At 36.0% G+C, this 144,179-nt stretch overlaps 1 long non-coding RNA gene across 2 annotated transcripts; it reads right to left on the bottom strand.

Moving 5' to 3' along the window:
• Positions 1-77,324: 77,324 nt before the first annotated feature.
• On the bottom strand, positions 77,325-127,040 carry LOC141585459 (uncharacterized). 2 transcript variants are annotated; one of them, XR_012518977.1, is made up of 4 exons: positions 126,958-127,040; positions 85,400-85,491; positions 83,606-83,711; positions 77,325-81,154 (listed from the first exon to the last, which is right to left on the bottom strand). It is a non-coding gene; the product is annotated as an uncharacterized LOC141585459 (long non-coding RNA). The 2 variants fall into 2 exon arrangements; XR_012518978.1 differs by lacking the exon at positions 126,958-127,040 and adding an exon at positions 86,552-86,593.
• Positions 127,041-144,179: the final 17,139 nt, after the last annotated feature.

Genomic DNA, 144,179 nt, shown 5'->3' with positions numbered 1-144,179 from the left:
GTGTTTACCCCACGTAAAACATTGCTTTAGAATCTATTACAAATGACCTTTGTATAAAATGAGGTGTTCCATATTATATTATGAAATTTAATGGCCCTCTGCTCTTTCACTAGATGCTATATTTGGGGGGATACCAAAAAATTTTAGTGGTTAATGTCTAATCTATTAATTCCCTCAGCATGACAGCAGAAAACAAGTTTTCAAGGGCTTCCTGAGTATAAAATCTGGACCCAAATCTCTAGGTCTATAATTTCATCAGCAGGAAGTGGCTTTTTGCAGACCTCACTGCTGCGTGATAAAGCCACTGATTCTGTGGCTGTTGATAAACTCCCTACATTAAAGTCTTCAACCTTCAACAATTTTCAATTCCAAGCAAAACCTAACAATTTTATTTTCTGTGTGCTTCTCATTTACCCAGAGTAATACGCTGTCCTTTCCCACGGCCTATCAGGTTAGCTCAGCTCACGATGGTGAGAAAACTTTCCTAGGTTCATCTTCCAGAACACTAGCTGCTTCACATTGACTGGATTGGGACTCTTCTTTCCCCAGCTAATAAAGAAGGCATCTTTACATGTCATCCATGGTGGCAAGGAAAAATTCTAATGGATGGCTAGCTTACAGTTGAATTTTCTCTCTAGTCTGTGGGTTTTCAGAAAAAGCTACCCTATAAAGCTCTTGTAGGACTTTTGAGTACAAAAGAATGAAAAACAACAGAGAGAAACACCCAACACTTTTCTTATTCAGCATTTTTGGTCAAAGTAGATGAAGAAGACAGATTGAAGGGCTGGTTAAAAATGATGGATGGTTTTCGTGTTAGCTGCTGCTGCTGCTGCTGCTGCGTGTGTATGTGTGTGTGTGCGTGTGTGTGTGTGTGTGTGTGTGCAGAAGCTGTGACCAAAATGTTTTTGCAAAGACAAGTGTTAAGTTAATCAATGGTTTTCAGTTCATTTCCGCAAACAGGCTCTGCTGGAAACCATGGTGTCTCCACAGCCAGTCCAAATGGGTTTGTTGACTATCATACGAGGGTGAGGGAAGGCAGATGCTAACATGAAGTGAGATAGGATGCAGTAAGAAGTTTTGAGATTGACCTCTGGAATCAAACTCGGCTGCCAGAAGCCCTCTAGAAAAAGCAGGCGTTAAATGCAATGATAAATTGAGGTCAGGATGCCACTTTCCGATTCACCAGAAATCCAATATAATCACAAGAGAGTAGGGGTGGGAAAGAGACTTGTGTAGATTTGTTTCTATTTACTAATAGGTATTTCTGCAGAATAAGGAACTATAATACTTGAAGACAGGTTATGCCAGCAGTTCGTCTACCCTCTTTGCTCAAGAGTATCCATTTGCCTTATTTGCTCAAGAGTGTCTTTGAATGAAAAATGTGGCACAAATGAGCATTTCTAGTGGGGAGACGGTGAGGATATGCATGGTGTTCATCTGAGTCTCAATGTCATAGGCTCATAGACAGACAGTATCACATGTAGGAAATCCTGCCTGGATTATAAAATGAGCCTGGAGTGAGTACATGTGTACATCTGACAACATAGCCGTTTGCATTTTCTTTCAAACTGCAGTCTTGTTTTGGAGTGGAGAATGTGGGAGAGGACATTTTGAGTCCAGTACTAGCATAACTTCTTAAGTTTCAAGATGCATGCTTTGAATACCAGAGATGTGTCAGGTCCCAGTGTGACTTTAGATTGGAAAGGACTGATCAGCTGAGTCACTTGCTTTGAAACCCATAAGAGAAACATATTTGACTAGACATTCTGACAGGATTTATGTCAAAAATCCCCATCAGAATTGGTTTGTTTCTTCTAGTGAAGCCTGAGGTGGGTGTAGTAAGACTAGTAGTCAGCTTGGTCAGGTCCTCAATAGTCACTGCCGTTTTTCTTCATTGTCTAGTGACTAACTCAGCACTGCCCATGGCCCTTCACACACAGAGGGCTCTTCGCTGATAGCCAAAGCGGTGAGATACCCAGGCTTTCTCACTGCTGCCAACCAAGAATTCTTTCTCTTTTTTTCTGTTCCACGATTGCTTTATACTGTTCAAATCTTGTTGAGGCTCTAAGGAGAAGGCCAGGCAAAGACAGTCATGAAAAAGATAAAGACAGCATTTTAATAAATTGCACAGTGAAAAGTGACTTTGAATGATCAATGTTGGAGAACAAGAGTGTAAAAATAAAACTGTATTTTAGTGCAGTTGGTAAAACCAAACACATCTGGATGTTTTAATTTTAGGAAGCAATGTTAGATTCCAAAAAGTGAAATTACGTGTGTGAAGCTCTAGGGAAGAAAGCAATCTGCTGTCAAATAGTGTGTGTCCAAGTGATCATGTGTATTCACTTTTACAATACTCTGAGAATTTTCTTAGATGTAATGGCTTCATTTATTAAATAGGGCTATTGATAGCTGGCCTATTCCAAATTTTTAAGACATAAAGAGAGAAAATAACCTGCATACTTACAGGTCTTCACACAAAGTCTTTAAATAAATAAACAAAAAAATCCTCTCTTACTGTTAATTTAGTGTATTGCCTATTTATTTTTCTTCTGTATTTTTCCTGAATATAATAACAAAATAATACAGAATAAATATAAATGGTTATTATTTTACCACTCCAACACATGAACTATTTTCTTGTGTTCACATTCCCTTCTAGTTCTTTTACAATAAATAAAATTCATTGCAGTGCCTCCTATAAGTAACTTTATAAATGTACCATAGGATGTTTTCCCATGATCTTCTCTACTGAAATGTATCTTTGCAGAGCCAGCAAAACCGCCATAGGTTTTTTGAACCCCTTCTCTGAAAAGGCATCTCTCTTCTACCTCAGCTCCCTCAACTCACCTGTACTTCACTGAGTGACCCTCTCTTCCACAAGTTTCAACTTAATCACTTAATTTTATTTTATTTCTTTACCCATTTTCCGTCACTATTATATAGTAAACAGAGACCAGAAACCTAGAAAATTTAGGTATGTGTGGTCTCTTAGGGGAAAGCAAGTCATGATTTTATTTTATTTTTCATAGCAGAATGGAAAAAAATCAATGTCTGGATCATAATACCATATTAAAAAAATTGCAGATGGAATATATAATAAATTTCCACTTTAGGGGTTATTCCTAAATTTCTTGAAGAATATTTTTCTTTTTGGAAAAAAAAATCTACCAATGTTGCCTAAAGACAAATTCAACTCAATGCCTCACAAAAATTTAGGTGTAATTCACGGCCAAATATGATTGATGGCAAACTTATAGTATTTGTTTGCTATATCCCAAGGAAAAATATTCATAACAAAACCCACTAGATCTCAAAAAGGTGCAGTCCTCATTAGACAACCCAGCCATGGCACTACCTGGTCCTCTGCTAGACAAGGGGATATAGGAGTGAGGGAGACTGACAATATTGGTTTTTTCTTGAGGGCAATAAACAAATAAGCAGAGAAAAAAAATTCCTAATTCTACTAAGGAAAGAAATTGAGGCCCAGAGAGACTGGGCAACTTGCTTGAAGTCACATTTCTAAGGTAGAATGGAGTTAAACGATGTCCAGTATTATGATTGCTCACTGCTGTTTGTTGCTAAATGATTTCATCTGAGATACAGGTCTATCATTTTCTGTATAATTGGGATTCTCAAAACAGAATATGCTATTCTAATACTTTTAAAAATGAGTGTTGCCATGTTTATATTTGCCCTATTCATATATCTAGATAGATAGATAGATAGATAGATAGATAGATAGATAGATAGGGCAACATTTAAAAGCAAAAAAAAATTAGAACTTGGATTTCTCTCTTATGTATCAGAAAAAATTAATAAAAGATCAGGAGGGATTCAAGTCAAACAGAAAAGAGATGACTTCCTTACTCTGCAAGTGAGGGAGAAACCAGGCTACTGCTCAGGGAAGAGGCTGAATTCTTAAGAAAATATGATTTCTAAAAAAAATCCAAATATGTTTAAATAATCATGTAGTAAAGATGATAAATGGAAAAGATGGCTATCAAGGCCATTTCTGGGCAGATAATTTTAGTAGTGAATATTCATATCAAGTCATTTCATTCAAACATGTGCAACAGCCTTCATGTCTACTCCTCCAACCAAGCTGAGTTGTGTCATTGACACAGAATAAAACAATAACTTTTCAGACACACTTACCATGAAAGGATGAATTGTAAAATTCTGTAGAGTGCAGCATGCAAATAGAAAAGATACATGTTTTTTGTTTAAAACCCGGGTAAAACAAACAACTCATAGCAATTATTTCAAAGGATAAGAAATATAAGGAGAAGCCTTACTAGCACCATCAAAGGGTTTTACAATTCATCAAATGAAAAATCATAATTTGACTTTTTGACAGTCAGTTGCCTTTGCATTTTTTTCAAGTTCGGTTATTGTTGAGCTTACTCCAGTTATCTCTGTTTGCCAAGTACAGACGGCAACATTTAAAGCCACAGCATATAGAAAAATAGATTTGAAGCTTAGCCAGGGACACTTTGGATATTTCCAGAAAAAAATAAATACAAACTTTATTTTAGTTGATGGGGCAGGGGAGGCATGCATAAAAGATAAGTAAATGCATTTTCATGACAACTCTAATAGACTGGCAAAGAAGCAGTCTGTTGGATTTCAGAAGTTAGAGATGCAACTATTTCTATTCCATTTTCCTCCCATCCTTTCTTTTAAAAAGGAAAAGAAAAATGAAGGAGCAATACATTTTCTTAGAGTTCAAAAGAATGACCATCTAGAAAAATTAATGTAACTTGAAGTTCCCCCTAGGAATCACTTTGAGGTTGGAGTGACAGTTTTGACAAAGTTGGCTGCAATTAAAATGTTCTCGGTCCAGTTAGGAGCTTTTTAAGACTGGGCATATTTGTCTACACTACCTTCATTTTCATTTAAGGATTTTGAGAAAGAACAGAAGAGCAGACAAACAAACTCAGAGCACCTTCCCAATTTTTGGATAGAATTTCACTTAATGCAACTGTGGCGCCAGTACTGTAGATAGGATGGTACAGTTCAAAATATGTTTATATAACGTGGCTGCATGCCTCTGAGATCTTTTAAATTCTTTCCTGAGAGCTTCAGTCACTCAATGTTCACTCATCCAAAACCCTTTATATTCTCAAATATCTCAGTTAGTTTCACTGTAAAAGCCAAACATTGAATAGAAAGAGAAAATGAAATAGATGCAGGTATTTCAAAGTTCTTATTTTTCTCTTGACTAAAGTGGAGAGATGTTTAACACAATAGTTGTGGCATTACAAAATATATCTATTTTGAGCTTTCTCTATTACATAAAACCATGGAGTTTGATTAGTGTTCTGGATATCACAGTTTAAAAAATATTTACCATTAGAAAGGACTTTGACCTCATCTGTATTTTGCCGTTGAAGGAATGAAGTCTCATAGCCCTCAGGTTATTTAATTTATCCATAATCAGGTAGAACAAGAATCCAGTTATTGTTATTTCAAGTTCAATGCTCTTTGCATACATAATGCTATCTCTCTGTTTAGTAGAAGTTCAAATCTGGCCCAGAGTCATAAGAATGAATATTTCTTGTCACCTAGCTGTTCAACAAGCAATGTAAATGAGTTATATTCTTCGTATGTATTGATTTCATCCTGAAAATCATTCAATTGATAACAATTAGCAGTCTTAGATGGGTGGATGAGTATCATCGAGTGAGGATTGAAGCTAATTAATGAGGAATTCTGGGAAGCCGTGTTATTCCTTTCCTGTTGGGTGGTTAGACATTAAGCCTTGGAGATGTCAAATGTGCAACACCTTTGCATCAGTATTAAATTCACACACAAAGAAAATTAATTACAGGAAAGCTGCCTCAAACCCGCTTTGTCAACTCTCTCGACAGGAAATTCTCACTTAGGCAGGAAAAGTCAAGTACCGCTACCGCTATCTTAAAATATTCTTGTTTTTATAAGACCGTTCTCATTTTTAATTTTCTTCTAGAAAAGAAATTATGGTATACAAGCTTTTTTTTGGTGGGGAGGGGTTACAAAAAGGCAAACACAACTCTCTGAAAGATTAAGGTTTAGTGAAATAACAAATCAGACTTTGAACTAATTCCTATTAGATTGTCACTACATAGTGTCCCCACTTATAATGACAAGAATTCAAATGTTCTGTTCAGCACTGAGCTCATACGTAAATGCTAGACCCTAGAAAGGGTCATGTGTTTCTTATTTTACAAATTGGCTAGAAAGGTTGCACCTATATTCCAAATGAGCATGGGAAAACAAAATAATTAGTTGAAGTCATCCTGGTTTATCTGATGTTATTTGGAAGCTCCAATTGTAACATAATTTCATTTAAATCTTCCTTTTCAGATAAATGCCTAGAATTATAACATTTTTAAACTCGAGTGATTTGAAAGAAATTCTCTGTGTTGAGTAAATATAGATTGTGAGAATTGGGCTAAAATATTTTGGATTTAGGACTGTTGATGATCTTGGACAGGGTATCTATGGTAGTAATTTCCAAGTTCCTTGCTTGGTATCCTTGCGATTTTCTGAGAATAATGTCTCCAGGAAGCCCCTCTGTGATTATTCAATAGTGTGTTCTGTGTTACACTGCTTACCCAACTTGCCAAAGTTGATAGTCTTTTGTTCCTTCCTTACTTTTGAGAATTTTAAGGCATTTATTATGGTTCCTTTAGGTTTCTGAGTGAAAAGGGATGTTATTATATATTACCCTCACAATTCAAAAACCCCCCACCACTAACCACACATAGACTTGACTGAGTATAAATTACATGTCTATTAATAGTTGAAAGCTGTTTCAGACAGCAAACTCTGTTTTTGGCCTGAGATTAATGGTGTTAAGTAGGTAAATCAGACTAAATTTTCAACTGTTCATCTCCACAAAACCCATATAGTTATTGGAAGAAGCTCTTGCATAAATCTATAATACTATCTAATAATGATGTTGATAATAGACTAGAAAGATTATAATAAATTGAGGAAGATACATATGCATTTCTAATATTTGTAGGGTAAATTCTAAGGTCACACATAACTTTGTGTTACCACACACAACATAATAGTTAAGAGATAATATAACTCATACAATAATTAGTTTAATTGTTATTTTTGCAAATTAATAAAATCTATAAAATTCATAGTTAAAAACTGGTCAAGAAAGGTATTTTTCATATACTATTTTTTTGCCAATCACATATTACTCATCTGGAAAAATAACTAACACATTTTATCTTATTTAGCAACAATTTACTTCACCAAACATTTATTGAGTTCAAAGTTTAGGTAAGTGTGATGTATAGGGGATATAATGAACATCAATGGAGGTCAGGCTGAAAGAAAGAAGACAATTAGGAAGGTTTGAAAGCATGTGATGAATTCCATTTTTCAGAATATGATTCTCTGAAAGGCAGAGAAACACCTTTCATTGTCAAACATATAAAAATGAAAGGTAAATATGTAAAATATCTTTCTTAAGACTAAGAAAAAGAAAGGAGTTTAAAAAAAAAATCAAAAGAGAAAGTACAATTCTCCAAAGGTAAGGTAGTATTGGCATTGGCTTTGACCATGAAAAGTATGCACATTTCTGGTGGGCTAAGGACTGAGTCTCAATGGGTTGTGTGTGGAGGAGGACCAGAGAGAAAGCCTATGTCCCTTTGCAGGGTGAGTTCAAATCAAAGATCCCTCTGCTAAGTAAGAATATGCAATGTGTGACCAGCTCCAAGAGTAAGCAAGAGAAGAACCACAAGTACCCACCTTTGCCTCGACAAGAGTAGAACATTCTTCTGACTATAAAACCCACCTTATAGCTGCAGATGAAATTCAGCTATTTTTATAACACACAAAATACTAAGCTGAAAATTTAATTTATAATCATGCTAGGTTGGAAGCATCTCAAAGAGCCTGGAAGAAGCAAACACAAAGAATCTCCAGTGAAATATGTCTTAAACTAGGCTTCAAATTACTTTTACTGATAAAAGTCTAAGGAAATTAGCTCCCAATTGAGAAATTAATAAGTAATGAGAAAAGATTTTATGACTGAGTGTGATAGGAATAATAATCTTAGCTATCAGATCTGTACATTATAGAATATAGAACATAAAAGAATTTGGTTTAGCTTATTAAAGAAATAAAGTCTGAAAGCATCATAAACAAAAGAAATAAACATTTAAGCAGATTTGGAAAAGTATCAAATTAAACATCTGGCTATTAAAAATATAATAAATAAAATTTTAACAATTGATGGATGGATGTTTACTTCCTAGAATATGGAAGAATAGGTTATTTGGACCTATCTGGCCACTGAAAAGAATTGAAAATGCAGATAAGAACTTTTTTAGAAACTTAAAATGCAAATACTAAGAAATTACCAGGGAAAAATCTAGGGAAATATAGAGATGTAAACTAAGCAGTTAAGCTGCCACAGCCTTCAGATCATTTGATAGTCTTAAATGGACCTTAGAGATGAAGAATGAATAATTTAAAACCCAAAACTAGTAGGGTATTCTTTTCATTTTTAGCTGGCACCCTCTGTAGCTACAAATTTAGAGAAACAATGAATCAGAAATAAACCTTTCCTGCCCCAGCCTCAAACAGTCACAAGGAAAGCTGGTTTTGCACTGAACATGAGAGAAGAAAAAGAAAAGTTTTCTAATTGCTGTGTGCATTTTTAGTTGAGATTTGCATCCCCTGAGTGGTCCAAAAATTTACTAATTTAGAATTTAGTTTAAACTAGTTCCTGACTGAAAGTCCCTAAGTGCCTAACCAAAGAAAATACAGGATTAAGAGGAAGGTATTTACTTTCTTTGAAAGAAAGCATTAATTTTCATCACAGGTCTGATAGTAACCCCACAAATAATTTTTCAAGGACAATTAGACCATATAGTTAAAAAATAATAAATATACAAGGAAATAAGGAACCATGGCAATGAACCATCAGAAGAAAAGGATAAAACAGAGACCCAAAATAAACTGGTAAATATTAGAAACATCTAATAAGAATTGTAAAGAAATTATACTTACTGTATTAGTCAGGGTTCTTTAGGGAAACAGAAACAATTGGAGAGATATATCTATAAAGAATTTTATAGGGAATTGCCTCATACAATTATGGAGGCTGAGAAGTGCCATAATCTGCCATCTGCAAGCTGGATGCTCAGACAAGCCAATGAAACTTTCAAAGGTCTGCGTGGCAAAGAGCTGAGGGTGTAGAGTCCAGTCTGAGTCTGAAGGCTTGAGAACCAGGAAAACCAAAGGCAAAAGAAGATTGTTTTTGCTCAAGTGGTCAGGTATAGTTAATTCAACCTTCCTCCACCTTTCCATTGTATTCAGGCCCTCAGTGGACTGGATGTTGCCTATGCATAGTAGAGGGATCCATTTATCCAATCCTCCAATTTCAATGCTAATCTCTTTCAGAAAAACTCTCAGAGACACAGTCAGAAATAAAGTTTAATCAGGTATCTGGGCATCTTTGGCCTAGTCAAATTGATACAAACTTAATCACCACATTATACTATGTTTAAAATACTCTAAGACAACACCAAAAATATCTGTATATAACAAGAAACTATAAAGTGACCTAGTATATTTGAAAAAAAAATAGATTTTCTAGAAGTGAAAACTTGGCAGTTGATACTACAAATTCGATGAATAGGATTACTGCCAGATTAAATATAGCCAATGATAAAATTAATAAACAATATATGTAAGCAGACATTGCTTAGATATGTCTTGTAGAAACAAAAAGATTGCAAAATCAACCATGATAAAAATTATGAGATTTAAAGAGTAAGAAAACAAGTTTTACAATATATTTAATTAAGGTCCTAGAAGGAGAGCAGAGAACGGCTAGGGAAGATAAACATTTTCACAGATAGCTGCTAAGAATTCTTTATAAATGATAAAAGAAACCATTCACATATTAAAAGAATTAAATCTCAATACATACATGCATATATACATATGTGAATAAATAGTTATATAAATTAAGGTATATATATCTGATAAACACAGAGTATTGAATGAATAAGAGATTTTTGCCTAAAGAAGTATAGAGAAACTGCATGCAGGAGTGTGGATAGGGAAGGGAATGCCTTCAAGAACCGGCCATCAGAGGAACAGCTTACTTTTTAACAGCAATATTAAAGCCAAAAGATAGTGGAAGGTATCCTCAAAGTCCTAAAAAAAAAAAAAAGTTAGCTTAGATTTCTATACTCAGCTAAAATATCTTTTAATAATAAGGGTGAAATAAAGTCAAGAGGGAAAGTGGCAGCTTCCAGGCCCCATACAATCTAGGTCTGATATTGCACAGTTTTATTTCTGCTTGATACTATTGATTAAAGCAAATCACAAGGCCAGCCCAGATTCTAGCAGATGGAGGAAAACTGACTCCATTGCTTGATGGATGTAGAAACATTTGAAAACAGGTAAGGACACAATTGATGATGGCTGTCTTCAGAGGGCATCTACCACAACATAAAGAACTTCTCTGGATTTTATGGCAAGGGCAAATAACAAGAAAACTTGAGCAAAAACATGAATATAAACACCTGAACAAAAACCAAATGTCAATTAACAGTAAGCATTGTTTGTATTCTCTTAAATACTTTATAGTTGTGAAAATAATCTAAAGCTACACTCAATAACATGGATACATTTAAAATACAATGTTGAGCAAAAGAAATCAGGTATAAAAGAATCAAATTTTTGTGTCTCACTTATATGAAGTTCAAAAACAACCTAATTAACACGCTGCTTATTTGTGTATTAATATATGGCAAAACTATTAAAAAAGCAAGAGCATGATAAACCCAAATTGCAGAAAAGTTCAGGAAAGAGAGTGAAATATGAATGTTCTCTTTCTTAATTTGTGTTGTAGGCACATAAATGTTTATTTCTTCTTTTTCTTCTTCCCTTCTCTTCCTCTTGTCTTCAAAATTGCTCTTTTTTCACCCTTTTGTATATGTTACATATTTCACAATAAAGGGAAAAAATTAAAGTATGAAACAAGTTTCAGGTGAATTTGGAGAAATAGACATTTACATGTTTCTGGTGAGAGTGGAAGGTGGTATGATCACATTTCAAAACAACTTGTCAATATTTAATATATTTGACCCTGCAAATTGTCTCTGATCCTGAAATTTAGCAGAGAATCTGTCACCCAGTTGCAAATGAAGCTATAGTCAATGGTGTTTATTGCAGCATTGTCTATAATTTAGTACTAAAATTGCAATTAATGGGAAATTGATAAAAAAAAATTGGTATATCCATGCAAATGTGCACCTAGTTAAAACTTCTAAATGTGAATTTATATATCCATATAGATAAGCCTGGGAAAATAAAATTTAAGCAAAAAGAATCAGAATGACATGGAGTATATGGTATCCTATTAAGTAATTTTAAAAACATGCAAAATATATATAATGCTTACAGATGAATATAAAATAAATATGTGAAAGAATACATTCCAACTTCAGAGTAAAGCTATTTGAAAACCTCTGTCTCAAAGAGGTCAAATTATTTTCTCAAAATTACTCAGAATTCTCAGAATTTTAATTTTAATGTCTGTTTTTTTTTTGTTTGTTTGTTTGTTTTGTTTTGTTTTGTTTTGAGACGGAGTTTCGCTCTCATTTCCCAGGCTGGAGTACAATGGCCCGATCTCGGCTCACTGCAACCTCTGCCTCCTGGGTTCAGGCAATTCTCCTGCCTCAGCCTCCTGAGTAGCTGGGATTACAGGCACTCGCCACCATGCCCAGCTAATTTTTTGTATTTTTAGTAGAGACGAGGTTTCACCATGTTGACCAGGATGGTCTCGATCTCTTGACCTTGTGATCCACCCGCCTCGGCCTCCCAAAGTGCTGGGATTACAGGCTTGAGCCACCGCGCCCAGCCATGTCTCTGGTTTTTAAAATAGATTGCTGGGAAATCAGGAGCCAAACCATCATGAGGATAGAAGGAACTAAGGAGTTGGGGAGAAGCATTGATAGAAGTGTGATGTGGAATGAGGCATTTCTTCCTTCCAGAACTGTCTTTGTCATACTTCATGCAGGAAGATGGGAAAGCAAGAGGAAACCTGTTTAATGACTCTCTCTCTAGTCTTTGACAAAGTTACTAAAAAACTGCAAAGCTACTATATTTTTGTATAATGTTTTATTCCTTCCACAGCACTTTGACATTTGAGTTGCTATGTACAAAGAAGTTAGGGCAGGAAGTATTTTTCTAGTACTACTTTTAGGAGCCTGAGGACCCCCAAAGCTAAATGTCTTACTTAAGGTGCTAGTGGTAAATATTTCAGGGTGGAATTCTTTTCACATTTAGAATTGTAGTCTTTTTCATTTTACAACCCTGTCCTTGCACTCCTATGTTGATCTGTCTTCCAATGCAAAGAAAATATCACACGTGTTTTTATCTAACACAGCTTATTTTTATGTTCAGGAAAACTTTGAATAGAAGGAAAAGAATATGGTCGTGCATTCTATTGATATCATAACTGAGCAAAGGAAGTTCATAAATCAAATTGGCAGTAAATCTTCAGTGGCACATAAACTTGGGAAAGAGTAAAAGTGCAGCTTACTCTACTGAAATGATATATCTGCAAGGCACGCTGCAGAGTGGTGTGGGCAATGTTATGGCACACTGGTAAACTGATAGATTAAAAAAAAAGTGGTCAGATCCTCATTATCCTAGGCAAAGTCCACTCTGCACAGCCTTGCTTGGATCCTGAGTGTCCTGAGAAAATAAGCTTCTCTTCCTTAAAATGTAATCCCTGTCAATCTCTCTTCCAGAGGTCAAGCATCTGGCCTCATGCAGTTGAAGTTTTATATTATAATTAATATAAATTTATATTAATTTAGTAAACAACAATAATGAAAACAGTACTGATACATAAGGTTATGGGGAAACAAAGTCTTTTGACAACTATACTGAGTTCAAGGCTAGTTTGGGAAGTGCACAGATTAAGTGGGGTATTAACTTTAGAAGATAACATGTTCCTTACTCAGTTATATGGTTGAAAACATCAAAGACACTGTTTTTATAGCAGGACTTATTGAAAAAAATTGTAGTATAATCAGAGGAGTACATGATGTTCACCCTAATTTCAGCAATCTTATAAAAATTCTAGTTGTATACATTGTTATCATATCCACCTGTTAAGGAATCTTTCAGGGATTGGGGCAGGAATAGGAAAATGGATGACCAGGGTGAGAAAATGATTCAGGGAAGTTTGGGACTTTCAATCAGTCCAAAATTAGCAACATAGCTTTCTGATTAAGAGCTAAATTCTACAATTCAATATAGAATTGGATTGAGACATCAGCTCATCTTTAGATATGTTATGTGATGTTTCACAATTTTATTTTCTTAATAATTATATCTGTACAATATAATTAACATAATGTTAATATAATTCATCTATACAAGGTAATATACATTGTAACACACATCTGTAATATAATCCATCTGTACAATGGGAAGAGTAAGAGTATTTACCTTAAAAAGCTGTTGCAAGAATGTAAAACTGTGATGCAGTTTGCCAAGAGAAAAACGCCTGCTGCATAGAAACTGTTAAATTATCATTAGCTATTCATTTCTGCGAATCGTGTTATTATAAATCTGTTTTTATCAGGGTACCCACTCAACTCATCACAAAGCGATTCCCTTCTTTTCTTCTCCATTTATGGGGTTAAGCTCTAGAGAGAGATTGCCTAGTTTTGTAAACAAACTCCATAAAGGGAGAGAAATTTCTTTTTTAAAAAATTTTTATTGTAAGTTCAGGGGTACATGTGTTTGTTATATAGGTAAACCTATGTCATGGGGGTTTGTTGTACCAATTATTTTACCAGTAGTAAGCCTAGTACTCATTATTTTTCTGATCCTCTCTCCCCTCCCACCTTCTACCTTCCAATAGGCCCCAGTGTTTGTTGTTCCCCTCTATGTACTCATGTATTTTCGTCATTTAGCTCCCACTCATAAGTGAGAACATACAGTATTTGGTTTTCTGTTCCTGTGTTAGTTTGATACTCAAAGGAATACAAATTATTCTATTATAAAGACACATGCATATGTTCACTGAAACACTTTTCACAATAGCAACGTCATGGAATCTACCTATTCCTTAATGCACGCATATGTTCACTGAAAGACTTTTCACAATAGCAAAGTCATGGAATCTACCTAAATGTCCACCAATGATAGACTGGATAAAGAAATTTTGGTACATATGCACCATGGTATCCTATGCAGAGTAATTTCAATCTTAACCAAGATTGTAAAACATTAGTGGTTGTTGAAAACAGAAATTAGGAAGCATATACTCATTGCTTTAATTCCTCTCTTCACATGAGGAAATGTTTTATGAAGAAGTGAAGAGGGGCATAGTGGTGGGTGCCTGCAATCCCAGCCACTCAGGAGGCTGAGGCAGGAGAACCGCTTGAAACCTGGAGGTGGAGATTGCAGTGAGCTGAGATCGTGCCATTGCACTCCAGTCTGGTTGACAAGAGTGAAACTCCATCTCAAAAAATAAATTAATTAATAATAGGAAATATATCCTTAATGTATGCAAGGCACTACCCTAGAAAATGTGTTCCAGTGTGTAACACATGTGCACTAGACAGGTCTGTGGCCTCCAATAGAACTCCACTCAGATTGTTCAACTATGGAGACTTTAAGGAAGGACTATTTACAAAGGTGAGCAGGTTCAAGAGAAGACTTTACAGTTCCTAGGATCAGTAACAAAGGAAAGTATTATTATTAGGCAACAGGGCTTGAAGGGGAAAGGGGAGGCAATAGCTACCAGAGCTCATTGTAAGATGGACTTGTGAAGGTCGGGCCCTTCTCGAGAGCTGTAGTTGCCAGGACCAAGGCCCAAGGAAACACTGCAAATTCCTCTCCTTACTTACTTCCTGTTTCTGCCTCCCCCTGGGCAAACCCAAGCCCCAGGACCTAGCTAATGTAGTCTGTGACAGAAGGCCTCCTGGGCACAGAGCAGGGCTGAAATCAGTGGAGAATGGTTGTGGGACATTGTTGGCCAAAATGTTGCTATGTGGCACATGACTGTATTCAAAAGTATAAGATGATTGAAAGAAATATAAAATTTCATTTTAATTATAATTTAATACCTGTTTCACTTGCCATGTTTTACTACCAACCAATAGTTCTTAAGCTATTAATGTGTTTCTCAAGAAATAGGTTTTTATGATTAGAGATAATAAGGTCAGAAATATTAGAAAGAGGCTAGGTTAAACAGGTATCTTTACAGCATGGTTTCTGAGTCTTTGTTATGTTGTTATGCTCCCTAATATCTGAATGAGCTGCTGAGAATTCAGCCTCCCAAACTCAATTGAAGACAGAAATAATTTACCAAGAATCATCTTTTGGGTCTGGCATTCTGAGGAATATGCTTATCAAGATGTGGAAAATATATTTCCTCAACTAAGACAAACATCTTTCCAATCATATATAATGTAAATGAATAAAAATTCCCTAATACATAAGTGAATATGAATCAAATGGGCTAGTTTCTCATTCCACATCTATTTATGTGACATAATGGTGGCCCATTTTTATTTCTGTGCATCTTGACATTTTTTATTTTATTTTTAAAGACCGTAGGGTCTAACCCTCTGGGACTGGAAAAAAGACCTAAAAGATGAGGTGTAATCTAACTGTAGAAATAGGAATTGGGACATGGAGATGTTTTCCTTTCTCATCATTTTCATTTGCAGTTTCCACCTAAAAAGTGATAACTAAAGTTGAAAGAGCTACTTTCCCACTCCTGTTGCTATGCATATATTTTCAAGTTTTGGATTAACGATGGGGATTTACTATTATTTCCTACGTTTCAAAGTAACACAAATTTACTGTGGGTTGAATCCAACTTGAACAGCTTGAGAAAAATCCAAGGATCTGATTGCAATGAGCAGAAATGTCAACATTAGAAGATCAAGACTGCCTGATATTTTTAATAAACTTTCAAAATATATCTTACTCTATTTGTATTGTGTAGATTTCCCACTTGATAAAGTGCAATATTTAAAGGAGACCACTTGAGCTATTTAATGTGTTTTCCTATTACATGTGGTACGCTAAGCTTTTTCCTGCCCCTGCTTTATGTGGTATTAGGCAACAACAAAGGGTTTGGAAAGGTGAGTTTATTTCTTCTGTAAGATTCAGTGCTCAGTGTCTGAGGGACCAAGATGTATTAAATTTTATACGAAGCTTTGTGTCTGCCCCACGATGAGTGAAGTGTTTTGGATTTATACGAATAGATGGATTTAGTCTTTTGACAAAATCATAAAGATAAAGGAATGCATAAAGATGCAGTCATATGTATCATCACAAAGCATTATAATATATTGTTTTTTAAGTAACTTCACAAGGCAAGAATGCCTTCAACTCAAAGAGCTGGGGAAAAGTGACTATCGGTCCCAGACTTGGCCCTATAAGCAACTTGCTTCACAAATTTTGGCTAGGCCATTTGAATTCAGTGTCTTTTATACCAAAAACCGATCAACCAATCAATACAGTAAAATGCAAAATGAATGGAGGAAGACTAATTTTCCTTATGAAATTTCAGGAGGCAAATTGCTTACCGATTGTACAATACTCTAAAAATGTCAAGTTATCCTCCAGGGATGTGCATCTTTATTCATTTTTATGTAAAATAGATCACATCAAAAGAGACAATTACTACTTGAAACTAGATGTTGCTTTCTTAATCACCCCTAAATTGAAATCCTTGTGCGAATGGATAACAGACACTGGAGGGGAGATGAAAGAATCAGACTTCTATCAGGGGTGCCAATTCAATCAGTAGGAGCATCACTGAATTTTCAGCTTCAAAACCATTCCAGAGGATCAAAAAGCCCAGCCAGCAAAGCTGAGGAAACCACGACTCTGTATTTCAGTCACCCGCATATGACACGGCTTAATTTTGTCAGCTGTGATTGGTGTGAATCGCTCTGATGAAATCCATGGTTATGACATCACAGGAAGTGAGATCTGCAAAAGATCCCCAAAATGGGAAATTCCTTGAGGGCACTGGGTCTTCATCATTGCTCTAATTTTGTCAACAAAGTAAAGTGACCTTTAATGAAGGAAGCATGGGATGGCATTCTAGTTTCTGTGATTTCTTTTTTCTTGTTTGACAGCATAACAGCTGCATATGTGAAAGTTGGGTCAGAGAATTTCCCCCCAAATGATTTTGATCCATTTCTAAGTGATGATCTGTATAATTATTCAGTGTTGAATGTCCATTCAAAAATCATGCAATGAACTGACACATCTAGATCAGAACTCTTCTTTGATCTACATGATATGTGTGGAACTCCAGATAAAATCAATCTCTTTAGGAAGTTTCAAGTTGGTAACAGAAAAGATAGACACTCTACATTTTTCTGATAATTCATTGCGTTTTAGTTCCCACATTGTATGTGAGATGATAACTTGGGAAAAATATTCATTCTTCTAGTTGATATGTTTTGATTATTTTTAGACCTATTTGATTTTTTTAATTTGTTATTGAAATATGACCTACATACAGAAATGTGGACAGATTGTAAGGGCACAGGACAATGAATTTTCATAAAATGAACATGCTCATGTGGCTGGCACCCAGATGAAGAAATAGAATGTCACAAAACTTTCAGAAGAATCCTACTGATCCTTCTCAGTTACTATTATTAACTATAAGAATAATAATCAATATTGCCCATCAAAGGATGATATTAGAAGAAATAAAATACCATAAAAATTTCAAAATAATCCTATGGATCCTTCTCAGTTATTATTAATTTATAAAATAATAATATTGCCCATCAAAGGGTGATATTATTTGACTTCTGGTATCCTATGCTAATGCTTGAACATTATGTAAATGACTTATGTGTTTTTTGTGTGTGTCTGTCTGACTTCATTTCCTTAATGTTACATGATTAATTCACATGGTTACGTTCATTCTCACTGAGCATAGTGTTTTATGGCACAGACATACCACATTTTGTTCATTCTACTGATGATGGACATTAGGTTGCTTCTAATTTTTGACGATTGCTAGTAATACCACTAAAAACGTTCTTGAATGTGTCTTTTGGTGAACATACACACATTTTATTCAAGTTCATACTTAGAATTGGTATTGCAGGCATGAAGGTTAAGAGATGCTCTACTTTAGTGGATACTGACACATGGTAAGGTGATGGTCCTAGGATTCTCGAGGGATGAAAGGTATATCTCACATTGACTCAAATGCAAGAGCTAAACACAGGTAGAAAGTGAAGATGGCATTTTACTTCATAGCAGGTTCACAGAGTTGTGCTTTTAACTCGTGTCAGAGTGAGTATAGAGTTGTCTCCGCCATCATATCCTGGAGTTTCTCACACTATTACAAAAACTGGCTACCTTTCTGAAGTCTCTAAGTGTTCAGCCATACAGTGCCTAACTTAAATCTCCACTGCTTTTATTTATTTACATGTTTTTAACAGTTAGAAGTTAACTTCGACAAATATCAAGGAGTCTAACTAGAAAAGCGTATTAGCTTTGGGGGCAGAATAGCAGGATGGGGTGGCTCTCAGAAGGTCCTGTTATGTCACATTGTTCCAAAATAATCACGTTATGGTTGTAGGCAAATCAGCTCCACAGACAACCTCTCCTTTCATGTGTGAAAATTCACTTCAGGTTGGTCTTGCAGTGAATTGATCAGAAAAAGAAAAAGGATTTCAATTTACATGAGAAAAATGAAGAGCTAAGGGTAAAATTCTGTCATCAAATGTATAAATACGTGGTGAAGTCTAGGGCTTGATCAGAAAAGGATACAAAGCAAAAGGATTTCTATATACTGGCTCCTTCTAAATGGAGATTAAATGCTGCTGGAAGTCAGTTTTTTTGATATATCTAAAATTGGTTTAATCTAAAACCTATCTATTTAGATGCAAATTAAATGGCTAGATTAGGTAAAGTTCCATAATCCCTGGAAGAACGTCAAAACGTATCAGTGAATGAAACCACATTTTCTGTATGGAAAACAGAACATATAGAGGGTTCCTTTACAAATTTTGTGTCTGTAAGGTATACCCTGCATAATTTACTATCTACTATTTATGGGCTGTAAAGCTCTGATGCACAACCTCAGGAAATGAATAATTTATCAATCTTTGAAAGATATTCTGGAGAATTTCTGAAGGCAGATGGTAGAATTTGCAGTGTACTAGGCATAATTTTTCAACAATAGTAACAAAATTAAATCATCATTCAGAAAAATACAGACATGAGATTTTAAAATTTTACATGGCGATGGAAATATTCCCTTCTTTATTTGGGAAAATAGATTTTTATTGGCTATAAATGTATCCATTGCTCTTAGAGAGATTTCTGCTAAGGAAATCTCTCTAAGAGCAATGGATACATTTATAGCATAGCAGTTATATTTCTACTTCCCTTTTAATAATATTGAATGTAATGGACTTACAATTATTTGATTTATATTCGCACCTAATTTTTCCAGGAACATATGCTGCAATTTGACTTAGGGAGGAAGGGAGGGAGGTGATCAATATGATTCTTCACTGAATAGTTGAAGGAAATAGGGATTGTTCCTGAAACCTGGCTAAAATAAAAACATTGAGCACTGACGAACATAAACGTGAGAACAGTAGACACTGTGAACTATTAGAATGTGGAGGGAAAGAGCAGGGTATAGGTAGAAAAGCTACTGGATACTGTGTTTACTAGCTGGATGCACTATAACTATGTAACAAACCTGCATATGAACACCCTGTATCTAAAATAAAAGTTGAAATATATATATATAAATTTGGGCAAGATAACTATTGAAATGGAAAGAATTGAAATTTGTATGTAATATATGCATGTATATGAGTATATATATATATATATATATATATATATATATGGGCAAGATAACTATTGCCCAAATAGTTATAAAAGATAAAATGACTCTGCCTTCAAAAAAATAATAACAATTCAATAGTTCATAGCAAGCCCTGACTGGTTTCACAGACCTTAACACTTTTAGTAAATATCTCAACTGTGAAATAGACATCACACTCGTTAGTTAACATGATTTTCAAATTGGTGGATTTTTTTTTCTTTTTTTAAAATAAGCTTATCTTTTTTAGTTTTGAGAGTTTTTTATATTAGGGCTATAAGTATGTATGTATGTATGTATGTATATTCCCAGGCTTTGGTGTCGCTTTTTCTTTTATTTTTTAATAAGCAGAGACTTTATTTGGGCCAAACTTTTTTTTTTTTTTAGAGAGAGAAAAAAAGAAAGAGAAAAAGAAAGAAAAAAAAATGAAAGAGAGAAAGAAGAATAAAAAGAGGGAGAGAGAACAGGAGTCTTGCTTTATTGCCCAGGCTAGAATGCAGTCTAAAAATGGATATTGAAAACCTCTTTTATGCCAATAATTGTGCTTAACAATGAAGACAGGAAGGAAGAAGGGAGGAGAATAACAAACAAGCAATATTTCATTTAAACCTGTGAAATGCTGTGCAATTACTGAGGAGTGATTTACTTCCAATTATGTAGTCACTTTTGGAGTAGGTGTGATGTGGTACTTAGAAGAATGTATGTTTTGTGGATTTGGGGTGGAGAGTTCTATAAATGTTTATTAAGTTTACTTGTTCCAGGTCTGAGTTCAAGTCCTGGATATCCTTGTTAATTTTCTGTCTCATTGATCTATCTAATGTTGACAATGTGATGTTAAAGTCTTCCACTATTGTTGTGTGGGAGTCTAAGTCTCTTTATATGTCATTAAGAACTTGCCTTATGTATCTGGGTGCTCCTGTATTGGGTGCGTATATATTTAGGATCGTTACTTCTTGTTGCATTGATCCTTTTACCATTATGTACTGTCCTTCTTTGCCTCTTTTGATCTTTGTTGCTTTAAAGTCTATTTTATCAGAGGCGAGAATTGCAACTCCTGCTTTTATTATTATTATTTTGCTCTCCATTTGGTTGTTAAATCTTCCTCCATCCCTTTGTTTTGAGTCTTTGTATGTCCTTGCATGTGAGATGGGTCTGGATGCAGCATTTTGATATATTTTTGGACTGGCTGATACTGGTTGTTCCTTTCTATGTGTAGTGCTTCTGAAGCAGTCCTGGTGGTGATGAAATCTCTGAGTACTTGCTTGTTCACAAAATATTTTATTTTTCCTTCACTTATGAAGCTTACTTTGGCTGGATATGAAATTCTGGTTGAAAGTTCTTTTCTTTCAGGATATTGAATATTGCCCCCACTCTCTTCTGGCTTGTAGGGTTTCTGCTGAGAGATCTGCTGTGAGTCTGATGGGCCTCCCTTTGTGGGCAACCTGACCTTTCTCTCTGGCTGCCCTTAGCACTTTCTCCTTCATTTCAACCCTGGTGAATCTGACAATTATGTGCCTTGGGGTTGCTCTTCTTAAGGAATATCTTTGTGGTGTTCTCTGCATTACCTGGAGTTGAATATTGTCCTGCCTTGTTAGGTTGGGAAAGTTTTCCTGCATAATATCCTAAAGAATATTTTCCAACTTGGATTCATTCTCTTCGTCACATTCAGGTACACGTATCAAACGTAGATTAGGTCTTTTCACATAGTCCCGTATTTCTTGGATACTTTGCTCATTCCTTTTTACCCTTTTTTCTCTAATCTTGTCTTCTCATTTTACTTCCTTGAGTTGGTCTTCAACCTCTGATAGCCTTTCTTCTGCTTGATCAATCTGACTGTTAAAACTTGTGCATACTTCACGAAGTTCTCATATTGTGTTTTTCAGCTCCATTAATACACTTATATTCCTCTCTAAGTTGTCTATTCTCGTTAGCATTTCGTCAAACCTTTTTTCAAGGTTCTGAGTTTCTTTGCATTGGAGCACGTTCTTTTAGCTCACAGAAGTTTCTTATTAGCCACCTTCTGAAGCCTGATTCTGACAATTCATCACAGTCGTTCTCCATCAGGCCTTATTCCCTTACTGATGAGGAGCTGCGATCCCCTGAAGGAGGAGAGGCATTCTGGTTTCGGATGTTTTCAGCCTTTTTGTGCTGGTTTCTTCCCATCTTTGTGGATTTATCCACCTGTCGTCTTTGTAATTGCTGACTTTCAGATTGGGTCTCTGAGTGGACCTCCGGCTTGTTGGTGGTGATGTTATTTCTGTTTCTTTGATTTCCTTCGGCGGACACCCCTCCCCCGCAGAGCTGGACCTTCCCCGGTTCAGCTGTGCTTGCTGTGAAACTCTCAACCGTCAGCGCTTCCAATTGCTGTTTTTTTATGGGGATGGGACTAGCCGAGCCCGATCACTTGGCTCTCCGTCTCGGAGCACCCTTTTTTTCTTTTCCTGATTGAACGGTTGATTCTCTCCCAGGTGCCCCAGTCGCCTGCCTAAAAGGCACCGGGATCTCTGCAATCTCCCGTGTGGCTACGGCGCCAGCTGAGATTCGTGGCGTTTTTCTGCCCGAGGATCTCCTGGTCTGGCTTCTGGCTTCAGTCCCCACTTTAATTGGCGACTCTGCCTTCCTGGAGCTCCAAACGCCAACCAAAAGGGCACCCAGTCCTGCACACTCAGCACTGAGAAACGCTGTGCTGGCCGAAAGAGTCGCACTGGCGACCCGTGGGGCTCCTCTGCTGGGAATCTCCTGGTCCGTGGGCAACAAAAATTCGTCTGGAAGTCTGGCGTCCACTCACTCCCTGCACCTTCACTGGGAGCTGCAATCCTGAGCTGCTGCTAGTTGGCCATCTTGGATCTCTCTCCCTGGTGGATTATAAGTAAGTGTAGCATGTTAAGAATTTGTCCAGAATGATTATAGGCAGATATAGCTTGCTAAGAATTTGTCAAGAATGGCTGCTGCTATCTGATTGCTCTTACATCACGCCAAGTACCTTCAACTTCTCCAAAGATTAACCCTAGGGAAGGCCTTGGTTACTTTAAAATAATGAGGGCTGGTATACAATTAAATTTATTTTATTTCTGAGAAGGCCCAGGTTTCATTTTCACTTGGTGGTTTTAAAAAATAAATTTGCTTAGAGCTAATGAAATGATTTTTTTTTTTTCCATCATCATTGAGAGGCCTTCGGGTGGATGGGATGGTATATGCAGCACACATCAGACACATAGGTTCTCACGGTGACAGCTGTGGCTACTGATGGTTCGTTTGTTGGATTATAGAGTCCCTCGGGTGTTCCTATGTGAGAGCTGTATTGCCGTATTTCTGCCATTTATTCTTAGGTTGTGAAGCAGCGTTGTTGTCTGGGGCAAATACCCAGCTATCGACATCTTGCGCCAAGCAGATTACAGACATGGACACACATGAGTAGTTTAGGAGCAGAGGTTTTTGTTTGTTTGTATCTGTTTTAACAAATCAATGCACACACGTCAGCATTATTTGTACAAGAGAAATCTAAAGTCTGGTTGCAGAGAAACCTGAAATCTGATACCCACCCCCTATCGCTGACTACTGCATCTACCCTGTTCCTAGCGATGAAGGGCTGAGCAGGTTCAGCCCCCAACACTGCAGGGCTGGAATGTGAACCTGGGCAGGGGCCTCAGAATCCACCCCTGGGCATGTAAACCCTGGACAGAGATTCGGAAGACTGAGCAAGTGGAGGTAGGGAGCAGAGGTTTAATAGTGAAAAGAAGGTGAAAGGCGAAGAGCTCTCTTCCTAGTGAGGGAGAGGGGCTTCCAAAAGGAAAACCCGGCCTGCGGTGATGGTAGCAGATTTTATAGGCAGGCTTGAGGAGGCGGTGTCTGACTTACTAGGGCCCACATATTGGTTTGACCAGGTGTGATGTTTAGGTATCACTCGGGGCAAGGCTGGTCACGTCCCCCTAGTCTTACTATGCAAATGAGCTTTCTGCTTCACCAGCACCACCTTCTCTGCTCTTTTCTACTGTACACGTGGTTTGGCAAAGAGAAGGGAAGATGGAGTTGCCATTTTGATCATGCCTACTCCCAGGTAGGCTTTTCCTGTAAACACAGCTGCCGGCATTCACCCACTCAAGCTTCCAGCTCGCTTGTCTATGTCTGCAGCTCGATTTTACAGGCTGCTCTTTGTTAGAAAAGAAAATTGTTTTGGGGCTGCTTTTCATTAAAAGGAAAACCTTACCGAGGACTTCCTTACCCTTACTATCTGCCTAAATAATTTCTTTTTAACTCCCATGTCAGTTGAATTATGCAAAACGTCAGTTTTCCATTTTCTGGGGTGCTGGTGGGAAATCTTGGCAGCATTTATAGTATTTCCTCTTAATACCTTTAAAGTTTCCAAGGCTGTAGCATACCTTTCCAATTCACAGAATTTGATCGATCAATTCTACGATTCTAGGTATGTTTCTTAAATTATTTTCCCAGGTGTCATTCTACTCCCCCAGAAGTTGAATGACTTTGTCATGACGCAGGGACACGGGGGCTTTGCTGTCGTTGGTGTTATTCTTGGGTAGAGATAGACAGCTAGATAATCCTCACCTAGATCAGCATTTTGTGCTTTGCTTACTATATGTATGTGAAGTCGAGATAACAATATGAGACTTAATTTAAGGATGTTTGTGAGTAGTAACTACGCACTTCCTTGTGGCGTCTTTAAAGAATTACTGCTTTTTCAAAATATGGGTTGTTTACACTCATTTTGAAATGTTACTTAATGTACTTTATATGTAGTCAATTGTAAACAAATTATGCATAACTATATATGTGTATTTATAACTTGTGAATGTATATTTATATTTTAATCCTTCAGAACTGATTAGATCCAGCAGTTAGCTAGAGTGTCACGGTCTTTTCTGAAGAAAAATATAAATATAACCACAATCCCTGCTTAAGTTTTAGCATTCAGCATTGAGTCATTGTACCTCTGGCTACCAGTCAGGATAAAGCAGGTGTGATTTTCAGAGTTCTTACTGTAGTTTTCCACTTTTCCACTCTGCTCTGCTACATTCTTACATACACCTCCCTCAAATTTTGGCTGAAATTCTCTAATTTTCTAAGAAGAAAGACAACATAAGTATAGTTGAGGCAGAAAATGCAAACATTCCTGAAGATTAATGTGATGGATAAATGCATACAAATTATATGCATCTATCAGAGGTTTGCAAGAGAAAACTTTCTAAATCATTTGATTAATAATCAAAAGTGGAGTGGAAGGAGAAGAGTTTAGAAATGAGTACAAGAAATGGTGGCCTGCTAGGTTGAGATAGACTTTTTTGTGCCATATTTTATTTTTAAAGTACAAATTATTTGTGGAAGCCCTGTTGTTTTCCAGTGATATTTTAATATTCATTTGCATTACTTGCCTGGCTTGTGTAGGTTTTTAGTCTATAGTTTTGGAGTTTATGAGTACTGAGTGCCTAAAACTTCTGCTTTGGGCTATGAGAAGATAAAAGAGCCTGAATTTACTCTTATACATTAAGCTACTAGAAAACCAGACAGAATATAATGAAACAGTGGGTTTTGGATATTGGGAAAACACAGAGCACACCACACCAGTACTCAGAAGAGAAATGATTAAGATGAGTCCTGCAAGTGCTTCAGCTCACAGAAGGAAAGTATTTTCTAGCATACAGATCAGGGAAGGAAAACCCAGATAATATCTGATGGTCTTGCTGAGTTGAGGAGGCAGAGTTGAGAGTTCCGAGGAGAAGTTGCAGGGCTAAGTATCAGAAAGAAGCTTGGTACACGAAGAGAGAGTGAACTTTAAAATCTTAAAGAGCTTCCTTGAGACTTTGGCAATGCACTCATCTAGGTGTGTGTGTAAGGAGACTGAGGGCAGGGAAAAAATGCTGGAAAAGTAGATGAGGTGAGACAATCACTGGAGCACACATGGGGCTGTTAATATTTTGTGCTCCTGCCAGACAGAGGGAGAAGATCTTTTAATACATGGGGGATTGTGGAGTGTCCTCAGAAGGCCTTGGTAGTGGTGCCAAATTAGCCCCAGACTATAGGATGTACTGGCCCTGTCTTAGAAAAGCTTAAAATTAATTCTGGAAAGAATCAAAATAATTCTAAGTTATGCAACTTAATCACAGCAGCAAGCCCCACAAATTTTTAAAAGATTAGCATCCAACAATGTGAAATTTATAATTTTTTTCTCCAATAAAAAATTATCAGTCATGCAAAGACGCAGGAAAATATAACCCATAACCAAGAGGCAAAAAATTAATCAGTAGAAACAGCCAAAAATAAAAGAGATGGCCATGAGTAGGCAAAGATGTTGAGGCAATTATAAACGTATGCCTATGTTCAGGATGTTTGAGGAAAGAAGGAATATAAGAAAAGGGGAAGAAATGAAAAAGCATATTTAATACCTAAAGATTAAAAATAAAATATCTGACCTAAAAATAAAACCACACTGGATTAATAGCAGCATAGAAACTGCGGAAGGAATATAATTGAGTTTCTTTTTTTCCCCTGTAGTTCGCTGTGGACAGTGAACTATAGAAAGAAAAGGAAACTAAAAAACTGAAGTGAGTGTTGGGCAGCATCAAGCAGTCCAAACACATGTATAATTGGTCTCAAACGGGTAGGAAAGAGATAAAGGAATAGAAAACCATATTTTAAAAAAGAACGAAACTTTTCCAATTTGATGAAAATTATACATCCATAGGTACAAGAAGCTCCAAGAACAACAACAACAAAATGCAGAAAACTGTTCCAGAACACATGATAATCAAATTTCTAAGAACCAGTGACAATATTTTATATTCGAAGGAAAAAGAAAACGGCTGTGTCACCATTTTATTGCTACATAACTTGTTACCATTAAGTTAATAGCTTGAAGCAATTCCCACTTATTAACTCATAGTTCTGTAAGTCAGAAGTCCCGTTGGCTCAGATAGGATCCCTGCTTATGGTCTCACAAGGATAAAAATCAAGATGTTAGCCTGGGCTCTTGCCTGGAGGCTCTAGGGAAAAGTTCCCTTGCAGGCCCTTCTGGTTGTTGGTAGGTAGGATTCAATTCCTTGTGTTTGTAGAATTAATATCCCCATTTCCTCCATCCTGCTCTCTGTCTTTTTGTGGCTATCCACATTCCCTTTCATACTTAAAATATTTCTGACTTCCTCTTTTATCATCAGGTTGAGAAAACTCAGCTTTTAAAGGGCTCCCATGATCAGACTAGAACCACCCAGATAATTTTTCTTTTGATGGACTCAGTCAACTGGTTACTAAACTTAAGTACATCTGCAAAATCCCTTTTGCCATGTAATGTAATATAGTCATGAAAGTGATGTGATATCCCATCATATTCATATGGAAGTGACATATCTCATCATATTCATGTGTACAGTCCTATAATTGAACAACATATAAGCAAGTGCTGTACATGTACTACTAGGAAACATTGCCAGAAAAAAATTAAAACTTTAAATGAATAGACAGAAATGCCATGCTCATAGATTTTAACCAGTCAAGGATTTTGATTGTTTAGATGTTAGTTCTGTTCAGATTAATCTATAGATTAAATGCTATCACAATAAATATCCCAGTAGAATTTTGCTCTAGAAAGAAAGATATATGCTGGGGCTGGAAAGCCTGAGGAACTATCTTAGAATTAAGCATATCACAACTTCTCAACACATTTTATAAAACCAGCATTACCTTGGTACTGAAACCAGACAAGTCAGTAGATCTACATCTTCATCACGTAGATAAACAAAGTAACAACATATTACTGGTCAAATATAGCAATTTATGAAAACAATAATAAATCATGGCAAAGCAAGTGTTATCTCAGAAAATTAAGGTTTGTTCAATATTTTAAAATTATATATTGTAATTTACTGGATTAAAAACAAAAAATGTAATCTCATATTCAAAAAACATTTAGCAAAATTCAACATCCATTCATCATTAATGAAACTCAAAACTGTCAATAAACTAAGAATAAAAAGAAACTCTTCTGAGATAATACTGGATTTGGGAGGAAAAACTAACAGCTAACAAAGTTATTCATAAAATATGGTATATTTTCCTCTTAAGAATGGAATAAAGCAAGGATGTCTGTGCTTATCAATTCCTTCCAATATTAGACTGAAAGTTCCAGCTTGTGTAATTAAACAAGATAAGGAAACAAGAGTCATATTCAGTAAAAAGAAAGAAGTTAAACTCTTTATTTGCAGATGGTCTGAACATCAATATAGGTAATTCTAAGGAATTTACAAAATCTGTACTGAAAATAGTGATTGAATTTAGCAAGAAAATAGGATATGAAATCAGTATTCAACAAAGCAATTGCATTTATATATATTGGCCAAAAGCAATAAGAAATTGAAATTTAAAATTCAGTATAGTAGCTGGCATAAAATTGCAGGGATAAATTGAACAAAGTATAGGCAAGCCCTGTACATGTACTAATAGAAAACATTGCCAGAAAAATTAAAACTGTAAATGAATAGAGAGAAATGCCATGCTCATGGGTTTTAACCAGTCATGGATATTGGTTGTTTAGATGTTAGTTCTGTTCAGATTAATCTATAGATTCAAATCTATCACAATCAATATCCCAGTAGAGTTTTGCTCTAGAAAGAAAGGTATAAAATAAAATTGATATAAAATTGCTTTTCTGTAGAAAAATACTTGTAGAATAACCTTTATATGGAAATGCAAAGAACCAATTATATAGTCAAAACAGCTCTGAAAAAAGCAAAGTTGAAGATTATTAACTCCCTGATAGAGACTTTTTAAAACTGAGGTAGTCAAATAGATGTAGTAATGACATCAGGATAGATAACTAGCCCAATGCAAGAGAATAAAACTCCAGAAATGGTCAATCACATATGTCTAATTAACTTTCTTTTAAGCTGGGGAAAGGATTTTTTTATTTTTTATTTTTATTTTTATTTTTTGTTAAAGGTAGGCATAGAGTCTGAGCCGTGAGGTGCTAATCCACAGATTATCTAAAGGTCAAAACATTCCTAGAATTTATGTGATTGGTCAGTGACTTTTGCATCAGTTAATGAGTGGCGTGTCCACTAACCATCTACATAATACCAGACTTTTCATTCAGTTAAAAAAATTGTATTGCACTTGTATTGCCACTATTCTGGATGCTGTTAGTTTTTTTCCCATCAAGTGCAAGTCAAATGGTCCTAAAATAACACCCCTGTTTCCCACTTACTGCATTCAGGCTGCATAATGCTATTGAGACACTTCTTTCCCCTTCATATTCACTTTAACCTGATGTCTTCAGAATCATGTGTTGTTGGGAAAACTGTAATACTACAGTTTGAAACATCCCTTTCCCTTATGGCAGGGACAGTAGCCCATTCGTCCAGTGCTGTGGCACACAGAGGCCCTCATGCTGCCTGATGAGTTCAGTGAGGGCAGGTGGGACCTCTTTCTCCCAATGGACAGAGAACCAATGTCACCACATCGAGTTGCATACTCATACTATGTTCCTTTTCTCTGAAACAATTATGTTGTGAGGAGAACAGGGATGGTTGAGGTTTTAATTGCACCAGGGAATTTGTAGGATGCAAGGGAAAAAGAGTAAGTATTAGGTGTTTGGGGTTTTATAAAAATTTATTGATATTGGTAGTTGTAGGAGTTTGAAAAATTTTGTGAAAAGGAACCTATTATGTTGAAGAGATTTGACATGGAATGGTGGTTGTGTTGGGCATTGTAGGGGGATCCCTGAAGGGAGGCAGTGGAAGAAGAGCATGGTTCTGTTGTGGCATAAAGGAAACCTTTAGTAGAACATCATACAAGTTATGAGAAACTCTTCAAAACATGGTTCTTTTGGTATTTTTACAAAATAAGTTTCTTTGTAAAAAACTTATTTATTTATTTTTTCTGAGATGGAGTTTCGCTCTTGTTACCCAGGCTGGAGTGCAATGGCGCGATCTCGGCTCACCGCAACCTCCGCCTCCTGGGTTCAGGCAATTCTCCTGCCTCAGCCTCCTGAGCTGGGATTACAGGCACGTGCCACCATGCCCAGCTAATTTTTTGTATTTTTAGTAGAGACGGGGTTTCACCGTGTTGACCAGGATGGTCTCGATCTCTTGACCTTGTGATCCACCCGCCTCGGCCTCCCAAAGTGTTGGGATTACAGGCGTGAGCCACCGTGCCCAGGTAGTAAAAAACTTATTTTTACAAAATAAATTCTTACAAAATAACTTATTTTACAAAATAAGTTTGAAGTGTTTTCTTGTGGTTAGAAACTCTTTCAACAATGAATGAGAATCCTGATAGATATTGCTACACATTGAATCATGGTTAAGTCCACCAACAATTTATGTCCCATCCATAAATGTATGTTCCACATTAATGGGAAAAAATGGAATAAACATGCAACAAATAGGAAGGGTTAGGAATAAGTCAGTTCACATACTAATTGTTTATTGAAATTAGACACTAATTTTATTCTTGGTTTTTGATCAGGCCAGGCTAAATGTTAGAGTCTGAATTTTGTGGGAATGCCGATACGTTTCTTTAAGTCAGACAATCTCTAACACAATATGGTAGCAAAAGTACATCAGTATCAGCTAATACAAAATAAATAAAACCGATGAGAGTCCATTCTGGTCAGAATTGACGTATGGTCTGTAATAGCCCTTGAGCTGTTTTTACTGCTGACTCATATGATGAATGGCAGTAGACTGATAGGGTTCTGGACCAGACAGGTAGCTGCCTGTGAACTGCAGCTTGCATCCATCATACACATATTAATTGTTTCATTAATATGAGTTACACAGTCCTCTTTTTTCTTACGTGCTGTGTTTAGACTTGTTACTAACAGAAATCAAAATACCAATGTTTTAAAAGCCAAGTCAAAATTGCCTTAAATTCAAGAATAGTCCACATTTTAAGCAAGTATTTTTCCACTTTTTAATATTTTAAATAAATAAGCTCCAATATTTCTTTCCTCTTTAAAAAAATACATAATGCAAAGCACAAGATAAAAAAATCAGATATGTTTTCATAATGGTTTTCTCCAGTACCCTTTTTAAGTGAAACAGGATATTATGCTTAATAGCCTTGAAATTAATTGTTCTTGTGTAGTCCTATTGTTATTGTTCTTGTGTAATCCTCTCCTTAGGCAGTAAATATTCTGTTTATTGGGTGTATATTATATGCTTAGCATGTGTTAGACCATCTGAGTGACACAGAAGCAGCAAAAGAATGGGTTCTTCCCTTAAATACCCATGCTGTAGGTAGAGAGACAAGGAAGGCACATGAAGCAATTTCTGACAGTAAAATAATAGAATGATAAATTATGTGGTGCGCTAAATTGTGGATTAGAGCATTTATAAACCCAGCCCTGGTGAGTAGGAGAGTGCATCTGCGTTCGGGATTCAACAGGAGCAGACACAGAAATGAGTGTCAGCCCTTTATATTGTGGGAACCCCTAATCTGAGCTAAATGTATGTGTTTCTACTGGGCTAAGTGAGCTGTGGCAAAGTGCAATACAAGGTAGAAACACCTGTCGCAATGCTCTCAATGTTGGTGTCCCCCCAAATCTTATGTTAGAACCTAATCCACCTAGATTAAGAGGTGGAGCCTTTTAGAAAATGATTAAGTCACGAAGGCTCCACGCTCATACAGGGGATTAAGGCCTTTATAAAAGAGGTTGAAGGCGTTTCTTTGCCATTCTGCCCTGAGGGGGTAGGTGTCGGGGGTCACAGCAACAAGGCATCATCTCTGAGGTAGAGCACAAGGCTCAACGGACATTGGATCTGTCATTACTTTTGATCTTGAACTTCCCTCCTCCAGAATTGTGAGAAATAGATTTCTGTTGTTTGTAAATGACACAGTCTAAGGTATTCTGTTATAGCAGCCTGGACAGACTAAGACATCTATACTTGATGCAAAAGTCATTTAGCATTTAAGGATGTGATAGATTTAAAGGGGGAAACAGTAAATAAACATTCTTTGTGAAAACTAAAATTGCTTCACATGTCAGGGAAGTGTTACCCCAACATTCCTAATCATATGACATGGAAAACTCTAGGTATTTGAAGGAAATTTTCAGTTTTATTTGAATTTTGTACATTTTCTAAATAGGTTTTAAAATTTTACTAAAGAAATATGAGGCTGCAAAATAGCATCTAGACTTTCCAGTTATCACTAAAATGTACAAACATTTTGCTGTGGTTTTTGTGTGAAACAAAGGTGAGATTTGTCTTATATGTGCACATTCATGGCTATTCCCTAATGGGCTAAAGTCTTCAACCATATAAGTAATAATTATGCAACTTTCTCTATATTTTACCCATCAGTTCTGATTTAATCTACCCATCTTCTCACTTTTTCCTTAACTACTTATTCACATGCAGTGATTGTGCTAGGTACTCAGGATACATTCAGATGAGCTGAATTCTGTTATGTTGGGTAAATACTTCAGTTTAAGTTGGAACTAGGATGGTGAAACTTCGCTGAGGTTGGGTTGCTATTTTCTACCATTTGAAAAGTTTACTATAAAGTAAAGGGGATATTAACTTCAGATACATTTATATTATGTAAAGCATATAATTATTGTATTTGAACAAAAATAGAAGTTTTTATATTTTCCATTCCATTAGAACTGGAGGAATAAATGAAACATATTTACTAACATTCATGTTAATGTAGTAACGTATGTTCTATTCATCCATAGAAAAGACACTCAGGAATGGGATGGAGGGATTATGATTATTATTATTAAATTATTTTTAAAATGAAAATTTACTGTATTAGAAAAGGAAAATTCATAGCAAAACAAAGACAAGAATCTCAATCTGATCCCTACCATCTGAAAAGCTAGCAAATAGGAAAAGCTCCCTCCCTTCTGAATTAAGTTGAATCTAGGTATATATGTTGAACCTAAGTGCAGTATAGCTTAAGACACTTATTTTAAGCTAGAAATGTTTATAGGGATATATGAACAGGAGGAGGTGGATATATTTACTGCAGTTTAATCAGGAAAAATAAATTGGGATAATTATGTTGGATGCCAAATAGTGTTTGACTTATTAAAAATACACTAGCTTAAGGTGACTTAAAATTATGTTCATAGTTTTAAAATAATATTATAAAGAGAAAACTAATTAGCTATTCTGGTTATTTAAGTGGAACTTGTACTGGGACAAACACAAAAGAAAAAGTAACCTTTTGTTAGACCCAGAGAAGTACTTCATGCCTTCTTGAAGTATGAAGTAGCAAGCGTTGAAGAGCCACTGTGAGAAGACATTGTGTAATTGTCCCTGCTTTGAATGATTTACATATAGACGAACTGCCCAGTAAACTCCTTGCAACATCTGCTTATATAATACATTTTTTTAGAGTAAAATCTAGTTTCTGAACTATGTTGGAATCATGAGCTGATACCACTGTTGTAATCAAATCTGGAATATTAGAGTTTTATAAGATGTTCAGCTTAAACATCACGCTTAGGGTTAGTAACAGTCTCTAGACTTAAAGAATTTAAGTTATTCTAAGGACATGACAGAAAAAGGTTCATCATGAATGTGTGTTTTTCTTTTCAAAAGCAATTATTCATCCTGTTTGGTGTGAATTATTATGGAAAAAGACATCACCACTGGAAAGGGGTTACCTATTGTAGAGTCAGAATCATTATAATTTATATAATATAAATCACTACAGTTTTAATTTTACTAGCAATAGAGTTGAAATGTTATTACTTGACTTCTCATAGTAAAATATAAAAGACATGTATCTTAAAAATCCAATTTTGAGTTACTCTTTATGGGTAGTAAACTTCATGTATCAAAAGAAAAGCTCAAAAATATTGAGCATCTCCATTATAAGTATTGTTCTTTGTCCTTGAGAAACTTACTGTGCAGTTAGGTAAAGAGAATCTCTTCATATGGTCTGTTTGTATATCCATTCACCTATCTATTGATTTGTCCACTTATTGACTCATCTATTATTTATCATATATGTGATAAAATGTCCCCAATAAGGTATATAGATAGTATTATGGGAGGCAAAAGAAATGAGAAATTGCTATAAACTAGGAGAGAAACTCTGTCATTCTCAAAGGTTTCAAAGCAAAGGTAATATTTAAGCTTGGGTGTAAAAGCTAGAAATTATAATTGAAATAAACACAGATGGTGAAATTCTTGGACTCAAATTATTGTCCTAGGTCTGCTAGTTAGTTGCATGATTTTATACAGGTCACTTAAATTTTCTTAATTTAACCTCCTTCATCCATAAAATGTGAACAATGACAAATTCTATTTCTTAAACATCAATAACCATAGCAACTCTCCAAGGTGCATATTATTTAGTTACAGTTTAAATATTAGGATATGAAGATTTATGAAGGTTAAGTAATTTCTCCAAACCTACAAAAAGATAACCCATGGATTCAAACTCAAGCCTTATCGATTTCACTTAGACCTGTTTGTTTTTCCTCTATGCCTTGCTTGTTTTTCTTCCAAGACTATTCTGAGGATTAAATAAAATAAACTATGAAATGCAACCGAAATGTGATGTATGTATTGCTATGGTGATGACTATGATAAGGATTATTTTGATTCAAAGCAGTGTAAATCAAATCTTGAGGGTTTAACTCCTATGTGCCTTCTAATCACTGTTCTACCAGTGAAGCAATTAAATAACAAAACTAAGTTTAATTTCTGTTTTAGTATGGATTTTATTATTAAGAAACTAGGTGATTGTCAACTTATTATAATAAGTGTCTCAAGGAATAGCTAGAAATGTTTCTCTAGTTTATCTTTCATGTTCATACATTTTGGAAGACCCTATTGCATAAACCTTAGCTCCTACCATGAAATGTTTTAGAGTTATTTTTTCTTTTACCTTTTGAGAGTGTCAGGTAACTTTTAAAGATGCCATATCCCTTGAGTTGTGTAATGGCTGGTGTCTGTCTGAATGTGGAACAGGTCTGCTAATAGCACAATGTTTACCTACTGCTCAATCTCAAATCAATCACAAGTCTGAAAAGAAGGCTAATTGTAAACATTTATAAAAGGTACTGGTTGCTATCATTTATTTTGGGTAAAGGTATTTAAAATTTTAATTTAGTTTTGCTAGAATTCAGGAAGCAAGACTGATTTATTATTCTGAGATATTGTATACATTTTTTCCTAAATATGAATGTCTTCCTGAGCTGTAAGATTCAGAAGCAGCAGAAATGTAATTCGTACTTTTCAATAACATTTCCGGGGCTTGTTTGGGTTAATTCTAAATGGCCCATTGAAAATGAGAGAAATAATTGCTAATTGTAGCCCTTTGGTCAGTGGCCTGAATATACCATGGTCTTTTGTACATGGAGGCTGCATTGCTGGGGGGAAAAAAAAAAAAAGAAACACCTTTATTTAATGATTTCTGCTTAGGGTAGAAAGGATCTTTTGTCACTTTAAGTGAACTCCATTAATGGTCTAGTCGTGGTGAATTGGTTAAAGGCAGGAATGGTGTTTATGTGTAAATACAGCCCTACTTGATCAATTGTACATGAAGAAATGATAAGGCAAACCTAGGAACCATCAAATCAGAGACCAGAGTAATAGACTATTTGTGGATGCCACACCTGGTTCATAGTTGACCTTTACTTGAATAATGACAGAGATATACCACATTCTCAAGAATAAATTTGATGGTTTAAAAACAATTACCTAAAGACAATTACAACATTCTTTAATATACTTTTGGGTTAGTTTACCTGTTACTAGAAGCACACAGACCACCTGGGAAGCTCTTTCAGGAGGACCTGATTCGTAATGCAGATTGATGGGTACCCTACACCCTCTTCAGTAGTACAAAGAGTGTGTAACATTTTTACAGCAAAAGTATATTTCTGTCATCACCCAATTCAGAAAATTTGTTGCTTTCAAAGGATGAAATATAGCTATCTTCTTAAAGCAATTTGAAAGAAAAAATTGTACTGAAGGTATTTTTGTTCTTTTTAACCCTGTGGGTTTGGGTAGCAGTTACACATGAAAATTATTCTGTTTAAGAAAGTTCATTAAGAGTGCCTTTTCTGAAGAGATGCCCAATCTTTTCACATGTTTCTTACAGTTTATGTAAGAAATCCATCTCTGAGGAGAGGTGACGTGAATATTCATAGTTAGAAAACTTACATAAATTATGATACTTAAAGAGGACCAATGTTCTGAATTATCTTCTTCCTAAAGGATCTCCCTCTGTCTCTGTTTTTCATTTATAAGACTATAGAGTATAATAAAATTAAGGCCAAGCATAAAATAAATCAGATTGTTTATTTTTTTCAATAGAAAGCATATTTGCAACTAGCTGCATTCTTTGTAAAAGGTAAGCAAAACAGTTAATGAATAACAATTTATTTCTTTTATTTTGTGAGTTTTAAAAGGTAATTTTACCATTTACCAAATTTGGTATTATTATATACACAGGTAGTTTTATTGTACTCTGGCAATATACAAACTGATAATCGTAATGATATAAAGGTGTTAGAGGGTATCTAGCCTGGTCCCTTAATTTTATAGAGACTGGAAACACATTCCATGGGGCTTGCTTCCCCAGGCTGACTTAGACACTTTATGACAGAAGAGACATGGGGGCTGATTACTCCCACATTCTATTTATAATTTCTGGGTGTGTTATTGGTCTGTCCACTTTTGTATTTAAGGAATTCTAAAAGTTTGTTATGCTATTAAAAACTAGCAGGAGTATACATCGTAAGGGTGCATTCCTTGGCTTTTACTATTCAGTTATTTTCCTAATTAAACATGCTCATCATTTAGCTACTCTGATACAACTCTTATTCATGAATGCTTGGCTCTGGCTATTTATGATGTATAATAGCTTACTTCAGAAATGGTAGGCTGACCCTGTGCCCTATTTTGGATAATCTTTTCTAGCCCTTTAATATTAAGTTTGAATTACTGAGTTTTCAGGGAGAAATATATTCAAGTAAAAATTCTGACCTTTGTGTGGATTTCATATAAATTTTCCCATTTCCAAGTGCTCTCGAAATACAAAGATATTTTGATTATTTCTTAGTTTTCAGTCAATAAATTCATCATTGGGCGATTTATAACATTATTGCTTCTTCAGGTGACTAAGCCTTAGGACACAGCTGCACCATTGTTCTGGCCAACGTCATTGTTTGTAAAGCTGGGGAAAACATTTGCAGATGAGTACATTTTGGGAAACTTTGTATAACATGCAAGTATAAATAAGCTTTCTATGCATGATTCACTGCCATATCTTTGCCGACAGACCGAAGAGAGGAAATAAAAACTCTGCATTTTGGTAATTCTTTTCTTGCGGAACAACTTGTTAATACACAGAAAGGCACTTCAAGTTTTGATTTAAATGGGAATGGGTTAAATCAAATGAGTATTGGAGTGCCATGTTCAGATATGAACATGTATAGACTGATACTTCACAAAATGCTTTCTAACATTTAAATTGGTGAAGCCAAAGCTACTCATTGGCCAGACAGTTAAGTACCATTAACTTGAATTGACTAGAGCATAAACTGAGATTCAGAAGGTTTAAGTCTTGATTGACAGACACATTGATCATGATGCTGATCAAAGATAATGAATCAATCAACTGCATTTGATGGAATCACATCAATGTCTTGGTTATTACATTGGTGAAACAGAGCTTTATTTGTAGTTATCCTTCCATTCTCACATAGGCATGTTTATTCATGTCATTCACAGACCTAGTCTGAAACTTGTAAAAAGTTTCATTTTTTCTTTCTGTATCCTCACAGCATTTTCAGTATTTTCAGAATATTGGAGGACTCCATGAAACATGGCCTATCTCAGTAATTTAATGGCTAGACAATTCTGCCAACTACAAATTGCATTTTCAGTGGTTTTAACTCTGTTTTCATTCTTCATAGGTATAAATTCATATATAGTTCAAATAAAATTACACCAAGGAATATAACAAAATTTTCAAGACTCAAGATTCACTTGTTTAAGGCAAAATGTAATTCATGCTATTTATCAAGTTGCATAACATTGGCTAGAGAATAATCTACATAATTAAATGTGGTTTAATCTAAAACAAAAAGCAAATCTAAGACAATATACATTTCCACCATTACAGCTCTTCAAATACACATTTTCTACCAGCACATCTCTTCAACAATGTGTTGAAGCTCATGCACTGAAAAAGGCGATACTTCTGTGTCTATTGTGGGAAAATGTTCTTTCCTTCCTCTTTAAACTGGAAGATACAGTTTAAAGAGATGCCAATCCAGATCACATTCCCTATTTCTTTGAGGGAAAAAAAAGTAGGTGAAGCTCTTGCTCACTTCCACAATTCAGAGAATTTAATGTGTAGAAAAAGATTGAGAAGTACGTTGCCTATCTAGGAAGACAGTAACTGCAGGTCTAAGTAAACTGATAGGCTTAAGTCGTGTAATAGCTACATAGTTTTAAAATAATTTCTTCACAGAACTCCTTCACTCAGTCATTGCAAAAGGTCTTGAAATTATTTCTATGAGATTCTGTTCCCTGACTAAGTTGAAATGTGCAGGTGTATGGCTCTGCGAAGATCATACTCACTCCCCGTTTTTCCTCTATTCTTGTTATTTGAGTCACCAATTTGAAATGCACCATTACCACCAAATAACTATTTAGCAGTACACAATCACACAATTGTGTGAAGAAACAAACATAATGAAGGACGCTGGGGAAATAGGATCCTTTATTCAGGGTACCTATCCTGCACTGAAATGATGGAGGCTTCTGTAGCTTTTGTAATAGAGTATCCTCTCAACAATTACCTTCAGCTAATGGCATGCTAAACTGGACAGGAAATCAAGTCTTGGAATGAATGGATCCATTGGTCCAGTGACAGAGAGTCTAGCGTGGTTTTTACATGGCCTCAAAGGAGCCAATGTTCTCATTACACAATTATAGCTCCACTAAATTAAAGAATATTGATATCTTTTCTGATTTTATATCATTGCTTTTTCAATTCAGTTTTAGTAAATGACATACCTTATAACTTGGGTATGTAAATATCTGTTATTTCTTTTTATCACTGTAAAACATCTTTGTTTCCTGGCTCACATGGTATTCGTGAGCTAACACAAGACTTAAGGTGATCACTCACAAAATACCATCATTGTTGTATAAAAATTATTGTAAAAATCTGAAATTATTTTCTGAACATACATCTAGAAACATTAATTTAGGTGACTCTTACAAGGGACTCAAGAAATATATTTTTATGTAATGAAGGTCAAGAGGCCAAATAATTTATATCTAAGACTTTTTATTTTTCAGTGAATCAAAGTTTAATCATATTTAGCCCTCAAAAGATACATATATGTAAAAGTTTAATCACATTTAGCCCTCAAAAAGATATATATGTATATATACATATATATATGAGATATATATATATATATTTTACAACATGCTCAAATGAGATGATTTCTACTTTGTTCTAGGTCAGTAGCTGGAATCTTCTGCCATACCTGCCTCCAGAGCATGTACTGCTGTGCTTTGTAAAATGAAATGGCAAAGTTGAAATGCATTACCTTGAGAAGCCTCATAGCATTTTACTAACACATTTGGGGTGGTCAAATATGACAGGCCAAGAAAAATCATCATTCCTGGAATACTCCCATCTAGAAACACACAATCATAGTGTGTTCAACTGAAACAAAATTCCTTCAGAAACTAGACTTCAGATAGCTTCTTCAGCTTTCGGTAGAAAAGTTTTGAGGAAAATTCATGACATGTTTTGAGGTATAGTTTTTTTATTGTTTCCCTTAGTCACTTTTCCTCTCATTTAGGAATGAGACTAACTCAAGGGCACATGTATGAGTTGCGACGTGCACCAACCACACGTGGAGAGTCCAGGTGGCATGAAGTCTGAATGAGCAAGCAGTGATCGAGGTAGTAGGCGATGCGTTGGCTGCATAGATTTTAACAGGAAGAAGAATTTAATAATACTAAACATAATTTTCCCAAACTTTACAAAATCACCCAAATCCATCAATACAACAGATGATACAATTTTATCTATTTATGGACTATCAGGCAACTGTTAAAAGGAGTGTTTTAGATCTCTGTGTGCAAAGATTACTCATAACATATTAAGAAAAAATGGTGATGCACTACAAAAATAATGATCGTTTATAAATACAAACACTAAGTGTGCATGTTTACATACGTTTACACAAACCTGAGAAAAGGTATGGGAGAAGAGCGATATATGTGTATTTTTGCTGTGCCAATTCAGAATTTTAGCATTTTAAAGGTTTTAAAAATAATTTTTTAAAACTCTCAAAATTTAAAAATTCCTTTCAAACGTGTGTGTGAAAATGTTTTCTTGAGTGACTGTGTTCCTCTCTTCAGGGGCTTCATGAAGCCCAACTAGCAGGTCTTTTAACTTCCATAGGGTTGTTTCTTTATCCCATGGAATAATAATATCTAATTCTGATGGTGGTTGATACAGCAATTATTAATATTATCTAGGGTTTCCAGCTGCCCATAGCATAGAAAATATGCTAAACTCATGATTTGATGTGCCTCCTTATACTCTAAACACCTAATAATTATGCTGAAAGTATTTTTAAAAAAGAAACAATAAATATCATACCTAGATGCCTAAAGAGGTAAATCTGCCCCTGATACACAAAACGGTGCATGTAGTGTTTACCAATGAATTTGTATTATTCTGGCTTAATGTGCTACTTCCAAGTACTGGTTCCATGGGATGAGGAGAACTAAGAGAGCCTCCATAGCAGCAAATTCACAGAAGCTAGGTTTTGGCTTATAGATAGATGGTGAGGGAAAGCTCCTTGCTTCAAGGAAGCTGAAAAACACTACTTCCAAAATAGTGACGATTATGTGGAGCTGTGGACCTAAGGAGGCAGAAGAACGTAAATATATTTCTACAACAGGAAACTGAACTTCATTACTTGATTATAATGAAAATAAATTTAAAATTAACAATTTAAAAAGAAAAATTCTTTATATGTGGGAGCTTAAAAATGCATTACTATATAAGTTATGAGTTAAAGGGAAACCTCAATGGAATTTATAAAGTATTTTTAACTAAATAAGAAAATACATAGAACAACCCTTATTGGATGAAGTGAAAGTCATGCTTAGAAATTATTAGATAGCCTTCAATAGATTAAATATATTGAAAATAAATAATATGTCCTACTAGAAAAAGTCAACAGATTAAATAGAAAGAAAGTGTATTATAGAAAATAAAAAGATAAACAGTGAATGAGGCAGAAAACAAATATTAATGAAATAAAAACCTTTTGAATTAGACAGTATATTAGAAACAAATATAAGATATAGACTGTGATCATTAATGAGAAAACTCGAAACCCTAAGCTGGACATTTCTTTTTTTTTCTTTTTTTAATTGCATTTTAGGTTTGGGGGTACATGTGAAGAACATGCAAGATTGTTGCATAGGTACACACATGGCAGTGTGGTTTGCTGCCTTCCTTCCCCTCGCCTGTATCTGTCATTTCTCCCCATGCTACCTCTTCCCACCTCCCCACCTCCCCGTCCCTCCCCCATTTCCCCCCAACGGACCCCAGCGTGTAGTGCTCCCCTCCCTGTGTCCATGTGTTCTCATTGTTCAACACCCGCCTATGAGTGAGAACATGTGGTGTTTGATTTTCTGCTCTTGTGTCAGTTTGCTGAGAATGATGGTTTCCAGGTTCATCCATGTCCCTACAAAGGACACAAACTCATCATTTTTGATGGCTGCGTAATATTCCATGGTGTATATGTACCACATTTTCCCTGTCCAGTCTGGACATCTCTGTTGAAACATCCTGCAGTTCTACTAAACATACTAACAGTGCATGTCGTGACCGTGAATTAAGTAAAATTCACATGGTAAATTTTAGGGCAATCCTAAAAGTGGAGAAGGATAATACGGATTAAGGTTAACTTATCCTCCTGAATATCAAGACTTGTTATGTTATTATAACAAATAAAGTGAGACAGTGTTGGACTAGAGGTAGGCACACAAACATAAACAGCTAGAAATAAACATATATGGGAAATAAACATAAAAATATATATATGGGAATAAACATATATATATGGCAATACATATATGTATATGTATGTATGAAAAATCCACATACAATGGAGTTGGGATTATGAGTAGGTTACTGATCTCTACTTAACACCCTTGTTTGCATCGAGGGCACCTTGACAATGTAGGAAAGCTTGTGCAACTTTCCCATACGTTGAAAAGATCCAATTACTCGAATTTCTTTGGCCAAAGAAGAACTTTTCTAGTATGTGAACTTGAGTCCTTGTCTCTGGCCAGCCTGGTTCTTTTTTGTAAACAGCACTGTGTAAAAAGTAAGACAAGACAGCCAAGCTGCATTCCCTGCCTTTCCCGTTCTCTCTTCACTGGCATGTGTGGTCCCATGCCTTTCTTGGGAAGAATCGACCGTGAAGTTAGAAAAAATAGGTAGAAAGACCAATAGTGACTTTATCCGTACAGATGTCCTTTTTCTTTAAAAAAAATTCAGAGATTCTGGGATGTATGAGAAGTGATGAGATTGAGAAAACTCACGTAACTCCTATTTCTAACCTCTTGTTGACTCTCATATACTAGCTCACATGATTGATACACCGACTGCAAGTTTAGCATTGCTAGAAATGAGTCTAGACATCAAAATATAAGAAAAATTTTGTCTGAAACTAAGTTATGTTTAATTAATGATCAGTTAAGGTATTGCTCAGTCTATGTGACTAACCTTCAGTAAATTTTATATATTCCTGCCCTGACAGGCTTCCCTTGCTTAAACTAGACTTTACATTTTCAAGGGACTTAAAAAAAAAATTAACTCCTAGTAATGCGGTTTGGTGACTAGATTGTTTCTGAGTGCTACTGTGGAAAGTGGGGACATCCTTCCATCCTAAGTGAGTCTCATAACTGTTAAGCCTAGGAACTGATGGATTAGATCATTAGGTAAAATGCCTCTCTAAGTAAGCTTTGCCAAGTTCCTAATGTTACTAATCTTTAGCATACTATAAAAATTGCTGTGGATTTACACGGGACAATTATTTTGAGTACAAGGAAGAAAATCTCATTACTCAGAGTTATTACTAATAATCACCATCATTAACATTACTGGCAAGAGGGCAGTTATATGGCAGGTTATACTAGGTTAGTACCAGAGACAGAAAACAGGAAAACCCTTCCCCGAGGGCCCCTAGTCAGTGTACAATTTGCATAGACAATCTGCAGTAATGAGCTGTCTTAAGAAGATCTGGAGCTCTGTTGCCAGTCTCTTCAAAGAGGTGAATTTCCCATGAATTTAATAGTTGTCTTGAAGTTTTAGCTAGCTGTAAATGCAATTTTGTTGTCTTTATTATTATCATTTTTTAAGTTAAGTGAAATTTCATTCTCAAATTGATAGTGGGAAAACTTTGAAGCTACTTAAGGGAAATGAACTGCGAGGAGAAAAAATACAGTACGAGTTAGCTTTGCTCACAAACCAGTGAACCAGATCGGTTTCCAGAAAACTGCATTTTAGGTAAGTTTTCTTGGTTATAGGCATGTTAGTCCGAAATCCTTGATGAGAAAGCCTGATAACCAAGAAAGGTTATATTTGAATTTGATGACAATCTACAATAAAACTTGTCTTTTCTTCTGCTGTCTCTCCATAGATGAGACATTCAACTCAAACTATAATAAAAACATGTATTTGGCTGTGCACCAACTATAAATATCATTTGTTAAGATTTGATAACACAGTTGATCACTGTGATGAATTTTCTAATCTTCTTGCCTAAACTGAATTTGAAACCTTGAAGGGTTTTCCACATTTTCTAGGACCTATGACTGATATGTCAGGAGACTTCAGTTTTGACATCTAGCACGTACATGATCAGATGAAAGAAAAGAATTGTACTAAACACAAAGATGTTAAGCTGAGATTAAAACCACCAAAGGCTAGTGTGTACTCTGTGCATGATAACCATCTTTGTAAGAATCTCAAGAAAAGAAATTCCTACGTCAGAAAGATGGGTTTGATAAAATATAAATATAAGGTAAAGTCAATTTGTGGGTTAATTTCAAAGAATTGCACTGTGAACTGAAAATTATCTAAAATCTCTTATTTGGTAATAGATTTAGAAATACTGATGGCATAGAGTTTTTAAATAAAATCATATGTAAGGAAGGCTTTTAAAAATGTGTATATAAATATATATATTTTATTTTGCTGAGGGAATGGGATGTTTATGTTCTTTTCTCTTTAAATTGACATAACTAGATATTTAGTCAGATAACTATGCCAATAAAACATGTCTGCTATATCAGAGTCCTTTTTCTAGAAAGACTTTAATGATTCTAGTATCAGAAAATTTGAAATGAGAAATATTCACTACGTTTTCTATCTCTGATAAAATATACCTAGATTTTCATTGGCTTATTTTTGTTTGTGTGTGCCTAAGATTTTCACTGGTGTAATGTATCTCCCAGCGTTTAGAATATTAGTTTTACTATCAAATTGCTTGCTGACCTTAAACTCTTTATATTATTTTGAAATACTGGCCAGGCACAGTGGCTCACACATGTAATTCTAGCACTTTGGGAGGCCAAGCCGGGGGGGGGGGGGGCAGATCACAAGGTCAGAAGTTCAAGACCACCCTGGCCAACATGGTAAAACCCCATTTCAACTAAAAATACAAAAATTAGGCAGGCATAGTGGCGTGCACCTGTCATTCTTGGGAGGCTGAGGCAGAAGAATCAGTTGAATCCAAGAGGCAGAGGTTGCAGTGAGCTGAGATCAGTCCACTGCACTCCAGCCTGGGCAACAGAGCGAGCCTCCACTTAAAGAAAAAAAAAGAAAAAAGAAAAATACTAATATAGATTTCTGACTCAAAAGAGACATGAAAGCAAATAGTACTTTGGAAACTACATTGTTAGAGACCTAATGATTGAATTCCAGATTTGATGTTTTGCCAGCCAAAAAATTGGTTTAATAATAGATCCTATCTCATAAGTTTGGTTAAAGGGTGAGTTGAGATCATGCATATAAGATACATGACAGATAAATATAATTATTTCCAGCAATCATTAGGCTCAATGAGAAAATGATTCTCTTTACTAAGATAATCTAAGAAGTGGGAGGCTTCTCAACCGAGTGTCAGGACTTACCAGGTGGTAGGTGTGCCACAGTATTAATTATTAATCTCCTTAGCTCCTCTGCACATGGACTGGATGACTCTTGCCCATGCTGCCTTGTAATATATTCCAAATATTATCATTTTAAAAACCATATTTTCCAAAGACAGGGTATCTTGATGTTGTCCAGGCCAGGCCTCGAACTCCTGGCTCAGATGATTCTTCTACCTCAGCCTCCTGAGCAGCTGAGACTGAAGATGCCCGCCACCATGCCTGGCCAAATTTGTGTCTTCACATGAAAGTTATTGGAAATTATTGACTAAGGAACCTCATATGACAAAATTCTACGTTGAAAAGTTGATGTAGAAAATGGGCAGGGAAATTTCCACTACTTGAGAATTATAAATCTATAGAGATAAAAGTTTATTATTAATGTTTAGGTGTCTGGATTTTTCTTGCATACTAGTCGTCTTCTAGTTTTCTGTCTTAATATTCACCTTTTAGTGAACCTGTTCAAATAAGGGCTTCAATGAATACCTTTATTGGGGTAAATCTCTGTTCTCTGTTTCACTTGTTTTATATTTTGTTTTGCATGATAATTCCAAAATCTTAAAAAGGAATGCCAGTCTAAGACTTTCAATGTTTGAGATTGTAAAATAAAAGCATTATTCAATCAAATGTCTGTTTAGATCTAGGTACTTTTTTCATCAGGAATCATAGAAATACTGTGAAATATTTTCCTTTTGGTATTTCAAAAATTTTACTAAAGTGTTTAGATGTGGAAGGCAAGATGCTAGGGAAAGAGCCAAATGCCTGGATTCTAAGTTGTTCTCAGCACGTTACATCACCTAGACCTGGATGTGTTGGAGAGAAGAGAATGAAATATTGACACAATTAATTTAAAATAACTAAATGTGTAACTTCTGCTAATCGTTTTTACTGGAGTCTAGGGTACATACATTATCAAAGGTTCAGGAAATTTTATGAGAAAAAAGTATGAAAATTGTATCTCTTTTTAACTACTAGTTGAGAGGTGCTGTTAATTTTTTTGGCAGATTGTTTCAGTTCAATGGGTAGAACACAGATGTTCCTTTGAGGCAGAATTAGAGAACACCTGAAATAGAAAATTTATTAGATGATATGGATCATAAAACCAATTTGCCACTATTATCATTTTTTTAATGAAAATGACAGAGAATTTGAAAAATGAATCATTTACATAATTTCTTCAATTAACATTGTTTCAGTTAGTAGGTTTCTCTGTAGTCTCAGTATAATTTCTTTCTTTAACCCCCATGTACTGTTGTGGGTTGACTTTTGAGTGTTTCTTTTTTAGTCAAAGAAATGTAAAAAAATAGATAATTGAATGTTTCTATGGGGGCGGCCTCCAGGGCACAGCTCTTTGTCCTTTGGAGGCTCTAGAACAATACATTTCTGAAGGGCAGATGAAATTCTATTTTCTTGAGGGTATTGTACTTATGTTAGGTCTCTATCAGTTATGAAATACATTGTTGCTAAAGACACAAACTACATAAAAATGTAAAATTATACTTTGTCATCACAATAGTGTGGCAAATTTCAATTAGGCAGAAAAATAATTCTACAAAGCTGAAATGCTAGAAATTAAAGAGATTTGCATGGTTTGCTTCTTGTCATGAGAATAAAACCTCATATATATACACTACAGAATAGATATCACCTGTTTCCCTCAGCTCACCCTGCTTTTATAGTTTGAGAATTTTAGGAATAGTCATTTCCCTTCCATGTGGCCTGTGCTAATACTTAAATGACTACCTCACTTTAATTTTCTTTATATACGTGTAATATAATTGATTTAACACAATTAAAGCATTTTAAAAAGTGGGAATGTATCGGTGTTGGGTGCTTTCTTACAATACACGTGAATTGAAATGAAGACTTTCTCAGTCACCATTTGCTTTCCTTTCATTTCTCAAGTGGCTGTAACTATTACCCTTTCCTCACGGTTCTTGTGTTCTAACCATTCATTTTTCACTTCAGTGATTCTTCAAATCTTCTCAGATATCCCTGCCTCTAGAAACTCCTTCCCTGTGAAAAGTGGTTTAATGCATTATCTTGAAATAACTACTCCCATAATTATTCTTTACTTTTATATGTTATTATTTGACTAAAAAATATTCTCATTTACAGACTCAAAAAACTATAGATCTCTGTCTTCTTGCCTTTGTATTTTCTTATGTCTTAATGTATCTCAAAATACCTTGGATCCATTTCTATTTCTTAATATTTCTCCTGCCCATGTTTCTAATGGTTCAAATATTTATTGGAATTTCTTAAAGCTTGCAGAAAAAAGCAAGAGACAGGAGTAAAATTCAGTATCTTTTCCTCATTGGTTCCCCTGATTAAGACTGAGTTTAAGATGATCACAGCTACACTCAGAGTAAATGGTAGTTACTCCAGATTCTTGTACTATAGTTGAAAAAGATCCATGCTTTAGTTTCTCATTAGAAGATTACTTAAGATTGTTTATCTTGTAGCCAGGGTTGTTAAAATAATGTCACTCAGTGATTAAATTGTGCAATAGCACAAGGATTAAGGGTCTAATAGCGTTTTAAAGTAATGATAGATGCTTCATTATTTTTTACTTAATACATGCTAGTTTATAATGTTGTATCTGAACTGCTCATATTATTGGACTGTGCATTATGGAATGCCTTTTCAAACAATTCTTATTTGTCCAATTAATATACTAATCTAACAATGTCTATCACATCCTATCTATTTTATCTTGGGAAAGCTATTTCACCTTCTGAAAGCTGAGTTTTCACATCTACACAAGTGGAGAGAATAATTCAGACCTTAGAGTTACTGTGTGACTTTAAAGAAAGTGTCATTTGCAAACTTTGATGTGGGTGAAATGTGGTCATGAGCAACAGAGTGGTTTACATTTGTCCTTGAGTTGATAAAAATCAAAGAAAAGCACATGGGGTGAAAAATGGAAAAACCATGTGAATGGTCACCTGTGTTTGGTGTCTTCAGTCTTTCTTCAGCAGATCATTTTTGGAAAGAACACACTCCATTTAGATTTCAACTATTTCCCCCACTCCATGATCTCTCTAGGACATGGTCTTGGGTTAGTGGAGGATGTATATTAGAGACCAAATCAAACTGACCAAAATTTTTTTAGGGATTTGCCTGATGTCATCTTGAAAATGTGGTAGAGAGAAGGACTGAGCACACATTCAAGGCAAGAGGACAAAGACAGGTGTGGTGAATGAGACATGGGACAAAGAGGCATATCCAATGAGTATGGTCATTAATAGTCCTTTTCAGGCTGAGTGTGGCAGCTCACACCTGTAATTCCAGCACTTTGGGAGGCCGAGGAGTGAGGATGGCTTGAGCCAAGGAGTTTAGGACCAGCCTGGGCAACATAGTAAGAACACATTTCTGTGGAAAAAAAAAATCAAATAAATAGCTTGGCATGGTGGCACATGCCTGTAGTCCTAGCTACTTGGGAGGCTGAGGTGAGAAGATCACTTGAGCCCAGGAGGTTGAGGCTGCAGTTAGCTGTGATCATGCCACTGTACTCCAGTCTGCGTGACAGTGGAAGACCTTGTCTTCAAAATAGATAAATAAATCATAAATACATAGTTTCAGTTTTCTTTTCTACACTGTGTAGCAAGACCCACTCGTGAGTCAGGAAACCAATTTAATGAGTTATAAACAGTCTTTTCTTTCCTTTCCAATAAAGAAAAATAGAATAGAAAAATCATGGTTTTTTTTTTTTTTTTTAAGTTATATGCATGTGTGTTACTATAGGTTGTAGTTAAATAAAAAGGAAAGCACCGTCAATTTGCCTCGATGTAACAGGTAGGACCAGGAAAGTCACTAGGTGGGTGGGCTTGATAAGCTGAAAGCTATAGTTCAAGATGAGCAGCTGGGATAGCTCCAAAATAAACAAGTAGTGGTTTTGGCCAACTGAAATTAAGGCGATTTGATATGAAGTTAGCTTATGTCTGCAGGAACAGTACACTCTCAAGTTAGACCCATGTTAACCTTAAAGTGATAGAAGTAACCTTTTTTTTAGAGCTTTGCGTTCATCTTGGAAGTCTCCTTAGATTTATTTTCTGTGGATAGTAATCCAAATATATCCAAGAAAATAGTTAGATCCCTAGTTAAATAAATAGGTATGTTGGTGTTATGCCTTGAGTTTCTTGAATATACCTTCAAATGGTATTGCTCTCCTCTGAAATACTCTCAGAAATCAAATTCTGTGCCTAGATAAGCCCCTGCCCACAGCGTAGTCCTGGTCCACTTCTAGCCATGCACATTTTAGTAAGTCAGTGAGATATTGTGTGAAAATCACTCAACTTAAAGCATATGGAAAAGATGTTCTGTCTCAGCTCTGTTATTAGTTTTGAAACCTTGGAATAACTACTTAAACTGCCTGAAATCACAACTTTTTTGTCCATGCAATGGAATATGGATTGATAAATCCATATGTATCTTTTTAAATTTGTGGATCGTTGGTGAAAGTGCGATGATGCATGTAAAAAGCAGTTAGTAAAAGCTGATGATACTCAGAAACATAAAATATTACCATCTAGTCCACGTATATCTTAAAATTTTGTATTTTCTATTTAATTATGAAATTATTTTCTACAAGATAAATTCGGTTTAGGATTATTAGGTAAGACAGGGAAATATTCTGACATGACTTTCTGGTAATCCCTTTTTATTTTCCACGTCATCCCCTTCCTAAAAATCCATTCTATTTCCCAAAAGAAAAGTGGTGAGGTGATTTCATGCTTATGTTTAGAAAATTATTTCTACAAGACTCTGGGATATATGATAAATGAAAACTGTATCTAGATACTGTTAGCTCTTTCTAGTCATATCTCCATTTCTAAAATTCTGTCTACTCTTAAGTTCATTTTTTGGAATGTTGACTTGAGTTTCTCATTCTTCTCCTCTGCTCACATGTGGCCTTAGCTCCCTCTCACACTTTCCAAAGAACATTATGCCTGGGATCCCTTTTGATACCCTTTATGCCAGCCTCATCACTCTCTACTGCCTTTGGAAAGTCTTCCAAACTACTCTACTGTTTGCCAATGGTATCCATCACCTCCCATCATGGTTTCGGTGCATATTAGTCAGGATTCTCTGGAGAAACAGAACCAATAGGAGATATCTCTGTCTTCATCTTTCTCTATCACTATTATTTCTATCTCTATCTTAAATGAGGTTTTTATGGGGAATTGGCTTATGTGATTATGAAGGCTGAGATGTACCAGGATCTTCTGTCTGCAAGACAAAGACCTAGGAAAACTAGTATAATTCCAGCCTCAGTCTAAAGGCCCAAGAACTCAGAAGCACTGATGGCATAAGTGCCAGTTCAAGTCCAAAGGCAGAAGACAGATGTTTCAGCTCAAGTAGTCAAGCAGAGTTAATTTAACCATCCTCAGCCCTTTTGTTCTGTCTGGGTCCTGAACAGGTTCAATAGCACCCACCCACATTGGTGAGGGCCATCTGCTTTATTCAGTCCACCAATTCAAATGCTAATTTCTTCCAGAAACACCCTCAGAGACATGCCCAGAAATAATGTCTAATCAGATATCTGGGCATCCTATGGCCCAGTCAAGTTGACACATAAAATTAACCAACCTACCTGTTACTCTGTTTCCCACATTCTTTCTCTTACCCGCCATAAATTAGCATTTATAATATAGAATATCCATTTGCTAATCTCTCCAGTTTACTGCTGTAGACAATTAAGCACAGATCCACACATTCCCCTTTTAAAATGAGAGACTTTTAAAGTAAAAGCATAGTTTTTAGGGAGACATAGTAGGTGTATATATTTATGGGGTACATGAGATATTTTGGTAAGTCCTATGTGACTTACAGGATAAAAACACTGGCTTACTTCCTTTAATATCCACAGTCTCTGCATTAATCACTGAAGCTGAGGCCCTGGGCCAGGCCTGATTGCCATGTTCCTTCCCATATAGTTCTTCTTTTGATTAGTAGGAAATCTTCATGACTTGTTTGTTCTTTACTATGACACACCCGATATTCTGTATAGCATCAGGTTTCTTCTTTTTCCTTTTTCAGTCTTTTTGCTTTAAGTCTTTCTTAATCAAACCAGGAAGTGTTTGTGTAATTTAATTTTGCACAAGCTCACCCCCTCCTGGAGATGAACAACTGTGGTTTGTTCTTGAACACTGAGATGCTCAGATGAGTCCTGTGTATTCCTATCTTGGCAAAGCCTCCTTTATCAAATCTGTTTAGGTCCTGGACTCTATACTCAATCTTCAGAGACAGGTTTTATAGGAATGCTTTCACACTGTTGATGGGAGCGTCAATTAGTTCAGCCACCATGGAAGAGAGTGTGGTGATCCCTCAAGGATCTAAAACCAAAAATACCGTTTGATCCAATAATTCCATTACTGAGTATATACCTAAAGGATTATAAATTATTCTACTATAAAGACAAATGCACATGTATATTTATTGCAGCACTATTTACAATAGCAAAGACTTGGAACCAATCCAAATGCCCATCAATAATAGACTGGAAAAAGAAAATGTGGCACATATGCACCATGGAATACTATGCAGCCATAAAAGAGAACAAGATGATGTCCTTCACAGAGATATGCATCAAGCTGGAAGCCATCATTCTCAGAAAATCAAACACTGCATGTTCTTACTCATAAGTGTGAGTTTAACAATGAGAACACATGGACAAAGGGAGGGAAATATCACACACCAGGGCCTGTCAGGGATGGGGGGCAAGAGCAGGGAGAATATTAGCACAAACACCTAGTGCATGCAGGGCTTGAAACCTAGATGATGGGTTGATAGGTGCAGCATACCACCATGGCACATGTATACCTATGTAACAAACCTGCATGTGCTACATATGTGTCCCAGAACTTAAAGTAAAATAAAATAAAAATAAAAAGTAAAGTAAAATAAAAATACAGATCTCAGTGCTGGGAGATTAATAAAACACATTCAGGAACAGAAGGAGGATTGAAAAAAATATATATAGGGTTTAGAGATCACTGTTTGTAGATCCATATCAATTCCATAAATAGTTTCTGATTCTCTTTTCATGGGAAACTCTTTTGGGGGGGTTATTCTTTTACAGTTTTTTTTATGTCTTTATTGCATTTTAGGTTTTGGGGTACATGTGAAGAGCATGCAAGATTGTTGCATAGGTACACACATGGCTGTGTGATTTGCTGCCTTCCTCCCCTTCACCTATATCTGGCATTTCTCCTCATGCTCTCTCTCCCCACCTCCCTACCACCCCGTCCCTCCCCCATTTCCCCCCAACAGACCCCAGTGTGTAGTGCTCCCCTCCCTGTGTCCATGTGTTCTCATTGTTCAATACCCACCTGTGAGTGAGAATATGCGGTGTTTGATTTTCTGCTCTTGTGTCAGTTTGCTGAGAACGATGGTTTCCAGGTTCATCCATGTCCCTACAAAGGACATGAACTCATCGTTTTTGATGGCTGCATAATATTCCATGGCATATCTGTGCCACATTTTCCCTATCCAGTCTATCATCGATGGGCATTTGGGTTGGTTCTGGGTCTTTGCTATTGTAAACTGTGCTGCAGTGAACATTCATGTGCATGTGTCCTTATAGTAGAATGATTTATAATCTTTTGGATATATACCCAGTAATGGGATTGCTGGGTCAAATGGAAATTCTATTTCTAGGTCCTTAAGGAATCGCCACACTGTCTTCCACAATGGTTGAACTAATTTACACTCCTACCAACAGTGTAAAAGTGTTCCTATTTCTCCACATCCTCTCCAGCATCTGTTGTCTCTAGATTTTTTAATGATCGCCATTCGAACTGGTGTGAGATGGTATCTCAATGTAGTTTTGTTTTGCATTTCTCTAATGACCAGTGATGCTGAGCATTTTTTCATATGTTTCTTGGCCTACAGTTTTTTAAAACTATAAGAAAAAAGATGCCAAACAATGTTTCAAAAATTGCAGGTCTCCCATTTTAATGGGGCAATGTGCCCAGATTGTCTACAAGAGTAACCTAAAGAGGATAGCAAATAGGTATTCTCCTATGTTTGTGAATGCTAAGCTATGGTGGGTGAGAGAGAGAATGTGAGAAACAGAGTAACAGTGGGAGTCAGGAGATCTGCTATTGCAATTATGACCATGAAATTGTGAAAATATAAGAGGAAATAGTAAGAATATTGATATGAAGGTGAGAGGCAAACCTCGAGGGGCCATTTTTTAAATGAGTAAACATTGTCTCAGGCCACAGAAGTAAGTTTCTTATTACAGAAACTCATTTCCAGTCTGAAATAGAAAAACAAACATCTTTTAAAAATTATTTATTTTAATGTTTTAATTTTTAGGGGTAGATGGTAAGTGTATATATTTACAGGGTACATGAGATATTTTGATACAGGCATACAATGTATAATAATCATATCAGGATAAATGAGGTATCCATTACTTCAAGTGTTTATCCTTTCTTGGTGTAACAAACATTCCAGTTACACCCTTTTAGTTATTTTACAGAGTATAATAAATTCTTATTGTGATATCAAATACTAGATCTTACTCATTCCATTTTCTTGTAGCAAAATATAAACTTGATGATAGTAATTCAGCCACCTCCTATTTACATATGTATCCCTATGAGTAGTTAGTGAAATGAAGATTCTTCACTATCATCCTCTCTTAATTTCTGTTTCTTCCTGGTTATCTGTGGAAGGGAAGAGAGGAGAGCATGATTCTGGGGAACAGTTCTGCTCTATGTTCAGGTCTTGGGGTTTCACTTCTGCTCTTACCACTAGTATCTGATGTCTCTAAACTGCGTGTGTCCTCCGTCTTGTATGAAGTGGGCTGGGTGTGCTGATTGGACTCTTTGGCTGTGTTCTTGTATCCTCTTTCAGTTGAATGGGGCTCTTGGTCATGTCCATGTCCTCCAGGGATATGCATCTGAAACTTGCAAGTGCTTACTCACGGGGCACATAGGGCTCTAGCCATTTGGAGCCTGCTTTTCTGACTACTCTCCTAACTCAGCCATTGCCATTTATTTTTTATTTATTTTTTTATTTATTTTTTTGAGACGGAGTTTCTCTCTTGTTACCCAGGCTGGAGTGCAATGGCGCGATCTTGGCTCACCGCAACCTCCGCCTCCTGGGTTCAGGCAATTCTCCTGCCTCAGCCTCCTGAGTAGCTTGGATTACAGGCATGTGCCACCATGCCCAGCTACTTTTTTGTATTTTTAGTAGAGACGGGGTTTCACCATGTTGACCAGGATGGTCTCGATCTCTTGACCTTATGATCCACCCGCCTCGGCCTCCCAAAGTGCTGGGATTACAGGCTTGAGCCACCGCGCCTGGCCCGCCATTGCTATTTTAATATTTGAACCAGTCTCTAAAGCCTTTTAGCCAGGGTCTACTGCCTGGAGACTAAAGTACACACACCTCCATTCTTTAATTTCCTTTAAGACTATCTTATCTTAGGTTTCTGTTAATTTAACTTTCCCTAGAACTTAGTTCAAAGTAAAGGTTGGGAAATGGGAAGAGGAAGGAGTCCTATACTAGCTTGTAACTTGGTTTTCTCCAGTCTGAGATTCCTCTATGCTCCGGCCACAGGTCAGATAATGTCATATCCTCTCCGTGGGGGAGGAAATGCTCTTATTTCTCTGCGCATCACCTCTCACGGTTTGGCTTATGGTAAAAATCTATAATCTGAATCTTCCAGTACTTAACAATTAAAATGAAAAGCAAGCTTTTGGAATGCAAAAATGTATTTTACCCCCTTCAAGCCATTGGCTGCCTAATCTTTCACTCACTCACTGTGTTAACTTGGACTAGTTTAAACTTAGAGTCACACCCTTCTAGAAACAGGGACAGCAAGAATGCTTAACCCACTGAATTATTTTGACAAACAAAGGTAACATATAAAGATCTAAGTAGAGTTCCTGACTGTAGTAGGCTTTCAAAAAAGATTAGTCATTGACTCCAATGCATTTAATATTCCGGAGGTATATCCACAGTAGGACTAGTTTGGAACTATTTTAAAATTAAAATTGCACTTGAGAAGAATGTAATAAATTTTTGGTATGTGAAAGTTATACATTTTTAATCTTTGAAAAGTGAGTGTGGCATGATATGATTTGTAATTTTGCATAGTCATGAATTGGAATGCACCAGTGATGCTGACTATGCAAGACAGAGTCACTTAGATAGTTAATTGAACCTCCCTTGAGGGATGCTCAATAGCATCCTAATATAATCTTCTGTTTTTAAATGTATAATCACATTTGTTATTTTTGGGACTCACTGGGCTCTCAGAGTATATACTTCATGCTACAGGTCTAGTGTAGTTACTGCTACTCTGAAATAGGTGACAATTTTCTCCTCTTTGACTCAGTTTAGCAAGACCATAATAGAAATGATGGGAAATATTTGCCTTATTACAGAGTTAATTGGTAATATAAAATGCATTAAGATCCTTGGATATAATGTTTAAAAATAATTAAAAAGAAATTACCATCATATTAATATATTTCTATAACAGTGTTCCTTGATTATCTTTAACTTAATTATTGCACTTGATGATGTCTTAAATATACTTTCATGATATAAGGTATGATTATATTCCCTCAAAGTTTGTTTCCATTATCTTCTTATCCACTGCATTTTTTCTAATTAAACTTTTTATTGCACTTTCATTACCCAGACATAAAAATAATTTCAGATTATTATACCAAACATTCAATTATAATATAAGAATTCTTGAATTATGATATATTTAAAACACTTTTGCAGCTGTCTTTCCAACCTATAATTACTTAATCCCATCTTTAACTACCGGGCTGATTTTAACACATAAATCATAAATGATAACTGCTTTATTCTTCCAAATTTAATTTTCCTACATATTCCACACAATTAAATCAAAATGAAGAGATGCTACTTATAATCTCAGTTTTAGTTACCAGATTGGAACTTTCCATATTACAAATCAGTGCGCCATCAATGCAGCTGGTGACTAAAAAAGAGATTGGTCAACATTTTAAAAGCACAAAGGTTGCATGATTTAATTACTATAGCAATAAAATTTGAATATGTGAAGTAACTTATTTTGTGAGAACTTCTGTTCTTTGAAACTAATTATTTGGGACTGTGGAAAATTTCCCAGCCTGCTTTGTTTAGGAGGTCTGTTCTTGCAACCATCTTACTTGAGCCACACTTTTTTTTTTTTTTAATTGAAAAATGTATTATAACACAGAAAAGCAGATCATGTATGTGTAGAACTTAAAAAAGATTGTAAAACAAACCTCCATGTGCACGTTCTACATTAAGGATTAGAATATTACCAGTACTTTAGAAATCTCTTTGCCTTTCCATAATTGTGTACTTCTTCCAATCTCAAGAAAAACATTTGCTTGCATGGTGTGCTGTCCATCTCTTCGTTTTTCTTTAAAAATGTATTATCTGGGTATATAGACCTGAATGATATGTGTTTCATTTTTAAAAAAGGAGTAGCCAGCATACCCTAGCTATATAAAAGAAAGACAATATTTACATTGTTAGATGAAGACTCCCAGAAAAAGTTTCTAGTAATTTGGTTTATTAGAATAATTTATATGTGAATCTTGCATTGAGACATGAGCAGAGTTTACCAGGCTTGTGGCTTTTAGTGGTGGACCAAGGACTAGTATTCTATTAATATATGGTATCTATGTTTGCCTTCTGAGCTTATTCTTTATAGGGATAGGTGATAGCAAAACACTTCTGGAATGGTATGATGGGAAAGGTGTGCCCTCAGCTAATCCAGGTAGGAAGGCATAGAGGCAAGAACAATACATTTATCAGTACAAGATTAAGACAGATTTAGAAGAGATAAGAACCTGGACCAGGCTCAGCTAGACATTTCACTATCAGATTCTAATGGCCATATCATAACAATGGAACTCTTAGTAATGGCAGCCCTCAATATGTCTGTTTCTTGAGTCATATTGCTGCAACCTGTCCAATTCTGGATCTTTCCTTTATCTTCCTCCAAGTCTTAACGCTTTGCCGAACTCTTGTGTTCTCTCTTATATCTGTATTTCCCATCTATTTTAAATTTAATTTTTGTTTTGAACAAGTATATTCTATTGCTAGTGGAAGGACTGTTAGAAAGGCTGTCAATATTAAGAGAATACTGTATTCTGCTCTGACACTCAAATGACAGTTTGTCTGGGAGTAAGAATCTAAATTGGAAATAGTTTTCCTTTGCAATTCTGAAGACATTGTTCCACTGATTATTGTTTCTAGTATTTATGTTAAAATGTCTGAAGTCATGTTGATGTCTGACTTTTTGAGAGCTTTCAGAATATACTCTTTGTCTACTATGTTCTGAAATTTTATTCCTTGGTGTTGGTCTAATTTCATTTATTTTCCTGAGCACTCAGCTATTTCAGTCAGTCAATTTATTTTTAGAAATTTTCTTTAATTATTTCAATGACTTTTAATTTCTCTTTATTCTCTTTATTTATGTAGGAACCTTATAATTTTGGATATTGAACTATACTACTTTTATATATATATGTAAGTTTCATTTCCCCATCTTTGTCTCGTTCTTCTGAGTCTGAAATTTTTTTTTTTTTCTTTTCAATGTTGTTGTCTGGACTTCCATGTACTTTTGAGACTCTGCTAATATGTATTTAATTTCTAGATGTTGTTTTTAGCTTTCTACTTCTTTTTGCATAACTTTTCTTTTTTTTTTTTTTCTTTTTTTTTTCATTGCATTTTAGGTTTTGGGGTACATGTGATGAACATGCAAGATTGTTGCATAGGTACACACATGGCAGTGTGCTTTGCTTCCTTCCGTCCCCTCACCTGTATCTGTCATTTCTCCCCATGCTATCTTTTCCCACCTCTCCACCCCCCCGCCCCTCCCCCATTTCCCCCCAACGGATCCCAGTGTGTAGTGCTCCCCTCCCTGTGTCCATGTGTTCTCATTGTTCAACACCCGCCTATGAGTGAGAATATACGGTGTTTGATTTTCTGCTCTTGTGTCAGTTTGCTGAGAATAATGGTTTCCAGGTTCATCCATGTCCCTACAAAGGATGTGAACTCATCGTTTTTGATGGCTGCATAATATTCCATGGTGTATATGTACCACATTTTCCCTATCCAGTCTATCATCGTTGGGCATTTGGGTTGGTTCCAGGTCTTTGCTATTGTAAACAGTGCTGCAATGAACATTCGTGTGCACGTGTCCTTGTAGTAGAATGATTTATAATCCTTTGGATATATACCCAGTAATGGGATTGCTGGGTCAAATGGGATTTCTATTTTTAGGTCCTTGAGGAATCGCCACACTGTCTTCCACAATGGTTGAATTAATTTACATTCCCACCAACAGTGTAAAAGTGTTCCTATTTCTCCACATCCTCTCCAGCATCTGTTGTTTCCAGATTTTTTAATGATCACCATTCTAACTGGTGTGAGATGGTATCTCAATGTGGTTTTGATTTGCATTTCTCTGATGACCAGTGATGATGAGCATTTTTTCATATGTTTGTTGGCCTCCTGTATGTCTTCTTTTGTAAAGTATCTGTTCATATCCTTTGCCCATTTTTGAATGGGCTTGTTTGCTTTTTTCTTTTAGATCTGCTTTAGTTCTTTGTAAATTCTGGATATCAGCCCCTTGTCAGATGGGTAGACTGCAAAAATTTTTTCCTATTCTGTTGGTTGCCGATTCACTCTACTGACTGTTTCCTTTGCCGTGCAGAAGCTGTGGAGTTTGATTAGGTCCCATTTGTCTATTTTGGCTTTTGTTGCCATTGCTTTTGGCGTTTTGGTCATGAAGTCCTTGCCTACGCCTATGTCCTGAATGGTTTTGCCTAGATTTTCTTCTAAGGTTTTTATGGTATTAGGTGTGATGTTTAAGTCTTTAATCCATCTGGAGTTAATTTTGGTGTAAGGTGTCAGGAAGGGGTCCTGTTTCTGCTTTCTGCACATGGCTAGCCAGTTTTCCCAACACCATTTATTAAACAGGGAATCCTTTCCCCATTGCTTGTTTTTGTCAGGTTTGTCGAAGATCAGATGGTTGTGGGTATGTTGTATTTCCTCTGAGGCCTCTGTTCTGTTCCATTGGTCTATATCTCTGTTTTGGTACCAGTACCATGCTGTTTTGATTACTGTAGCCTTGTAGTATAGTTTGAAGTCCGGTAGTGTGATGCCTCCTGCTTTGTTCTTTTTGCTTAGAATTGACTTGGCTATGCGGGCTCCCTTTTGGTTCCATATGAAGTTTAAGGTGTTTTTTTCCAGTTCTGTGAAGAAGGTAATTGGTAGCTTGATGGGAATAGCATTGAATCTGTAAATTACTTTGGGCAGTATGGTCATTTTCACGATGTTGATTCTTCCTAACCATGAACATGGAATGTTTCTCCATCTGTTTGTATCCTCTCTTATTTCGTTGAGCAATGGCTTGTAGTTCTCCTTGAAGAGGTCCTTTACGTTCCTTGTTAGTTCTATTCCTAGGTACTTTATTCTCTTTGTAGCAATTGTGAATGGCAGTTCATTCTTGATTTGGCTCTCTTGAAGTCTATTACTGGTGTATAGGAATGCTTGTGATTTTTGCACGTTGATTTTGTATCCTGAGACTTTGCTGAATTTGTTTATCAGTTTCAGGAGATTTTGGGCTGAGATGATGGGGTCTTCCAGATATACAATCATGTCATCTGCAAATAGAGACAATTTGATTTCCTCCTTTCCAATTTGGATACCCTTTATTTCTTTTTCTTGCCTGATTGCTCTGGCTAGAACTTCCAGTACTATATTGAATAGGAGTGGTGAGAGAGGGCATCCTTGTCTAGTGCCAGATTTCAAAGGGAATGCTTCCAGTTTTCGCCCATTCAGTATGATATTGGCTGTTGGTTTGTCGTAAATAGCTTTTATTGTTTTGAGATACGTTCTGTCAATACCTAGTTTATTGAGGGTTTTTAGCCTAAAGGGTTGTTGAATTTTGTCAAAAGCCTTCTCTGCATCAATCGAGATAATCATGTGGTTTTTGTCTTTGGTTCTGTTTATGTGGTGGATTACGTTTATGGACTTGCGTATGTTGAACCAGCCTTGCATCCCCGGGATGAATCCTACTTGATCATGGTGGATGAGCTTTTTGATATGCTGTTGCAATTGGTTTGCCGGTATTTTATTGAAGATTTTTGCATCTATGTTCATCATGGATATTGGCCTGAAATTTTCTTTTCTTGTTGAGTCTCTGCCGGGTTTTGGTATCAGTATGATGTTTGTCTCGTAAAATGATTTGGGAAGGATTCCCTCTTTTTGGATTGTCTGGAATAGTTTCAGAAGGAATGGTATCAGCTCCTCTCTGTATGTCTGGTAGAATTCAGCTGTGAACCCATCTGGACCTGGGCTTTTTTTGGGTGGTAGGCTCTTTATTGCTGCCTCGACTTCAGACCATGTTATTGGTCTATTCAGGGTTTCGGCTTCTTCCAGGTTTAGGCTTGGGAGGTTGCAGGTGTCCAGGAATTTATCCATTTCTTCCAGGTTTACTAGTTTATGTGCATAGAGTTGTTTGTAATAATCTCTGATGATGGTTTGGATTTCTGTGGAATCTGTGGTGATATCCCCTTTATCGTTTTTTATTGCATCAATTTGGTTATTCTCTCTTTTCTTTTTTATTAATCTGGCTAGTGGTCTGTCTATTTTGTTGATCTTTTCAAAGAACCAGCTCCTGGATTTATTGATTTTTTGAAGAGTTTTTTGTGTCTCTATTTCCTTCAGTTCTGATCTTAGTTATTTCCTGTCTTCTGCTAGGTTTTGAGTTTTTTTGATCTTGCTCCTCTAGCTCTTTCAATTTTGATGATAGGGTGTCAATTTTAGATCTCTCCTTTCTTCTCATGTGGGCACTCATTGCTATATATTTTCCTCTGGAGACTGCTTTAAATGTGTCCCAGAGATTCTGGTATGTTGTGTCTTCGTTCCCATTGGTTTCGAAGAACATCTTTATTTCTGCCTTCATTTCATTGTTTATCCAGTCAACATTCAAGAGCAAGTTGTTCAGTTTCCATGAAGCTGTGCGGTTCTGAGTTAGTTTTTGCATTCTGAGTTCTAACTCGATTGCACTGTGGTCTGAGAGACTGTTTGTTATGATTTCTGTTCTTTTGCATTTGCTGAGGAGTGATTTATTGCCAATTATGTGGTCAATTTTAGAGTAGGTGTGATGTGGTGCTGAGAAGAATGTATATTCTGTGGATTTGGGGTGGAGAGTTCTGTAAATGTCTATTAGGTTTGCTTGTTCCAGGTCTGTATTCAGGTCTTGGATATCCTTGTTGATTTTCTGTCTGGTTGATCTGTCTAATATTGACAATGGGGTGTTAAAGTCTCCCACTATTATTGTGTGGGAGTCTAAGTCTCTTTGTAAGTCATTAAGAACTTGCCTTATGTATCTGGGTGCTCCTGTATTGGGTGCGTATATATTTAGGATCGTTAGCTCTTCTTGTTGCAGTGATCCTTTTACCATTATGTAATGTCCTTCTTTGTCTCTTTTGATCTTTGTTGCTTTAAAGTCTATTTTATCAGAGATGAGAATTGCAACTCCTGCCTTTTTTTGCTCTCCATTTGCTTGGTAGATCTTCCTCCATCCCTTTATTTTGAGCCTTTGTGTATCCTTGCATGTAAGATGGGTTTCCTGGATACAGCACACTGATGGGTTTTGGCTTTTTATCCAATTTGCCAGTCTGTGTCTTTTGGTTGGGGCATTTAGTCCATTTACATTTAGGGATAGTATTGTTATGTGTGAATTTGATGCTGTCATTTTGATGCTGCCTGGCTGTTTTGTTGGTTAGTTGATGCAGATTCTTGATTGTGTTGATGCTTTTTTACCATTTGGTGTGTTTTTGGAGTGGCTGGTACTGGTTGTTCCTTTACATGTGTAGAGCCTCTTTCAGGAGTTCTTGTAGAGCAGGTTTGGTGGTGATGAAATCTCTGAGTGCTTGCTTGTTCACAAAGGATTTTATTTTTCCTTCACTTATGAAGCTTAGTTTGGCTGGATAGGAGATTCTGGGTTGAAAGTTCTTTTCTTTGAGGATGTTGAATATTGGCCCCCAATCTCTTCTGGCTTGTAGGGTTTCTGCTGAGAGATCTGCTGTGAGTCTAATGGGCTTCCCTTTGTGGGTAACCCGACCTTTCTCTCTGGCTGCCCTTAGCATTTTCTCTTTCATTTCAATCCTGGTGAATCTGACGATTATGTGCCTTGGGGTTGCTCTTCTTGAGGAATATCTTTGTGGTGTTCTCTGTATTTCCTGGATTTGAATATTGGTCTGCCTTGCTAGGTTAGGGAAGTTTTCCTGGATAATATCCTGAAGAGTATTTTCCAGCTTGGATTCATTCTCTTCATCACATTCAGGTACACCTATCAGACGTAGATTAGGTCTTTTCACATAGTCCCACATTTCTTGAAGATTTTGTTCATTCCTTTTTGCGCTTTTTTCTCTGTTCTTGCCTTCTCTTTTTATTTCATTGAGTTGATCTTCGACCTCTGATATCCTTTCTTCTGCTTGGTCAATTCGGCTGTTGAAGCTTGTGCATGCTTCACGAAGTTCTCGTGTTGCATTTTTCAGCTCCATCAACTCATTTATACTCCTCTCTATGTTGTCCATTCTCGTCAGCAGTTCGTCCAATCTTTTTTCAAGGTTCCTATTTTCTTTGCGATGGGTTAGAACATGTTCTTTTAGTTCATTGTAGTTTCTTACTACCCACCTTCTGAAGTCTGATTCTGTCATTTCATCACCCTCCTTCTCCATCCGGTCTGGTTCCCTTGCTGGTGAGGAGGTGTGATCCCTTTTAGGAGGAGAGGTGTTCTGGTTTCAGGAGTTTTCATCCTTTTTGCGCTGGTTTCTTCCCATTTTTGTGGGTTTATCCACCTGTTGTCTGTCTCTGTCCCAGGGAGTTGGAGCTTTATGAGTTTCCCTTGCACTACTGCCTTTTTTGATTTTTCTTTCAGGTCGGACCCGCCCAGCTAGCAGCATGCCTAGCCACTGCCTGCCCGCAGGGGCTTTGCTGAGCTGCTGTGGGCTCCGCCCAGCTGCCCTGAGCTCTTCCCTGTAGTCCTTTTTATAAGGGCGTAGTTAGAACTGTCTGGGCAATGGTGGCCCCGCCTCTGTTATGGCGGACTCTCTCTGTTGCGGCAGGTTGCCTCGGCAACGGCAGCCTGCCTCCGTAGCGGTGGAGAGTCTCAGTAATGTTGGAAGCCCCTCCCCCGCGGAGCGGGACGGTTCCGGTTCAGCTGTGCTTGGTTTGAAGGGCTCAACCCAGAGGGTTTCCAATTACTGTTTTTGTTTTCGTTGTTGTTGGGGGTGGAGGGGTGGGACCAACCGAGCCTGATCACCTGGCTCCCTGACTCAGAGTCTTTTCTTTTAAGTTGAACGACCCTGCGTTCCGGTCGCTTGTTGAAAAGGCGCTGGCATCTCCCGTGCTGCGACTCACGGAGTCGGCTCGAACTGCGGCGCCGGCTCCTGGCGGATTTTTTGCCTAGGAATCTCCTGGCCTGACTCGCTATTTCAGATGAATGGGCTATTCTGCCGTCTCAGGGCTCTGCTCGCCAGCTAAGAGGGCTCCCAGACCAGTGGCTTTTGTAGGGAGAACCGCAGCAACAGGGAGTGGTCACAGCAGCCGTGCGGGCGGAATCAGCCCCGCGGGGGCCAAAACAGCCGCACCGGCTGGGACTGCGACGCTGGCGACCCCTCTGCCTGGGTATCTCCTGGTCTATGGGCAATAAGAGTTCGTCTGGAAATGCGGCGTCCACTCACCCTCTGCACTTTCACTGGGAGCTGAAGTCCTGAGCTGTTCTTAGGCGGCCATCTTCCCAGCATCTGCATAACTTTTCTTCTTGCTTCAGTCACATAGTATCTTGTGTTTCTGACTATTCATCTTAATTTATTTTGAACTTATGTTTTTTTCTTAGCAGGTGAAGAGGCTGATTGATATGGAGTTTTCTGGGACAATTATATACATGAGTTTTTTAGAAAAGAAATGTGATGTTATTATGCTTAGCTTTTTTCTTTTGAAGTAATAAAATTCCTTAGAAATGTATCATCTGCTTTTTTTCTAGAAGGGACTAGGACTGGCTGGCACCGCTGTAGAAGTCAACTAGAGGAAGAAAAGGTTGAGAGTGTCTGCAGTCTGCATTCAGTGTGCATAAGGTCACTTAAGCCCCTGTTTTCAAAATCACATTCAAGCTCTTAACTGTGCATGATGTCATGCAATCCAGAGAGACTCCTACCTGAGTGAGAAAGAAGGGGGTATGGAGTGGCGGTAGGGAATGGAGTAGGAGTGACTTTCTAGGAATCTGTCTCTTAACCTTTAAACAGTCCCCATTTTAGTTTCTCTATTTCCAGAGGACCCTGTGGTGAAAATTAGGTTGGTTCTCAGTTTTCCCCCACTACTGGGTTAGGAATTAAAATTTTTTCTTTAGTGTTACAGAAGTCAATTTTAACTGGATCTACTTTACAGCTGCCAAGATTAAGAAGTTAATTTTTTCTTAAATTCATATTTGAAAGTAATTTTAAAAGATTAGAAAAAGTGAAGACAAATTAGATGGTTGTACCATCTACAAAGTTAATCTCTTTAAAACATTTAGCAAATTATTTTTATTTTCATGTAGTGAAATTTTCTTGAATATAAATTACAAAAAACAATCCAATTAAAAATAGGTGAAAGACATAAATAGACATTTCTCCAAAGAAGACATACAAATAACTAATAAAAACATGAAAAAATGCTCAACATCATTAGTTGCTAGGAAAGTGCCAATTAAAACCACAATGAGATCCACTTTACACTCGCTATTTTTATAATAGAATGGGTATCATGTAAAAAACAGAAAATAATAAGTGTTGGTGAGGATGTGGAGAAATTGGGACTTCAGTATATTACCAATAGGAATGTAAGATGGTTCAGCTGCTATATTAAACAGTTTGATAATTTCTCAGAAAATCAAACATAGTTATCCCAATACTCAAGAGAACTGTAAACAAATACTCAAACATGTACATGCATACACATGTGTATAGCAACACTATTGATAGTAACCAAGATATAGAAGTGGCTAAATAACCATCAATGTGTAAATGGGCAAAGATGTGATATGTATGTGTGTGTGTGTAATATTATTCAGTCATAAAAAGGAGTGAAGAAATACGGATATATGCTGCAATGTGGTGTTAGGTTAAATGAGAGAAGACATATGCAAAAGGTCATATGTTCCATAATTCCATTTATATGAAGCATCTCAAATAGATTAATCTACAGGGAAAGGACCGAGATTAGTGGTTTCCAGGGGCTAGAGGGAATAGGGACAAATTGCTTAATAGGTGAGGCAATTTACTTTGGACTGATAGAAATGCTCTGGAACTTGAGGTAGTTGCACAACATTGTAAATGTATAAAATGCCATGGAATTTTTGACTTTAAAGGTTAATTTTGTGTTTTGTGAATTTTGCCTCAATAATTTATTTAAAATAATGCATTATATTTTTTGATAGAGATGGGAACTACCCTCTGAACCTATTACTTTTCTGATTACGGTTCACAGATACAGTGTCCTTTTCTTGATATCCTTTTGAATGTGCAGTCAGTGTAGTTTCTGAGACAATTCTAATGGAAATAGATGGGCTTTCAATAACCTGGAGACTTCAGATGATTTTTACAAAGCAACTGAGTCTCATAGTCTAGTTTCTTGGATATTTAGGTTGAGTCTTTGGTGGAAAAGTGCTTCTAGATGGAATATCTTTTATTCTGTTGGCTTGGTCCAGTTTTTGGAACACTGTCTTGGTTTTCTGCTTAATACTTCAATTCATAACTGAAACCAGAACCTGCATGATATGCAAATCAATTAAGTGGAGACCGAATACCCTTGCTACCTCTTGGTGCCTAACTTATGTGATGATAGGGGAGCTTGATCTGTTGTTTATGTGCCCAGGACTGGTTGGGTGCAGCTGTGAAGGTACTGATGACCTGGACAGAGAACGATGCCTCCAAATGAGGATATTGCCTCTGGATGAGGCATTGCTGTACTTGGGTTGTGCCTGATGCCTTTAGAACGTTCTGTTTGACAGTTAGTTTTTCTCTCCAAGACATGCATGTGCTAGTCCAAGGGCCATCTTGGTTCAGCTTCCACATTTTTCCTACCATAGTATACTGCTGAGGTTTCAGTATGCTTCAAAGCTGTGCCTTCTGGAATTATGCACTTGAGTAAAACTGAACAAGAGAATGAAAATAATCATGCTGATAGGAATAATGAGTTATGGTAGAATTAATACAATATATAAATAATATATATTTGATAGAAAATCGACCAAATTCTCCAGTGGAGAGACAAAGATTAAAAGCATATAGGAACATGGAACAAATACAAGTAAATAAATAATAAGATATAACCTAAAGGAAAATGAGGCATTTAGAACAAAAATTGTTTTTTTCATAAAAATAAGATTTTGGGTAAAATGAAGTAAGTAATTATTAAATTAAAAACTGAATGCCTTTCTAGTGACAAAATAATTGAGAAATTGTATGGTTCTAACAAATGTCTAACAACATAGTATCAGTGTACATGAAATAAAAATGGAGAGAATTAAAAGGATAATTTGAAAACCAGAGTCACAGTAAAATATTCTCATAGATCTTTCTCATAAACTTATAGATCAAGCAATCAAATATAAGCTACAAAATTATAGAAAAGGCAAACAGATGTATCATCTGACATACATAGACTACATTCTTTTCAAGAAAAGAACTGAAGCATTTGCTGTAACACCAAGTAAGGATATTTTTATATTACCAATAATTTATCATATTATACTATCTCTACCAGTAGAACCATGCAACTAGAAATCAATAACAAACATATAGCATATTTTCCTTAAAAAACCAAATATTTTTTGTAAAAATAAATAAAAGCCAACATATTTCTAAATTATTTATGTCATTAGAGAAATCCTAACATTTACAAAATATTGGAATGGAATGACAATAAAAACACTGCAGGCTAAAGCTTGTAAGAGGAAACTATATTCTTAGAGTGTGATGTATAGCTTTAATTGCACTTAATAGAAAAAAAATAAGAAAAGAAAATCAATGAGCTAAGTGTTCAACCCTGAAAGATTGGAAGAAAACCCCTAGTGACCCAAATTGAGTAGAAATAAAGTAAAAGTAGAATTAAATTAAATAAAACACAATTAAAACACCATAAAAATAAAAGTGTCTTTGAAAATATTAACAAATATAAAAGAAAGCACTTCCTTAAGCATAAAGAGAAAAACAATGAATAAATTATGAATACTGAAAAAAGAAGACGTAATTCAGATACAGCAAACATTGGAACAAGGAGAATGTTAGAAACAAATTTGTATTATATTTTAAAACTAATTTCTTGAAAACTAAGAATTTAGTGGGAAGAAAGATAAAGGTCTAAATAGATGCTAAAAAAATTGAATCACTGGTCAAAAATTTATCTATATCAAAGCACTAATTTCAAAGTTGCTCCAAGCTAGTTCTAACAATCTTCAATATGTATTTAACTCCTATCTTATATAACTTGTTTCACATGTGAGAAAGAGAGGAAATATTACTTGAAGGAAAATGTTATGGAACAAAAATACTACACATCAAATGTGGATATTATTACAAGTGAAAATTAGAAATTGAAATCTAACAATTTTTGGAAAAATGCACTGCAACCAAAAAGGATTTAACCCAGGAATGGAAGTAAGCTTCAATACTGGAAAACTTACAAGAATTTAATATTAATAGATGACAGTAGAAAAACAATATATTACCCATATTGTAGAAAAGCATTACACTTCCATGTACATTCTTGATTTGAAGGGGGGAAAAAAGCAAAGCAACCTAGAAATAAATGAGAATACCTTTAATCTAATAAAACACACATTCTGGAAACCTATAACAAACAACTGACTAGTGAAATATTTGAAATATTTTCTTTTTCTTTCTTTCTTTCTTTTCTTTTTCTTTTTTTTTTTTTTTTTAATCATTTTGAGCTTGCTTGATGGACATTATCCCTTCCTCTGAATCTCTGAAGATTAAAATAAAAAACAGAACATTTATTTTAAAGCCATTTTAAGATGTGGATGTTATCTCTAGTTCCTTACATGTGAGTTCCTTTTTGCATTGGACCTGTCCACTTACATTCTTGATGCTAGAATTTGTCATGTGTTTACTAATGATTTTTTGTGAGCTCATTTTCCATGGGAATTATTTAACATTGGACACAGTTTGTATAACCTTATTTTGGGATTAATTTCATGGCTGTCTCTGTCCAGTCCATGCAAAATTCACAGGTCTCAAACTAGGTTTTAATGTTATGTTTTAAGAAGTCATCATATTATAACAAAATGAATCTGATAGATTGAATAAAATGAATCTGAGCCCTATTCACTGTAAAGACACAGATTCCTGGTTTTGAAGTAGTTATAGGCATCATTCTATTTGTGACCAGTGGCAAAACCTTTGATCTAGGAGCCTCAATTGGAAATATTCTGGAATCTCTGTAAAAAATCAATTGCCTCATGGCTTGGAAAGACATTGACTACAATTTTGCTAAAACTGAGGTTCAAAAAGGTTAAAGCTGTCCTATGTGACAACATGGATGAACTTGAAGGACATTATGTTCCATAAAATTAGCCAGGCATGGAAAGACAAATACTGTGGCATCTCACTTATATGTGAAGTCTAAAAAAGTTGAACTCATAAAAGCAGAAAGTAGAATGGTAGTTACTAGGGACTGGGGGAAGGGGGAAGGGAAAATGTTGGTCAAAGCATGTAAGTTCCAATTGGAGAGGAAGAATAAGTTCTGGAATCTACTGCAGAGAATGGTGACTACAGATAATAATCACATACTATAAGCTTGAAATTTCTTAAGGGAGTAGATCTTAGATGTTCTTAGCATAAAAAACAATATGTATGTGAGTCGACAGATTTGTTAATTAGCTTCAGTTAGTAATTTTACAATGTATACATACATCAAAACATTACATCATAAGAGTATACAATTTTATTTGACAACCATGCCTTAATAAAGCTGGGGAAAATATACACACAATTTTTTCTCCATTTTAAACTATAAAATGTTGTGACTTTTTTTTTCTGCTAAACCATACTAGTAATGTCACCTGAGAATGAAATTCATGCAATTAGTTAGTGAATTTATGCGTGTTCTTAATGGTCAGTTTGGGGCTGAGCTGTATGTAGGTTTTTAGATATCCCTTGAGAACATTTAGATGAGCTTGGATTATGTCTACATTGGCAAGGCAGAGTTATCTAATAAATTTAGTACAAAATGTGTTTGTTGAATTGTCTAAATTGACTTTCTAGACTGTCCAGATGATCGCTCAAGCCTCTGAATTATTGACAGTTTAGATGTGAGTTTATGATAATCGCATATTTTATTGCCTATTTCTGAAAGATTAAAGTCCTGACTTTACTGCATAGATATGCATCAGATATTATCTTACTTAATGACCTTAGAGGCTAGTTCTGACCAACCTGAATTGATCACAAGTTTCAAGGAATAAAGAAATGGTTAGGAAAAGGGAATATTTTTTATTATCTACTAAAATAGTGCAGAAATATTTGTGAACACAGTTTGCTCATGGATGATTTCCAAAACATCCATAAATTGCAAATCAACCTGTTCCATGCCATGAACTATTGAGAAACTTGTAATATGTATACAATTAAAAAAATTTTTTCTTATGTAAAATGTGTTTTCCTCAGCCAATAATCATTAGTTCTAGGTCCAATATCGCTTTCTTTACACCAGATTTAAAAAATCTGGGAGAAATAGGGTACTCAAAAGAGTGGAAATGGCTTGTATTTTATTCATATTTCTAACACTTCAATATACATACAGCCTTTGTACTTGCGTAGATACGGCCAATGTAATTTTAACAGAGGCAGAAATATACAAGACCTTTCCTTCTCTTTCATCATTATATAAAATAAACCTCTCTTGTGCGTTAGGCTCCTGGATAACCAATTAGCATTATTAACCATGTCAGTCACTTTCTGCCAAAATTTAATATTGAAAGGTGCGGCAAAAGGACTCCCAGGCCATCTTAACATACTGCTAACGGATAACTTTTAACTGCTCCGACGTTTTGATTTCAAAGACATTTGCCAAAACAAAATCTGTTTTGATCTTTGGTTAACCAGCCTCCAGCTATGGTTCATCACCTCCAGTTGGAAGCCGGCCCTCCAGAGATTCACACAGGGGCTCCAGGAGAAAACCTGCTTCTTCCTGCAGGTAGCACAGCCTGCAGAATGTCAGGAGAGGAGAAGGCAATCATCCTCCCAGCCCTCCTCAACAAGTCAGAACCACCCAGAGTGGCAATACACCTCCGACTAGGAGCTTTATATTCAATTCTAAGATTTCTAAAAGACGTTTTGCTGAAAATATTTCATAGCATGTAGTTGAATGTAAGAATTAAGACAGTTTCTTCTTAGACCAATTTCTTTTCTTTTCTTTTTTCTTTTTTTGAGGAGTCTCACTCTGTTGCCCAGGCTGAAGTGCCGTGGCTTGATCTCAGCTCACTGTAACCTCTGCCTCCTGGGTTCAAGTGATTCTCCTGCCTCAGCTTCCAAAATAACTGGGATTACAGTAGTGTACCACCACACCGAGCATTTTTTTTTTTTAAGTAGAGACGGGGTTTCACCATGTTGGCCAGCCTTGTCTCAAACTCATGACCTCAAGTGACCTGCCCAGCTCAGCCTCCCAAAGTGCTGGAATTACAGTCGTGAGCCACCACACTCAGGCCTTAGACTGGTTTCTAATATTCAGGATTGGTTGAACTCAGACAGGGTGAAGGAAAGAATATAAGTTAACATGCATTTATTTTATTCCCAAACACTATTAAATTGATTCTGCTAACTTCAACTATCACTGAATAAGGATTCAACTTGTTTTCTAAGAAGCTAAAATAGGTATTCGTCCTGGAAGATTGTTCTCTATTCATTTTATTTTAGGAAGTAACTATTTCTACTTTGGTTAATTTATGACATATCCAAAAAGTATGCATTAGAATTTCTTGCACAATTCAAAAGGATTTCTATTTACCACATAGCTCCTGCAGAGGCTAACTTGTTTCTCTTAAGTCTTATGGTTTTCAGAAGAATCAGGGCACTTTATATTAATTCCTACTTTGAACATGTTTGCCATTTCATTGGCCTTCTTGCTATCCACTCTATTCTCTTATTTGGAGAGACCAGCACCAAACTGGTTTGGTTTGGGAATATTATCATTTGTTAATAATGTGCTTAGAATTTTCTCACATGATTTAAGAAGTTAATTATATCATCTCAGGGTAATAAAAATGTACAATACACATTAAGTCAAGTTTGATTCAAGCCTTTAGCAGCCTTGAATTCCTTCCAGGTCTTTTTAGGGGAAATTTTCACCCGCAGGGGTTTGGGAACTTGGCATGGAACACCCATTAAGTGTGACGAGGGCCTGATTGCCAGTACACAGCAGTGAAATCTTGCCCTTCAAAAATTCTCTTTGATTTTACTTCAATAGACCGAAAAAGAAAATTTGTGCTTTGTGTCTTTGTCTTTAAATCATGATTGGACAAAACATAAACTATCTATGTCCCATAAAAACTTGGTATTATTTTGTCTGTATACCACACGCTGTGATCCTTTACAACTTGCTTTCCAATATAGCAAAACCCATTGGTGTATAAAGATATATCATTAATTAAATACAAATGTGATAATGTTTTGTTTAGCAACTTATTACGGGTCCTCTTGGGTCCTCCGTGCCTCGTCTCCTGAGAAGGTAGTGTTAATTTCCCTTTTCAGGGGCCCGTGGGAATGCAGCTAATAGGATAGAAGAGCACATTGAGGACACTCCTGGTTTTCTGCTGTATATGCAAAAGCTCATTTTAAGCAGGAACGTTATTCTGTCAACTTCAGTCTTAGTATTTTTTCCACAAATGCCTGTGTTCTGAAATCATATTTCTAATATGGATATTCACATCGAATGTGTAAAAATAATGTTAAAATGGCTGTTGGGAATGTTAGTAATAACATCTGGAAGGCACTTGAGCCATAGGAGGTCAGGAGAGAGGTACTCTGTGCTGAGTTCAGAAATACCCTACATCTCTACCTACGAATTTGTTTCTAGTGTTTTAATTTCTCTGCTTGAGGCTGGGTGTGGTGGCTCTGGCTTGTAATCCCAGCACCCACCTGAGGTCAGGAGTTCGAGACCAGCCTAGCCAACATGATGAAACCCCATCTCTACTAAAAACACAAATATTAGCAGGGCGTGGTGGTGGGTGTCTGTAATCCCAGATACTTGGGAAGCTGAGGCAGGAGAATGGTTTGAACCTGGGAGGCAGAGGAGGCAGTGAGCCAAGATTGCACCATTGCACTCCAGCCTGGCTGACAAGAGGAAAACTCTGCCTCAAGAATAAATAAATAAATAAATAAATAGTTAGTTCTCTGCTTGAAATATTAAGTAAAGCGAAGTAATTCCAGGGTTGGATAATGATACTACATATAACTGAAGCAATGGGACTTGGAGTGTGAACAAGGTATTTTTTTTTAAATTACAAAGCATAATAGTCATGATTCAAGAGTGTGACAAAATTTCTACAGATATTTGGAAATATAAGCACTAGAACACAAAAGCCTCAAAAAGAAGAAACAAGAAGATAAGCTGATCGAACAGAGTCTTCTCCCTTCCCTCCTTTGATTCCTTGATAGCCTTTTCTTTTTTCCTCTTATTTTATTTAAGAGGAAGTCTTACTCTGCCAACCAGGCTGGAGTACAGAGGCACTATCTTGGCTCACTGCAACCTCTGCCTCCCGAGTTCAAGTGATCCTCCCACTTCAGCCTCCCGAGAAGCTGGGATTACAGACATGTGCCATTAGGCCCCGCTAATTTTTTATGCTTTGTAGAAACAGGGTTTCATCATGTTGCTCAGGGGTCTGAGGCACTGTTTCTGGTCTTTTCTATCAAGCTTCTGGGGTTTGCTTTTTTTCTTATGAAGAAAATAAAACCTCTAGTTGAGGGCTTAATAAAGTGAATTCAAATAGTGATATTTAAAAGTTATGTGAGGAAATATAAAGGCTGTTGAAATATTCCTTTCCCCCATATTTTTGGTGCCTGAAATGATACCATAAAATATATCTCTTTTGACTAAAATAACTAGTTTTAAGTTCAAATGTAAATATGTCTGCTATAGAAAAAATATCTTCTATGTAACGGCAGTCTTTACTATAAATAAATATATCCATCTCCCCTTCTATCTCTTGACAATGTGCTAAATATATACATATATTTTTAAAGTAACTGTGTGTGTTTATATACATATATGTGTATATGCATGTATATACACCTATACATATTATATATACATCTGGTGTGTATGTGCATGTTGTATATACATATTGTATATACATATTGTGTATACATCTGGTATGTACACATATATACATGAATACATACATACATGTATATACATGTGTATATGTGTGTGCACATGTATGTGTTGCCTAAAGTACTTCATACATGTGCACACACATATATACATATATGTATATACATGTATATATGTGTTAATTTTTTCTGGTTTGTTTTCTTCTAGCTTTGAAGAATGCAGTTCAATATATGAATTATCCGTAGAGACCAGTAGGCCTATTGAAGATCCCTAGGGTGGAGTGCTAGGAGTCAGAGGTGCTGAATTCTCCTACAGTTCTATAAATGAACTAAGCCACACTTAGTGACCCTGTTACTGAAAACCAGTTGCCTAAACATTTTGTCTATTTTTTCATTTGTAAAGTGAGAAATGTACTTACTGAACAGAGTCATCATAAGAGACAAAGATGATTGTGAAAGTGCCTTGTAAATGGTACATCTGAACCCCAAATTATCGACAAGTGCCCATTGTCTGTGCCTCACAAGAACTCAGAGATCAGTGAGTCTAGTTTAATTCACTTAAATCATGACATGGGAATGGAAGGACCAAGGGGTGAGCATTTCACCCAGAGTCTCACAGCTCTACAGAGATATGGATGCAATATCATACACTTCAATCATGTCACATTTTGTTTCCGTAACATATGGTACATTACATAAAACCTGAAAAATGAGAAAATAAAATTTTAAAAAATTGGAAGATGAGAACTTTGGGTAATTTGAGTCTAAAGTACTTCATACTACTTTAAGTTACCTCCTATTGAGGGCATGATAAATGGGTAAGCAGAGAATATCACGAAAAGACATGGAGCATAGTTTATGCGAATGTTGAGTTACTCAGTGTCATGTGTGAAAAAGGAGTTTCGTTAAGTTTCGGTCAGGGAAGAAGGCAGGGTTAAAATTTCTGCTTGAGAGTTTGGAGCCTTGAGAAGACTTTAAAGGTGGAGAAACACAGCACATTAGATTCCTTTGGTAATACTAATATTTGGTAAGGACAAGTATTTTGAAGAGGACCAGGACGAAGGAAGGTAGAAAGACCATTCTATCACTGCAATCTATGTGACAGGTTATACAGACCTGCGTGGCAACCTGAATTGAATGGAAAAGGTGAGACGGAGTTGAGAACTATTTAGAAAGTAAATATTAGAATCAATGGGACTAATTTGATGTAGGCAATAAGGGTATAGGACACCAGGAAGAGTTTCCAATTTCTAGGTGGAAGGGGATTTATAGGAGTGTGTTAAAGGGGAATATGGGAGGGAAAAGAGACCTAGAAAATAGGTAAGTAGTTTCGAAATGCGGTTTTTGATATTCTAGTACAATACCTAAGTGAAGTTGCCACTTGGCAGTTGCATATGTGTCTGAACAGAGCAAGGAGTCTCGATGGAAAGAAAACTTTGGAAATCAGTCATATAGCCATGGGTTGTTCAAAGCAGGAAAGTGGACGGGAATACCCTTTGAGAGTATAGGATGACAGAACTCTGAAAACTCGGGTGTCTGTTAGACTCTCGTCCTTCTTCAAGTAAGTGTGGGAGACATCGCAAGGAGAGGTTATTGGGACAAAGTGGCACAGCCTTTGAAGAGGATCTGTTTCACTCATAAAAGAAGCCCAATTTGCAGGATACTTACTTAACATGAAGGCTTGGGAACCTGATTCCAGGTTTAATAAATCTGGGAAAGCGGCCAAGTTCCCCAAATTTTAAAGACTTTAAAGAGTCTTTGAGAATGTGTCCCAGGTCACTGAATTTTAAAGAAGCCCTCCAGGTGAGAACCAACGCTCTGCGGGTTGCAAGCCAGGGCTTTATTTGTCAGTGTTAACACTTTGGCTGGCTCTAGGTACAGAGCTTTCAGATGCGGGCATAAGAGGAGATCTTCAACAAGTTCCAGATACTGAGTGATCCTTTTCTGAAACTGAGAGGCCTCCCAGACTCTCATCACAATCTAGGAAAGTAGCTGTTGCTGTTTATTGGCCACCAAATGGTGAGAGCTGCCACCCTCATTTTTAGCTCATTCGAAGCAACAGGGTTTTCCTCTTGAGAGCAGGAGACAGAATCCATCATGACAAAGCATGGTTTTAGAGTAAAGTGTGAAGCGTGTAGCCATGCCAATAAAAGGGATAAAGAGGCTGGACACCGTGCTTTTGCTATAGGGTCAGCATTGCTTACTTGCTTAGTGATCTGGGTCAGTCACTTAATCTCTCTGAGCCTCAATTTCCTCATCTGTATAAGGGGATAATAGTACTTCTCTCATTATTTTGTAGTGAGGACTAAATGAGATCAGATATCTGAGGTGCTTATCCTCTGGAAAGCTCCTAATAATAAGATTAGCTACAGTTAATACATGTGTTAAGAAATGTGGGACCAGAGGCTCTGAAACTCCTGGTGAGTAGTTCACAGAGATAGCTGAAGGCTCTGAAATCTTTTCAGGTCCTCAGATTCCCAGGGGAGGGTATGATCCAGGCAAAGATGATTACATTATTTTTCTCTCTTACACTTATTTTCCTAGAAGATATTTCTCAAGGAATATGAGAGCCTTTGTAATTTTCAACCTTTAAAAATCAATTATTCCTGAGTTATTTTTGCATTTGTGAAAAGCACCAAATTAATTTCGACCAAATTTTCTTTTCTGTGATCAATGAGGAGGTCGGCTGGTAGAGATGACAAGATTCTAACAGCATTGGGTATTGCCCCTCGGAGTTCTAATTGCCTTAATTCTCTATAATTCATTTCTGAGAACTAGCATCTTTTCACAGTTTTAAAAAATCTCAGCTTCTTAATATATGCATGAATGGCAATACACTAATATGCAATTCAAGTGGCAGAGTTTACATGTTATAATTCTGCATGGAGAAAAGCCTTGAAATTCAGAAGCCCTGGTCTCAGATGTTCTTCATTCCAACAACACACACAGAGACAAAACCTCAGAACAGAGGTGGGATCATGATATCCTTCTCTCATTCATTATTTACAATATTTCTGCCTCAGTACCTAGATTTCCTTGCACACCTTAGGAAGTCATGGGGAGATAGATTTGAACTAGAGTCAAGAGGTAAATGATGCCATATTCCATTACCTGAGTCACTATCTCCCCAACACCTTTCCCTCCCTCCTTTTTTTTTCCCCCCAAAAGAGTACATCTTTGGAAATTGAGAATATTCAGTGAACAGGACTCATAAATCAAATCATTATCATTAATAATCAAAGTGAGACATTGTAAGAAATAGTAAATTAATCACAACTGGCAGGTGAAGCTACTTCCAGCCTGTGCTTTCTGCATACTAAAGGGAGCAGAATTTTCCCCAGTGGGTTTTTATTTTTCTTAAATTTATTTTCTTAGTGAACACTGCACTCTTTGGTTGACTGGGAATTACGTCCAAACCCGTTTCCCTAGTACTAATATGACTAATTCTGTTTAATAAAATTTGACTTTCAGAACCATTTTTTTTTCCATAAATAATATATATTATGATTTGGTGTACTGTATTAGTATATCATTGCATATTTTAAATTAAATACATTTTTCTAGAGGAGAAAAATAACTAACGGTATCACAAATTGGGATTTGGATGTAATTATTTATTTTCCATGTCTTGGGTCATACTTACGTGACGACCTATCATCTTAGTTTAAATGCCTTTTTGGTAAAATGGAAGAAAAGCCTAAATATAATTATTTCTACTGTTATGATAGTTTTCCAAGCATGATTAATAATAATTCATAAATTTTGAGCATTTTGAGAACATATTATTTCTCCAGGAGAAAAATAAATACTCCTTTTCCATCATATTAACCTTCTCGGCTTCCCTGTGAAGTAAGCACTACTTTCTATAATCGAGAGAAAGTGAGTCAGAAAGAGTTAAATTTCTACCATGTCACACAGCAATTCGGATTTTAAATTTAAAATAGACTCAAATTTCCTGCCCCAGCATTAGACAATGTTGTCAGAATTTTCACTTCTTAGTGACTTTCGAAATGACATGCACATTTTTAAAAAGTAGGAGAAAATAAGTATATTAATACCTGAATTATATTTTTATTTCTATAGTTTATTAAAATTAAGTGATTAAAAATACATGAGCTATTTCAGAAGATGCAGAAATATTTTCAACTCCATATTTAAGGGAAAGGCAAACAAAATATGGGGGATTAGAAGGAAACAAAAATAAAAAGCAAAGTGTATTTAATATCGAGAAACACAGTATTTCTGTGAGGGCTGTGTGCTTACAAGAGTCTGTGCTTTCGTTAAGCGTAACTTAACTAAGAAATGGGGAAAGAGGGGCCTGAGACTGTCATTGTCCTTTACCGAGAATCATTTTTCCCTTCTGTGACTGTTGCAAATTACCCAAAGCTCAATTCAATAATCCTCATCAGTACTCTAGGAGTTTAACTGGAAAGCAACATTAAGGTTTAAATATTAGAGTTTTGTGAGTGTAGGATTCTGAAAATCTTTCTAGCAGATTCCTGGATTATTCAGGAGTGACAGGGTCTATTTCTTTCTTATTACTTACATATGGGGTTTTCTTTCTTTTGAAAGCATCTCTATTTGGTAAAAAGCAAAATTAAAGTGATCGTATGTTGCATATTATATTGAAGATGGACGAGGAAAGTGCTTTAAAAATAGATAAATGCACTTTCTTTCTTTAACATTACACATATTGGTTACTCTTTCCTGTCTACTTTCTAGACGTTTTTTTCAGTTTCTGTTTGCAAGATGATTTGTCATTCTCCTTGAATTTCTTTCTCTACTAATCTTCTGCAGGGGCAGTTCGTCATCTGACGTGATGAGATGGTTCCTGGGTCTGATGAGTTCTTCACTGGTGGACCCAGCCCGGCTCTTGAACACACGAATGTCCCCTCAAGTCTGAAGGGATGAAATCCCAACTCCCTAATGAGGGAGACAATGGGTTTCTCGGAAAACTGGGATAGATTGTTTTCCTTCCTTTTTTTCTTCCTTCCTTCCTTCCCTCCCTCCCTCACTCCATTCCTTCCTTTCTCTTTCTCTCTTTCTCCTTCTCTCTCTCTTTCTTCTTTCTTTCTTTCTCTCTCTTCTCTGTTGCCCAGCCAGGCTGGAGTGGATGGCATGATCTTGGCTCACTGCAGCCTCTGCCTCCTGGGTTCCAGAGATTCTTCTGCCTCAGCCTCCCAAGTAGCTGGGATTACAGGCATGTGCCATCATAGTTTTCTATTTGAATGACTTGCTATGTTGGTTATCTGTGAGAAAGTGATTTGCTCCTTTTGGAAGGAATACATAACCATGATAATTCAATTCTGAACTTGAAGAGAAAGGAAAGCAAAGTGGCATAAAATTGTCCTTTTTGTTGTAATTTGTTTTGTTTTTTAAAACATTTGAGACAACGTATTTGAAGGCATGATGTCCCCCTTTCTTACTGAGTTCAGAATATTCCGCAAGTGAGTGATGAATAAGACTTTGTGAGTTTAATCTAACAAAGCACCCCGTTTATACTCACTCGGACCTGGAGAATTGTTTGTTATTGGAAACCCAAAGAAAACCACTTTCTGGCTGTTGATACGGGGACCAAAAAGTTGTAACATCTCAGGATCACACAGGTAGGTTTCTTGATTGTTGTATGTTTATTTTTCTATTATTCGTGACTTGTGAATAAGGAAATAAGTCATTGAGAAATTGCTAAATTAGTTTGCAAACCATGGGCAAGAAAGAAGTCAAACAGATTCCTGAACGCAGTCGATCAGCTAAGTCTAATTTTTTTCCGCATTTCTTTTTATTTTTTCCTGCCCTGTTGCCTTTCTCCTTCTTTCCCTTTCAGGGGAAGAAGTTTAATTTTCTGTAACTGACATAGTGCTGCAGAATAATGTTAGGCCTTTGCGGTTTATTTCTTGCAATTTAACTGCATAAATATAAAAAGTGCCTGAGTAATAATGCACATAGAGTTATTCAATAACACAAGGCATGTAAAGCGATTTCGTATCTCCTTGAATCAGGAACATTAATTAATCATATGATGAGAATGCAACGTTTTATTTACCAGTGCAAGAGGCTGCCAAGATCTTTCTGAGTTTAATAATTGCACATGCTGTGGAGGGAGGAAAAATTAATTTAGTTATTAAATTGGAGGGTGCTTTTCTTCTATCACGGTGATGCTGGAAAGTAGCCAGGCCATAATGTTAATGTTACCAGAGTTGAGATGTGGATGACTTTCACTAAAAGCTTTCCCCACCTTTACTAAAATAAAAATAGAAAAAAGAAAAGTGTTCGGAATGGTGCATGAAACTTGTTTTTCATGAGTGCAGATAATAAAACAGAGTTTCTATCTTCCCCCTCAAGCACAAATGGATTGCAATGGACTAGATGCATGAAAAATAGCCCTCTCCCAAGTTGCAAGTGTTGCCTGGAGGAAGCGCCTTGTGCCATAGGCCAAGTGCAGTAGTTCCATGGAAGCAGAGAAAGTCATCATCAAAGCGCAAGGTTGCCGGGGAACGAAGATGTCAGCGAGAAGGCAGTGTGGCAAAAAGCAGCAGGGTAATTTGCCGTAACCTTCTTGCCTCTTCATCTGTACACTTGTTAGTTTTCCTGGCACAAACGTTTTCCTTGTTGGCTTTCCTTCTCTGCTCTCAGATTTCAAATTTCCATTTTCAAGCGTGATCTCAGGTGCCTCCACTTTCTGGTCTTTCACTGGTTGCCTCAATCCAAAGAGATCTTGATTTTAATTTTTCCCACATCCTTCTACTTCTCCCTCTTCCTCTTCCTTTGCTGCTTCTTCCATTAACTAACCTCACTTCGACTTGCAGCACTTTCCCAAACACATAATATTGAACCTATAGGTTCCATACTCAAGTGTACATTGTCTTTTGTTTCCTGAGAATCTTCTTGAGGGTGTTACCAATCTCTACAATCCTAAGGGTTAAACAGTGTCATTTGAGATTGCAGAGATCGGTAACAACCTAATCTCTAATTAGTTCCTTATTGCCTTCATTTGAAGGGGAAACAACATTGGTGTGGAGGTGTGGCTACCAGTTCTATCAATTTATTAACTGTCTGTATCCTTCATCAAGTCAATTAATGATCCTGGTCACCAGTGCTTTCATCTGTAAAGCATATTACTGTAAAAATCTTTATGTCTATGATATCGTGTGGTCTAACATTGTATGCTTATTTTTACATGATACATTTAAAGTACAATGCTTTTTCCAAGACACCTATAAAACTTCAAAGTTTTATAGAAATAGAAGACTAGAGATGAAATTTGAGGAAAAGGGAAAGCTATGTATTATTCGCTATCAAATTTGTCATCTAAATTGTAAATTTATATTTAGTGCTGGATAAAATTTTTGTAGATTTTCATTATATTTAATAATCACTGAATTAATCAGATTTGAGGGTTACTGTTAAATGCATGTTCAAATGCATGCTGAATTACAACTGGTGCTCTACTTACGACCACGATTGGGGCAGGCAGACTGGTCGTAACACGATTTGGTCGTAAGTTGAGTACACTGTATGTACAGTGAAATGATGTACATTTCACTGTACATATTTCACATAGTACTGTGAAATGATGTTGTACACCCAGCTGGGCAACGTTTGCGCTGCCAGATGTGGAGCAGTTGTGGCTAGCGATTGTGGTTGTAAAGCCGAATGGTCGTAAGTTGCATAGGTCGTAAGTCGATCAATACCTGTAATAGATATGCAATAAGTTATAAGATACGTACATAATAATATGTATATAAACTATGTATGGAATCTGACTGGATTTACCTTAGGAAAGATAGTCTTCAGAGCATCATTGGAAATGATTTTCCAAAGCCTATACATCTTTAAACATCATTTTGAGATTCTAATGTTTAATCATGGTCTGTTACATGTTTAACAATGTTACTTCAAATTTCTTTTCAGCTCTCAATTGCACTAAAATATTCATCTTTATCTTGTGTTGCACTATAAAGGAATTGAAAGAATATAAGCATTTACCTGCAGTTAAAATTCCCACAATTCCCTCTCTAGACATGAGTTTCTATACTTGTGTCTAGAGGAGAGATGAAAAGGATACTCGTTGTGTGTTTTAAAGGAAGCCCTGGGTGTTAGCAATATTAAGCACTTAATATATAAATAAATAACTTCTAAAAATTCAGACCCTGGAGCCAGTAATTAAAGGCAGTGCTTCAAAACAAGTTTATTGGAATTGCCTGTGTGAGAAAGGAACCGCTGCTTTGAGTTTGTGGGATACTATTATATTCATTAAAATAACTGACTACCTCCATCCTGATATACTGTCAAACTGCTCGCTTGTGGAGCAGAGTAGAAAGCCAAGAAATTGAGCCATACATACAGAGATATCCGACCTTTGACCGTGGTGTAAAATTAATTTAGTGAAAAAGAAGAGTCTTTCAATAAATGACACTGAACAGTTAGATATGCCAAAAAGGTGAACTTGATTCACACCTTGCACCCTATATGATGTATTAACTATGAATTTATAAATCTTCCAGGGAAGCGAAAAATCCACTCCATTAGCCCTTTGCCAACCAATCACATTACAGCAGAGTTGAAGAAATGTTTAAGTAGGTAGTAGCCATTCTATCAACTTGTGGTAGGACAAGGAGGTAGGGTTTACTGGCTGAAGGAAATTGGGAAGTTGGAAAGTTTGGGAAGAGTGAAGAAAAGTGTGTTATTCAAATCTGGGCAGCACTAAGGGGCAGTTTTGAAAGGTGATAATGACTTGAGCTGGTGTGCTGTCACCAAGACTTAGTATCAGTCAAAATCTACGGGGAGGTAGCCACATACTGACAGCAAGTGATAGCTGACATTTTAGTTCAAGGGAAGAGAAATAATTATTTAAAAAAAAAAAAAAAAAAAGAATAATGAAGTCTTCCGAGCCTTGTAGTAAAAATGCTAAATTCTGTTCTTTATGCTGTTTTAGAAGATCAAGCAGGCCGGGCGCGGTGACTCACGCCTGTAATCCTAGAACTTTGGGAGGCCAAGTAGGGCAGACCACTTGAGTTTGGGAATTTGAGACCAGCCTGACCAACATGGAGAAACCCTGTCTCTACTAAAAATACAAAATTATCTGGGTGTGGTGGCACAGGCCTGTAATCCCAGCTACTTGGGAGGCTGAGGCAAGGAGAATTGCTTTAACCCAGGAGGTGGAGGTTGGGGTGAGCCAAGTTCATGCCACTGCATTCCAGACTGGGCAACTAGAGTGAAACTCCACATAAAAAAAAAAATCAAGTAATATATGATACATTTTAAAATATTTTAATTAAAAAATTGTAAAAAATATTGCTTATAAAGAGTAAACTTTTTAATTTGAATAACTTTTTCTCAAAAATTATTGAGTTTTAGTATATTACTAAATGCCATTTATTTTCTAATGTAGTCCACTGTTTCCTACTGTAAAAGTGAATAATAAAAAATGTTTAGAAATATGTAGGTGAATAACTTCAAGCATGGGTAGAATTCTTTTGCAAATGACTTTGTTAAGCAAAATCTCTTGATTTTTATATAATTCCTTGTAATTATTTTAATATTTTAAATAAAATACTGATTATACATGTTTTGAGAATTGAATTATTCTAACTTTAATATCATATGTAATGGCCTTTTAAAAATGTAATTAATAAAGCTCATATTAAACATCTTTAATGTACAAAGTATTGTGTCAGTTACTGGGGTAATTCAAGTTGATTTAATACTCAGTCCCTATTCTGGTTTGAAAAACAGAACTCAATAATAACTAAAAAGAGAATGGTTCATAAATGGAGTAGACAAATCAGAGTAATCGTTATATTCAGGATATGAAACTCAACAGGCAACCCATCCACACTGCTGCCCTCTCCCCTGTTTAAATCCCCTTTCACATTTTTGTATGGAGTAAGGAGAAAAGCACCCAAATGAAAATCAAGAAACCTTAATCTTATTTCTTATTCTATGCAATTTTGACATGTAATAAAACGTATCAGAATTCCATTCTGCAAATCAGGAAACTTAAAACATGCTGCAGATAGAAGCTTCTGTGGACTTTCACTTAAATGAATACCTGTAGTATGTGGACATGGACTCCCTCTCTATTCATATCGACCAAGTCAGAGTTTGAAGAGAGTTATTGGGATCTTATGAAAGCTACTTACATGCATTGTCTCTTAGTTGAATTTTCTTCAATATAGATATAATATTGCCTTCTTGGATTGAAGACAGGTACTCTGTTTGCTTTCAAGTTCCCTGCTTGGTCAGGACCTGTGGGTGTATGAAAGTCACTAATTTTATGATCATGCACAAGGTTGTTGTTCAGAGGTATGACTTGGGAAATGCATCCACTAATGATGTTTACTGCCACTTCGATGATTGTAACACTTGCTCCTTTTAGTTTAAAATACCAAAATAGTGGCCAATTCACCTAAATAAATGTGATATATAACACATTTAGGGAATACACACCAAGTGTATCTAAAAGCAAAATCCCATCACTTTCCATTTTTCTCTTCTTTCTCTTCCTCTCCCTTCCCCTTCTCTCCCCTCCCCTTCTTCCCTCCTTCTCTGTTCTCTCCTTTCCTCTCCTCTACTTTCCCCTCCCCTCCCCTTGCCCATCTCCTCTCCTTTCCTCTCTGCTACTTTCTTTCTCTTCTCTTTTTGTGTTTCTATTCCATCGTAGAAGCTCAATAAATACCTGTTGCATCAAAAGGATCTAAGGTCAGCATAGGGAATGCAATGGAACATCAACCCAAATTTGTAACCACAACATAGGCATTTTTAAAATGAATATTGTCAGGAAAGATACAGTTGCACTTTGCTTTATGCAAAGATACACAAAGCATAGCAGTTTTATAAATCTAATTATACCTCAAATTTACTAGTGGCCCAGAAAGATAAATAAATTTTATTTATTTTCAATAAATTGAAATTTTTTAAAAAAAATTGCTTAAAATTGAGTAACAATGACTTCTTTATTCTTTGGGGACATCTTGATTTAAATATAACAAATTTGTTTAAATAATTTTTTAAAAAGTTAAAATCCGTTATTAGTACGTTATTAGTACGTTATTACAAAATATCTGAAGCATGTAATTTTAGTAAATAGGCCAAAAAATATGGGGCTGGAAAAAGTCCCAAACTGTACAACTGTACAATTTAAATGATCACAGGACTTCATAGTTTCTTTGATCTGTACTCTTGTATTCCAGTAATAAATTCATATGATAAGGCAATGTCTGAATGACACAGAGGATAAAGAGAAAAATGAAGTATCCAAGGTGCATTTTATAATTAATCAGGGTATTCTTATAGGTCTCTGATTTTAAGTACAGAAACATATATTTAGCTCAAAATAAAAGTATTCAAATTATTTATGATATTATACTTAAAAATCAAACCCGAAGGACACTATCAGAGAATAATCTTATCTTGATGCATGCTAATTTAGTAAACAGGACATGAACTATTTTGGAATTAGACATGCAGCTTTCCCTGCAATAAACTCCAGCTATGTAAGTGACCTTGTGCACGTTACTTAAACTTTCCGATTCACTTTCCTCACCTGTAAAACAAATGACTATGCAGGATTGTTGGAAGTGTTTGCTGCTTCCTTGTGAGTGTGAGACACAAATCAAAGAGGCTTCCTTGAGACCTCTTTGCTACTTAACTAGAAAACTCTCATTGAGTTTGGAAGTCATCCAATTTGGCTAAATTCTGTAATCTCGAAAACAGTGATGGAGACAGGGTCTCCCCTATTTCCAGACATAAATTTTACTTCTCTGATCAGTAAGAGAAAAAGCTAATTATGGGATATTCCAGTGAGGCTGCTTGGAGATAAACTTGTCCAAATGTTTCCATAAAGCTAAAATTAGTATTTAGATATGTTATTATCTAGAGTCATGATTTTATTCTTTTCAGGAGATGCTATAGAAATAAGAGCTAGAATTACTTACGGTAGCCGATTTCTGGATTGAGAAAAAGGTTCAATATACTGTACTTCTCATTTTCTTACTTGAATTCTTGTGTTTTTCTTGACAATGAATGTCTGGAAAGAATAATCAAGTCTTAGTATTTCAGACAGAAACTTGTGTTCTAATGGTGATGTTTTTGTTCTCTTTGTTTTTGTTTGTTTATCCATAAACTTTCCTGAGTGTTACAAATCTAGTTATAAAAATCTATATAATATTTTAACAAACAACCCATAGGTTATAAACCTGGAAATATGTATGAAATAATATAGTAATAAAATAATTTGACTAGGGTCAAGGGAATTTGATTCTAGCCTCATTTCTGTCTTTAACACTGTGGGATTCTGAGTAAGTCTCCATGATTCTGGCCATATTTCCCTGAACAGAAAATCTTAGTTGGACTGGAAATTTAATGAACTTTTATGAATTTCTAGCTTTAAAAATCTAGAACCAACATAGGAAAGAACTTCTTTAGTTAATTCAAACAAACCCTAAAAGTGTTTGAGAACATAGAACTTGTTCAAATTACTTTTACGAATTCCAAACTTCCCTTAAAGTATACACAAATAAATAATAAGTGAGATTAACCTCTTTTGGCATTCATACTACTCAGATATGTTGACCTTTATTAATATTAATTATTTTGCTTCTGTAAAATTATGTTAGCACTTTATTAAGACAATATAAGAGTAGGTCAGCATAGCAGCTGAGCCAAATAAACTGATGTTTTCTAATAAGAAATAATTATTTAAGCAAAGACCTGGGACCAACCCAAATGCCCAACGATGATAGACTGAATAGGGAAAATGTGGTACATATATACCATGGAATATTATGCGGCCATCAAAAACGATGAGTTCATGTCCTTTGTAGGGACATGGGTGAACCTGGAAATCATCATTCTCAGCAAACTGACACAAGAGCAGAAAATCAAACACCGCATGTTCTCACTCATAAGCGGGTGTTGAACAATGAGAACACATGGACACAGGGAGGGGAACACTACACACTGGGGTCCGTTGGGGGGAAATGGGGGAGGGATGGGGGGGTGGGGAGATGGGATGAGATAGCATGGGGAGAAATGACAGATACAGGCGAGGGGACGGAAGGCAGAAAACCACACTGCCATGTGTGTACCTATGCAACAATCTTGCATGTTCTTCACATGTACCCCAAAACCTAAAATGCAATAAAAAAAAGTTTATTAATGACATGTAAAGAATACCAATTAACAATGAAATGGAAAATAAATGAGAATAATTTGGTACAAGGAATATTACTAACTCTGTGCATGAATAAACTGCTGATTAAAGAAACAATATAGATAAACCTCAGAGTTGTAATTTTGAAAGTGGTTATCACAAGATTGTGTTCAAGAAATATCTATATTTTATTCTATACACTATAAGTAATTCCTTTTAGCTCATCACTTAAACTTTACAAATGTCAGTTTTTTAATTTATAAGATAACTTATCTTTCCAATTTATTCGACTTATTTTGAAGATATGTTTTCTGTATAAGTAAATGTGTTTAAGTTGAGAAGAGGGTGGAAATCACTGAAAAATTGTTCAAATTAAAGTATTGAAATTGGAGCAGAAATTAACATGTATAAAGGAAGCTTTGAAAGGATCTCTTGGATTTTAGATTCAGTGGAAAGACTTAAAGGAAATGTTTAAAGAAAAATAAAGCCACCCTTAATTTTGTTCGCTTCATGTTAGACATAAATAATTAGAGTTAAAAGAAGCAATGTAGTTTTTTTTTTTTTTTTCTTTTTTAAGGAGACATTTCCATTGTTCAAATGTGGCTTTGAATCCTAGTTTTGTCTCTTCACACTGGATTTGGAGTACACATTTTAAAACTGACAGATAAAATTGTATGTCTTTATCATGTAAAATGTGATGTTCTGAAATATATATATATATATATATATATATATATATATATACACACACACACACACACACACTGTGAAATGGCTACACCTAGCTTATTAACAGATGCAATACCCCCAACGTAAAAATAATAATAATTATTATTTAATATGTATTCATACTTTGTTTCCATGTAGACAACTGGGGATTGTTGTTTTTCTTTAGAGCTCTTTAATTCATCACACAGATTGATCATGAGAAAATGTCATCAAATCTTTTTCATGGTGACTGTTGGAAATGATCACCTCCACACTATGCTTAGGTCCCTGGAGGAGTTACCGAAGGACTCACTGAGATTGACTTGTTGCTTTTGTGTCATTTCAATGAGATCAACACTAGGGTTGATAAAGAGATGGACAATTCCATGACATGGGTATTTCAATGGTATCAAACAAAAATGCCAGCAGAAGCAACTCCTGTTTTGTGTTTTGACTGGTCTCGGGTAAGACCCTTTGTGTGGTCTTAAAATGGAGAAAGAGGACCGTCACCCAGGCAGAGGTTCTCAGAATGAACCTTCACCTAGGAAAAGAGATTCTGTCTCCATGTTCTTGCATTTGGTCATTCCGAAGGTGATACTGGAATGGAGGAGCAAGTTGATTACATGATAATCCTCATCCCCATGGTGAGGTCCTTTGAAGATAAACTTGGCCAAAAGTTTCTACAAAGCTAACGTTGTTAGTTAGGTGTGTGCTTATCTAGAGTCATGATGTTATTCTCCTCTTGATATAAAAATAGAACTTGAATTTGTGATTTCAATTTCTGTCCTTTCAAATAGCTCTATGATCTTAGGGAAAAAAGTTAACTTCTTTTTTAAAAAGTTATTTATTTTTAAATTTACTTATTTATTTTTAACTTTTATTTTAAGTTCAGGGGTCCATGTGTACATCTGATACATAGGTAATCCTGTGCCATGTTGGCTTGTGGTACAGATTTTTTCATCTCTGACGTGTTAAACCCAGTACCTATTAGTTATTTTTCCTAAGCTTCTTCCTTCTCCCACCCTCCCCCTGACAGGCCCCAGCATATGTTGTTCCCCTCTGTGTGTCCATGTGATCTCATCATTAAGCTCCCACTTATAGGTTAGAACATGTAGCATTTGGTTTTCTGTTCCTGCTTTAGTTTGCTAAAGACAATGGCCTCCAGCTCCATTCATGTCCCTGAAAAGGACATGATTTCATTCTAAAAAAGTTAACTTCTCATTCTCAGTTACAAGATTTGTAAAATGATGATGATGGCCAGAATATAAGGTTTATTTCAGAATCAAATGCCATAGTGGATGTAAGGCAATTGTAAACACTCTAAAGGCAAAATAAAAATGGAAGGTATTATTAATATCTAGGGTGGGCTTCTCCTTGTAGTTAAATGAAGGCACTAGTGTAAATCATTATCTGGCTAAGGTTTGCACATTTAGTATTTTGCCAATACCATACCTAGGTAGGTAAGTTACAATGCACACATAACTTTGATAATGATCTGAGCTTTGTATAGTAGACGGTGCCATTGCTTGCCTTTATCAGCACATAGTGGAAGTGACCCTATTTAAACTTAAGAAGTTCAAAAAGAAGAGAATTAATGCATTTCTCTATCTCATCATCATTTGTAAATTAAAAGAACAAATAAGAAAAAGTGAGGTAGACAATCAACTAGGTAGCCCAAAGACATAATAGGAAATGCTGTATTTATGAATTGTACAGAAACTCCACTTTACAGCGCATGTATATAACATTTGTACCCTTAGACAGGAAACAGCAGTATTTCATAAAGCTGGCAGCATTCTGGGTTAGCTGTGCCTAGAAACAGGGTTGTGGAGCAAGGGGTCCACTGTTTTCCTGAGTTCTGGCTAGACGGTAGCCACATCACAAATCAGAGAAAGATTATCTGAAAAAAAGGTTCTCAAAGATGCTTTCTGTTTGCAAGGGGGATTTTACTAAGTGGCCTGTTTTATAAGTGCATTCACAGGATTTGTTTGTTGTGATTAATAACAATAAAGAGACAAAAATGATTATTGACATTTGGGAAATGTCGTCTAAAAGATCCCATTTTAAGTGTGATTCTGAAAAGCCGTTTACATAATCTCAATATTATTCAGAAAAACTTGAGGATAATTTTATTTTTTAGCAAGTTGTTTGTTTTGCACACAGGAAAACACATCGCTCCTGGTTTGTCCTGAGAACAAATTACTCTAAAATGGCTTAGAGAATATGGGAGATTGCTTATCTTGCTATATTTAATAGAATAATACAAACCGGTAAGCTTTGACTATTTAATAAGGAAAAGATCTTCTGCCATCATGTGGAATGTTGGAGAATCTTCCCTTGTTTGATGTTTTTGTGCCTTTGCTGGATTCTATATAAAATAAATAGAATTTCCTTATAGAGGAGTAATTGTTATGATCACAAATAAAATGTTTAAAAATCATGAAGTTTACAAAGTGAAGGCATTTCAGAAAGTTAAGTCTTGATTATTTAGATGGTGCCTTTTCCATGAGACAGTTTTAAGAGAAAAAAGAAAAAAAAAGCTTCTTGCTTAAAGGGAAAAAAAATCACACAAATTAAAAATATTAAAAAAGAGATTAAAAATATCTTTTGTCTTGTCTCTTTTTCTACCAGGGAATTTTTAAAGGAGGACGTATATACCAGTGGTTCTCAAATTGATAGAATGGCTATACTTATTTATTTATTGTGATTTTCTTTGGATATTGTAGGTATTTTGTTATGTTATTTAATGTTACGAGTACTCTTTTATTATCTTGGCATTTCTTATGTCAGCATAGTTATTAAATGCATCTTTCCATTTCCATCTTTCCATCTTTGCCCCAATCTCTCTTTTCATCTCCTCAATCGTTTTCAGGGTGTGGCAAAGTGACCCACTTCTCTTTAATAAAGGTTAGAGACATCAGCTAGCCTAGGAACGCCTCCTGCCGATAAAGTGAGAATACTCAATTCTACCTGCCACACAGGAGCCTGTTTCAAAGAAAATGTTTGACCCAGCTGTCATTCAAGCTTAATTTATATGCTAGAAAGAACCCTAACCAGATGCCACATATTTCTTGTTGAGGTGATTCATCATATTCCACAAGTAATACAATCATCTCTCATGTGAGAAGAGAAGTGGGAGAAGTGCAGTAAGAAATAGACAGAATTATATGAAAAGCAGAATGGGTCCAAATTATCCCCTATTATTGGGGTTAAAAAAAATGATGTCCACAGCAAGAAAGACATTGTTAAGAATTGCTGCTGACTGTGCAAGTGCCGTGTTAAAACGAAATTTCCAGTTTTTCATGGAGGAATAGATCTATATGTAGTGGGACTTATATGGTCGATGTAATTTTCCACTCTTTCACCTAATTTTCCACATAGATTCATCGCTCTTTCCTCCTTTAAATACCTTATGGAAAACTCACTTTCCCCCTGAATTATAGAATTCTAGGAAGGAAGGAGTTAAACCTATTTCTTTCGGTGAGGGGAAAGTTGTTTCCTGCAAATATATCTCAGTAGCCTAGGAGAAATGTTCTGCTAGATTAGGTTGATTGAAAAACCCCACTGATAAGGAAGAAAATGAAGAAGAAGTACCTGGAACCGTGTCCCTCATCCTCTCTAGAAGACTGTGGCCACTCCATCATTTTCAACTCTTGCTTACAACTCACATTTTCAGTGGGCCCTTCTCCAACTGACTTAAATATGATCCACATTACAGACACCCAATTCCCTCACTTTCTTCAAATATATGCAATTTAAGTATATGTATAATCAAGGAGTGTGTGTGTGTGTGTGTGTGTGTGTGTGTGTGTGTGTGTGTGTGTGTCTACCTATTTTCCTGCAGAGGTGACTGTGCCAAATTTATGGCAACTGAAAAGACTGGGATAGGAAGGGCATGCTTACTCAAATTTCATACAGGATTGCAAGCCTTTTTTCCTTCCTCCTCTCATGCATCTTCTGTGTGTCTAGGACACCAGGAGTCACTGGCCTATATAAATACTTGCCATGATGCCTAATCATCAAGAATTTATCAGGCAACTAAAAAAAGAGGACTAACAGACAGAAAGCAAGTGGTCGGGAAGCTTGTGAAGGGGTTTTCTTCTTGGTGTATTTTACAGAATCCAGGTCAGTGTCTGATATATAATGAGCACAAGAGAACATCAACATGTCAAGTAATAAGGGACTTTCTTTCCCACTGTAGAGTTCTTAAAATATTTGTCTATTATGATGCTCTGACCACCAAGCGATTGCTGATATGAAGCTGGCCTTAGTTTGGAGCATATCCTGTTGCTTCAGCTTTTATTAATGATTTCTATCTGGAATCTTTAATTACAGTTTAGTTATGAGTTCCTAGGAGTCAAGGGTAAAAAGCTTTTCTATTTTGAATCATGTACTTTCAGCCTTCAGTTAAGTGTTACGTGTGCACGTCTGCTGAAGATACTCAGTATGTGTTTATCACAATGACTGTGTGGTGAAGAGCTAAAAAAAATTCACATGGCCTGCAGAAGTGTTTGGGCACAGGGGGAAAAGACTGAAGAAGAAAACATAAGAATAAAAAGAAATTATGTAAGAGAAGGCAAATTGTTGATATTTGTTGTCATGGGGATCACAATGAAATGTATTTAAATAGATGGTTACAACAGGAATTTTCTATCAAGTCAGTTTTCTCTGTGCTCCAAAGCCATTCTTTGATGGTGAAATATTTGAAGGCATGCTGGTCTTTTGATATATAGTTTTCTGACTTGAACTTCTAAAGCCAGAGGACAGAGACTCACCATTCTCTCTTTAGTTCACTGATAAACAGCATGCTCTGCTTCCACTAATAATTAGTACTCATTGAGACAATGGCCACTTGTCTTGGATTCTTGGTTGGTTGGCTTGTGTGGTACCTAAATAGTTTTAAGTTTGCTCAATTTAAACACTGGCATGATGTCAATGAACACCCCTTAAGGTAATAACAAGTATTTTACATTTCTGCTTCATGAATCGGAACACGTATGTTGGGATACTTAGGGCACACAATGATCCTTTCTAGAAACCATAACAATTGTACTGCACTCAGCAAGAGAGGGACTTGATCTTTTATAACAGCATTGACTTTAAACTTCAACTAGCTATGATTCATTTCCTAGTGTTAACATAAATAAATCTCCATTGTAATATAAGAAATTAACATGGGTTGTTTGTAGACATTCGTAGATGAAACACAAATAAAGCTTAGAAACCAGATGAGTCTCCATGGAACAACTGTCATCGCAATGGCAGGAATAAGTGAAAATGACAGCATTTTCTAATAATGTGCTAGGACAAGTTTAAAAAAATGAAATTGTAAACTACTTTGAAAGACCACAGAGCAAACTGCAATGATAAAATGTAACACAATCTGTGTGGATGTCCTTTTGAGATACTCAGTACTTACTGCTCTTTGGATATTTTTGATGTTAAGTGCTGTTAAGGTAATTACAGTAATGTAGAGATTTTCAGATGTGACACTGATGACAAAGAGAGATTCGACCAACTTTTCTTAGATAAGCTCTGTAAGAAATACACTGTGCTGGATTTTTACTTTTCGATACACAACGAAGAAAATTCCTATTGATTTCCATGTGGCTATTTACCTCAGAGAATTTGTGAAAGTGTCTCAGTCCAGTAAACACCACAAAAACCACAAACACACACACACACACACACACACACACACACACACACACACACACGGGAAGAAATGGGCCTGCGTGAAAGACAAATGGAAATAAAATATGAAAGGCTTTCATTGCTACCGTTTTGTTTTGCAATGACACAAAGGTCATGCATTAAAGATCCAGATTTTCCTCATTATTTGTTCATAAGAAGAGGTACAGAAAGGCAAATCCATTACAAATGAAATTTCCCTCCTGGTACTCTACAGTATTAATTGGCAAGGAAGATCTTCTATGCCTTATGTCAAAAGTATTCTAGTTTAAATCAGTAAATAAGCTAGAATAGTCAAGCGGTGATTGGTCTAAGGAGGACAAACATTTACTGATGAACAATCACAATTCCAGCAATGAAAAGAGGCTGTTTAGGTTAAATGTTGTTATTCTACTGTGTCTCATTTGCCATCTTCAAAAGGTTAAAAAAAAAACCATCTCCTGGGAAACATGTTTATTTGATGGTACAAAATGCCTCTGAGATACTCCCAGTTTTCACAACTGATGTTTAAATGGTTTTGAAAACTTCAAGTTGCATTGCTGTGAATAGTTCAATGACAAAGGTGGCCATTAGAAAAATCAGAACCACAGAGTGACCTGGAGTCATACAGAAATGTTCAAGAATTTACATCATAGCAAGCCCTTGGCAATGTGTTGTATGGTGCGTATTTATGGAACGAATGCCAAGGGAAGTGTCTTGAGAACTCGATGTGCTTTAACTTAAAATTGTTAAGTAACTGTAGCTGGCAGTATAGGTGATTTAAATTTCGAGTCATCTTTTAAAATGTAGATTGTGATGGTCACCAGTGGGAAAGAACAATAATCTCACAGCCTATATATAAAGATAGCTGTTAGTGCAAAGAGTAAAAAAAGCCCACTCTCCTGGGAGAAAAGACAACCCTGTTTGACAAATGCATTGAGTCACTTAATACATAAATTAGTGTTAATTATTCAATAGATTTTCAACAAGAATTTGTTAGGTACTAGCAGAGAAAGGATGAATAATATTTTAAAAACTCACATTCAAATAGGGAAGAGGGATATGGGAACTGACTGCATCTATAATAGATTATGTGTTCTATGCTCAATGGACAATTGGGCAATGTATGAAGAACATGGAGAGGCATAGGAAAGTGGCATTGATTCTGCCTAGAGAGACTGGTGTGAGATGGGCAGGTTGGGAAATCTGTGTCCTAAATAAATTAATTTATTTATGAGTGTTCTATACGTATCAGTCTGTCCAACCAGAGATGCAAAAGCAATAGGTGATATAGATTAAGAGATTTATTGCAAGGAACTCACTTGTCCAATTGTGGGAGCAGGTCATTCAGAAAGACAGGCTGAAACTCTTCTGTGTGGGCTGAAGCTGCTGTTCACAGCTGGACTCTATTCTTCTGGGGAGCCTCAGCTCAGCTCATGTTGCTCGTATGTTGCTCGCTTATGGCTCTAGCAGTGGGAGGGAACAGTAACCATAACGAATGTGCCTAACATGTTCTCCATAACTTAAGGAGATCACCCACTTCCTCCTGGGTCTCCTGCTTAGCCAAGAAACTCTATCAAGACAGTACGTGGAGCAGCTACTATGCTTATTGTGTGTTTGCAGCCTCTCATGGATCACGGTCCCTCACTGCCTGAGGTCTAGTGCCTTGAAAACCATTATTTCACATATCTGTTTCGTTTTTAGGTTGTTTTAGGTCAAGGGTAAATCTAGTCCTGGTTATTCCATCTTGGTCACATGCAGAAGTCCCAAATTTACATTTGAAGAGACAAACTGAGGAATCTCCTTCAATTGTGACTTTATACGTATATGTGCCTTGCAATTTACAAAAGATTTTGTACTAATACAAGAGAAAACAATCTGCAAAATATGTTATCTATTCCTAGTCACACTTGTGTCAACGGTTAGTCACTGTTAACATTTCTTTTACAGTTCTATGTTTGTTGTTTGTTTTTAGTTTCTTTCAACAAATATTCATTCCATAAAGCCTGAAATGATGGATACCCTTGAAAAGTTTTACAAGGTATGTGTGATTCAAGTAAGTCAATCTAACTTTTATAATCACGGTTGCTCCATCTTATCACCTCCTCTGAACTCTAACGTCACTTAAACATATATAATTTACTTAGCATTTATGATAATATATTGAGATTACCTAATTACTTAACAGTTTCCCTCAGTAGACTATAAACTTATGATTTGTGGTGATCATCATATTTTATTCATCTTTTAACCTCTGGTATCTAGCCCAATTTTTGCCCCTGTACCCCCACATATAATATGCCTTTTTTTTTTTTTTTGAAATGGAGTCCCAGTCTGTCACCCAGGCTGGAGTGCAGTGGCACAGTCTTGGCTCACTGCAACCTCAATATCCAAGGTTCAAGCAATTCTCCGGGCCTCAGCCTCTTGAGTTGCTGGGATTACAGGCATAAGCTACCATGCTCAGCTAATTTTTTATATTTTTAATAGAGAGGGTTTTCACCATGTTGGCCAGACTGGTCTGGAACTACTGACCTCAAGCGATCCACCTGCCTTGGCCTCTCAAAGTGCTGGGATTACAGGCGTGAGCCACCATGCCTGGCTAATCAACTTTTTATGTATGTTTATTAGCTAAACTGAATTATCCTAGATCTTGGATAAACATATTGGGTTACTATACCCCCACCTTTCAAACATGAATGTTTCACTTTTGATATAAACAATAAAAACCTACTTATAAAATAATGTACCGTTATTCCGAAAGAATGAAATTTGACCCAAATGTAAATCTTTAGTTATATCCTCTGACATTAAAACTTCACTTGTCTGTGGTTCCTGTCTTTTATTCTGCCTTCTAATTGGTATTCACTTGATTTATAAATCCCATTGGCATTATCCTTCTTATAAAGGCATTTTGTCTATCTAAATTAAATCTTATTCACTTGATTTTCGCTTATATCTTAAACTCTCAAGATCCATCTGCAGTTTCTCCGTTTTTAACTTTCTAGTCTTGAGTGTGTAATCTCCTCATTTGCAGTCATCTCTAGGGTTTACTCAAGTTATTTTTTCTCTCTTCTCTTCAAGTTAACATAGTAGAAGGATATTGACCATAGGATTCGTTACCTTTTGAAATCTTCCCTTAATTTTTGGGTTATTCTTGACTATTATAATCAGTATTCATTATTTTCAACCTTGAGGCATCGTTGATATGCTTCATGGCTATAGAAAGTGAAAACCTTCTTGCTTATTTGTATTGTAGAAAGAAGGTGATTAATTCAGCCTAAGTTTCATGGGCTGCTTCCCATGAGACGACCCTGCCACCCAGAGAAGCACAATCTTCAGCCTCCAAGAAACTTTGGACTTTGGCTATTGAGTTTCTAAATTTAACACATGGATACAGGGAGGGGAGCATCACACACTGGGGTCTGTCAGGGGGAAAGAGGGGAGGGACAGCATGGGGTGGGGAGTTGGGGAGAGAAAGCATGGGGAGAAATACCAGATACAGGTGATGGGGAGGAAGGCAGCACATCACACTGCTACGTGGGTACCTATGCAACAATCTTGCATGTTCTTCACATGCGCCCCAAAACCTAAAATGCTATTAAAAAAAAGGTAAATTCAGTGTCCTTAGAACCAATTCATTTTGAGGAGGATATAATTTTTTGAGGAGTTCAAAGGGCAATTATTATTTCTAGGTCATTTGTTAAAAACTGCTGCACAACATATTTTAATACTATTTAGGTGCTTACCTATCATAGATTATTAAAACTGATTGTGTATGATGCCTTTGCTCCCCTAGAGAAGTAAGAGGTACATAAGCCCTGCAGGAAATACCAAATCCAATCCAACATTTTCACGAAGAGATCATAACTGTAAATCCAAATTCTATAATTCAATTGTAATATTAAATTTAAATCCATTAAAATTATGCAATCATTATACATATAATTTCTAATAATTGGACTGATAGTTTGACGTAGAGCTAATGATCCTCCCCTGTTGTAACAAGAATTTCCTGGTGCTTATATGTTATGAGACTAATATACAGGCTTTATTTGTTGTATTCCTTTTTTTCCATGAGAAACAGAGGATGAAACATATAGTGGAAAATAGGTACATCAGCAAATAGAACATGCTTATAGGAGAAAGAAAACAAATGACTCCTGTGGGATCTTGATGAGGTAATGTATGTGAAATTATTCAGAAAATTGAAAATAATATGCAAATGCAAAAAGTTATTACAAACCATGCCAACTCTTAGCTCCCAGCCCAAGCTTCCAACTGGAGCAAGCTTCCCAGGCTCTTATTTTCCATGAGGGAAACTCAGCAAATTTAAATGATATTAATGATATATTAATGTAGTAATGTGATAATAAGGCACTTAGCAATAATGAAATGACTATATACTATAAAGAAACTTGATTCCATATAAACGTGTCAATATTTACATTACAGGATCAATTCAATTCAACAGATATTTATTGAATTGCATCAGGCACCATGCTTGACCCTGTGACTTAGCGAAAAAAGCAGGTGGCCCCTGTTTTTGTGGAGGTGACAGTCTGTTGGGGGTAGAAAGATAATGACAGTTGTAATTAGGTAATAATGATGTTATGTGATAACATGTTTTTCTCATTTAACAGATTCATTCATGAAACACAAAATAATTATTGCCCCTTACAAAATGTCAGTTCTCCTAACAGGCTCCATAGATATATACCATTGAAAACAAAAGTCAGGGTCTCTGATCTCAGAAAACTAGATGTGCAAAGCAGTCACAGCAGTGCAATAAAGGCTAGCATTTTGGGAAGTCACTTACAAATATTAGGCAAGTAAATTTCACTTTCCAATTTTTATTTTATGTCCCTCCCTCTCTAGAAGGAGATATAAGAGACACAGAACAAGAATATAAGTACCACCTTGATTCAGTAACAGGAGACTGTATTAGAGTTCCCTAGAGGAAAAAAAGTAATAATATAAATATGTATATATACATCTATATACCTGTTATAAAAATTGGCTCACACTATTAAGGAGGCCAAGAAGTCCCATGATCTGCCATTTGCAAGCTACAGAAGCAAGAAGGCTAGTGGTTTTATTCAGTAAGACTCCAAAGGCTTCAGAACCAGGAACATTGATGTCCAAGGGCAGAAGAAGGAAGACAGAAATGGCAGGAAGAAGAAACAAATGCAACATATAGAAAACAGGTACAAACATGATATTAATCCAACTGCATTAATAATCACTTTAAATGTGCATGGTCTAAATATGTCAATTAAAAGACAGATTTCCAGAGTGGAAATAAATAAAAAACAACTGAATTTAAATTTAAAAAAACTCAGTTGAACACAAAGGGAAGAAGCAGAATGATGTATCATGCCACTCTAGTCAAAAGCAGTCTGGAGTAGAAATATTAATCGCAGAAAACACATACCTCGGAACAGGGAAGATGAGCAGGGATAAAGAGGGTGATTAAATAATAACAAAAAACTAAATAAAAACAATGAAAGATAAAATAATAGTAAAAGACTACAGTGGAACTAAGCTAGAAATTCCTGGAAATTACTGGAAATCTCTAAATACACGGTAAATTTAAAAGCACACTTATATATGACCCAGGGATCAAAGAAGTAGTGTCAAGAGAAATTGAAAAATAATTCTAAACTAAAGAAAAATGAAAACAGAACTTACCGAAATTTTTGGAATGCAGCAATAGTAGTGCTTAGGAGGAAATTTATGGCTTCACATATTTATATAAGAAAAGAAGAAAGATTTAAAAAATCAATTATTTTAGCCTCCACTCGAAAAAACTAGAGAAAGAAGAGCGATTTTGGCTTAATCGGGAAAAGATTTAACAAAATTAGACCTGAAATAAATGAAATTGAAACCACAAATTTCACAAATGTAATAGAAAAAAATCTCAAAAACCAGAAATTGCTTCGAGTTTTTTTTTTAAAGGAAAAAAACCTTGCTAAATCTCTAACTGAACTAACCAAAAAAATAGATTAATATTTCTCATAAATATGGATGCAAAAGTTCTCAATGAAATATTAACAAACTGAATCCAGCAATGTATAAAAAGAATTATGAACTATGAACAAGTGAAATTTATTTGAGGTATACAAGATTGGTTTCACACTTGAAAATCAACCAATATGATCTACCATATCAACATGCTAATGAAGAAAAATTATATGATTATATTAACTGCTACTGAAAAAGCTTTTGACAAAATTCACATTCATGACAAAACTTGCAGCAAAATATAAATAGAGTGAAATTTTCTCAGCTTGAAAAAGGCATCTACAATAACCTACAGCTAATGTTATACTTAATGAAAAGACACATTTTCCCTAAGATAGAGAAAAAAGGCAAGATGGTCCTCTCTAACTACTCCTAAATTATTATTGTACTGGAAGTCTAAGTTAATAGTAAGACAATAAAAATCAATTTAAAATGTATAAAATGGAAAGGAAGAAATGAAATTATTTTTATTCAGATGACATAATTATCTGTATACAAAATAATCCCAAAGAATCTACAAAATACTACTAGAACTAATGAACAAAGTGGCAGGTTAAAAGACGAATATACATAGTCAACCAATTTTCTATGTATCACCAATGAGTGACTGAAATGTAAAATTTTAAAATCTACCACTAATGATAGCAGCAAAAATGGAATGTTTTGTTATAAACCTAAGAAAATATGTACAGGATCTACATATAGGAAACTATAAAACACTGATAAAGGAAGTAAAGAAGATACAAAGAAATGTTCCATGTTCAGGAATCAGAACACTCATTACTGTTAAGATGTCAATTCTTCCCAGTTTAATTTATACATTCAATGCAATTTCAATAAAAATCCTAGCAGAGCTATTTTTCAATATTAACTAACAAACTGAGTCTAATTTTATATTGAAAGGCAGAAGACCAAGGATAGCCAATGTAACCTGCAAAAAAAAAAAAAAGTTGGAGGACTCATACTACCCAATTGAAAGACTCCCTATGAAGTTCATTAATCAAGACCATATGGTGTTAGTTAAAGAAGATTCACGTGGATCAATGGGACAAGACAAATAACCCATAAACAGACCAACACATGCTTGTGTCAACACAAGCATAACCAAGTGATCTTTGACAAAGGAATAAAAGCAATCTTTCACTAGAGAAAAGATAATATTTTTAGCAAATGGAGCTGGAACAATTAAATGCCCATATATAAATATAAAATTCAGACAGAAACTTTACATTTTCCAAAAACTTGAATCAAAATGGATCATAAGCTTAAGTGTAAAATGCAAACTATAACATTCCCAGAAAAAAAACAACAACAACAACAAGAGAAAATATGTATAATCTGGAGTTTGGCAACGTGTTTTTAGATATAAGACAAAAAAGTACACCCCACAGGAAAAATGATAAATTTACTTTATTAAAATTAAAATCTTCCACATTGCAAAAAACTAAGAGAATGAAAATCCAAATAATAAACTGGGAATTGCAAAATTTGTATCTGATGAAGGAATTATATCCAAAATATATAAAGAACACTTAAAATCCAACAATAAGAAAACAAACAACCCAATTAAAAAATAAGCAAAAGGTCTGAATAAACATCTCACCAGATAAGATATGCAGATGGAAAAGAAACATATGAAATGATGCTCAACACCATTTGCCTTTAGATAATTTTATGTTATTACAACAATGAAACACCATTGTGTACCTACTATGGTGGCCAGCCCTGTCATCCTTCTTCAATTGAAAATACCAGTTGTTGGCAGGGATGCAGAGCAACAAGAAGTTTCTTTTCTTGCTGGTGGAAATGCAAGAGTAAAGCCACATTGGAAGAGAGTTTGGCAGTTTTTAACAAAGCTAAACATTGTCATAACATACAATTCAGTAATCCTGCTCCTAGGTATTTACCCAATTGATGTGAAAACTTATGTCTGCAATATGCATGTGAAGATTTATAACACAGTCATTCACAATTGCCAAAAACTGGCAACCAAGATGTCCTTTCATATATGAATAGATAAACTGAAGTACAGCGACGCAATAGAGTATTATCAGTGATAAGAGATAATGAACTATGAAACCCTGCAGAAACATGAGTGAAGAGTAAATGCATATTGCTAAGTAGAAGAAGCCAGCTTTAAAAAGCTGTGTGATCTCCTTTATAGAATATTCTGGAAAAGAGGAAACTGTAAAGACAGTAAATGTATCAATGACTATTGGAGCTTTGGAGGAGGTGAGTTAAATAGGTGATGAGCAGAGGATATTTTAGGGTGGGGAAACTTTTTCCTGTAGGCAGGAAGAGGTAACAGTGTTGCAGGGCAGATCAGCCTCAAAACTGGGGCTCATCCCAAGAGGGCTTTTAGTTTCGCTCAGGAAAGAATTCAAGAGTGAACCCATGTTGGTAGAAGAAAACAACTTGACTAAGACAGGAGTGTTACATCTCTGTGAGTGTTCCTGCAGAGCAGGGCTACCCCACAGGCAGTGTGTACAGAATAGCAGCAGGGGCAGTTCTGCAGTCATATTTATACTCACTTTTAATCACATGCAAATTAAGGGGCTGATTATATGGAAATTTTTAGACAATGGGTGGTAACTTTTGGGTAATTGTCATGGAAGAGGGTGGCAACTTCCGAGTGTTGCCATGGCAATGGTAAACCAATGTAGCACTGGCACGAGCATGTCTTATGGTGGGATGCTTTTGCCTCTTTCCTGTTTTAGCTAATCTTCAGTCTGGTCCAGAATTGAGTCCAACATCTGGAGTTGAATCCTGGCTCCTACTTCAATAGCAGATACAAAGGCATAAAAGAGAAAGCAGAGAGAACAGGACATTTTTTGGAAACTACGCCATGATGCTTAGAGAATGATTATAGGAGAGGGTGCTGAGAAGGAAGGGAGAAGACGCAACTAGAGATGCACGATGCAGGCAGGGTCAGGTCCTGCTGATTTTTAAGTGCCATGACAGTTATCAACCCTTGCCCACGTAATTAATAATAAAAATTCAAGGCATTGATGTAATTTGGTATCAAAGAGCTAATTATGGGCTCTCATCATTATGTATTAGAGTCATAGCTGATCACAAGTTCCAGAGAGAAGCATAAAGTCATCAAAAGCAGTCAGCCGAATCTGGCAAAATGAAAGTGATTGCTGCAATATTTTAGGATTCAGTTCAGAGTTTAAATCTTTTACATCTGTGCTTCCAACCGATTCATTTTAGAATTGGTTCTGAGAACAAATTGACTGGCTTGTAGAATTTCCATAGTTCAAGGACTTGTTGCTAAGGTGGAAACAAGTCAGGTTTGAAGAATGACCTATTGCATCTGGTGTGTTGATAACTTCCTCTAACTGCAAATAATGTAGGGGAAAAAAAGGGCAACTGAACATTTCCTGTCTGCAGAAAACTATCTGGAAGTAAAGCATTCATCATTTCCTTTGAATGTCAATAGATTTGCATTTGCACTATCTTGGTTGCACATAGACTGAAACACCTGGTGTTTGTATGTTCAACCGCACATTATTATTTGTTGGTGGGTTATTTATTGCCACTTTATACACTAGAAAAGTAAATAGAATTAAATTCTGAAACCCTGGATTTAGAATGTAAGGCCAAAGGACTGTGTCTAACACACATTCCTAAGGTCATTTCTTTATCGCTTTTTCACTTTCATTACAAGTTCAGAGCAGTGTTTTTTAGAGGCATTGATTGCTATATGAAGGTTCAAATTCAATGTTGTGCTACCTTAACACTTATTTCATTCAGTTTATTTCAAATTGTTTGTTGTTTTCCGCACTCTGTTGGCAGAGCCATTTGGAGGCTAAGATTTGTTGTTGTTGTTGTTATTTTTGAGACGGAGTTTCAGTCTGTCCCCCAGGCTGGAGTGAAATGGTGCGATCTCAGCTCACTGCAACTTCTGCCTTCAGGGTTCAAGAGTTTCACTTGCCTCAGCCCCCCAAGTAGCTGGGATTACAGGCATGCATCAGGGCAACTAGCTGATTTTTGTATTTTTATTATAGAGGGGTTTCACCATTTTGGTCAAGCTGGTCTCAAACTCCTGACCTCAGGTTATCTGCCCACCTCGGCCTCCCAAAGTGCTGGCTTGAGCCACCATGCCAGGCCTGGAGATTAAGTTTTATAGGAGGAATTCACCTTGACTCTTAATAACTGTTTCCACTGGCAGTACATTTCTCAAGGGTCTTTTCTTCTGAGATCTGCCCTCTTTGTCCCTGATAAATGCCCCTTAAATAGGGAGAGACCCCATTACAGCTGTCTGTTGAACTCTGCTCCACCTGCAGGGTACACCTAGGCACTAACCACACACTGCTTTAGTCCTAGAGTGTCGCAGTATCAGCAACTCTGTATCTGTGAATAAAAACAGTTTTTTGTTTATGTTTCAGAGGATAAACATTGAGGCAGCTTTGGGATAGAGTCATTATATACAACTTTTTATTCAATAGGTATATGTGTTGTGCCTACCAAGTGCAGAAAACGAAATGCAAGCATCTGTTCCTTGAGACACTTCCTTCTTCTGTAAGCTCAACACAGGAAGTCAAAAAGTCCACTGGGTGGGAGTTGAAGAGATATTTAGCAGCTGGAAGTGCTTTTTGGCATCTACAAATCATATTGTTTTTGTGTTGCCTGTTGCCTATCCTGTTTACATGAACACTGATGATAGAGCCAAAACCAAGTCAGTCTTTCTTCATCTTCCTTCTCAAATTCTTCATTGCAGGCAGCCGTTATCTGCTAAAATAGCTTTTTAGTCATACTCGCATCTGTGTGGTGAAAATATTTCCCTCCTAGAGGAAATAGAGTTCCCTCCTTTATTTGCATTGAGTCACAACCAGCTCTTATTTCTGGCTCACGCCTAGGTTATTGGGCAGCTGTCTTTTCACCAATAATTCAGGACTCGGGTTTCTTCAAGTCGATGACCTAAAAGTCCCACGCATTAGTGGGCTGAAGGAGAAAAATCATTGAGACTTAGGAAAATCTTTGTGGGGCTAGAAGCACATCTGCTCATATTCTACTAGTTGGAAATGGGTCAGAACTCATTTGTCTAGCCACAAGAGCTATGGGAGAGGCTGTGCAATGCAGTCCAGTTTGTGCCTAAGAAAAAAAGCAACAGGAATTGATCTCTGCCATGCCTCTCACTTTTGTATCAGCAGTTGGGTGGGAGTGAAGCGAACAGCAGGTTCCAGGTATCTGCTGAGGACCCACTGCCGTTCAGCACTTCTGACTGCTTATGGTGTCACTTTCTTTGGGGACAGCAAGATTATACCTCACAAAGGGTTTATGCTTTCCTGGAAATATTCAGTCATTGAAGTGAACCTGTATCTTCTATGGGCTAACAAGGGCTGAGACGGAGGCACAAGCAGTGCATCCAAGCCCAGCTGATAGAACTTTCCACTCTTGTATTTGTGACACGGAATAACCGTGCGCTGTTTATCATTGCCTGCATAATAACTCCAGATGAGGAAAATGAAGGAAGCAGAGCAGTGTTCAGACATTCACTCTACATGAGACATTTTCTCAGAGCCACGTGTGCATCATTTCGTTTAACTCTCAGGACCATCTTGCACTTAAGCACTTTTTAAATGTCACAACTGTACCTGATCCTTAGAAGATTTAAATAAGTCATGTAAGGTTATGTGGGTAGTGAATAGAAAAGGTAAGATTTTAATCTCGGTTTTTCTGATATTTAAGCTTACCGTTTCTCTAATCGCTTTGTCAGCATTTTATCAAGTACTGCCTCTTCACTGAGATTCCGTGAATGACACCATTTGACATATGTCCTTCACAAAGTAGACCCTTGACGTATCTCTGTGGAGAAATGACTGATGGGGGTGACTTCTTTGAGGTTACATTTCTCTTGGTTGAATCTGAGAAATTTTACTAATTGTGTTGAACACTGGGGTGCCATGCTATACACATCAATATTCTTTCTCTTTTTGTCATTGTCTTCTTTCTCAGTCATTATTCGTAAACAATTGCTCAGAAATTTACATTTCTTTTCAAGTAATGGTTTGGGCTGATTTATTACTGTTCATCTTATTCATGTAGCCATTTCTTCATTTATTTAATAATTATAATTTTTTTTTTTTTTTGACATGGAGTCTTGCCCTGTTGCCCAGGCTGGAGTACAATGGCGTGATCTCAGCTCACTGCAACCTCTGCCTCCCGGGTTTAAACGATTCTCCTGACTCAGTCTCTGGAGTAGCTAGAGTAGTCACCATTCCCAGCTAAATTTTGTATTTTTAGTAGAGATGAGGTTTCACCATGTTGGCCAGGCTGGTCTCAAACTCCTGACTTCATGATCCACCTGCCTTGGCCTCCCAAAGTGCTGGGATTACACGTGTGAGCCACCGTGCCTGGCCATCAATTAAATTTTTTAAGAACTTATGGTGGGTAGGCATTCTGCTTGGTGCTAGGAATAAGGGAGAGGGTATAAAAATGATTGTGACCTGATTATTCACCAATGAGGGAATCTCTGGGGTTGTGATTTGCTGAAAAGATCATCAAATACTTAAAGGAGAAAGAGTTATGCGCCCTTATAATACAACTGCAGTCACAATCAGTGTTGGTTTTACATTTTATGAATATTGCAAGACAATGAGTTGCCTAGGAATGCATATTTTTTGAAACTTTCATTTTAAGTTTAAGGGGTCATGTGCATGTTTGTTACAAAGGTATCTTGTCACCTACGTATTGAGGCTAGTATCCATTAATTATTTTTTTTTATCCTCTTCCTCCACCCACCCTCCACCTTCCCATAGGCCCCAGTGTGTGTTGTTCCCTTCGATGTGTCCATCATTTAGTTCCCACTTACAAGTGAGAACATGCAGTATTTGGTTTTCTGAAATTTTGGGCATATGCATGAAAGTCTGATTTATTTTATGCTTAAGGCATGTTAAGTGTTTTCACTACTTATTATTCACCTCCTCACTTTTATTTTTGGATTTACTCTTTGTTCACATTCAACCACTCTATGTACATCTCAGACATTTGAAATCTTAACAACATAAATTCATTAATATCAGAGGACATTTTGGTACGGCTAAACACTTCTTCAGAAGAACTCCTTACCTATGAACTCCAGCTAAGATTTCTTGTCACCAGAACTCTCAACACATTTCTCTCTGTACATTTTGCATCTAAAGAAGCTATGCTGCAAAGCTGGCTAATGAAAGTTTATGGCACTAGTTGCAACTTTACCATTGACTAGTTGTGTGAACTTTGGACAGTTGATCTCTTTGGGCCTCAATTTCCAAAGCAATTAATAAAATCAGAAACTCCATTCTTCATTCTGGATTGTTCCACTTAGGAATTTTGACTAGTTTTTGTCTGTGGTTTATAAAAATTTAAATCCATAGCTATAAACATTGAAACTCACCAAAACCTAAGATCTTAAGCATATTGACTGTTTTTAAAGGTGGGGGTTGGGTGGGTGGGAATTCTACAGCAAAATATTCATGGTGCAGAGAATTAGGAAATCACATCAAATACTTGTTTTGGTGAAGTCTTTGAATGCATTATTCAAACTCTTTGGTGCAATTTCCACCATTTGAAATAAAGGGAGTAAACAGGAAGTTCTCTAAATCTTTAGAATGCAGTGCTTTGAGATATGATATCAAGTTAAGTTGTTGAAATTAACATGACAGTATAACAACTCCTATCTGAATGGGTCAGGTGTTTCTATTTAAAAAGAGATAAAACCACTTTCATAAAAATCAGGGTTTTTTTTTTTTTTTTTTTTTTTTTTTTTTTTTATGAGAACACATGAACACAGGGAGGGGAACAAAACACACTGGGGCCTGTCAGGGGTGAGAATCGGGGGGAAGGAGAGAGTCAGGATAAATAGCTAATGCATGCTGAGCTTCACACCTAGGTGATGGGTTGACAGGTGCAGCAAACCACCATGACACATGTAACAAACCTACATGTTCTGCACATGCAACTCAGAACTTAAATGAAAATTTAAAACTAGAAACATAGTCATTTTTAAAAATTTTGACACAATTAAGTGAGAATTTAGCAGAAATACGGAATAAAACAAATATTTTTGCTGTTTTCTCAATTCTCATTATTTTCCTGAATTATATCTAGATAGATAACATAAGCATATTAATATTAGTACATTTAAGCAGCTCTATGAAAATTCAAAGTGAACGAACAATTATGAAAATAACTTTCTCACTTAAAAGAGCATTTTCTTGGAGTCAGTTGTTACACACACGTTTTCTTATTTTGTTAGAGCCTTTTGGGAAGTAGCAAAACGTAAAACTACAACTGAAAAATTACTATAATTGTCCAAAAATTAGGCCAAGGGTCATTCAGTGTCTTGTAGATGCGTTTTTCCCATTGATTTTAATCTAAGCAAATTAATCCTCTTTCAACATTAAGCATTTTTCCACAAACCCAAAAGTCACCAGAGAATTTGTTTATGACCTTAAAAAAAAGTTCTATTTGTACTTTAGATTCAGGGGAACATGTACAGGTTTTGGTACCTGGGTATATTGTGTGATGCTGAGGTTTGGGGTACGATTCAACCCATCACCAAGGTAGAGCATAGTACCCAATAGGTAGTTTACAGCCCTTTCCTTTTTCCTCTCTCCTCCTCTGTTAGTCCGCAGTGTCCATTGTTCTCATCTCTACACCCAAGTGTACCTAATGTTTAAGTGAGAATATGTAGTATTTGGTTTTCTGTTCCTGCATTAATTTGCTTATAATAGGATAATAGCAAATATAATGATTTGCTTATTATAATAGGATAACAGCCTCTGGCTGCATCCACGTTACTGCAAAACATGATTTTCACTCTTTTATAGGGTTGTGTCATATTCCATGGTGTGTATGTACCACATCACATTTTCTTTACTCAGTCCACCACTGATAGTCACCTAGGTTGATTCCGTGTTTTTGCTATTGTGAATAGTGTGGCAATGAACATATGCATGAATGTACCTTTTTGGTAGAATGATTTCTATTTCTTTGGGTAAAAACCCAGTAAGGGGATGGCTAGATCAAATGGTAGTTCCAATTTTAGTTATTTGAGAAATCTCCAAATTGCTTTTCACAGTGGGCTGAGCTAATTTACGTTTCTACCAACAGTGTATAAGTGTTCCCTTTTCTTCACAGCCTCACTGGCATCTGTTATTTTTTGACTTTTTGGCAATAGGCATTCTGACTGGTGTGACATGGTGTCTCATTGTGGTTTTGATTTGCAGTTCTCTGATAATTAGTGATGTTGAGCTTTTGTTTTTTGATATTTGTTGGCTGCTTGTATGTCTTCTTTTGGGAAGTATCTATTTGTGACTTCTCTTGCATTAACAATCTGTATAGGTTAAGTAAGAGCAATCTTTAGTAGTTAAGTGAGTATCATATTAATGATCTGCTTCATTTTTACTAAACTAGTGATTCTATTCCAGAAAGTGGTAAAAGAAACCTGGTGAACATAATATAATATAATATAGTATAATATGTATATAATGAGCCTGACTGAAAAATTTATGATGATATTTTCCAAGTTAATTACTAGATTTGCACAGCAATGTTTAAAAGAGAAATACTGTAAGTCAGCAAAAAAGGTGGGGTGTGTTATGGTAATTTCCATACACCACACCCCAAACTGGCAAAGGTATATCACAATTAATCATCCTGTGATGTTAGAGGAGTGTCTATTTCCACCCAAGTTACACACTGGCAGAGATATATAAGCACTGAATTCTGCTGCACCTTAAACAAAGGATACATATTGCTCAGGAAAGGATAGTCTCAGCCAGCAATATCCATTCTCAGAATCAAAAGAGAAAGTAAGATCTTTTCACATGCTTCCTGTTGCATTTTGCATTCTTCTTATCCACTCTATTTCCTTTCTCACCCCTCCCAGGCCTCTATCGATTAAAGTTGTAGTGCTGCACAGTTTTCCACCAGGGTACAGTGGCTACATCTCTCTCCTTGTCAAAACCTGACTTTGCATACCCAGGAGAACTGCATTTTAACAGGAATCAAATGTGCTCGCCTAACAAATGAAACTCTTCCTCTATAATTTCAGGCATCAGTAGGCAGATGCAGTATTTTTCTGAGGGGTTTTCCCAGCCTCTGGAACTATGTGGGACTTCTCCAATCCCATCTATGTAGAAAGTTATTCCAGACATTGCTAATGTTACCATCATCTGCATCACGTTTTTGACTCTAAGATGTCACTAACTTCAGCAAACTCACCCTGCCTGGAGACCCTTGTCTTGGGCAATGTGTATCACACTCACATGTGAAACTCCTCCACATCACCCTTCCCTGGATTTATCTAGACATTTCAATGCTGACCCATTTTTATCTTTTTACTGTATCTACTCTTAAATAGAAGAATCAGTGCCAGGCAGGAAAAAAGCATAAACTTGGGAAGAAGAAGAAAAAGAACTGGAATAACCTATAAAGAATATAACAAAGCAATGTAGAGTACAAAGAATATTATCTTGATCTTTCAAGCCGATTTACAGGTACCATCCAGTTTATTTAGGCTATGTCACTTAAGGTAGTGGATTCTTTGAATCAGATAATAGTCTCAATCTGTCATTTCCCTGTTCCTTGTATAGATAATATACCTCTGAGTCATACTCCTTAGAGCATAATTAATTGATTACACTGAGGGTGGTTTTCTACTGAAGTAGAAAAAAAAAAAAAGCAAACCAACATCAAGGCAGCTAACTAGAAAGAAGAAGTGTAACTGGTTGCATGATTTGATTGCTAATCTAATCACTGGGAACACCTTCATGATTATGTAACCACAATACATAGTGCTACTATGTATTGGCAGAGTCAATATGAATGTAATTGCTGAAATGAATGTATGATGCCTCATTTCACTTAATTAGATAGACATCATTTGGTTGACTATAGTTTATTTGCCATGACCACTACTGCTCTAAATTAAAAATCTTATTTCTGGGTTAAATTCTAGACTATATCCTACCTGGTCTTTATTCCCTTTGAGTCTTTCCATTGTAGTAGACTCTCCACAACTAGTTTCTACTTTAATCTGAGAAGTGATGGTCATTCTGTCATATTCCTTTCCCCCGCATATTTTATAGTCACCCAATTTCTAAAAGAAAAAGATAAAATTCTTTAGTTTATCACTAAGCACTTTGTAGTCTAAATCTACCTGCTTTTCTACCTAATTTTTCATGACCCTCCTGCATTAATCCTCTACTTTATTCTGGGTTTTTACCTATTTATCTCCAAATTCCCCTAGAATATTTTACTCTACTTTCCCTTTATCTGCCTGATTTCTCTTCCTGAGATTTGTGCCTACCTGTATCTTTTAATGTTTTAATAGGTAACTCTACTCACACTACTTCTAAGATGCATTTTCTGACTGTCCAGCTCTCAGGCAGTTCCTCTTCTGTGTAACTCTTTATTATTATTTTCTTTATTACATGGTAGTTAGTTAAATGCTGCCTTGTGATAGCAATTTATTTTGTCTAAACTATTGACCTTTCCTTCTAATCTGCTTTATAATATAAGCATCTTTTCTTCACAGGTCATTGAGCAGAAATTCATAGATAAGAGATGTTCAATAAATAATTTTTAGATAAACAGATGATTCATCAAATATGTCCAGATTGAATCCATTCATTTTTGGGAAGTAGAGAATTCTTTATTAGAATGGGCCAAATTTTTCATGCTACTATTTTTGTAGATTTATAAATTTTTTTCCTAACATAATGAAAGGGACTTCTATTGATTGCATAACTGTGTCTTCAAAAATTTTTTGTTGTAGAGAAATTGAAAGAAAAATCTGAATCTGCATAAAATATGACTTGAACTGTTATCTTTAGTCCCATGATTAGCATGCAGTCATTTCATTGGCGTTACAGAAATAGTTTGGCACTTGTACTGGCAAGTTTAATTTTCATTTTTTTTTTAATTCTGTGAAATGGGGAAGAATTAGAGTAGCCTCCTTAGAAGATTTACCAGTTTATAGAAGTTTCAATTCTAATATAGAATAGAAGGTTCAAGAAGGCAGGGGTTGAAAGGACGATAATTATTATTTGCCAATTAAGTAAATTTGTGGCCATATATTATTTTTCTATCATTGACCTCATTTACGCTGGGTATCTTCTGAGAGTTAAAATTTTGTGTTTTCCAGTGGCAGTTGATGTCTTTGGCCAATCTATCATACATGTGATGCGATACAGCAATTTATAAGACAGACTGTATAGATTTGACTTTCTAAGACCTTTATGGTGTTGTATATTATAGATAAGATTTATTACATAACCATTAACCAATAATATATGAGTCATATAACCTACTTTTATCATGATGAGGGTTTCAATGTATGTGGACTACACTTATCAAAAAGTATTTACAATATTCTTTATTTTTTGAAGGTAGTCAGTCCTGTTTATTTTGAGAAGGCCAACTGCAAAGGCTGACATGATGAAAAGTGGCACATTCTAGGCAGAAACAATAAATTGTCAATAAATATTTATCCAACTAATATTATCAGTAGTATTCAACAAAAACTATCAAAAATAAGCATTCTGGCTGGGCGTGATGGCCCACACCTGTAATCCCAGCACTTTGGGAGGCCAAGGTGGGTGGATCACAAGGTCAAGAGATCGAGACCATCCTGGCCAACACGGTGAAACCCTGTCTCTATTAAAAATACAAAATTTAGCTGGGCATGGTAGCATATGTCTTTAGTCCCAGCTACTCAGGAGGCTGAGGCAGGAGAATCACTTGAACCCGGGAGGCAAAGGTTGCAGTGAGCCGAGATCACGTGACTGCACTACAGCCCAGTGACAGAACAAGACTCCATCTAAATAAATAAATAAGCATTCTGCAGATACTAACTTAACACATACAATACAATGCAAACTGAATTTTCAACTCATTTGTTGAGCAACTAAAAGCCAGCTCCGAGCTTCTAATTTTTATTCATTTGGTGAAATCCTCCTACCCATTTTTTATGTGTTTTGACAGGATTTATACCTCTATGAAGTTTCCTCCAATGTTGCTCTGCCATTGCTAGCTCTTGGTATAATTAAGAGCTTCCTTTTCTAATCCCCTAATATCTCAGAATTGCTCTCTTATACCCTTAAATTAATTGTATTGTTACTGTTTATTTTCCTGTATCTTCCTTCCCCCAAAGTAATTCCTCGCCTCCATCCTTGACAAAACCATGGAGCTCTTTAGGTAGGACCTTAGATCTGTGTATAATTGTAGGTTTAGCATCTCCCAAAAAGTAGATGTAGTGTTTATTGTACAGCTGAATAAATATGCATGGTATACTGAGTTCTTATTTCTAGGAAGTAATATGGAATCCAAAAATAGTTATATTAATGTCTGACAATATGCTTAAGAGGTACTTATTCTTCAAGAACTCAGCAAGGTTTGGAAATCTGGATATTATTCAACTTCCTCATGCACCTTTGCTGTTTCACCTCTAAAATAAAACCTGCCAAAGGCCCTGGTCTCTCTAGAAAATGTCCCTAGTTGCTTTCATCATTCACTGCATTGCCAGCTCTGTGCTACCCTTGAAGGTAGGATGATAGTCTAGAATTTCTCAGTGATTTTTGCATGCTGAATTACAAGACAGCTGGAGGCAAAGAGAGAAGGCTTAACTTAAGTGAAACTCTAATAATATCTTCTCTTTTTTATTAAAGTAGATGAAATTAAACTGGTTACAATCTAACTTAGACGAAAACTGCCATAAACTGATAAGAATTAATGACAAAAGCCCCTGAGCCCTCCCATCAGCAATAATTACGGTATATGATGTATGATTATTATGCATGCAGTTGGCCTGCATGCGTTTGAGGAGGCTTATGCACTGCGCTCAGGATTCTGGTTTCAATTCTCCCACTTACTAGTTGGTGCTTTGGGAAAGTCACTTTACCTGCCTGTGCCTGAGATTTCTTATCTGTAAAATAGGAGTAATACAGTACCTACTTCATATTGTTATTGTAAAGATTAGACATAATTATAAAATATGATTTAACTATTATAATCTATTATAATTATTAAATTAAGCATTTCTTGTATTGTAATCTAGTCCAAAATACCAACAGCATTGCAGGGTCAAACAATTTGATTTCTTAACACTGATACACATTTTATGTCCAATCTCAGCTAAGGGGTTATATCTTCCTGTTTTTTCTAAATAATATTCCTACAAAGGAAAAATTTAGTTCTTTCTACTTCTAACATCTCTTACCTGTGGAACTAGAGAACTTGACAGCCCAATTATCAGAAATGTTGTTCCTCAGCTTTCTTTTAACTCCCTAGAGCCACTCCTATGCTGCTAAGCATTCTAAAATGTTTTGATATCTGTGTAATGTTTTGGAAATAGAAAGCCAAATGATGGATCTCATGGATTAGTTGAGAGCCTGAGAGATGAGGATCAGACGAGAAAGGGATGAATACTTTCTCTAGCTGAACTGTTTACTTCCTTGATAAATATGGTGCCTTTGTAGAATATTTTTTTCCTCCTCCTCTTATACTCACTACATAGTGAATGTAACTTTAAGTTGTAAAACTGTTATATTTGTCTCTTAGTTTTACTCCATTTTCTCTGATCTGCCCCCTGGAATACTACATTCCTTCTTTGAAATTCATATCTGGACCAAGCTCTTTCTGAAACTAAGATTAAACACATTTGCCTTTATACAACCTGTCTGTGATTATCACCACTGGAGGTATTTTCCAGTCCATTAAAAGACAGAACAAAAAACAAAACTTAAAAGGATGAGGGAGAGAGAAAAGAAGAAAGAGAGAATGGGAGAGAGAGAAAGACAGAGAGAGAAGCTATCTGTGATGAGAATCTGAAACAGGTATCAAGTAAGATTGATTACCTGACTCAGTGATGAGTCAAAATGAATAAAATGCTGTTGGTAACTCGGTGTTTCTTCCTGAGGCCAGTTGACGATTTCACATTAGCAGGACAATGGCTGTGCTTTCATTTTTTAGGAGGGATTCAAGAATTCAAAAAATTAAGAATCTATTACAATTCAGAATCTACAGTTCCATCAGTCCACAAGAATTTGTCTAATTTAGAGTAAATTCTGCATAAATTCTAATGCTGCTACATTCATGAACTAAAAATATGTGTAAGACAACCACGACTCTTAAGTAAGTTGAAATCATACTAGTTGTGTAAGTAATGTTAAACAATTGAAGAATGAGAAATTACACTAAAGAGTGCTATATAATCTGGCATATAGAGTGAATGTCTTCAAAAGTCAACAAAAGAAGAGAAAGGCGAATGTGTGAGTTGGAATCATCAAAGACAACGCATCGGAAATCTGAGACATTGTTTTCATCCATTCATGAAACAACTGTTTATTGAGTACCTACTATGTGCAAGGCAAGCTGTCACATGACTTATTCATACTATAGGTGTTCTCCTTTACCAGTGTTTATGGTATTTTGCTTAAGATCATGGAGAAAACAGACCAAGGTTTCAATCCCAGTCCCACCATTGACAATTGTGTGTTCCTGGACCCATTATGGAGCTTTCTGTGATGTGGTTTCCACTTTTGTAAACCTGCATCATAAATTTCTTGTAAGAACTAAAGAGAGAAGGTTTGTGAAGTGGTGAACACAGTATTCGGGACCTGGCATTTAATAAATGCCAGTGATTTTGATGATAAGGAAAAAGAAGAAGATGATAATCATAAGAAGTTACATTATGCAGTGATTAGATAATAAAATTTGGACTTGAATGGCTTGTTTCAAATTCTGATTCTGCCACTTTTTAGCTATATAACCTTCATAAGTTACTTAACATCTTTGTACCCAATTTACACATCTGTAAAATAAAATAGCTGTATCTCATACCTCCTAAAATTTTTATGAAGATTATAATTTTAAACTTGATTGAGATTTAGAAAAGTACTTTCCTGATAGTAACCATCTTAGATTTGTTATTAAATAATAAAATAAAGCAGATAGGTATTATTTCACCGAGTTCTAAGTACCATGAGAATAGCTTACCATGTATATTTTGCTATATCTCCTGAATTTAGAAAAGTTCATGACACTTTCAAGACAATAAATATTTGTTGAATAATAATAGTAATTATTATGCATCTTATTTTGGGGACTAATTATTATAACTCTTCTGACAGAGGCAGCATAAATGTTACAAGTGTGGCCAGAGTGATACTCTATCTAAATTGTCTACATTTACAAGCATTGTTTTTGAGTGTATTGTATGAAAAAGTTAAGAAATCATGACTTCTCATTACATTAAATTCACTTTTCTACCTCACTGACATTTGGTAAACCATGACATATATATGTTTATAGTTGCACATGTCCATAAACTAGTTTAAATGATTACCCTACAATGAATAGATAATTTTAAAATAATAATAGGAGGAATTTATGTGTTTACTTTCTTGTGACCAATTAATTAGAATTCTATGTCTTGTCATCTTATAACAAATGATCATTGATCCCATGAAACAGTTTCAAAATTGGGGCTTTGAATAAAGATCACTTATGATGAGTCCACAGTGTGAACTTTACAGGTAATAATGCCTATGTGGAGTCTTTTTTTGTGGTATTAAATGGTTTAAAACATTTTTTGAATTATCCTTGAATCCCCACTGCTCTAAATTACTTCTGTTTATGTACAGAGAGTGGAGCTCGTGGAAGAAGAGGCATATAAATTGATACGGTCCTTTCCTCCACTTGAGCACAACATAGCTTCAAGATCAAGGACGTGATAGGAACTATGGCCAAATAGCACTTACAAACTTTAACAATCAAACTAATCCCTCTTAGCGAGGGGAGAAAATATAAAACATGAACTGCTTCACAGAGAGCCTGGGCTAGGAGGTGAACAGGCCGTAAAGACTTGCTCCATGGATTCAGTTACTTGGTTTAACTTTTAGAATGTGAAAAATAAGGGTATTGACCTCAAGAAAAAGGGCTCTGGTCTCCATCCCACTTTATATTTTGTTTAAATGGAGAAGTTCATATTAAGGAAACCCTTTGGAAAACAGGTAAATATGGTCAACCCCCTAAGAGTAACTCTGTGTGTTTTTCTCACCAATATGTCCCCAGTTCTAGTGCAGTTTTTGACACATAATTGGGGAATTGGTAATAATTTGTTGAATGTCTCAAGTCTTTCTTATGAAGATATCCTAGACTTGAGATATTCAACAAATAAATAAATAGATTGACCAATTATGTACAGTTGCTTCATTGCCTTTCCATCCTCTCTCTATTGATTTTTTATTTCTTGGAACCCTTTAAGAGTTCAGATGAAGGTGTGCTGATGACCTTTTATCCCTAAATAATTTCAGTGTATACTATTAAAAATAAGAGCACTCACCAATATAACCACTACATGAATTAGGAAATGTAAAGTTACCACTGTTAAATATAACACATCGTCTAATTTACAGCCTGTATCAGTCTATATTCAAATTATTTAATTGTCCTAATTATATATATATATATAAAATTTTTAATTTTTTTTTGAGACAGAGTCTCACTCTGTCACCCAGGCTGGAGTGCCGTGGCACAACTGTGGCTCACTGTAGCCTCAAACTCCTCGGCTCAAGGCATCCTCCCATGTCAACCTTCCAAGTAATAGGAACTACAGGCACACGCCAGCACACCTGGCTAATTTTTGCAGTTTTTGGAGAGAAGAGGTTTTACCATGTTTCCCAGGCTAGTCTGGAACTCCTGGGCTCAAGCAATCTGCCCATCTTGGCCTCCCGAGTGCTAAGATTATAGGTGTGAGCCACAATGCATGGCCAATAATATTTTTAATAGAATCTAATCCAGAATCACACATTGCATCTAGCTTCATGAAACATTAGTCTCATGTAGTCCTGAGCAGTTTTGCACTCTTTGTGTTTCCGGGCCTTGGCATTTTTGGAGATTAGTCAATTATTTTTGTGTAAGGTTCCTCAATTTGAGTTTATATAATATGCAATATTATATAATAGAGGTATTAATGATATTATAAACATAATATTTACTGTATGACAATATTGTTATTATAATAATATGGGTTCTTCCTTTACTTCCCAAGAATATTATGAGTAAAAAAAAATCATTATTATGATGGATATTTGAACTCTTTGATGAAAGGTAATTTATCAAGGCCAGGTCAAATTATTAGTTTCTATTATGTCTATAAAATTTTTTCCCGTTTCTGAGGGCCTATATCTCCCAAAATTTATTCTATATTAGACACCACTGCCAACTCCCATGACCTGATTTTTAGAACACGTAACAGCTCTTGCCAAAGGAGTCTGACACAAATGAAGCATCCTCTAGCCTCAAGTCTTCCTTATTCACACTTTCTCTCTAAAAACATTTCTGATTGTTGCCTAAGGCATCTATTTCACAATCTTAATTTCAATTTGCCTCACCCTTAGGTGGGACTCTCTCCTGCTGATTTTGCAGGAGTTCAACTTTTTCTATTTGCAACTAACTAGACTGGAAATGGTTAGAGACTGAGGCAGTGTAACCGGCAAAGTGACTCCCCACTGGGATTAAGTCAGCTCAGCCGCCCAGTACTAAGGAAGGCTCACTGCCAACTCAGGGAGCAGAAACGTGGTCTGCAAGTGGGGATTCTCTTAGCTGATTTCTCTTTTGAGAAGATACACAAAGCATGGGGACAGACCAGTGTGGGGCTGTTCGGGAACACCCTTTGAATTTAATGGGAGAAGTAGCCATGCTGCAAAGTACTTTGAAAGACAGATCTTTAGCCCCACAGACTTAACTCGTGAGTCAGCTTGTTTCTGATCATCCTTTGTCAAACACACAAGAGGAGTGACACATTGTCATTCTCTCACCTAGATACAAACCCACATCATTTACTCAAACTAGATTAATCCTCTTAACACTGCTGCAATGAGGATTGCCTGTACTCAATTGCAGGACAATTCTTGCAGTTGGTTCTTGTCTCAGCAGGAAGCATATAAGAAGCTTCATCGCTAAGCCAGAATTGTCTTATATGCTCTGGCAGCTTATTGGTATGATGTAACTGAAGGGCCTGGTTTGATTCTCGTTTGCTTGTGTTTACCCGGGTTCCCTGACTCCCTCCCAAGTCCAGGCCTTGTTGCTGTAACTATAGACACACTCTATCTCAATGAACTTTATTTGTCCCAACTTTTCCTTGGCAATCTAAGCTCTGGCTTCTCATGCTTATTTGTTGTGGCCAATAGTCCCAGTTGACTAGGAGTGGGAATGCATTATATGTTGAAAGAAACTGGAAACTGAAGCATTAAAACCATTCTCATTCCTATTTGGGTGACTGCTACATCCCTTTCCACCAAAGAGTTCATTGGACATCTCTGGGATATTCAGCCACTCCTGTAAAACAGGCATGTTGTGAATCTGTTACTCTTAGGCTGAGTACTTTATCGGTATTACATACATTATGAACCAATTCTACATATTGGCTGTTTTGGCATAGCTAATACCAATGGTCACAGAAAGAGCTGATGACATCAATAAATTAGTTCCTTCCATTTCTAATTTAATTCTGTACAAAACTCAAACTGAGGTAGTGACATCATATCTTAGCCTAAGAAGAGATTTTCACATGAGAAAAATCATGCCTAAGAATTGGATAACTCATTCAAAAATGAAACAGACCATCTAAACTTGAAGTTTTGTTTTTCTGCATGCTAGTTCTACCTTTCAATGACTTTAAAAACCAAGAATGGCTGGCTGCGATGGATCACACCTGTAATCCCAGCACTTTGGGAGGCTGAGGCAGGCGGATCACCTGATGTCAGGAGTTCAAGACCAGCCTGGCCAAAGTGGAGAAACTCCATCTCTACTAAAAATACAAAAAAATTAGCTGGGTGTTGTGGCGATCACCTGTAATCCCAGATACTCAGGAGGCTGAGGCAAGAGAATTGCTTAAACCTAGGAGGTAGAGGTTGCAGTGAACTGAGATTGCGCCATTGCACTACAGCCTGGGTGACAGAGCTGGACTCCATCTCAAACAAAACAAAACAAAACAAAAACTGAAGAATAAGAAGGAAAGGAAAAAATGCTTGGAGGAGAAAATGTAGTTGGTTTAAATATTGTTACCATCAGTATTGTCACTGCAATTAAATCCTGATATTGTGTTCAGTGATGTGGGTATGTCACTTAACGTTGTTTGTTTTTGACTCAGAAGACTTGGAAGACACAGTGAAATGCCTTTAGCATTTTTCTAAAGACAAAATTCACATTCTTTTTCTTGAGGAATATCTACATTTCCCAGTAGTACTTTGAATTTGACCATGTGCACAGATGTGGTTGATGTTGATTTTGGGTGTGTGTAAGCTACATTCTAAGCCATGTACATATCATAAAATCAAACATGGTGCAATAGAGCTTTAGGAACTGGCCCAAGGGCCTCAGCCAGAAAATGATCTCAAGTCTCCTATGACATTGAATACTATATATTAAATATATTTTCTTGAATTTTAATCACAGTTGAAATTCTCTGAAAGTCTGAATTAGTCATCTTTAATTACAAGAAGATCCTTTGATCTTTTTAGTTTGCTGGATTAAAAGTCTCAAAGCATTTCTTATAACAATATAGTTTTTAAAAACCTTTATAAAAGTAAAGATTAATGGTATTTTTCATGATAATAAATGTATTTTAACTGCCAAAGCTTAAGCTCAGGACTGCGATGTAAAGTTGTGCACAATTTTAGGAAGATTTGGGCATTCTTAGGAGTTGAGGATAAATCAACCAATTTTAACACCATCTCATTTGGCTGCTCTTAGGGAAGAAATGGGTTTTGGGCTTTTCTTGCAATCTTTTTCTTGCTTTTCCAGTCATCAGACAACACACATACACGCGCAGATATACAGACATACACACACACACACACACACATCAATAAGGAGTCAAGGAGAGGCTGTCGTTTCAAAGTGTGACTGCGTTTAACATTTTGAAAAATTTCCAAACTGAACTCAATGCAGTGGAATGCTTGAAGTTTTCAGAGAGATTTTTTAAAATGTGCTCCTTCCTGTCATCCCCACATGATTTGATGGGTGAGGTGAGAGATCACCTGAAGATTATTTCCAAGCCAGGAACAGAAAAGATGAAGAGAAACAAAATTGATAAAAAATATTAGGTCTTTTATATGTGAGATATTTTGTATAATACTGATCTAGCATATAAGGGAGATACTTAAAAAGAGGAACACACAACATATTTACCTATATCTATCTATGTATTTATGCATACACACATATAAAGATGATTTGCCTGTCCTAGCTGAAAATGCAATCGTTTTATTCTAATTGTGGATCTAGTTACACAATTGCTCTACATTTAATTTGCTGTTAAAAATATATACTGTGGCAACTCAAATGCCCATCAATGATAGACTAGATAAAGAAAATGTGGCACATATACACCATAAAATACATGCAGCCATAAAAAAATAAAGGGTGAATTCATGTCCTTTGCAGGGACATGGATGAAGCTGGAAACCATCATTCTTGGCAAACTAACACAGAAACAGAAAACCAAACACCGTATGTTCTCACTCATAAGTAAGAGTTGAACAATGAAAACACATGGACACAGGGAGGGGAAAATCACACCCTGTGGCCTGTTAGGGGGTTAGGGAGTAGGGGAGGGATAGCATTAGGAGAAATACCTAATGTAGGTAACCAGGTGATGGGTGCAGCAAGCCACCACGGCACGTGTATACCTATGTAACAAACCAGTATGTTCTGCACATGTATCCCAGAATTTAAAGTATAGCAATAATATTTTATATATATATATATATATATAATGTGCGTTCTCCAGAAGGCAATTTCTTCTCCCCAAAACATGTTCTACTTCTTTTAAAGCCTCTGGTTAAACTTTTATCTAAGCCATCAGATTTAGCAATTTGTAACTGATCTAATCTCTCCACAAAATCCTTGCTTACTGAAATTGCATCCAACAGTTTCTCACTATAAACCTTTCAGCTCACATAAAACTAAATGACAACCTATGTCTTTCTTCTTTTTTACTTTCATAATCTCCTGCTGTTTTTCTTTTAACCCCTCCAAATAGATAAGCTTAATCAGAAATCATGAATCATTTCAGTAATTACTGGGTATGGCATTATAAAATAGATAATCATTTAGAGTTAATATAAAAAAATGAAATACCACAATATGGGCCATCATCAGATGGAATTTAAGCAATTACAGTGTTATTTTTTATAAATCTTCCAATAGAATATAAGGGTTTCTAAAGGTTTATAGGTAAGTGCCATTATCTAAAAAAGGCTTTCCTTTTATTCATTTATTATTTAATACATTCATTCATCAAATATTATCTGTGTATCAAATATTATGTAAGTATAGAGGATATACTGATGAACAAAAATAGGCACATGATTTATAATTGTTTAGTTTAAACATAAAATTGTCTCAATTAACTATGAGGCTGAATGACAAATGTCTATTACATAAACTTCTTGAATAGGCAATTATGTTCGGGAAAAATACTTCTTGTCTTCTCTAATAATTAGTGGGTTGTCTAGCATTGTGTCTGATGCAGACTAGATGCTCAACAATTTATTTAATGATGAAATTTATATTTGTATTAATATAAAATGTTCGATCTTTTAGATTTTGAAATTCCACTTACTTGAAGTTCTACTTTCTTGAGTTCCATATTGAGCTTATAATAAAGGTCTTTATTTCATTATAAACCCAAATTCTGGCCAGTATCTAAACTACTTTTTTTACAAAAAATACGTCACTATTTCTTGGGCTGCTTAAATTACGTAGATTTTATTATATCTCGATTCTTCATCAGTCACTAAAAAATGCCTAACCAAATGGACATTAGCTATGGCAGTTGTGAAATTGGGAACTGAGAATCCAGGGGATTCCTAACAGTAAGTAGATTGATCCCATGAAACTAGGAAAATTTACTTAATTTACATGTTATTTGAAGTCTTGTCATACCCTGGAACAATTGGGTTTAAATGCTGAAAAATGAGAAATCACTGTGAGAAGACAAGTAGGTACTCTCCAATTTTTTGTGTACCATAGTACTTTGCAGAAAAGGCATTTTATGGCTATCTACGGAGCAAGCGGTCGATTGACAGGTTGAATCAATTATTTTTTTCCCAGCAAAGTAAATAGGAGTACTAAAAAGTGTAAAATCAGTTCTGTGTTGAGATTTCCAGATGTGATTTGCAATGTCCTAACTTTGACATGTGACAACAAAAGATGAATCTATCTTATATAGAATCGATATGCAATGATTCCCTCCTTTTCTCCTGTTCTACTCAGCTGCAGGAAAACTTGGAGTTCTCCAAGCATGATGAGGCTGGCTGACTTCTGTGTATCTTTAGTTTTCCCCTGAAACTGTAGCTGTTTCAGAACCCTGCTTCAAGTAGAATGGATGTCTCCCGTTGGATGGTACGTTCTGGTTAGGTGCATAGACTTGGTCTCTGTCTCTCTTGCCCTTAAGTTCAAGTTTTTCCGGATTAGCCTATGTCCTCAGAATGCCACTTACTCCTCTGGTTACTGCTCTAAAATTCTGGCCTGATTATTTCTTAACTAATCTAATGGCTCTCTGATGCTTCTAAAGAACATTTATATCATTATCCTCAGCAAACTAACACAGGCACAGAAAACCAAACACTGTATGTTCTCACTGATAAGCCGGAGCTGAACAATAACACATGGACACAGGGAGGGGAAGAACACACACTGGGGCCTGTCCAGGGCACAAGGGGAGGGAGAGCCTTGGGATAAATAACTAATGCATGCGGGGCTTAGTACCTGGGTGATGGGTAGATAGGTGCAGGAAACCACCATGGCATGCGTTTCTTTATGTAGCAAACCTGCACTTATATCATGCACCTGAGTCCCATAGAACTTTGCAGAATTGGCTATCTATGGAGCAAGTGGTTGATTGACAGTTTGAATCAATTATTTTTTCCCAGGAAAGTAAATAGGAATACTGCAAAGTGTAAAATCAGGTCTATGTTGAGATTTCCAGATATGATTTGCAATGTCCTAACTTTGACATGTGACAAATAAATTTTATTTAATTAAAATTAAATTGAAATTTAAAAAAATTATTTAGTATCCTTTTTAGTTTTCAGGAGGAAGATTGCTCTAATCTGACTTATGTACAGACACAGAAGCTGAAATTATCAATAGTTGTTTTTTTATTAATGGATTTATTTTGGGTTGCACCATTCTACAACAGCCAGCATGATAATGACCACAAGATACTCTAAGTAGAAAAAATGCTACCTTAGAATTGGCTCATGTCCTAAAATTCCTATATCCTCACCCTTTTACAAAATGCCTAATAAACTATAGATTTGCAAATTTTCTTTCTATGTTTATAGATAATTCTTAGCATATTCCATCTATATATATAGAATATGCTAAGATATCGAGATATAACATTTACATAGTTTTGAATCTTTTATTACTATGGTTCTGACTTTTCTGTGACGTACTAAAACATTCTGGACAAATGAATCCCCACTGCATCAGCTAGAGTTTGAGTGTTTAAAGTAAAATCTTCTTTAAAGCAAAATCTTCTTTAGATAGTTCTTTCCTCACTCTTTCCATGATATTTTACGGTACTATTTTTCATTCTGAATTAGCACCATCTTTGAATTATTCTCATTTCACTAAAGTCATCTGTCATAATATTACTACTTGATAAAGTATAGTGTCATTTAATTAATTCCTCAGCTCCAGGATAAATTTTATTTAATCACTTGTATTTATCCACCCAAACTAAATGGATGCCTGATATATGCTAGGCACAATGTTAGACATTGAAAAGTAGATTAGTTGCAGAAAAAGTGTTGCACAGTTATTCTGCTTCCACTGTCTCCATGTGAGAATCTTTTTTTCAGTATTTTTGAAAGAACTTTACAGTGGAATAGCTAATATCTTCAACATGATTTCCTTTTCAGATGACACTCCCTAATAATTTCCTAATATTGGTAAAATGAGGACATGTGAGTCAATTGTCTTTGAATTCATTTTTAAATGATTCATGGACACAGTCATCTAAACAGGAAAATATGAAGAGCTTGTATTTTACTTCTTCATATTAAAGGTTCCTTAAGAGTATCTCTACTCAAATAAAATGCACCAGTGTTAATATTTTCTGGAACCTATTTAATCCAGTAGTAGTTTAGTTGACACATCTCTCATCTCTATAAAATTTAATTTTTTAAAACTTATTCTTTAGGACAAAAACTTTTATTGGAATGCATTGTATCAGGTGTATCAGCTTAAATACAAATAGAGGTGTTGCTATATACAACATTTATATCATCAAAAATCAGATCCAGTTCTTCTGCATATATTGAAAAAGACTGATTTGAAAATCAATAGGTTTGGTTGAATACATGGGTACATAATACGGTCTTGAATGTACTTGCAGTCCTCTACTCTAAATTATCTTATAATTTTGAAGTTACACATCTTTCTAAAGATGTAAGAACATGTATTATGTCCTGAATATTTATATGAGAGCACACTAATTTAGTATGTTCTTTCAGGTCTACACTTGAAATTTCTTTCTACATTTAAATTTAAGGCTTGATTAGTGCATAGAAAGTATACATCTAGGAACATGCTTATTTCTACCCAATATGAAGTTTCATTATTTTTTGAAATAAATAATAAATTACTTTGAACCCTTAGAGAAATGGAATGAGCAAAATTTTCAACGTGATTATTATTCTTAAAACTTCCTATGTTAACCCAAATTTAGAACTAAGAAATATATACTTTTATAATTACCCCCATAAGAAATGTATCTGTAAATTATAATTTACATCTCATGTGATTATAATATTAATCTTGAAACTTAACAATTCTACATTATTTTTCATACTTAAAACACCTTGGAAAAGCATTAACTAATTAATCAAATCAGATAACAATTCTGTTATGAACTGAACACTATATTGAATCATTTGCTGCAGAATATCAAGATGGCATACGAATAGATGTCACTTTTGAAGTAATGATTATAGCTATGTGCAGTAACGTATTTATTACCTTATCTAATTAATACACATTTTGGCATGTCAGGGTTTGTGAGTAATTGCAGTTTTCTATTGCGGTAATAATTTGTATGATTTATGAAGACTATGAAACAACAATGTGAGCCAAAAAGCTGTCTGGGATAATTACAGTTAAGCAGTGTGATCAACAGGTATACCCAGCCAAGGGAACACAGCCCTGGGGATAAGATCCTCAAACAAACAGAAGCGACTGAAGGTGTTCACTTCTCAGCCTGCTTTTTCTCATCAGAAAAAAAAAAAAAAAAAATGGCCCACCCACTGTTCTCAGCTGCATTAACAAAGCACTGATTGCTTAAGTCTATGTGGTTACTTTCCAAAGGTTCATGTGCTGATGTGGAGGACTTCATAAAAGAATAAATACAATAATTACGGACTATATAAATTTTCAATTATTTCAAGGAAGACTGAATGTCGACACGTTTAATTTGTTTAAGAATGTGAGTGCATTCTGTGGCTACTGAAAACTCTTAACTAGAATCTGAATTCGTTCTATTCCAGTTAGTGACAGAACACTCTTGGCGCTGCCATACTGGCCATTAAAATAGGCTCTGAGTCTGACTTCCTTCTGGAAGCAAGATACCCGGAGCCATTGTCCTAGTGGGGGTATAGAATAGAGTCTGTCTCCCAAGAATTTTGCTAATATAAAGGAACTGACTATCCAGAAACTTAAGAGTCGGAAAAGAGCCCAACTATCATTATCCACATTTATGTAACAAATTTTAGGAAGTTGGTGAGTTGCAGAAGATCTACAGGTTATTCTTGACTGGACATTGCTTTTGCTTTGCTAAGTCTACTTTGACCTTCCCATCAGTCATTTTCTTTTGCTTCATATTAATGTCCTCAAGGTATGTAATGTTTTAATTGGCTTTCAGCACATACACTGAAGCAGGAGATCCTATCTCACAGAAAGAAGCAGCTGTAAATTTCTGTGAACTGTTCTCAATATGTGGGAAGTTCTTAAATTAGTTTGATCTTTCTCAGGAAGACTAACACGTTTATATGTCACAGGAGTATATTGAATTTTTAGTTATTAACTCCAGGTAGAGAAAAGTTCTTACTGTTTTCTTACAATGGAAGACTAAATGATACCATCGAATAATACTGACTGTTGAAAGCAGTGTCACAGAATATTCCACTTTAAAATTCATGCTTTATTGTAGAGTCAGCAATCCATAGCAAGACAGCCACTTTTGTGTAAGTTGGGAAACTATAATGCAAGAGCAGAGCCACAGCTCCACGAGTGGCCTGGAATGGAAATCAGGAATTTCTCTTACATTCAACTAAGCCGTCGTCTTTATTATCTCCCCTTTATCAATGGCTTGTTTTATGGTGTGACAAGGCAAAGAGAGGAAACAGGTGAGGTAGATCAAGGACGTGAGTTAGGGCCTGGAGAATCTGCAACTCATGCCAACCTCAACCCTTGGTGACAAACTGACTTTGAACTGGCAAGCCTTTTCTCACAGTGGGCTAATGGTCATCTAAAATGAAAATCTCTCTCACTGACTTTTAAAATATTTGTTAGAGGGAAAAAAAATGGAATAAGCAACTACACACACACACACACACACACACACACACACACACAAAGTATAAAGATAATGTTTTCATTCCAAACAAAAGGATTCTTTTGGTAGGAAAATGTGTGATTTTTAGAAGCAGTAAAATATTAAAGAAAAATATCCTTACTATTTGAATTCTGAAGTTACATTTAGGCTTTTTCTATTTTACCAGACACAGTAGAAAGTTCAGGTCAAATGGTAGCTCTAGAAAGAAACAATGTCTGTGCTTTAAGTGTTTTGAGTAGAATTTTAGAGACAGATGTTTAATTAAGTCCATTCTGCCCCTGGGCTTGGCATGCAAGCAGCATCCAAAATACTCAGTCCCTTACCTCCTCTCCTCTGTCTTCTTACTTGTCAGCTTGTCCCCTTCTCCCACCCACAGAGGCAGACACACAGGCTTCCTGTAGCTTCCTGTAAATGACAATGGCCCCAGTAGGTTAAAACCTTTCCAAGAAAACAAACAAAAAAAGGTAAAATAAAGTTCAGAAATCCAAAGGTCAGAGTAGAGTGAAACCAAAACTATGCCAGAATATTAAGGGGAGGTAAGAACAGGGTGAAAACATATCGTTAATCTCCATGATTATAACTTTATTTTACAATTTGCTGCTCATCATGGATGAAGGCAAACAATCTGGTAAAACTGAGGCTGGAAAATATGTGTAGCACAGATGCATATATCCATATATATGTACACACACATATAAAACATTCTGTTACACATGTTTAATTCTGTATGAGCTTTTATGTATAGCTTACGCATAAAAACTAAGATTATGTATTAAAGACATTTACATCTTCAACAGCTTTTGCTTTCATTTCTAGACATCACTCGTGTCTTTCCCTTTTTTGGTAACTATAAGCTTATTGGTTAACTTCTGTTTCTTTAATATTTGCCATTTACCAATATTGATGTTGTTATTCAAAGGATGTATATTTTTAAACATTTCAATTAAGGCTATGTTTGTATAGTAGTTTGCTTTTTCAGATTATGGTGTCCTTACAAAATTGATTTAAATAAAATTTATTTTTTAAAAAAGTGTATGGTTAATAAATACACTTTATTTATTTATTTTTGAGACAGGGTCTCGTTCTGTCACTCAGGCTGGAGTGCAATGGTGCAATCTTGGATCACTGCAACCTTGGTCTTTTGGGCTCAAGCGCTCCTCCCACCTCAATCTCCTGAGTAGCCAAGACTACAGGCACATACCAGCAAACCCCAAATATTTTTTCTTTACTTTTTGTAGAGACCAGGTTTCCCCACATTGCCCAGGCTGGTCTTGAACTCCAGGGTTCAAGCGATCAGCCCACTTGGGCCTCCCAAAGTTCTGGGATTACAGATGTGATATTTATCATAGACTAAAAATATTAAAATGACTGCTATTAAACATATGAAGCTGTTAATGTTACTTCCCAGAATCATTTACATGTAGACAAGTCTCATTCACCTTGTCCAGCTGTTGTTTTTTTCCACCATTAGTTTCTGGTTTAATTGCATTATCTGGTAAGGTCATCATATGAATGTACTCCTGCCAAAGGCACTAACAAAGCTGAATGTGAACATAGTTTCCCCCTGGTGTCTGTAAACAACAGGGTTTGTGTTCTTCATTAAATGGTGACCACGGTGTTATTGGGAATTACACTGCCTCTTCTTCCCAGGAACTGTCTTCTTTCACCTCAAGAGGCAAAGACTCTGTTTCATTTTGATTTGCTCTCAATAGCTTCTTTCGCAGGGAATAAACACACTAAAATCTTGTGTATTTTAGGCATATTTTTCTTCAATTTGCCAGAAAATGATTCTCTGAAGAGTAGCTTCCTTGCTTTGAAGTTGCAACTCTTTTGACATTAATTCTTTTCATTGCTCATTTTTTGGCAGTGACCCCCACTAAAACAAGAAAAAATATGAAAGCAAACAACCTGGATTGGACTCCTGCCAAGTTCACAAACCGATTTTGCAAGTGAGAGGACTCATTGCCGGAAGCACTGTAGACCTACTGACCTTAGCGTTTCTTTATTTTTTTGTTTTTTGAGACAGGGTCTTGCTCTGTCACCCAGGTGGAGTGTAGCGATGCAGTAATAGCTCATCTCAGCCTCCAGAGCTCAACTGATCCTCCCACCTCAGTCTCCCACGTAGCTGGGACCACGGGTGCCATCACTACACTCTGCTTATTATCTTTTTAATTTCTTTTGTAGAGATAGAGCCTCACTATATTACTGAGGCTGGCTGAGTTTTTTCAATTTTTATTTTCTATCAGTTGGGGCCAGTGATGAGGTCTGATTTTAATCTTTCTGAATTTCAGTAGATTTATCATCTGCATGTGTCTTCACAATGTGTTTTTAGAGTTTGCTTTGAAATTGTTCCTGAGATATATTTTCTTCCTCCTGATCATAGAAGTGAAACAGCTAGATTGCAAGTCATTAAATGTATCTAAGAACTTTGATTCTTTAAAATTCCGCTTGTATATCATTTAATATTGAAGAGTGCTTCAACATGGATGGTAAAGTGGATAATTATGATGATCACTTATAAGTGAGAATATGTTGTGTTTGGTATTCTGTTCTTGTGTCAGTTTGCTGAGAATGATGGTTTCCAGCTTCATCCATGTCCCTGCAAAGGACATGAACGCATCCTTTTTATGGCTGCATAGTATTCCATGGTGTATATGTGCCAAATTTTCTTTATCCAGTCTATCATTGATGGGCATTTGAGTTGGTTCCAAGTCTTTGCTATTGTAAACAGTGCTGCAATGAACATACGTGTGCATGTCTTTATAACAGAATGATTTATAGTCCTTTGGGTATATACCCAGTAATGGGATTGCTGGGTCAAATGGTATTTCTATTTCTGGATCCTTGAGGAGTCACCACACTGTCTTCCACAATGGTTGAATTAATTTACACTCCCATCAACAGTGTAGAAGCATTCCTACTTCTCCACATCCTCTCCAGTATCTGTTGTTTCCAGATTTTTTTTAACGATTGGCATTCTAACTGGTGTGAAACGGCATCTCAATGTGATTTTGATTTGCATTTCTCTAATGACCAGTGATAATGAGCATTTTTTCATATGCTTGTTGGCTGCATAAATGTCTTCTTTTAAAAAGTGTCTGTTCATACCCTTCACCCACTTTTTAATGGGGTAGTTTTTTTTCTTGTAAATTTGTTTAAGTTCTTTGTAGATTCTGGATATTAGTCTTTTGTCAGATGGGTAGATTGCAAACATTTTTTCCCATTCTCTTGGTTGTTGGTTCACTCTGATGATAGTTTCTTTTGCTGTGCAGAAGCTTTTAAGTTTAATTAGATCCTATTTGTCTATTTTGTCTTCTGTTGCAATTCCTTTTGGTGTTTTAGTCATGAAGTTCTTGTCTATGCCTATGTTCTGAATGGTATTGCCTAGGTTTTCTTCTAGGGTTTTTATGATGTTAAGTCTTATGTTTAATTCTTTAATCCATCTGGAGTTAATTTTTGAATAGGGTGTAAGGAAGAGGTCTGGTTTCAGCTTTCAGCACATGGCTAGCCAGTTTTCCCAATACTATTTATTAAACAGGGAATCCTTTCCCTATTGCTTTTATTTGTCAGGTTTGTCAAATATGCATCAGTTATATTTTTATATAAAATGCATATACTGCATATTAAACACAATATACAATATAATATATTATTATTACATAGCATCATTGTCTGCTGAAGTACATAGAATTAAATGCGGAAAGATAGAGGAAGTTAACATTTGTATCTGGCAATGTAGTCTGATATGGTTTGGCAGTGTCCCCACCCAAATCTCACCTTGAATTGTGATAATCCCCAAGTATCAAGGGTGGGGCCAGGTGGAGATAATTGAGTCAAGGGGATGGTTTTCCCTGTACTGCTCTTGTAGTGAGTAAAAATCATGATATTTAATGGTTTTATAAATGGGAGTTTCCCTACACAAGTTCTTCCTTGCCTGCTGCCATGTAAGATGTAACTTTGCTTCTCATTCACCTTCATCCATGATTGTGAGGCCTCTCCAGCCATGTGGAACTGTGAGTACACTTAACCTCCTTCCTTCATAAACTACCCAGTCTCAGGTATGACTTTATCAGTAGCATGGGGACAGACTAATAAACAGTCTATTAGTTATGAGTAGACTTTGAAGCCAATCTCTATCTCTCATTTTCTCTGTCTTCCCCCCAACCTTTTTGAGATGGGATCTGGCTCTGTCACCCAGACTGGAGTGCAGTGGCATGATCATGGCTTACTGCAGTCTTGACCTCCCAGCTCAAGCAATTCTCCCACCTCAGCCTCCCAAGTAACTAGGCTAGCTTTTTGTTCTTTTTGTAGAGATGGGGTTTCACCGTGTTGCCCAGGCTGGTCTTGAACTCCTGAGCTCAAGGAATCTGGCTGCCTTAGCAGTGCTGGGATTGCAAATAAGAGCCAATAAGCCTGACTGAAGCCAGTTTCTTAGTGTTTGATTTCCAGCTCTGCAGTTTCTTAGTTATGAGATCTTTGGAAAATCTCATTACTCTGTTAAGCCTTAGTTACCCCATCTGTAAAAGAATAATAGAATGAATAAGGTCTTAGAGATGAAGTAAGAGAATGCATAGTAACATTGAATAAACACTAGCTATTATTATTACTACTATGGTAAAGATAATTTGTTCTCTGTTCCCACGACATGTTTCTAATCACAGACTTGGGCATATAGAAAAATAAAAAAGAAGAATAAAAAAAGAAAATTGCCATGACTGAGGTTGTTGGCAGTTGCATCTCAAACAATTTATAGCAGGCGTCCCCAAACTATGGCCCCCGGGCCACATGCGGCCCCCTGAGGCCATTTATCCGGCCCCTGGCCGCACTTCAGGAAGGGGCACCTCTTTCATTGGTGGTCAGTGAGAGGAGCACAGTATGGGGCAGCCCTCCAATGGTCTGAGGGACAGTGAACTGGCACCCTGTGTAAAAAGTTTGGGGACGCCTGATTTATAGTTTTAGAAAAAGAACAGACAGCCGTAAATAATGTGAAGGAGAAGTCCAAATTTAGATGTTGTGGTGGAAGACAGAGGTTGGAGGACAAGTCAATAATGTAATTTCTTGACCCTATTGTTATCTTGTGTGTGGGAAGAGGTATTGCTCAGGAGACAGTCATAAGAGTGATATGGTTTCCAAGTCACTATAAATGCCCTAGACTATGTCCTCAATCCACATGTTATAGATAAAAAGGAACTGAGTGCAATATTGATAGAATGGAGAAAATAAGAAATTTACTTTTTATCTACATTGTGATGCATCATTTCTCACTTCATAGCCTGGATTAAGTTTTCTAATATTGACAACATTTTTCTATGTCTCTTGTTCATCCATTTATTCATTGATTCACCAAATATTTTAGGTGCCTATTATGCACCAGGCCCTATTCCAGAAGCTGGTCTACATGGAGAATATCTTCTAGTGAGGCATTGTGCTAGGCATGACTATATTCTAATACAGATTTTGGAGACCAGTTAATCATTTAATTTTAATTTTACATAAACATTTATCCAATCTCGATTCTCTTCCAGACGCTACATTCAGGGCACACAAATGAACTCAACAAGATTATCTCAAGCCTGTGGAGATAATTTAGTGAGAAAGCCATGTTGGACAGGCAATTACAAGAGTGATGAATGCACCACAGTGGCAAATATGGGATGCTGTGGGAATACACAGCTGGAGGAGTTCCCTGATCTTTGAGGTCAGAAATATGCTCACTGATGAATGGAACTTACATTGAGAAGTAGCTTTAAAAACGAAGCCAGTGCTTAAACACTGGATAGTTCCATACCTGACTCACATTTAATACTTTCTGATCTTGTTTTCCTTGCCTATAATGTTTGTGAAAACTTATTTTCTATAGTAAGAGATGTCAGGTTCCTTTCTATGGTAAGCAAAACATAATATTCACCCTCCTGTTTTTTTTTTTTCCTTACAGCATCTGGCTCCATATAAATTTGTTCTTATTGTTCAATAATGGTGATGATAGTAAAGATGGAATAACTCATGCTCGAAAGTATTGCTCAAGGATCTCAGTTAATAAGTGAGGAAGGCTGTATTTAATTAGAGTTATTTTTCCAAGTAATTTTGAATATATTAAGTTTTCTTTCCTACTAGGGCTTATTATATAGATTTCTAAAACCTATGGTAGAATATGTACATGTTAATATACATATAAGAGTATGAGCTATGGCAATTCTTTTTTTTTTTTTTGAGACACAGTCCTGTTCTATCTCCCAGGCTGGAATGCAGTAGCGTGATCTTGGCTCACTGCAACCTCTGCCTCCCAGGTTGTAGTGATTCTCATGCCTCAGCCTCCCAGGTAGCTGAGATTCCAGGCTTCTGCCACCATATGTACAAGAACCTCGAATCAGATTATTTCATCAACTACATCAATAAATAATATTTAATTACTACTATCGTCCTTTATGCCTATTAGAATTTGTTATCTTTGAATAACTAAAATACTTGCAAATCAAGCAAGGGTAGTGCTTAGTCCAGAAATGCCTTGAAATTGCATCACTCCTCTTCTTGTTACTGCAGAAATTTTTACTTTTAAATATTAAAAGGAATAATCTATTTTGCCCTAGATGGCATTGTTTTATGTACCTTATAGCAAGAGTTAATATTTCTCTAAAGAAATGAGAGATCACACTTCATAATAAAAACCAATTTTTAAAAATTTCTTGAGTTTTATAGTGTTAAAGGGCATATTTAAAACCAAGTATTATAAGAAATTCAAAACAGAGTTTGCATATAGGTAGGCTAAGATACAAATTTAAGAATAATAACATATTTACCACATCTATTACTATCTCTAGTCATTGTTGTAGGATTTTCCATTTATTAACATGTATCATCCCCACTGGGACCTTATAAACGTTGACCCATTTTACCTGTGAGGAACTTGAGTTCTGATTGGTTATGAAACTTACTTCAGGTAATACAACTAGTATAGAGGCACTGAGAATTTTTTTTAACCTATTAGTCTTGCTCCAGAGCCCATGCTCTTAATTTGTCTGCAGAAAAGTAACCTTAAAGCTTTCATTTGTCTAATAGGTTGAAGCCGCTGCTATGGTGAGGTTCAAGGAATTTATTCGTAAGCAGGCAACAAGAACAGGGACTATCCTGTACAAATAGGAAATGACAGCTCCTTTAAACATGATCTACTAAAGCCTCAGGAGTATTTTTAGATGGGACCCAGTGGGTTCACACTGATGGGTTAGATTCTTTAAATTACAATGCATTTTGTTTAGAAGAGGGATTAAAGTATTTGCCAAAATGATTTGTGTTGACAAAATGGCTTAGTACTTTTGGCAGATTTATTTTGGAGAATGGAATAAATTAAGGTGTCTAGCAAAAGATGTGCTACAGCCACTGAAACAATTTCAAGTATTTCAGAAACTCTATTTTTATTCACTTTGCAAAATGTGCTTAGTTGAACTGCCAGTCCCTGTTACATTTTCATTTCTAAGCAATTAATTAAAATCCCAAATCAGTTTTTTCTTGATCATGCCAGCAGGAGTCGGTTACCATGGAAATAGGAAGATCAGTAGTATTTGGAAAAGAGAGAAAAAAATGGTTTGTGTTGGTCTTTCACTGCGGAAACATAAGTGACGGTCTAGAGTAGCTTATTGGCGCAGCCATAGGAAGCTCTGCCCCCAATAGCAAGAGAGGCAGCAACAATTGGAAATTACCGACAGTCCTGAGGATTACATTTTGCCCCCCAGGGATATCATTTGGCCATTTGAAAAAGTCATTAACTCAGCTTTTTCATGTCTTCTATCTATAGGTTAAACCTCCAAATGTAATTGATTACAGAGTATTCTGTTGTGGCTAAGCAGGATTTCGAATCAATAATTGGTTATATTTTGCAAAGAGCCATCAAAAACCATTTATGATTTTTTTCTTATGTCGAGCCAATATGCTTTAGTTATAAAGCTCATTTCCAGACAATAGTGCAAATGAAGAATGACTGTGATTGAAGCCACACTTACTTACACTTTAGAAAATGAAAGCTTTTAGGGTATCATCATCTTGCTAATTCAGTAATGTTACCCCCTACAGAGAGTACTTTAAGAAGGGAAGTATAACAAATACTAATATGCCTATATTAAAACAAATTATGGTTGTACTGAAAAAACTCTAAACCTTGTTAAAGATACGATTATAATGATATAGATAATAATAATAAAAACTTCTAACATTTGTTAAGGGTTATATGCCAGGCATTTTCCTAATGTTTTGAAAGTAAAACCCAGAGTTCTCAACACCATAAGGAATACCCCAATATGCATAGATGCTGTGATTGTTTTACACTGTTGAAACTTTTCCATGAGAATAGATTCTGTGCTTTCATGTGATGCTCATTAAGCTGTCTGTGAAATCAGAAGATGAGTAACAGCATTGCACCACGCTTAAGGTTACACAGGTCCCACACAAAAACTTCTCTTTGTGAATTAGCTAATAGTTTTCTGAAAATCAATATGAAAACATTCAGATATTAGGAAGAAAGAGGAAGCAAATCAGGATTTCATGTATCACTCCAGCATGAAACTCCAATGGGGAAATTAGTCTAAAACTATCCAAGAGAAGCTCTGGTCTATATATAATGATAATAATTAGGAAAATGGGATTTTTTTTTTCAGTAAAGTTTCTCTTTATTGCTATACTCAGTTGATATAATATTACCATTTGCATCTATGAAACATTATTAGGTTTCCTCATGTGAAAATCCTCAAGGCATATCCACATGTCTTAGCCTATAAATATTTTATGGTGATAGTTATTTAAGATGAGTGGCAGTATTTTTTTAGTCAACCTTTGGAAGAAAATAACAAAGCTAAAAATCTTCTAGTATACTGTAAGATGAATAAAAAGTTCCTAGCCACTGAGTCACCTTTGGCAGCACAGATCATATGGGTATTTAGAATCCAGGTGCCGTATCACACACTATGTGCCACAAAGGTTATTAGCTTTATAAATTAGACTTGCTTCCCAGCTAGTTCTAGCTAGGTGACTAGAATGAATTTCAAAACGTATATACACAGTAGAAAAGGTGACATGGTATGCTAATATCTGTTGCTATTCAATGCCATTCCTGTCAATCTAAGCTCTCCCTATATAATTGTCTGGAAGCTTGAATCAATATTCTGCAGCTTTCCTTGCCTGTAGGATTCTGGTTTAGATTTCCTATTGTTTTAAATCCAACATAATTATCAACTGCATACTAAATGATTAATACTGCACTATTCAGTATGGGGAAATCCAAAAAGAATGAGACCTAGCTGTTGATGTCAAGGGATATAAAACCTTATAATACTCCCTATAGCACATAGTATCATGATCTGAATGCCTTACAAACTTAGAAATTCTTGTTACACTGATCTCACAATGAAGGTCTCGTAAACTCTAGATAAACAGAATATATAGATCAACATCTATTTAATTCATTTGGCAGTATCTACTGAGTTCATGTTATGTTCCAGATACAGTACTAGGTACTAGAAAATAAAAATATATGTAGGATACATGCTGTATTAATCTTTTTTCATGTTGCTGATAAAGACATACCTGAGACTGGGCGATATATAAAGAAAAAGAGGATTAATGGACTCACGATTCCACAGGGCTGGGGAGGCCTCACAATCATGGTGGAAGGTGAAAGTCATGTCTTACATAGTGGCAAGCAAGAGAGAATGAGACCCAAGTGAAAGGGGAAACCTGTTATAAAACCATCAGATCTCATGAGACTTATTCACTACCATGAGAACAATATGGGGGAAACCAACCCCGTGATTTAATTATCTCCCATGGGGTCCTTCCCACAACATATAGGATTTATGGGAGCTATAATTCAAGATGAGATTTGGGTGGGGACACAGCCGAGCCATATCATATGGTACATTCTACATATACCATAGTTATTATATAATATTTAATAACCACAGTTATTAAGCATATGATTTCTGATGCCTGGCTAATTGGCTTTAAATTCTTACTCTCCTGCTTATTTTGGACACTAATTTCCTAAGACAGATTCTCAATGAACCATGCTTCTTAGTACACATTCTCTGTCCTGTTAAAATTGCAGGCTGGCTCTGGGCAATATAAGATGACAAGTGACTCTTCAGGCTAGGTCATAAAAGTCTTGCAGCTTCCTCCTGGGACTTCCTGGGACGTTTTCTCTGTAGAGAAAATCCAGCTATCTCTAACATGGTCAATCACTCTGACACTGCCTTGATGGGTGGAAGCCTGGACTTAGCCAAATGGAAAGCCACACAGAGGAAGATAAATGTGTCTGCCAAGCCTCACTTTTGTGCTAACCAACCCAGTGGAAACCCCTGACATGTGAGGGAAGCAGGCAGCATCTTTGTCTAGCCCAATTAGGCCTTCAGCTGACTCCAGTTCTGGAATAACAGGACTTCAGGCATAGGAAAGAGCCTCTCAGCCAGGTCAGGTCAATCCACACAACAGCATGGGAGAATTATAAACTATTGTTTTAGATAATCATGTTTTGGGGCTAATTGATTGGATAGGACTAGATCCTTACAACACTTATACACTGTATGAGTGTAACTAAGTTAATTTCCATTTACCTTAACAACTTTATTGAGGAGATGGGGACAGTCTATATCTCCTAGGCTTGATGGGCCTGGACTTTAATAAGGCCTTAGCTTTCACTACCCTGTAGACCTGTACCGTTCATTATTGCAGCTACTTGCCATCTGTGCTAGTGACTTTTGAAAGGTGGCTAGTCCCAGCTGAGGGTGCTATAAGTGTAAAATACACAATGATAGATAATAGAAGGATGGTTCCCAGAGGCTAGGAAGGGTAGTAGGAGGTGGGGGGAAGGTGGGGATGGTTAGTGGGTACAAAATATTGTTAGAAAGAATAAACAATACCTAGTATTTGATAGTACCATAGAGTGACTATACTAAGAATAATTTAATTGTATGCTTTAAAATAACCTAAAGGAGTATAACTGGGTGGTTTGTAACACCAAGGATAAACATGTAAAAGGATGGTTATCTCATTTTCCATGATGTGATTATTATGCATTGCATGCCTTTATCAAAATATCGCATGTACTCTATTGATATATACAATTACTATGTGCCCACAGAAATTAAAAATATTTTTTAAAACCATAAGAACAAACAAAATAAATATACAATGAATTTGAAATAGTGTGGGGAAAAAAAGAGTGTAAAATATTGCATTAAAATTTTTCAATTGTGTTTACATATTGAAATTATAATATTTTAAATATAGGAAGTTAAATATAACATTTTACTAAAATTCTTTATTTTCCTCCTTTAAATGTTCTTACTAGGAAACTTTAAAACTACAAATGTAGGTTGCATGTGTGGTCTCATTTTATTTCCATTGGACAGCATTGCTTCAGGATATCAATAGCATAAGCGCAAGACTTTGTGCCTCTAAAAACGTAGTGTCTCTAAAAGCATATGCCATATAGAAGACACAGAATACACACACACAAACACACACACACACACACACACACACACACACACATACATAAAATGGGTACCTTGTAGGTATATATATTTATGTGGTACATGAGATATTTTGATACAGACATACAATGTGTAATGATCAAATCAGGGTAAACGGGATCTCCATCCCCTCAAGCATTTATCCTTTGTGTTACAAACCATCCAATTGCACTCTTTCAGTTAGTTAAAAACGTACAATCAAACTATCATTGACTATGACTATCTTGTTTTGCTATTAAATCCTAGATCTTGTTTATTCTTCTAAATATTTTTTTGTATCCATTAACCATACTCACTCCCCCAACCTCTACTACCCTTCCCAGCCCCTAGTAACTGTCATTTTACTCTCTTTCTCCATGAGTTTAATTCTTTTAACTTTTAGCTCCCACAAATATGTAAGAACAGGAAAAGTTTGTCTTTCTGTGCCTGGCTTATTTCATTTAACATGATGACCTCCAGTTTATCCAAGTTGTTGCAAATGAGAGGATTTCATTCTTTTTTATGGCTGAATAGTACTCCATTGCGTTGACGTACCACATTTTCTCAATCTATTCCTCTGCTATGGACAGTTAGGTTGCTCCCCAATCTTGGCTACTGTGAATAGTGTTGCTACAAACTTGGGAGTATAGATATCTCTTTGATATACTGATTTGCTTTCTTTTGGGTACGTACCTAATAGTGGCAAAATAAATATTTGTTGAATAAATGAATGATGTCCACATCCAAATTTGGTTTTTCTCATCTTAGTAATGTTTCCTTAACCTTCTTTAAATACTTTTGTGTGATGAGCCCATACATATTGAATCTACCCTTAGATAATCCATGATTATTTGATAATTCCCAGGATATAAATTTATTTGCAAATGATAAATATATATATTTGAGATGGAGTCTTGCTCTGTTGCCGAGAGCAATGGCACAATCTGGGCTCACTGCAACCTCTGCCTCCTGGGTTCAAGCAATTCTCCTGCCTCAGCCTCCTGAGGAGCTGGGATTACAGGCATCCACCACTATACCCAGCTAATTTTTTGTATTTTAGTAGAGACAGGGTTTCACCATGTTGGCCAGGCTGGTCAAACTCCTGACCTCAGGTAATCCCCCTGCCTCCCAAAGTGTTGGGATTACAGGAATGAGCCAATGTGCCCTGCCAATTTTTAAAAAGATTTTAGGGTCATCCAATCACTCTTTCAGTGAAGTATAGTAAGACAAGTTTCACGTTCACACAGTATGTATGCATGTAAAACTTGCATGAATTTCTCAAAGCCTTGGTTGGATTTGTTTACATTTAGGAAAACTGGTGAATAAAGACATATTTGCATTGTTTGGAAGGCCTTTAATGTAGCACAAATAGGGTTAGCCAGGGCAACATTTCTGTGAAGTAAAAATCAAGCAGTTATTTGTGTGTACTACATGTTTTCCCCATGAAATGCTGTAGCGCAATTGCCCAGCCTCCATCCTGAGGCACTGTGCCATTTATGTTGAAAAACAGAAATGAATGCATTGTGACCTATTTTTATTTCTCTTGCATCCTTTGTAGGTGATGTGGAATTTTTTTATTGCAATCAACATCAATTTAGTTTAAACAGAGAGTAGCTTTTTAAGAAGGGGATGCAGTAGGTACAGGAACAGTTAGCAAGATTACAGGACTAGATTAAACCACCAGGATCTGGAAAGGTAGAACTAAAGGTGGCTCTGAAGAGGGACTGGCATCATACCTTCAAATACCCACCTTGACCCTGTCTCTCCAGCTTGGTCTCAGCTGATGTTTCTGTTTTCACCGAATCCTCTCGGACCAACTTTCTCATGAGGCCTAAATGGGGCCCAGCATTTTTGGGGTCTGCAGCTTCAGATTCCCTATTGGAGAGAAAAAGGTCACTCTTCTATGTGCTATTTAAAAAATCCTGGAAAATAAGCTGGCTTGAATTGTGTATCTATCGCTGGATCACCCTGGTGGACTAGGGTACCATTCCCACAATAAGCACTTTATTAAAAGGAATAGGGTTGAAGTAGTTCCTGAAAGAATGGAGTGCAATTTGGAGAAGGGAAAGGAATAGGAGAGGATCAGACAAAACATGACAAGTCCACTGTAGTACGCAGTAATGATCTAACCACTGGATTTCATATTTTAAAGTATGGTGGATATTATTGCCTAGACATAAATTCTTCTCAATGGTAACAGTTTTAACAGTTGAAAAGTGGCTATACCCCTTTTACAGAGAGGCAAATTAAAAAAAAAATTGAAATGCTTGCATTTTAATATTGTATTTAATTTTGGATATTTACCAATGAGGAAGAGAAGCAAGGATGTTTTCTGTTCCTGACATTGCGTTTAGCAGGGCAGGAATAATGTTATCTATTAATGAGCAGAGATGTTAGCTGAAGAGGTCTGGCTGTGTTCCAATTTGGTTAATTAAATCCTACCTGCTTAAATTCTGTCTTTATTTTCAAATGAATATTCACTGTTACTTCTCATTTGAAAAATTGTCTCATGTTATGAGTTTTGGACCAGTAGCTTATTTGTGAGGCAAATAATTTTAGTTTACTTTGAGTTCAAAACATCCTAGTTGCTGTTTAATATTATATTATTTTTCAACTATTATATTCTTTTTGTCTTGTCTTTCACATGCTTTTCTTATGACTATAGTAATAGAATGATACCTTGTTTAACAATGATAACACAACCTTTTAAAATCATTTATCTGTTTCTCCTAGTGATAGCAAATTATACAACAACAGGACTGATGGAAGACAAGCTTGATTTGACCCATTAGATATGGCTTTTCTACACAATAATATTTGGATTAATGAAGCATGTTGCTAATTGGGAAAGGATCAAATCAAAATTAAATTATCTCTAATCAGGGATTATTTTGTGAGACCCTACCCTATTTCATGGAATCCTTTGTACAATATGCTAAATTGTACAGTGCAATTGAAATAAAAGATATGTTCCAACTTATGTTTCTAAATTTTTATTGAAAAGTAAGACTCAGGGGTGTGTGTGTGTGTGTGTGTGTGTGTGTGTGTGTGTGTGTGTGTTTACTAAACAGAGGCCATGTGATCTAATGAGTAATTATAGTATTATGTTTTGGGAAGAAATTGTGAAGTTGAGACTAGAATTAATTTATCTGCATTTTTTTGGTTAAAATTTTGTTATTTTTTTTCAAAGGAGATGTGAATGTTTTATCTCTTTTATAATTATACTTAAGTTATGGGATACATGTACAGACGTACAAGTTTGTTACATAGGTATATGTATAGGTACATGGCTGCATCCATCATCTGATCATCTACATCAGATATTTCTCCTAATGCTATTCCTCCTCTAGTCCCCCCAGTCCCCCTGCTATCTCTCCCCTAGTCCCCCACCACCCCAATAGGCCCCAGTGTGTGATGTTCCCCTTCCTGTGTCCATTTGTTCTTGTTGTTCAACACCCACTTATGAGTGATAACATGCAGTGTTTGTTTTTCTGTTCTTTTGTCAGTTTGCTGAGAATGATGGTTTTCAGCCATATCCATGCAATGTATATATTTTGTTAAAGGTCCTACCCTCCCAATATTAGAAAGAACAGTGCAGTTTAAACAAGAAAATAAAGATCATGTTATCTCACAACTCAGGGATAACCATTTTTGCCTCCACTTTGATGTACATTTAATTTTTCTATATTTTTTTCCTTTTCTTTCTTCCTATTTTTTCTCATACATGCACACACATATGTATGCATTCTTTTCAAACATGAAGGAATCCAATGCAATAGGTTTTATAAACCTTTTTACATTTAACAGTCAACTTTGTGCCAGTAAACACTCATTAACCACAACATTCTTAACTAATTAATGTATTCATTTCTTTCTTAAGCACTGTCTATAATATTCCTGTTGTGTATTGGGCATTGTTCTAGATCTGGCAGATACCCAGATACCCAGGGAGCTTGTATTCTAGTTATAAACTAAATACAGTAAGTACACACACAAATTAGAAAATATCAGATGTTGATTCGTGTAAGACAGATAAATAATTTACAGTGAGGGAATAGAGAAAGATTGATTTGTGTGGTCCAAAAAAATCCCTGAATCCATAATATTTGAATTATAAGATTTGAGTGGCAAGAAGAAAGAATTATGTTGGCAGATTATATTTGTGATAGAATTCCAGAAAGAGAGAACACTGAGGTGAAATGTCCCAAGGCCTTGAAATGTTGGCATAACAGGTAAAAGGGTGTGGGGTGGAGAGAGTATTACATATAAAAGGATGAGAGAGTTCTAGGTGCCAAAATTTGTAAGGTTATGAATACCAAGTAAACAAACTTGGAGTTTATCCTCAGTGTTATAGGAAGTTACACAAGTGCCATGCCCTTTGCCTGTTTGTTTAAATTTTTATTTATTTATTTATTTAGAGACAGGATCTCACTCTGGTCTTTTGCCCAGGCTGGAATGCAGTGGCACAATCATGGCTCTTTGCAGCCTTGAACTCCTGGGCTCAAGTGATCCTCCCGCCTCAGCTTCTAGAGTAGCTAGGACTACAGGTAAGCACCACAGCTAATAAATAAATTTTAAAAAATTGTAGAGACTGGAGCCTTGCTGTGTTACTCAAGCTGGTCTCAAACTCCTAGCCTCAAGTGATTCTCCTGCCTCAGCCTCCTCAAATGCTGGGATTACAGCCATGAGCCACAGTGCCCAGCAAGTGATAAGTTTTGATTAATATTTTTAAAGAAAGATCATTCTAGCTGCTGGGTGCAGATTTTACTAGACAGAGGTTGGAGGAGAAGCACAGAAATCAGGTGGCAGGTTCTTGCAGTGGCCAGGGCAGAGACCACAGGCTTCTGGACTGTGACTACTGTCAGGGAGACAGGCAGGCTCAGAGTAGGTTTTGGAGAATGATGAAACAGGGTCTGCCAATGGCTGGGAATTGGGGTGATATCTGAGAAAATGAGAACAATTAATATCAGCTCTATATCAACACAGGCCAATAGAAAAAGGTGTAAGACACATTTGTAATTTGTTTTCTAGCAGCCAGTTTGAAAAAGTAAAAGGAACAAGAGAAATTGATTTTAATGATCTATTATTTTATTTAATTCTTCATATTTAAAATATAGTTCCAATGTATAGTTAATAAAAATATTAATAAATAATGTTACATTAAAAAATTTTTTTTGGTGCTGATCCTTTGAAACCTGCTTTGTATTTTACACTTAGAACACATCTTAATTCAGGTTAACCACACACATTTCAAGGGCTCAAGAGCCACGTGTACCTAGATAGTTAGCATATTAAACAACATCACTGTAGATGTTTGGCCTCACAGTTGGAAATATGGTGGTATCTGTTCCTGAAATAGAAGAAAAATAGAGGAAGAACAGAATTGCAGAGGCTGGGATCAGGAATTTTATTTTAATCCTAAGAGGTTTTGATGTATGTTAGACATCCAAATGGAGTTGAGGGTTAACAGCTGAACCTATTTAATAGCTTATTAATATTCAGTTAAACAGATGTAACATAATTTGTATTAACAGCCCTTTACCTCAGGAATATTTAAAACATTATGCTTTTATCAAATACAGTACAATGTAATCTCATGTACTTGTAACTTTGTTTACTTTCTGAAATCTTCAAATCATTATCTCTAGAAGCAGAAATTATATGTCTTAGTATACTCCTACCTTAAAGGCTTTTGATATATTGGCGAATTTTTCTGCAAAAATATTAGATTCATTTATTTTTTATTAGCAATATATGACAAAGCTATATCTTTCATATTCTAACTATTACTGAGTATGATGAGGTTTTAAACACACATATCTTAAAAACCCATCTCTGATGAAGAGTTTTTGACATTGTGCAAGTAAAACACAATGACCAGAAAAGAGTCATTTCAGTAAGAAGCTCTGATTCCAGTGAGGAAAGCTTTATTAGAAGGATATTCAGTGGTAACTCAAATACGTGGCTTTTTGTTTGTTTTAATTCTTTAGCTTTTTTTTTTTTTTTTTTTTCTACAAGCAAACATTAGCTATCAACAATAACATTTTCAT

This window comes from Saimiri boliviensis, chromosome 8 (assembly GCF_048565385.1).
Source record: "Saimiri boliviensis isolate mSaiBol1 chromosome 8, mSaiBol1.pri, whole genome shotgun sequence".
In the NCBI taxonomy this organism is placed as follows: domain Eukaryota; kingdom Metazoa; phylum Chordata; class Mammalia; order Primates; family Cebidae; genus Saimiri; species Saimiri boliviensis.
The sequence above is the reverse complement of the archived record's forward strand: the minus strand, read 5'-3'. Positions and strand labels throughout refer to the sequence as shown.